This window comes from Pelecanus crispus, chromosome 1, assembly GCF_030463565.1.
Source record: "Pelecanus crispus isolate bPelCri1 chromosome 1, bPelCri1.pri, whole genome shotgun sequence".
Classification (NCBI taxonomy): Eukaryota; Metazoa; Chordata; class Aves; order Pelecaniformes; family Pelecanidae; genus Pelecanus; species Pelecanus crispus.
The window spans coordinates 67,123,125-67,267,303 of record NC_134643.1 but is presented as its reverse complement, the minus strand read 5'-3'; the positions used below and the strand labels follow the sequence as shown (position 1 = coordinate 67,267,303).

Below are 144,179 nucleotides of genomic sequence, written 5' to 3'. Positions count from 1 at the left end.
TGTCCTCATTGTTACAGCCACCCTCTACATCCTCCAGGTAACCAGAAGTTCTTGCCAAAATGAAGCAGCACTAAAGATAACAGGAACGTATCATCTACCAGAATACCTCTGGCCATATCTAATCTCATATATGCCATGCCAAACAGGTGTCAACATGAAAAATCTTTCAACCTTTCTGAAAATGAGGAAAATCACTGCTTAAATGGAACTTACATAGCCCTACAGGTGTTAATTTGAAATTAAAGGCTAAAGAGGACACTGAGATGCAGAGCAGTCATATGAGCAAATGGGCACAGGTGAGGTACCCTTCACAGCAGTGCAGTGAAAGGATGAACTCAATACCACAAAACCTGCTGAGTTCACAGGAGTTCATACTCTGTGCTTTTGGCTCTGCCACTGCATATGAATAATACCTTACACCAGCTCTGCACTGTTTTTATGGTATGCAAAGCAAACCAGGCCTTAACCACAACTACTGTGCTTTTAGATGGTGCAGCTGAGATTAATTCACCTCATAAAAGTGTGTGTCATTATCAAGACTGCAGTGCTTTAATGTGAAGCCACCCAGGAAAGAATAAAACGATAAACAATCACATACTTTTTTTAAGAGAGCGTTCTCACTTTTGCCTATTATCTTTAACCCAAGATTGCTAAGGCTTCCTGGAAAACGGATGTCTAAATGAAGACTGCCAGGGCTGTTCCAGCCAGCAATTGTTATGGGGTTTGTCTTAATCACAAGCTCCTGTAGATGAGCAAAAGGCTGAATTCATGTTGGTTTGTTGGAAAATTTAGCTGTTGAGTGTTTTAATGTTTGCTTTGATTGCTGACTCAAATACAGGCAATTTAAGCTTAGAAATGGTTCAGTACAGAAATGGCAGCAAGCATTGCACTTGTGCTTTTCTCCCTTCCACATACACTGTTTCATTTGTAAATGTCTTATGTTTAATCACTCAAGTTGATTAACTGCTCTTATAATCGGGTAGCATACACACAAAAAGCCTGCATTTTCTTTTTACTTGTTGCATTGTAATGACTAATAGCATTTAAGCAGAGAGATAATTTTCCATGCATTTCTGGTGTACTAGGACTTCTGTGGTAATTTAGTTTCTGGTTTGCAATAACTAAAAAGTAAAAAGTTTAACTGAAAGCCAAAAAATTTGCTAAGGAAACAGTAACAATCTATCCTCAGTGAATATGGTGTACATTTAACACAGATAAACCGTACTGAGGTTACCTATCAAGTTGAGGGAATAGTTATTTTGTGGTGATGAAGGCTCTGGACTGGGACCACAGACATGACTTCAGACATGTTGCCCTGCCTTTCATACATCATTATCCTGGGATTCTTCAGCAAGACAGGGTGAATACAGCCACAGGGTAGAGCTACAACCACTATGGAAAACCACCTCAGCATGAAGACTTGCAGGTATGCTAGAGCATGGAGAAGGTGGCATACTGGTAGGTAGGAGGAGTACAAGGATTAATTCTTTTGCGCCTCAGTTGAACACATGCTCCAGTATTGATCTGCATCATAAGAGTCATTGTGAAACTACATTATTGCTTTTGAGGTTCTGAAAATCTTTGTAAGAAGCAGTAAACCTGTCTGTGTAAAAAATGAGATGGTTCACTTCTGAGATAGGGAAAAGGGACATTGTACTGATGAGAAGAGCTTTTGTTAAGCTGGGCTGAAGACCAAGCCTCATGTTATGCTTTCCATTTGTTAGTTCATTCTTCCTGGTGAGTACTGGCATTTTGATGCAGATCCCAGTAGAGGAAACATCACTTACGGGGAAAGAAGAGAAATTTTAACAGTTAGGCATTCATTATGTTCTTTGGTTTCCCAGCAAGGGAGTTTGTGTCAGGATCCAGAGACACACTCACCCCTGCATGGAACAGTTTGACTGGCCAGCATCCTAGGGGAGAATATTGTTTCAGATCAAATGGCATCCCCAGTGGCTGAATGACACCTTTCAAACCACATATATAACTTCACTTTCCTTCCAGCATGCTTTTTGGTTTTCCCTTTTATGAAGTCTACAGCAGCAGATGTTTCTTGGTGCCAGCTCCAATAGTTATATCTGAGATGTTTAATGCCTTCCCCTAATCCACAAGCTGCTAGGGTCTAATGTTCTTCTGAGAATCCAGCTTCCCTTAATGTGAAAATAAAACAAAACCAATTCACACCATTTCTGCAGTCTTCATGGCAGTATAAATAAGCCTAGAATACCATTCTTCAACACAAATAAGAAATTTCCAATTTAGATGGTTTGAAAGAAAAACATGAGATAGACACTCAACTATTTATTTGTCTGCATTAGCAGAAGAGTAGCTAGCAAGTAGAGGGAAGTGGTTATTTCCTTCTCAGTACCAGTGGGGCCACATCTAATATGTGTCCAATTTCAGGGCATGCCAGTATAAGAGAAAGCAGTAAACTAGAGAGAATCCAGAGGAGGGTCAAGGGGCTGAAGGACATGAGATGTGAGAAAAGGCTGAGGAAACTGGGCTTGTTCAACCTGCAGAAGAGAAACCTAAATGGGGATCTAGAGAAACCGAAATGAGTCTTCTTCCCCCACCCAGGAGGAGGCTGTGGAGAAGATGGAGCCAACCTCTTAGAGATGCTCAGTGGGAGGCCACAAAGCAGCCATGGACATAAATTGCAGCAAGGGAAATTCTGGTAGGAAACCAGGAAAAAGGTTTTCCCCCAAGGATTGTACAGTACTGGAAGAGGTGCCCAGAAAGGCTGGGGAATCTCCATCTGTGGTGATATTTAAAACTTAACTAGACAAGGCTTTGGAGGTAACTTTGAAGGCATCCTTATTTTGAGCAAGAGATTGGACTAGATGATCTTCCAAGGCCCTTTCCAGCCTGAATTTTAGTACAATTCTGCAACCTCATTTTTTAGGTGAGGGGTATGGAGAGACCCAGCTTACAGTGTCTAAACTGTTGGGTTACACATCTATTTTTCTGGCTTTTTAGCTGTTGATGTAGTTGGTAAATTTTTTGATTGTACACACTTTTGTATTATAGAGAAATCGCATGAGCACAAAGGAACAAATGACTACATTTCCTAGATAAATACTTCCTGCATGGGAAATGTCCCTTTTATCAAGATACCCCTTGAATAGCTAATGATTCACATTATGTTTCTGAGAAGGATCCTTCTGAAACATGGGAAATATGGCTTCTGAAATATGGGAAATAACCACAAACACAGGAAATCTCATGAGCTATTTAAAGGCACTCTCCTCATGACAGTGCATGACAGCATTCATAAGGCTTATGGCAAGCACAAAAGTTTTCAATAATTTTCCACAGGGTAAATCAGTTGCTTTTAATTACTATCATTCCTAGGCTAATTGCACTGTGTAGAACTATTCCATAACAGCAAAGCTCTACTATCCTTTCCAACCACTCAACAGCTGCATTTTTTTTTTGGCACAAAATGGCCTTAGTGTTTCATGTCAGGGATGGCTGCCTTTTAGTGATAGCAGTAATTGCTGAACACACAGGGGTGAAGAGCATTTTCAGAGCTCTCAGTCTGTAATAGGGCTACGTTATGATAAAGCATTAAGTGTGGACCCTCTTAAGGGGTGTCTCAGATGCCGCAGAATTGGACAGAAGTCTGGGATGTGATAGCCAGTTTCATGTGAGGCCATTTTTTTCCCTATAATCCTTCTGTGTTCCAAGATTATTTTTGTTGCCTGCCACATACTGTCATGTTGATAACCTAACATTTCTTTCATAGTGATGTAAAAGAAACATCATAAATGCAGAAACAAACAGAGAACGTTCCCATCACTGCCACAGTTCATAGACTGGGATTAAAGTGATTGATTTCTTTTTAAATCAGAGGGCTTGCTTGTTTTCATATGAACCTTGAATCACAGCAGGGTTAAGTAAGTATTTCCTGCATCATAACCCCGAGTGTAAGTTACACAGTATGAATAGCTGTGTCAGTCCAACAGTTCGCTCCAGGCTGAAATGGAGGCAGGACCAACTCCTGCTACCACTGCTTCTGAGTGAGTGACCTTTCTCCCCTTCTTCTGCCACTTCTGTTGCCTACTGGACCCTTTGCTGAGCCAAATGAGATCTCTGGTCCTCTGCGTCACCAGCAGGCACGCAACCCCCCCGGTGTGGCATGGGGTTGCAAGTATGAAGCTGAGACTGGGGGGTGCAGCTTAGGAGGCAGGGGAAGGGAAAGGAGAGCTTCCCATCTCAGTGGTAGGAAGTCATTAAATCAGCTTAAGCCTTAAGTGTAACTTTATCCTCAAAACCACTCTTATTTTAGCCTGTAAACCATTTGTTGAAAAAATCTTATTGCTGAAAAACATCTTATTGCTTTTCGAAGTGATTCAAGTCCCTAGACAATGCTGTCTTAAAGAAGTATCTTAGTGGGAAAATTTTGCTGACACAAAGTCCACAACAAATTTAGAACAAAACACAGATGCAGTATGGCAAACAATCTGAAAATGATGTTCCTGTGACAGAGAGGTGCCTATTTGTCTTTCACTAGTGTACTGCCTTCTCTAGTTCTCCCTCCTTTCTGCCATTTAATGGAAAACAGCTACCCCTGCCCCAGGCCTGCTTTTTCATATTTTACGTGGTAGAATGAAAAAACATCTTTTTTTGTTTGGTTGATTTGTTTTGTAAAATACTTTTTTCCCCCTCTTTTAAGACTCATCTGCATTCCAGGTCTGTTTCTGCTCCCAGATGGTACATTTCAAAGGCATGGTTTACTGATCATTTTAAAAAGGCTTTTATAAGTCAAAATATAACAGGAAAAAAAGATTGGCATATAAAGAACATAAATAAAAGATTTATTTTTCCTTATACATAGGTGCCACTGATGGTGAACGTGGTAGTAAATGTTTTCAGGAGGAAAGGTCAATGACAACAATATCAAATTCTCATAAAACTTGTTTCAGTAAATGAAGCAATGAAACGAAAGAAGATATAATATCTGCTATGTGCTGTCAAGCATCTGTAAGCCCCATTGCAATAATAATATTGGGCACGCCTTCTTGTAATCTTGAAGTAGCTATCAAACTGTTTACATGTTGTGCCTGTCCTCTTCAAACAGCACTGAAAAGGAAGGCAGTACAAAGCTGGAAATAACTGTGTTGTTTACAGGTCCTTGATTTCAAGTAATTATACAAACATACACACAGTGCTACTCTGCAATTACCTTTTGACTTTTACACTGGGAAGTCCAACATGAGCCTTTTACATGAAACTGGATATAACATGTCCATTCTGTGTATGAAAGAACTGAAGCCTAATCTCTGTTGTTACCTTTTAGCACTTAGTAATTTATTTTATACATATAGAAGCAATTCACTCTATTCATTGCTACATACATTGCTATATTGCTATATATGCATGCATTGCTATATAGGAAAGTACTCAGTGATTTAGTAATTATTTATTAGGTCATAATCAGTGCCTTGTTATCTGACACAGACAAATACACTGAAATTAATGGGCTGGACAATCTTCACTGCATTGGTGTCTCATGGAGAGCTTGTCTTTGCTGCAATACTAATTTGCACTGAACCTCAGGTGGGGTCCTGAGCTCAGAGGGGCTTTTTTCTAGGACTTGCACACCTGCTTGAGGATGTGGGCTGACATTCAAGTGCTGCTGATACACATGCTACTAATTAAGTTACAAAAGCTCATCAAGCAGTGAACCTAGTCACTCTTTTAATCAAAGCACTGTTAATAAAAATTGCTGTATTTTCCTGGGTGGTGACTCCAACACAAACTGAATAATTTCATGGGGAGCTAACTACAGATCACTGACTCCACCTGTTACAGAGCAAACAAACTCTGAAAGCCCAGTATCTGGAAAAAAAAAAATGTTGGAAAGACACTTGAACAAGAACTGAACAAGATTATTTATTTTGGTTTAGCCAATCAATCCAGAAAACATAACCCATAACTGTTTCATATAAAAAGGTACAAAATAATAGTATGCACGTGTACATTGAGGGGAGAGATGGAGAACAGAGTGACTCTTGCAAGATTTGACTTTTTCCATAGAGTTGTAAATGAAAACTGAACACACAAATGTTCTCATTTTCACATCCTGAAAGGAATACTTCTATGCTTCACATACAAACGGTACTTGATGCTTCACATAAGAATAACTTCTTGGATAGTATGAGTGACTGAAGCTCTTAACTAAGCAGAGCCACCCCTAAACAGGACAATACTTGTAGTCAAGAGACTGAGGTGATCTATTTATAACAGCAAATATATATACTTTTATCATGATAGACATGGAATCACTATGGAGTAACCCAAATGTGACAATTGTTAATACTATGCATCAGTTTGGGTTATAAAGTTATAAAAGACTGAAAGGTTTTTGTGTGAATATGCCTTTCCACCTTAATGGAGGATGAGAAAGGCATAAGATGGAAAAATGTGATGCTATGGAAAAGTTCTCTCTCAGCAACTTGGTGGAGGGACTGTATGTAGGTAGTTGCTGGATAATACTCTATGTTCAGGTACCAAACCACAGTGAGACATCTGCTCTGCCAGCTCTGAAATCAGTCATCAAAAAGGCCATGAAGCTGAGGAGTCTGGCTGAGAGCAGGGTGAGGAGGGCACAGGATTTGAAGTGGTCTGTTGTGACCCAGAGGTAGCCTGAAGGAGCCTGAAGGAGCTGAGCTCTCTGAAAAGCAGGAAATTGCAAGTCCTTGGGTATCAGCTAAGCATATAGACTGACTAGCTTTAAGGGATTCATTCTAAACATTTTGGTTTGGGGAAGCCATCTGTCTACTGAAAATCTCTCTCAGTACTGTTGAAGAGAAATGCATTGCTCAGCCTGTGCTGGACCTGCTGAGATAACTGCGGCTGATAATACAAGAGCTGCAACACACAGACCTGTCAGAGAGCACGAGAAAACTGTGATGCTTCCCCTCCACACACGGTCATTTAACTGAGGTGATGGCTAGGAAGGGTGAGCTGGGAAGGCTAGAGTTAGCCAGCCCGGTGTCCATGTTACGTTGCACTAATCTATTTAAATCCTGAAACAATGTGCTTGTATTTAAATTGCAAGCTCCTTAGAAGAGGATTATTCTTTGACACATTTTCCCCTCTTACTGTTGGGTTTTCACATGATTACAAAAGCATCCCTCCCACCTGCAGCTTATGACTACTGGTCTAAACTGCAGCAGGACAGGAGAGCTTAGCGCTCTCCACTCCTCAAGAAGCAGTGTTAACAGGATTTAATGTGCCACCTCCAAGGACCCCTGTCCCGAGAGTTCCTTGTTCCAAAGCTGCCACACTCAGTGCCAGTGACTGTGCTGTTGGCTATGCAGGACAACAGCATGGCCCTGCCAGGGGAGCGTGGAGGGTGGCTCTCCCTGCTTCTCCTGGGAACAGGAGCAACAGTGAGGTTTCATCTAGCAGGGCAATAAGCCAGGCCAGAAGCCTGAAACCTCTCTGCCAGGCACAGATTAGGCTGGAAATTAATATTTAAACTTTACATCTGCTTCCTCTTAAAAACAAACAAACAAACAATCCCCGACCCACACACATTTCTCAGCAGCCTGCCTTGTGAATGCTCACTGATAATAAGCCCTTGCTCCTTTCTTTAGAGCACTTCACCAAGAATTACAAACCTACCCCCCCCCACCCCAGCTTCCCCTCACTGTTACAACTGTTTATTACCAAGTCTGTGTAAGTGAAGGGCCTGAGTTCTCCAAAGCAGGTGTTTCTCACTCACTCTCTCTACTGAGATGAACACAGTAGACACTGGATATTAAATGTGGATTGCTAACCTGGCTGTAGCTTAAAAAGCAACAATAAAAAACAGCCCTTAACATTAAGTAAGTATTGGCTTATTAACTGCCACAGTTAGTATTGTTATAAACAAAGGCAGAAAGATACGAAAAGACTTTTAACAAGGTTTGCAACAATGGCATTTTCTCAGCGGACACTAAACTGTGAGAAAATAAACAACTTCAACCCCTCAGGAACTAAATAGAAAAACAATAAATAATCAACTATAAGCCAAATAAAAATATGCTTGTTAACATTGTCATAAATAAACCCTCAAAGTGATGACAACAGATTTATTGCATGAATGTCAAAGAGCAATGCTTCTGGGAAGAGTCAGATCTGTTGCGTATGAGCTGGGCACTTATTCCAGGCCTGGGCGCAAAGCTCCATCGTGCCCCAGGCACAACAGCAGTCCAGCGATACTGGAAGATCGACGGCATGTGCCCTTTTCCTCACATAGGCAGAAGAGGCTTGCCTTGGCTCACCTAGCCAAAAGCCAAGGGGTGGGCATCATGATTTTAACCTGTTAAAGGAAGCAGAAATAACCCTGGGATTAGGAACTGGAGCCTTGTGTCTTCTAGCTGAGTGCTTCTGCTTTCTCACTGGTCCTAAGGCAAATTTGATGAGATAGTTATTCCTTTATAAAGTAACAAAAAGGATTCAGCATTCATTCTTTTAGGCAGGAAATCTGTTTTTTCCTCAGTGGATTCACTTTTCCCCCTTTCACCTAGTGGGGGAATCACATGTGCTGTCTTTCTCTAGTCCTGGGATAGTTCAGTTACTCCAACCAAAAGCATACCTTCAACAGAAAGAACTGACTAAATCTACTGTGCAGCATGTACCTTAACACCTACTTGTCAGAAAACTCTGTTGGAGCTTTTTCAAACAGGTAGCAGATGATCAGGACATACATTTTGGACTTAGAGGTACCGAAATTTCACTTCACATGTCAACATCCTTTTGCAGACTTGGACTTTTAAAAAATTGGCTTCTTGTTCCCAACCAGTAGAGGGGCTTTCAAAAATTATCTTTGGTATTCCTCTGCATGTTTAGATATCTAAGGAACTTAGCAAGTTCAGCCTGAAGTCATATAAAGAGTTTTGACACTCTTTCTCATTTGTCACACACTCATGACTGTCCCAAGTCTTTGATCCCATAGACTGAATGTCCAGCACATTGGCATTGCAACTGAAATTGGGGAATTACACATGTGTAAACATTAAGGAACATTTATAAGATCAGGACACTTGTTTAGAGGTGTCTTAGGGTGAGAAGATACAATGTCATCTCTGCATGACCAAAATAATGTTTACCACTGCTTGTCTCATTTTTGGTTAAAGCGAGAGTGAGTCAAGTCAATAAGCAAGAGGGAAATTATAATAATTATTATTATTATCTGTTTCTTACTACTAAAAAAAATACACAGAAGAGCTGAAGCCAGGCAAGCCTTAGAAAGGCCTTTAAATGTGACCATATTCTTTGAACCACATGCTTTAGATGTGGGCATGTTAGTTAAATTAAAAATGGTTAGGTGAAACTGGTATTTACTATCCTATACACTTGGCCTATTCTTTCTTCCCACTGAAGTTTGAGCAGGTACTTCATGTACCTTGCACTGTCTTGCTCAGTAATTCACCAGAAATTCCTGAAGTCATATAAGTACTGAATTTCCCATTTCATAAGACTAGGCTTCTCAGTAGAGAGAGGAAGGCTTTTTGCTGAAGTTGGGTTAAATCTAAAGAGGCTGTCTAGCTAAAAGTTGAGAAACTGACCAAGCTGTCTTGCATTATTTAAATTGCTTGGGCCAAATCCAGAAACTCTTCCTTGGGACAGACTCCCACTGAGGTCAATTCTGTTTAAATATGTAGATTATTTGCAGCTTTCTATCAGATTCAACCCTTACCCCAGCTCCTGATCTGGACTGGCTGTTGAGGTTCAGTCATTCTGACTCTTGTCATTAGTTAGCAAGAGGATTTTTATGACATTTCTTCTCTCCTTCCTGAATATGTGGTACCAAAGGCACAGTTGAACGCATTTATTTTTACAAGTCAGGCTGACCTAAACACTCAGGAAGCATGAAAAGAGTAACGGATGAGGACCTATAAGGGGATTGGCCTGGTTTTAAAGGCCAGTTGTCCATAAGTGACCTTGCTAACTGTCTGGTCACAGTTTCCCTGTTTGTGTCCCTGTTTCTTAGAGTTTCACAGCATGTGCTTCAGAGCAATGCCTCTAGTAGCTGCTTTGTAGTTTCTGCTCCGGTACCTTTCTTTGCTGGCTCCCTCAAAGACGCTCAGGGCTCACCCATACCTGAGATGCCAGCTCCTGGCCAAACCTCAGTCTCTAACAAAGACTATGGAAATGGAGAGGGGGAGCTTGAGAGTGTCCACATTCACTGGGGTCATGAGGCAAAAGGGGGAGAGTGCTTTCCCATTAGCTTTAATCATCTTACAGCCTTGTAGGGGAACAGTTGCAGCACTGCTGTGCAGCCTTTTTTCTTCCCTCTACTCATCTATAAATGGATATGGCTCAAAGAACCAGTATGTGGAAGAAACATGGATTCAGAGGAAAAAGGTCTAATCAGCAAACAAGAAATTTGGCAGGGAGTGTGACTCTTGATAGGAGAACATAAAGGAAATAATATAATCTATGGTGTCTGAAGAGGTCTGGGGAATGGCACAGAAGAGCACTAAATAGCACAAAGGTTTAAATGTGGATATGTGGCATCATAAAAGTGTCCCTATGACATATAAATCCAGCATAGATTTTTCAGCACAAATCCTACATAACATTCAGTCTTTAGAAATGCACAGGCCCTAGGCTTGCTTTCTTTACAGTGGGAAATAAGTGCAGTGAAAAATTTCACTGATCATGATAGCAATATCTGGCAAGACTAAAATCTCAAGTCAGTCTGGCAAACTCCAGCCAAAAAAAATACTGTGGGCTACTTATTAAAAATGATGTGGTTTAAAGGACAGAGAGAGAAAACTGCCTCTGCAATTCATCCATAACACAGCCTAGCACCAACTAGATCCAGGTTCAGAAAACAAATGTCGTCACCAGTGCAGAGCAGAGCAAAGCTTTCTTACACAATGTGCTGTGGCTTGCAAAAACTTTTAGGAGCTGAAATAAGGACACCTACTTTTCCTTTCTGGAAAATCACAAAAATGACAAAAAATTGCTAGCCAGGGTTTTGGAGTTCTGATCTAAAACCTCCAGGGACTGGTTTTAAACAGTACAATAACTTCTTTCCTTCATACTGGCCCAAGGTGATTAGTGACACACCTTTACCCACTCTCCAAGACTTTAATTGGCTCCCCTGCACTGTGAGCAAGGCTATGAGGACGGCCTCATATCTTCCCTTATCCATCTCATTGGACAGGTGTGCAAGGAGGAAAATAGAGTACATCCCATGTAAAACAGCTGCAGTTGTTTTGGTTTGGGGTTTTTTTTTAAGCAACCTGGTATGCAGGCAGAACTTATCACTAGAAAGAGTAGAGGGGAGATTTCCTAGACAGATGGGGCAGGGAGGAGAAATGACCTGCCTTAGAAGTAAGCCTGTTAAAAATAATATGGTTGGGAATTTCCAAGGCTACTGAAGAAATTAAGCAATAAATCCAGCTGAAAGTCAGAGGAGGCAAGTATTAGTGTAGTTATATGTCAGTTCTTCTTGGGAGTCCAGGCTAGACTGAAAAAACGAAGAAAAATCATTGAAATAATGTCATATGTAGACTTGTCAGCAACACTTGTATATTCTAGATATTTGAAATAAATGAGTTTGTTATGAGAAGCAACCTTCTAACTAGATATGGGATGAAAACGCTAACCCAAGCTTTGGGAAATTAAAATTGGATCCAATTTTGTGGTTTGGAGCTGTCTCAAGTTGAATAGCTTGGACCAGAAAAGGGGCCAGTAGAATGTCTATTGCCAGGAGAAACAAAGAACAACAAGAGGTACGTGGTGTAGCCAGTGCATATCACCTACTGGCCCCTGACAGCTTATGATAACGGAAGGAAGGATGGGTTCCCATCCTGTAAATATGCTTTTTCATTCAAAGAGTTTTCTGTCTGCTCCTCAGCACTGCTGGAACTTGCCACGGGCTCCCCAGATTCAGGGAATGATCACAATGTCCTGTTCTAGTCAGGGACTACAGGAATTAAAAATATTCCTTAGTCAAAACTCACATGTAAGTTACATTTTTAGAAAGGTCAAAACCAAATTTAGAGTAGATATGCAAGAATGCTATTGCAAATTTCTTTACGACACCAGTTCGGCTGTGCATAAAAAAGAAACCAAGAAACCAGGATACAATCATACATCTGTGCTGAATTGACAAAGAGGCTATTCAGCATTGGGAATATGAAGTTGCTACTGGTCTGATTAGACCTTTATTCAAATATAGTCCCCTCTCCTTCACTGGACTTGATGCTGTCATTATAGGAAGCCCCAATTAATAACACTAAAAGCCTGAGGCTTCCCAAGTGAAGCTCACCAATGGATGATGTGATCAGCATATGTTTACATAATCCATCTTTACATGCAAAAGAGCCTACAGGAAGATGGTGCTGATGTTGACTCCTTGCTACTTCTCTCTCTCTCTTCTCAATATCAAGGCCAGATCCCACCTTTGTGGTTTTCCCTTGCATCTGCTTTACCAAAGCCCTGCTGCACTCTGCTGTGATGGACTTGTTGCCACTAGAGGCTGACATTCTGCTGCAGCAGCAAAAGCAACAGCATTCACAGTTGCCCTGAGTATTAAGGCTGCAGCTGTGGGTCACCTTGTTGCCAACACTGGCCCTGCTTTTCCTGCATGTCAGCCAGTGGGCAAGCCTGCATGCCACAAGGCAGGGTGTTGGACAACTGCTTTGGCTAAGCTGGGGGGACAGTGTGACTGATGTTTGGCGTTCCCTGCTCTTCCTAGCAATCCCAGGCAAAGGAAATGCTCTACAAAAAAAAAAAAAAAAAAAAAAAAATCTTCTGAGCTATCTCTGCATGAGTCACCCTGCACCCTGGGGACAGTATAACTGTGTCTACTCAGCAGTCTGTCCAGGCTGACTTTGTTGAGTGCTGCATCAGCCAACACACACTAATGTTTACACAAGCAACAGTTCGGCAGAATCAGGGCAGATCAATAGGTTGAAGAATACATTGCTAGGGGCACTCTAACTATACCACATGCGGTTTTACTTTGAACTAGATACAGTCCGGTGTCCTGAATGAAACATCCCTAACCTGAATATGGCCACAGCAAAGTCCTGATTCAACCTGACAAAATTCAGACATTGAACAGAATTCCTTAACTTCTCTTTCTGGAGCCCCTCTCTCTTCATTGACTTCCAGGGAACAGAATACAACCAAGCTCCATACTTCAGCATCTGAGCTTAAAGTTCAGTGGTGTGAATCTTGCCCCACTCCATGGACCTACTCTCACTCAAAATAGGTTCCACCAACACTCTGGACATATCAAATGAACTTGCTGTTTGTTTTGATGCTTGACCTTCTCCTTGTTTTGTAACTAACATTCTTAATGTAAAAATAACAAACCATACTAAAAATTATCTCACTGCTACATTGGACACTGTTATATCTGAAGGGACTGTTAGTAAAAAAGGAAGCTTTCCAAGCAGCAAAAAAAAAAAAGTTCTCAGACTTCCTTTTTTGTAGCTTATTAAGGCTTCCAACAGTCTTTTTTTTTTTTTAATATCCTTTCTCCTTCCACTGTCTAGCATCTCTCAGTCATTTTTAAATTTAAAGCATGTGTGTCCCAAATATGATCTTATGGCAACGCATCTTGTCCTAACCTGTGTTTTTATTTGGGTTTTGGGTTTTTTTTTTTCTTTTGCATCTAAGTCAGTGGAATTTTCTTCCATATTTTGCATTATTTAAATGACTATGGGGAAGCAGAGCAGCTAATGAGACACATGTGACACTTCCCATCAAAGAGTAAGCCCAGCTGTGAAGCTTGACCAGCTTGGGCTGTACAGAGCTCATGAACCTCATACCTTAGAAGCTGTGTGCTATAATTATTGAACCACCTGTGGGCAGAGAGGCCAAGAGGTGGCTTTGAGCTTCCTCCACAACAGCAGGGCCATGGGCAGGCTCCACCAGAGGAGAAAGCACTCATTCCAGCCACTGGGGAGGGAAAGGGTGCAGCACAGCCCTTTTCTCTCACAGATTTCTGCTACCTATTCTTTTCTTTGGTAGACATCTCCCCCCAAATTCCTTTTCTGCCGTTATGCCCTGACCCCACACATGCACGTTGCTCTTCTCTCATCTTCTCTGCCTCATGATGCCTCTCGCAGCAGGACTCCTGAGCAACAGCAGCCCAGTAATACTCATGTCCAAATGTCTCTTTGAAAAGCATCACTCCTCCAAACTATATAAATAATCCAAGGATTAGCTGTACAGCATTTGATCTCTGACCAAGACATTTGTTGCTATTGTCTAGTTTTCATCTTGTACTGCTAATATTACTGCATTCTCTTGGATATGAAGTCTTGCTGGCTTGCTCTTTGCCAATAATCACAGAGACTGAGGCCCTGGTGATACAAGTTTGTTCTGCAGGTATTTCTGATTTTCTCCTTTTCCCTTAATTTTCATTTCTGTCTCTTGATCAACCTGCACACTCTTTCCTTAAAAAGCTCACAGGTTAGGATGGTATGAGTCAGCTGGGCTATGCTGATTTATTTTGGGTAAGAGTTAGCTTGCTGTAGAAGTCCACAGCTGGCTGGGAGAAGTCTGCCAGTCTGGCATTTTTCAGTAATAAATCTCCTGGTTGAGTTTATCTTCTCAATCTGAGAACTACAAAGCCCAGGTTAATATTTAGATCAGAAAGTTAACTTGTCTGTTGAGGGTTTTGGTCCTTCAGTGTTCAGGCTAGGGACTTCCCTTTGGGTAGTGACCTCCTGAATATTCCCCCAAACATTTGTTCATGGAGGCACCTGCCCTTCGTGTTGCATAATGTGTGCAAAATGTACATAAGGCATGGTTTGATATTTTCCGCATTTTCCCACAAGATGGCACACTTTTCTTATGATAACTGTACAGTGAATGCTAAAACACCTAAGAGTAATACTTTGTGCATGTGACAGTAATACAGCAAATTAACTTACTCTATAGAAGTCTATTGCTTTATTTTGCTCATAATTAGTTGATTTACCCTGGCTAATTGTCTTAGAGAATCTTGCCTTCTTTCTTAACTTCCTGTTCTCCTCCCATTGCTTCCTTTCCCAGCCCTCAGAAGACCTGTGTCTATGCCATCACAACGTAGGCTTCCCACAGGCTTGAGCTTCACTGTGTGATGGTTGAAGAACACATTTTTGGAACTGTGCCCTTTAGTTTGATGACTGCTTCATCTTGTAGGTAAAGGACAAACCATTACTGGTCTTCAATGAGGTGAATATTTTGAGCTCCATGTTGAACATAGGGAGAAGAACAGACACAAGGGTGTTTCTTATCAAAATATGTTTAGAAAATTTGGAGCTGGTTTCCGGGGGGGGTGTTTTGGTTTGGTTTGGGGTTTTTTTGGTGCAAAACTTGCCACCAGTTATCCCCTATTTCCAATCTGTGGCAATATACTTGACATACCAGGCTTACTGAAAAAATAGTTACAATCTGCACAGGAAAAGACTGTCATCCAATATTTTTACCAATGACCTATGCACAGTTTGGTTGACAGGATTGGAATTTTTTTTTTTTTGAGGTGTGTGCTACTTTAAACAAAAATAAATTTGAGATATCTTTTAGTTTCTGTTATGAAGCATCCATCAGAGTGGTTTCTTTCTGGCTTAATACACTTTGAACCACCCCATGAACAAACTTATGGTATGTGGTCATAGATAAACCACAGACTGGATGCTAGATAACTTAGATCTCCTAGAGAGTGTGGCCAAGGAAGGAACTTCACAGCATGAAATGCCTGGCTTGGCTTAGTTTTAAAAATTTCAAAAATAAGCATTGTGATAGTGACATGGAAATGCCTACAGGAACTTTCAGAAACTATTTTTCCCTTTGGAATAGGAGAAAAATAGTCTACATGTTTCATAGGAATAGTGAATCTTTGACATTATTCTGGACAAGTTGTTAACCTAAGTCATGCACATTGAGTAGCCCTGTTACAGCAAATACAGAACCCTGCAATAGTGTCAGTATTCAAGAGAGAACTGTTATATCCCTCAACCCCTCTACTTACATAAACAGTTTATACCATTTTTCCCCTCATTTAGTCTCAAGAAAGACTTAATTTTCCCTGACAAAAAGAGTCAATTACATTGAGTGAGAAAGAACTATCTTAGGTCTTAAAGTCTACCTTAAGCCTTAAAAAGAAGTCTTAAGATGTTTAGGCGGATGGTTTGTTTGGTTGCTCTCTTTACTTCTTTATGTAATGGAGGTGGCCAACCAGCGTGCCTCAACCTTTTTTCCCTGCATAGCTCTGTCTCTATACTATGTCATTAAATATAATGCAAGGTATGCTTCTACTGTACACACTCCTTATATGCTGGGCATATATCTCTGTTTTTAATATGTGACAAATGGCACTACAGTTTCATTCTGTTGTACAGAGAAAATAAAGACAGACCTCACTAATATCAATTTAATAGAAATAATCATACAATAAGCTGCTAGCCTACCTTATTAACTTAGCTGAAATATTTTCTATCATATGCTTGCAGCATCATAAACATACTAATAAATCTATGCAATTGCTACATAGGATTATAGTAACCAAATCAGACGGAAGGAGAGAGAGAAAGAGGGAGTTAATGTTTCAGCACCCTACCCGGTGCATAAGTACGTTGAATCAATACATTCAGTAGCTGGAGGAGAAGGACCTGGGAGAAGCAGCTAGCAGTTACAGCGGTAACTCTCCTACTGGCTTTTTTTTCCCTCAGAACTGATAACAGACTCTGAAAAGCAGGCTCACCATCAGTGCTATTTGTAGCATTGTTTTTCTTTTCTTTTTTCTTGCACACTATGAACTTCTCTTTTCTTCCTTAAAGTTTGCTATGGATGCCTTTTGGAACAAAACACCTGCCGACCTGCTGCAACAAGTTTCACTGTTAGAGACTCAGCACGGCTCTTCTCTGGGTGGGGATGTCCCATTCCTTTGCCTCTGTCATGCTAGTGGATCCTGTCTCCCAGGCAGAATGACTATAGGGCATAATCATCTATTCAGAAATATGTTCTGCTTGAACACTTCAAATCCTATTATGTCAGCATTCACATGACTTTTTTCTCATGCTCCATTACAGGACAAGCTCCTTTATCCCACCCTGTATTTCCCCTAGGTCACTACAGCTTCATCTCAAAGCAAGTGGCAAGTCAGGGACCTGCAGCACCATTGCCAGAGGTATGTTCATTTTGAATTGACTTCAAATAAAGTTTCAGCTGAGTTCAGCAAACCAAACATTCTAATTTGGGAATATCAACACTATTCATTTCAGCCAAAAATGTTAAAACAAAGCATGTCAACTTTCCAAGATATTATTTCAAAAAAATGATAAAATATCAGCTGTTCCTCTAGAATGGAAATTGTGATTCACAGTCTAGTCTATCTATAGGCAAAGGGAATCAGTGTGAATGAGATAGAAAAAGACCTTCTGAGCAAAATCAAGGGAAGGAATATTAAAGAGCCCTGCTGTTCAAGCCGTCCACTACTGAGGGTCCAATATGGAAGACAGTGTCAAAGCCACTAACAGATTGTGCATAATGTCATGTAAGATGATGTCAGCAGTCCAGGTTTTAATAGTCTCTGACACTTATATAGGCATGAGCCACTGCCATACAACCCCATGAATATTTTTTGAGGTGAATGGTAGTGGTTGAGTAGCCTAAGAGAGATGCAACATCCCTCCCTCACCCTTACAAATCTGCCAGCCAGGCAGAAGTCAATGGGACAGGGAAGTGTTGGCCTCTATTGACTGGAGCATCCATAGAACAATCTAATCCTTGGTCTTGCTCAGTTGTCATCTTCTGACTCACTGCTTGTGTTTTCTTGGGGTTTTATAGATCTTCCTGTTGGTGTTTTTGTCTTAAGTCTTTGGGTGACTATAACTGACCGAATAATTCCATGTCTGGCTTTGTTCTAGCCTTTCTTCTGTTGCAAGGCTTTGGCTTATGCATTCACTCACAGACCAACCATGACTTTTTTCTACAGGAGAGCTGAACCAAATTCACAGACAAGGGAGTCTCACCAAACTGGGCCCTGTATCCCCCACTCCATTGGCAAGGACAACCACAGCCCCTAAAGTAACACTGGACTGCCTTATACCCAAACTGTTGAAGACTAGCAGCTCACAGCCTCTAGAGCACACTGGCTACGTGCATGCTGCCTAGGCCTTGGTCTACATTGTCCCTCTGTTTGGTTCCCATGTTGGCCTTGTATGCATGTAAGCTTTCAGTCCTGTGTCCAAAGTGATGAAAGGGTGGTGATGCAGCCAGCAATGGTTTCTCTTCACAGCATGCTAAACATGTGGTTTGTATCCTGATGTATGGCAGGGCATATGTGAGGCCACACATATCTACAGGGAGGGTGCTGGAGGAGGAAACCAAACTTGCTCTGGATCATGTGGAATCTTTCTAACAGGAAAGGACCTGAAGCAAATGATCCTGCCAGTTGCACCCTACTTTTCTTCTGAAGGAAACAAATTGACTCAGTCTAACTGTCAACCAGGGAGGGAACAAGCTTGAATGCAATATGGAAAAGCAGAGGACAAGGATCTTCTGATGAAACAGTGTGGGCATATCCCAAGAGACTCTTATTCAGAACTAGGTATTCAAAACAGGTCTTCTGTTTCGGTCTTCTTCATAGACCTCAGACTACTTCCTTTTTCCAGTCTTCACTGGCAAGATGGAGAGAGGTGGGGATGAGAGAAGGTCCATTTAAAACTTCTTTTGGCTATCAGTTTAAAAAAAAAAGACATTCAGAAGATGCTTTTGACTCTTGTACATATCATTTCAGGAATACTTTTATCCTTCACCTACTGTTTCTATCCCACCCTCTTCCTAGACCCAGGAGAGAGAAGCATATCAATAAGTGGTGACATGTTATGGAGACCAGAGAAAAGAACATGTGAAGCTATGGCCACCCATTTTTTCTCTGACCAATGAAATGGAAATAAATAGTGGGATAAAACTTTTAATACTGTCTTCAGTGAAACAGTTTATGATCTCCTTCTTTTCATCTTTGGCAAGGTCATGTGGATCAGTAGTTACCTTCCTGCTACTACATGATTTTTCCCAACAAGCTCTGGAGGAGAATGGTGGCTGTGGAGAGGATAAGATGCCATTTTTAACTTTCCTTCAAAGTATCTGAATTTAAGGGAGGTTGTTGGGGGCGGGGAGGGTGTTTAAGTTGCCTTAAACAATCTTTGCTTCCTGCTCTTCTTCATTCTAATCACTTGGAGTTTAAATGTATTCAAGTCATGGAGAGATAAAAGAATGCATGTGATTGTAACACTGTGTCTCCTGTCTCTCAAGCACAAGCAGCGAGCAAGGTTATTGTTTTCAGGGTGGGGAAAGATAGGGAGAGATTTCATTTTCTTGCATGGGGACCTGTCAGGCACACTGAAAGCCCCTGTGCTCCTGTCACTCCTGGACTCCCGCTCTGCACACACTGCTAGTCCCTTGTCATTTCCCCATGCCACTGCACTGCAGTCTCCTTTTTGATTTCCTTCTGTACCTGCCCAAGCCCAAGGAAAGAAAGACTGTGTAGGACACAGATGACACTACACGAGGGCCATCAGCAAGACTGGCCTTTGCAGTAGGCAGCAGTCACTGCTGTGAAGAAACACATTCTTCTGTAGCACCTTTTCCCTGGTTACCAGCCTGCCTTTCCAGTGAAGCCTTGGCCATCCAAGGTGACTGCGAGAGGCAGCCCCTCAACTCCACCTGAGAGGCTGCATCAGCTCACCGGGCTGGTTCCCACTAGGGCCAGGGAAACAGAGCTGGGCTAGGGGCTCTCATGATGAATCACTAATGCCAGCTTGAGTGTGAGGAGGAAACAAGGGGCTAAATGAGGCAGTGAGTTCAAGAGGAGGAACAGGGTGAAAGGAACAACTGTTAAGGTCTGCCCACAGGGATTCATCCAACATGGTGGGTAGCAGGGGCTTCAATTCCTGCAACCATCAATTGTATCTATGACACTGGACCTGGTGATTTCCCTGCAGCTGGGGGAAGCCAACCTCCAGACCACCTTGTTGCTTTTAATAACATAATATAAGAAGGAAATCTTATTTGTGGTAGGATTTTAGAGACAAAATGCTTAAACACAAAGAAGAGTGATCAGCCCCTTGACCTCATGCCAGTTTGCAGAGTGGAGAGTTAGGTCCATTCTGAGACCTAGTTTTGACCACTGAAAGGCACTTAATGAAGCAACTAGACTGCCAAGCTGAAGAAATAAGGCAGTCTCAAGTGAAGCTCATGGAGCATGAATGATGCATTGGCATTGTCAGCTTGGTAGAGCATCCAAATTAAATTAAATACTAACTTCCAAGGCACAAAGGAGTACAAAACCTGATTTCAGAGAATGCAAAACATCAGCTAATGTGGTGACTAACTTAATGACTTCATTTTATAACCGGGAAGACCTCACTGGATAACCTCATTTTATCTGGTTTTCAAGTGCAGGCACCATTCACTCAGACAAATTATTTGTAGGCACATTTGGGCAATGCTGTATGATTGCATTGCTGCATTGCAAAAGATGAATGGGTGTAGTGGATGGGTGGCCACCTGGCAGCACAGGAACTCCTGTCCCAGGGGAAGAGCTCCAGATCCACATTGTCACAGCAGCACCTCAAAAGAAAATCAGATGTCACTGGAGCACTGAAACGTGGTTCCAAATTTAGAGTACTGTTACATCACTAACGGTTGTTAATTATTATTAATGCTGTGTTTTTCTGGAAGGAAGACGTGTTGATATGTACCTTCAAGAAATTTTTGAAAAGCCAGTTGTGCTGAGTTGAGTTGCATAAAGTTGACATTATATGAAGTTTATTATTTTGCATGTGGAAGCTGAGTGCAGCAGACCACACCCAAGTGCCATCCTGATTTTTCCACTGTGACTCCAACTGTGAGAGGAATAAGACTAAAATTGTGTCAAATAATAACCATGTCATCACTTTTTGACATTATCATGAACATTAATGGCTAAACAATGTTGTATTGGGCATACAAAACAGCATTTTCAGACTTGCAGAGAGAACAGATTACCTAAAGATGGTAATTTAGTAAGATAAATTTGGATCTTAACTAAAGGGCACTGGAATAATGTAAATGCTAATACCTGTCTCTGTGGATTTTACCTTTAAAGAGTACACATTTCTGACTTCTCTTTCCCTCTATAGGCTGAGGAATATGCATTGCCATATAGCTTCTTATTGTTCCCATCGGATGCTCAGGCTGAGAGGTGCTCTAACTAGGATTATAGTGAAGTTAAATTAAGTTTTACATTTGAGAATACATTCCATCTGTTTTTTTCAAGTTATCTTTCTAGAACCAAGCCAACCAGAGAGAAAAAAAAAAAAGTTTTGGTGTAGCAGCAAATACTTTGCACTGTAACATCCCTAAGGTAGTAATCTAGACCACAGCCCAAATGCTAATCCAGTCTTTTACTGTCCCAGTGGGGAAAATTTGGCAGTATTACAGAAACCATGGTGGAAATCCTATGAAACAGAGAATATCTCATGTGCTGAAGAAGCTAAAGTTGCTCTGGACTTTGAAATTGTTGCTTTTTATGCTTTTTATATTAGAAATATCCAGGATAATGCAGCAATTTATCTCTCCCTGCTGCTGTGCAATAGGATATCAAAATATATCAATGTCCTGCCTGCAACTTTCTCATTCCTGAAACTCAGGCAGTTCTGTGTCTAAGAAAAAAACAGCAATGAACACCTTTACGTTTCATGACTAGCAATAGTAAAAAACTCCATATTTCTGTTCCACAGTAATTTTAAAATTTTGAGCATACAAAATTACATATCAAAATGAAATACATTGTGATGTTTCTTATGGAAAAGGAAAATTCTTTTAAATTCCAGAGAAATAATAAAATGTTTTGTTTAGAAATGTAATTGAAGTCAAGATCTATGCTTTCTTGCAGAGCACACACTAGAGCAAAGAGACTAGCTACTGCAGTTTGCCTCTGACATCCTTCTTGAATAGTCAGGGTTTGACCTGCAGGGCTGTATTTTTCCTGTTCTGTTTCCTTGATGAAAGTTTGTACCACTTGCTTTCCACTGCCAATATGGTCAAAGATTAATAATGGTGATGTTAGCAAGAGATAATTAGCAGTGTTTGAGTTTGGGGTTTTTTGGTTTGTCTTGGTGAGGGTTTTTGCTTCCGATAATTGTTTTAAACTTGGTAATTGTGCATTTTCTCATTCACTTATAGAAAATGAAAGAAGAACTTGAAGTGTTTTCCATTTCACATGAATGTGTAGCCCTAGACACTCACTTAAAATCAACATGCTGGAAGAAGGAGAAGCAAGGCAGAAAAGGAAATAATTAAATAAACCAGAAAAAGAGACGGATGGCAAGGCATAGTGAAGGCCTTACATTATAAAGTCACATTTATTTTGGGCAGTTATGACTAGCCCTTTGCTGAGTAATAGGATAGGTGGGAAAACAGGATTTTTCCTGGCTCTGTGGTGTGGACAGGCAGCAGTTACACTTCTTGGAGATGTATAACCTGGAACTGAAAGCCAGAATTTTCAAGGACATACTTAAAATGGAGCAATTAGTCCCAAGGCAAATTCCTGACTCCTCATTGCTTATTATACATTTGTTCAGCTCCCACCTTTCCTTGTGCAAAATCAGAGATTTGATTCTTTATTATAATTGCAATAGACCCTTGATTTAATCAGCAACCACATAGATTACACGAGGACAATGACAATCTCAGAGGTGTTGAGTATTTTGGTCTCAATCTGGCAAAATCATCAAGTGGAGTCATTACTTCCAGCATGGACGTGGTTTTCCTGAAGTAAGCATGCTGCTCCTGTGCATAAGACCTTTGCTGTTTTGGAGTCAGCAGCCTTCAGGAAAGAGTGGCAGGCAAGCAAGTACAAGGGGGAGAGAGAGGGGAGAACTGCATAAAACAGCAGTCACTGTGGTTTCAGGAATCGGGGAGGCCATTTACCACCAACCAGTGACTTGATCACTCTCTAGCATATAAAACTTGCCGTATGATTTTGGAAAGCATGGATTTTTTTGGCAGTTCCTGATCTGCTTCCCAGAAACTTATTGTAAATCTGGACACTGGGACTGGATGTATGCTCTCGATGCTCTAGGGAACTGGAGACATCCTCCCAAGGGTGGCAGATATGGCATGGGAGCACAAACAAACCTATGCCCTTACGAGGAGGTCACTGGAAGCCAAGTGAGGCATTCTATGGAGCCTCAAATGGCAACAGACACGTATGTGTAAGCAACTGAATTACAACCCTTACTTATCGTCACAGCAGATAACGGAAGTGCACCGCATCCTGCTAGGTGCTCCTGGATGCTTGGGCAGTGTATATATTTACTCATTAATATTAATTTAAGTAACAAAACCTTTGGAGAATTCAACATTCACTATCTTCCCAGTGTGTAGGCTAACAGGACAGTTTGCTGAATGCCAGCAGATTACACTAAGATTACACTAAGGAGGAGCTGCCTGTTTTGGTATACTTTGAGCAAATCTGGTGGATACTCCAGAAGAAATCAAGAAGAATAACCTCTAACTCTGCTGTTGACCTCAGACAACTCTAGAAGGAGAATATAAGGTCTTCTTTTCAGGAAGAGAGAGAGGAAAACAAAATCCAAACCACCTTCTTATCTGGACTGAGGGAAGTAACATGAGATAAAGGTTGAGGTGAAGACAAGTCAGTGTATAATTACTGCAGAAATTAATAGGCTGGTTTAAACTACATCTCCTCCTACCAAGTATCAACATTTGTCTACTAACTCAAATGGCAACTGCAGACAGAACTGTCTTTACAAAGTTTTTATTTTACCAGTTACCACATTAAGTATTTAATAGAAAAAATACCTTTTTGTCCCTGCTGAAAATTAAGTAGAAATGCATAAAATTCATTGAGACTAGAAACATTCCTACAGAAAAAATTGCTAGGTAGACTACTTGCAGACAGCAAACACTAAAAAAGTCTGACATGATTTGAAATTATTTGAGTGCTGTGAAATGATTACTCAAAGCTCTTCAGCCTGGCCTACACATAAAACACAGCTCTGTACTGGAGACAAACTAGTGAACTGCCAATGAAGTACAAGGATAAGCAGAAGTTGGGCTAAGGACCTGCAGCAAACTAACAGTGGGAAAATCAAATGTGAGTTATTTGAGATGTTGTTATTCACAAAGATAAGGATTTCTGACTCTCTCAGAGTGATGTCTCCCTACAAAGCCACAAATGAGAATGAATACTTTCAGTGAGGTCTCAGCTGGTGTAGCAGAAGAGGTCCCCATGCCACAGAGCTGAGATTGTGTGGTATTCTACTTAGGTTATGAATCTGCTGGAAAAAGAGAAGAAATCAAACAAATAGGGCTACAAAGGCAAACAAAGACTTTTCTGTCTGTTTCTAGAGTGTTTCACTGTATAACCTTTATGCTTCTACTTCCAAAAGGAGATAGGATCCAATTTGGCTCTGTCAGTGAGCATTAAAAATAATTTGATTCTAACCTCTGCTACTGTCCTGCCAAAAAAAAAAAAGAGTGACAGATTGACTGACAGAAGAGAAAAAGTGCATAGGACTTTGAACTGCAGCAATCACTACTGCACCAATATTAACTAAAGATTAAACTAGCAGCACCAAGAAAGACAGAGAAAATTGTGAATAGGTTGAGGTAGGTATGAATTGTGCCGCAGATCTAGTGAGCCTAATAAAGGTACACACAGCTAAGCCACAGACCAATACACAGTTACTTAAAGGCAGTAGAATTGAAAACAATTAGCAGACACAGCCCAGCATACCCAAGTCATTATGGTAATTTCACAAAATGGGCTTAAATTAGACGGGAAGGATACACAATCACAACTCACTCTTTCTTTCTTACTTTTGGGAGGGCAAAAGAGTACTGCCTTATTGCACTTGCCAATTCCAAGCCTGGGTAAGGAAAGTCCCTCTTCTACAAGGGTGAAGACCATGAGTGTGTTTTCACACCAGAGTGGTATCTCGCTTGCTCGTTATAATGCCTGCTCCTTGAAGAAGAGTAGTCAGGATATGCTACATAAGCTAATGCATATCTCAGACACACATTTCAGTCTAGCAATCTGTCCAGTCATCCTGCCCTGAGGTAAACAAAACCCGAGTCTGCTGGAGTGAGCAGCTGCAGAGAAATGCATAGACATCTGTGTGCATGCAGCAATACTCCCCACTGTAGCCTGTGCTGCGCTGCTCTGGATCGTTTTGCTGGGATGCAGCTTGAGTGAATTTCTGCAGAATTTATCTTGTGAGATAGTTATACAACGGGAGGCCTTTGCATGTCAAACTGTTTTAAGAAGGAGTTCAAAACTCTTATTTTAATGCTTCTTCCATTGTTTTGCCATATTACCTTGTTGGCCCAGTGTCCAACAAGATGTATGTCAGAGGAGTGGGACAGCAGAAAGGCAGGGAAAACCTATCTTACGGACATTGGTGGAGGGAAATCTGGAGGGAGACTCAGCCTCCTGACAGAGTTTACCTTTAAAGAGATTGGAAGTGTTTGATTAGGGGGCTGGATGACTGGATCAATATGGTAAAGTCAGCAAGTAGGCACATGAGATGTAAAGGAAGAGCAGCTCAAGATGCATCCTGGGCATTGGAAAGCAGGAAGGTGAGAAGCTCCAGGAGACTTACTTCCAAATTGCCTTTGCCTTTACTCACTCTTGTCTCCACCCTGAAAGTTCCCAACTTCCCAGAAGCAAAATGCTTATGTGGGGCCAATGGGAAGAGGAAACAGGTGGGGAGAGCCAGATTCAATGTTGCTGGACCTTCAGGGGGAGGAATCTGGGGACAGAAAGCAGGATGAGAGAACATTTGCACTCACGGAGGTGCAGGTTGCTGGGGCTGGGGACACAGGGGCTTGGAGAAAGCTACTGAGAAAGATGGGGTATGGCGGTCCAGAGTGTTACACAGAAGAAGACAGGAGAGAGACTGAGTGACTCTGAGAACCACAGCCATCTTTGTTAAGACACAGTAGTTCTAGTCACTGTCCCAAGCCAACTGCAAGCCAGCACCATGCAACTCAGAGCTGCTGGTCAGTCACCAATTGTCACAGCAGCAGCAATTGACTTTAAAGCCATGTATGGCTACCAGCACCCATTTCTTAAGAAGACCTTGGGTATAGCTGGGATTTTTGTTTGTCTCACTCCCAGGAGACTGCTTATACCTGTCCCTGTTGCTTTTGTCTGTTTAAGGGACAGAGAAAGAAAGAAGGCAGATTTCCCGACTATTTTCTTCTGCCATTAACTGGGCACAAAGCTACAAAACTTTGCTTTGTAGCAGTGTTACATTAACACGTGAGGATGCCAAGTCTAAGCAACCTGACCTAAGGGAAGCAACATTTTTTTATTGTGGTTACTGGTGTCTCTCAGCTTTCATTACAGAGCACAGCAGTGCTTTTGACTAAAGGTAAGTATTGCTGCTGGGGACTGAGAAATTATTAGATCTTGGGAACAGCTTAAAAGCTTTTACTCACAGTCCACAGAATTAAACAGAAAAGTTTCCAGGTGATAGGCACCCACTGCAGGTGTTAGGCATGCTGATGACACCATCTTCAGATGCATCCTGCCTTGTCCTCAGCTCCTGTAGAGGCTGAAGGTAAGACTACAATGAAGTATTTAGTAGTGAATGGGTTGCTCATATGTTGATAAATTGAGATTTCTCCATAACAAAACTTCATCGTCCCTCTGCAGGGCATTACTCTGTTATATGGTGACCTTTGAGACCATGTGAGTACACTTGTACTCATGTCTCCCCTCTGTCTCCTAGATGGAACAGAACCAGGGAGGCACTAAGAAAAAAACGGGAGAGGAGCATTAGCTTCTTTCACGCGTGTGTCTCCTAGGCCAGCACAGAGAGAGCTCCTAAGCACTTTTCATTGCTCCAAGCTAGGCATAGTGGAGGCCTGTTCTTTCCAAAGTTACCCATGCTGAGTTGTTCTTTTTTTCCCTAACAGAAAGAAAGTGTTGTTCATTGTTACTGGTACAAAAGCTCATCTCAGAGCTCTGGCAGCTTTTGCAACGTTAACACAAATTTTCATGTAACTGATATTTGGTTGCATAAGGTAGAGCTGTCAGAACTATGGTAGGAACAGTGAAGATTTTAAAGCACAGAGTTCTCTGGCATATGGGCTCTTTTGACCTCCTTTATATAGTGTAGTCTCACCTAATGGAGTTTTTCTGGGTCTAGACAGAATGGTTTAAGATATCAGCAGGCTGGATTATGAGATGCTGTGAAGGATCACACAAGGACTCCTATTCCATTTCAGAGTAATAGCAGGTAGATTACTAACAAGGGCAAGTCATAACCCAGGTGACTTTGCAGTGAATTGGATTAGAGACATTTGCAGACCTTCTTTGTGGAGGAGGAGGGAACTTGATGCTGAGAGGCTAAGGAGCACAGATGGGGTCACTTCTTACACCTCTGCAGCTGCTCCTGAAATGACTGTTATCACACCCCACCACGTACCCTATTCAGACAATAAAGTAACTGCAAATTACACAGCAGCTCCACCACTGGCTGCCTTGCACTTCCACGTGACAGGATACTGCTGTGAACTCACCTTCACTGGCCACCATGCACCATTGACTTTGCCCTACCCAGGGGTTTCCACTCTTCTTTAAAAGAAGATTTAGAATTTAATGTAAGTATCGGCAAATCCTTAGAAATACTGACAGATGTCTGTCATATTTAAGATGTAAAATGCATCTTGCCAGGCTTTTTGAAGTGCTCAAATACGAACATTTTATATTTTAAAAAGTAAAGGAAGAACATTTCACTTAGAACTGAATGTGTGGGCTGGTACCCAAAAGCTGAGAAATAAATCATTGTACTGTTGTTGTAGTTCTCCTCAGGCACAGGAAATTCAGAGTGTAAGCTGTATTTTAAAAGTTAACAAATTTTCATATAGAAATATAAGGTAAGACATTTAAACAACTTTAACTCAAACAACTGTATGGAGGTATTAAGACATTATTCAGGGAAAGTGTATCATTCCTCCAGAAACAGCTTCTTGGAATGTATTTTTACCCCCTGTGGAAGCACAAATATTTAACCTCTTTTATCACAATCAGTGGTGTTTATCATCACTTTGGTGATGAACAATCACCTGCAATTCTGAATGATCCAGTTCTTGTGTCTGTTTCTCAAATCAGTCTGATATAATTAAACCTGCAGAGTGATGGAAACATGGCATTGTGCAGTTACTGTCTCCAAAGTAACCTCTACTTACCCTAGGATACAAAATTTAAGTCACATCCTTTCTGATGTACACAACCTCACCCATAATAAGAGACTCTGCAATCACAAGAGTAAACAAATATGATCATGATGGTTAAGCAGAGAAACCAAGCTTCCAACTTGAGCTTTGTGGCTCACCGTCATTTCCCAAAACCATTCTAAATACAGAAAGAGCTGTCAAGTTACCAACATGCTGAAAAAAAGAAGCCCTCAAACCTCCAAGTCAAAAGAAGCCCAAAATAATTCAAGCAGCTTTGTGACTCCTTTTCGAGCCTAGCCCAACACATTAATAGTTGGGTTTCCTAATAGTGCAGGTCCTAATACTGCAGGTTTTGCAACTACACTAGGACAATAGCGTAAGACAGACACAAGCTGTAAAAACAAAGCAGGGTGCAGTAATGGGAGACAACTTAATTTTTTTAATAATGTACTTAATAGGGCCAGTCGAGTGATGGAATTATAGTGGGCACAAATGGTTTCTTGCAAGTGTTTACTTTTGACAAGTCAAGTGCTTTCATGAAGACAAACTGTGTTGAGCAGCATGTTCAGCCCACGTACTTGTTTATTCCCTGAGGATATGAGGGCTGGCCTTGATATCCAAATGAGGTCAGGAGAAAATTTCCTTCTCTTTGCACTATCTTGCTGCCTTTAAAAAAAAGCAGAAGGAATGTGAGACACAGCACAGAGTTCCCAGCAACTGGGGCCTGTGTGGCTTTGACTTGGGCCAGCAAAGGTTAGATGTGCAGGCCTGAAGAGTCCTTTGTGTGCAGCCTGGGTTTTCTGGCCCAAGCTGCTGGAGCTAATTTGCCAACCTCCGTGCAAGTTGAAGAACTTACAGAGCTAAATCAAAGATTGCCAGAACAGGCTCAGATCTTTCAGCAGTAACAAGAGATTGCCAAGGACATAGCTCTGGATGACATACCTAGGGTTATTTTAGCAAATGAGTGTTTATAATGCAATGTAGATGTACATACAAAGACACGGCAGCCTCAAGAAAAATAGCGTGCCTCGTTACAGCATTATGCATAAGATAGGTGCTATTGCAATTGTGCTCTGTATAGCTGCATAAGACACAATGTAAACTATCATATATTGCTTATAAAATAGCTTAAACTTCATAATCAATGAGAAATACTTTTTCTATTCTTATTCTAACATAATTTACATCATAATAGAGCAGTGAGGCCTCAATCAGGGAAGTGACCCCACTGTACCAGGCACTGAACAATCCAGGGATAATAGCTCTTCCTTGAGTTCAATTTTATGTGCAGCAAAATGTTATAATTAGGACATAGAACCTATCAAATAAACCTGTGTTTAGAGAAAACAGTGTAAATGTATTTTCATCAAAGCAATAGGCTGCTTTTAAAACTTGCCTCACAAAAGGCAGTCACCAGCTAAATGAATCTATTGTCTGGGTGATGAAGCTGTCCGACACATTCTTTGGGATAATAAACTAACACTCCCCAGTGCAAATCATAACACATTCTTATGTGCAATAACACAGGGACAGCTGAACTAAAAAATGGCTCAGGCACTAAAGTATTGGCCCTTCCCAGCCTCTTCCCTTGTTCTGGAAATCACATTAGAGACTGCTTGATTTTCCTGGGCTCCAGGCAGGTTATGGGAAGAGACCTTTCCCACTGTTGTTTTGGGGGATTTGGGTTTTTTTTTTTAAGTTACTTCTTTTTGCTTTTCATTCCTCTTTCTACAGCACCTCCAGGGCTGCTTGGGCAGAGGGAGGGAAGCAGCATCCTGAGACATTTCTTAGCAAGGAGGGGCCACATACTGGAATTTGGGTTGGATGGGTGCATGCAGAAGTTGCTCCTCTGTGTGGGGGTTGCTTTTTTCTTTCTTTCTGATAGCCAGACTATTTTAATCTTTTCCATGGTAATGAAGTGTGCAAGGAATGATTTTGTTGTTTATTGAAGCAGTTAAACCATACTTGCAAGGAGAGGGTAAAGGAAATGGCTTTTTCATATACTTGTTGGTATCATTTCTGTGTTAATAATACTCAGATTGCTATGTTTGAGAAAGGACATATATATATATATATATATATTTATATGAGGAAAAAAACATGTTAGCAGGGCAGGAAAGGTGGCTAGGGAGAGTAACAAAAGCAAAATGCCTGTCTTAGTCCAAGAGGGTGAGAATAGGTAAGATGAAACAAATTGCAGGCCTGACCTATTTCTTCCCTGGATACCTGACATGAGGAGAAGAGTTGGCTACAGCCCAGTTTATAGGACCATTTCATAGTTTGACCGGAAGCCAAAAAGGCCTGTTGGGTGTCTGTGCTCCATTTGGTTTGCTGCCACAAAGAATACAGCAGCCAGCAAACATCCAGGAACTGTTGACTTCCTCCTCTGCAGCAATGGTAAGCTGTTTTACGGCTGGATCAGCAGATGGAGTCTTTCTGGCATAAACATGGAGAGATGGAACTATGGAATAACATTTTCACTGTTTTGCCACACAAGCATATTTGGGGGCATATGGGCGACATGATCTGGTTATCCTATGTCTGTGATCTATTAATTTATGCAACACCTGCTGAAATGAAGGGTGGGATTAATTTTGCATAGGTCTAGATGACTGCCACGTAGTCAGCCTGGACTCTTTTTGTACTTTGTGGACAGAAATTTACATTTTTAGTGGGCAAATAGTCTTGATCTGCTTAAATGTCCCCTTGAGTTGAAGTGAATTAGTCAGTGTCGCCTTCTCTCTCTCTTGACCTCACAGGGAGGTTAGATAAAGAGCCCAGACATAAGTATCTATGCTATAAACAACTTAAATGAAAGTTCACAAAAGCTGTCTGGACCTAACAGAAAGGTTAAGGGTTACTCCTGCAGCTGTTAGTAACCTTGTCTCTGTTGCTCCTGGGTGGAAGGGTTACAAGTAGTACTTGTCAGGAGGACTTTTCCTGAATCCCAGCAACAACAGCTACCAAAACAAGTTGGAATTTAATGGGCAATGCTTTCCAATCACTGGAATCAAAAAAACTGTCTTGGCTTGCTAAGCGTCTCAAGTTTGGTTTTTTTTTTCCCTGCAACAAGTCTTTATTTAGATCTGTTGCCACTATGAAGTTAGAATCTCAATGTTCTTGTTTACAAAGCTGAAGACACACTTAAAGGAGAAAAAAAAAAACCCACTAACACTCAGAATATAGCTTAATCTTCTGATTCCGGTTGCTTTTATATCTTTGGGGGAGGGGGAGCAGGGGGAGAGCAGCTGTGCTTGGCTCACATACAACTCCCATGCAAAAATACTATTTCTCCAGGTTACCACCTTAAAGAGTGAGATCTTATACCACTGTCTTCATTTCCATCTTTGAGGGACATTTAGCTTCCTCTTGAATGCAAATGTATTTCAAAGCTTGTTTCAGCTCTCTCTCCCCCCTTGTTCATTCCCTAATTATGAGGTCTTGTGGTCTTTTAGGTAGCTGCCAAGCATCCAAGAGAAGGGTAATGAGATATCTTTATGTTTATTTGAGAATTAATCTCTTATGAATAAAGGAGGACCTCAGAATACCAGGTTTTATATGCTGTTCTAATTAATTTTTTTCAGAAAGTCAGACTAATTCCAGTTATAAGCTTACATTATAACATTTTGCAAACCATGTGTCACAAGTTTTCTTGCATTACCAGCAGTTCCTGGCTACAGGTCAGCAGGGCTTTATATCACTAACACGTGACATGTTAGTGTACACTGCTCTTCTGTAATCATCACATCACACATGACCAGGCCAAATTCTGTATTGGTTCATTTGTAAAAATGCATGCATTCCATTTAGGCTTGAAAAACTGCCTGAGAAAATAAAGTCCCATAATGTCCAGAATGTAATTTTGTTCTGTATTCATCTGCAAAGTTTTTTCCCTCTTGCCCTAGAGTGCAGGGAAGGATCTGTACAAGCCATCACTTTGTTTCTACTTCAGCATTTCAATTGCTGGGTTTTGGCCACCTCACAAATGGTTCCAATGGGGTCACCTGTGTTTGATCAGTAGAGAGAGAATGCATGTCCTTATCTGCATCCTACACTTTACTGGAAGTGTAGGCCTCCTCATCAGGCTGGAAAGGATGAATTCAGTAAGACCATCCTTTTCCTGATGTCAAGGAAAGAAAGGTCAGTGTCAGCAATTGCTGATTAAGTTTAGCAAAGTGAGGAAAAGAGATTAGCAAGATTGAGCTTTGTCACTGCAGCAGATGTACCCGCCTCTTGCTTTTTGGTTCAAGTCTTCAGTGAATGAAAAATCATCTGTGCCTGATTAGAATTCATGTCTGTCAGAAGGTATTTCAAAGACAGTAACCTCTGCCTGGTTTAGGCTGAGGGAAGTGTTGAAAAGCCACCTCTCCTTACAGCCAGTTCAGCAAAGAAAAATGAACATTGATGAGATCGGAAGCTTATTTGTCTGTAGAAAGTCAAGGAGAAACTTTTCCCTGGAATTTGATAACAGGCAAGGATTCTCAAGGAGACTGTGTTTTTTGACTGCCACTTCTCTACTACCTTCCATGAACAACACATGAAAATGGTACAGAGAAAACTTTCATCGACAATGGCCAGAAGTCCAGGCTTTGTTAAATTTTATTTTGCCATTACCAGGGACAGAATCCCTGGTTATTTCATTCAGGAAAGTGCCACACATCTTTGAGGAGAGTGAAAAGTCAAGCAGATCCCTTAAAGAAATAACGTTTGGGGTGGGGTGTGTGGGGGGAATATCGGCAATATTAACTGTGTAAAAGTCAATCTCGTGTTGCATTTCCTGTCATCAGGGCTATAACAGTAAATCTCAGAACAGCATTTCTAGGGCAAATATGATATACAGGAAGAGTGGGAATGCAAGCCAGCCTGTCTGAGATACTCTGCATGGTACTCCAGGGATTACACAGCAAATTGCACAGCACAAGAGACTGTGTCTGTTATGTTACTATACTTTACTTTTGTTAGGTACTGACTGATTGCAGAGTCAGTTCAATGTCCCAGAAGAAGAGGAATTGGAAAAAAGAGGCAGCATTCTGGTTTTTGAGAGAGATGTCATTTTCTGTCTGTAGGTTCCAGAAATGTGAACAACCAAAGAAAAAGAGAAACTTGAAAAGAGCAAGACAACCTCTTAGTTCAAGCTACTGTTGTAACCTGTTAGTTTTTTGTACATTTTTTACTTATAGCAATTGCAAAGTAGTCAGTCTCAGAGAATAAACTCTAAAGTATTTCTTATGGACCTTTTAAACTGGCTTAGAAGTAGTGCTGCAACATCTCACAAGCCATTTGATACATGTGCATGTGAATACCATGAACAAAATGTAAGTAAGAAACAGATATTTCAGTGACCTGAGCTAGACTCTTCTTCCAAACAAGCCTATAGTTCTGGTGAAACCACAGTGGGTACTTCAATATACCCACAATATCTCTCATATCAGAAGAGCTGCTGATGTGATTCCCTCTCATTAGAAGAGAAAAAAGTATTCATGTTCTCTAGGGCAGAAGAGGCAGTGGTGAAGGAAGGAAAGATATTGAGTGCTGTTCACATTCATGAACTACTTGTTCCCATAAAAGCCACCTGGAAGGTATGTGCTGGGAATATTGTTATTGTTGTCTTATTTCTGATTTTAGCCTAGAGCATGTCCCTGTGCTCCTTGTAACCTGCAAACAGAGCAGAGGTAAGAGCATCTGGCTACTTCTGCTGACAGTCAAAGCCTGTTTGGCCAGCTCTAGGGACAAGTGACATGACCCAAACAGGAATCACAGAACAACCTCTGAGAAGTTTTGAAACTGGATCCTGACAAAAGATTCTGGGAACCAAAACTCTGGAAAAATAAGTCCTTTTGTTTTTCCGATTTCTTTCTCCTGTTTCCCTGCCTGTGACTGTACTGTTGTACACAGAGGAGAGGAACTGATATTTCAAATGTTCACTGATACATAACTCAGGTAACCAGCTAGAATGATTCACTATTTATGATTCGCCATGTCCAAATAGCTGAATCCATCCATTGTTAAACAACTGCTGTGTAACAGGAGAGCTGCATGAACATTACCATAAGTAAACACATCTCCACAGGCTTTAAAAAGAGATTTTCTTTTTTTTTTTTTGGCAACACAAAAAAGGAAGAACCTCATGCTTCATTGTGGAAGTCTCTGCCTTTGGAAGCTCAGGAGCTCGAAGGGATATGCAGATTATGGAAACCATGAGACAAATTCACAGAAGAATACCAGTCTTGTTCCTTCTCTCTGCTCTCCACCATAGTAGGAACCTTAACCTTCACTCTGAGAAGTAAAAAAAGACTTCCTTTCAGAGAACAAGAGCAAAAGAGCAAGCAATTCCTATCCTGAATGCCTCTCTACACTCAGCTGACCGTGAAAGGATGTGCAACTCTTCACTAGGTTGCAGTTACATCACCTTAGAATTTCTACTTTGATTTAGACAAAGTATATTTAAATCTAAACCCAAACATTTGAACAGTATCTTTGAAAGTAATGAGAAGAATTAGTAGTGTGACAGTGCATGCCCTTTACTGCAGTTTTGTAATTCTTTGGAGTCCATTGTTCCCAAATGACCTATTTATCTGCTTTGAGCTAGGAATGTGTACAAGATGTGGCAAGGGTGGTGGCCTGATGGGAATGCCGATCTCTGAGAGCAGAACTTTTTTTCCTTTGAGCTAACAAAAGTATTTGCATCTGCCTGCCTCCATGACTCATGCAGTGATTGTAAGTTATTCCCCTCTGGGAGCCAGAGGCTACCAGCTCATCTGTTTTACTGCATGCAGTAACTCACTTGCACTCTCTGGAAAGTTTTTTTACATAAATAGCTCTGTTGACAAAGGTCCCATTTCAGGATTCTACATTGGTTTCAATGGGATATTTCATATTTAAAGTTCAATATTTGCTAAAGCACCTAGTAAAATAAGATTTAAAGAGAGAATGACTGTCCTCTCCATCATCATTTTGTTGCTGACTACGCTCCTCCACTGGTCCTCATGCCCCTAGAGATGCTCTCAGCAATGCTATTAATATACTTCCCTGCTTTCTTTTGTGGGTGGTATGGACTCTCCTACACAGAGCTCCATGTGCAGTTAGTAGAATGGCAAAGTGAGAGGGAAGCAGAGCAGACAGAGACGTCAAAGCTCAATCATTTCCTCATTTTTATATTCCAGCAAATGACTAGGTTCAGTGACTGTTTCTGTAAGGCAGAAAAGGAGCCAGCACAGAAGGTTGTGGTTGTTGCATGGTTCACCTACATCGGCAGGAAATACAAGCACATCAGGCAATGTACCTCAGTATCCTTTTTCTGACTGAGTCTGGCAGCAGACACTTAGAGTAAAGCCAAGACAAATACAGAGGAAATGTTTGTCTCTAAAGTCTTCCTGCTCTTGAAAATAGGCCCATTGGGACTGGAAGTTATAACTGCATTTTTAGTAAATCTTTGATGTTTTCTCCTAGAATGAGCTTCTATGAGATACTTTGACCAATCCAAACTCCACATACTCTGATTTACCCTACTTTGATAAAGCCTTTCCAGTATACATAGAGTTGTGAGTAAGAGCGTAGAAATAGACAAGCCTCATTGACCTGTCAACCAGTCAGGTTAGGGGTAGTTTTGACTACCTCTTAGCTCTCCAAAACCTAGGTGGCCTGGTCTCAGTTAGTCACAAATGACCATCAGTGGGGAGAGAAAAGTGGGTCTCCTGGAGCATGCATCATTCTGTGACATCAGCCCAGACAGCTGAGGTGCATCACTTCCCAAATGCATCCCTGGTCCTCTGTGCACTACCTAGAGCCCCAGACAGACTGGGTTAGCTGTCTGAGTGTTAAACAGCAAGGGTAAAGAGAGATTAATCTCTCCTCAAGCACAGTAAAGGGAGATTGACCTCTCGTCAAGCAGTGGACACAAGGAAACCCTAAGTGACTGTGAAAGAAAACATTTCCATTGATAGATTTCATGTACCTATAATTACTTTCCTGGCAGTTCTTTAGCTTCCTAATCATTCTCTGCAGTGGTAAAAAGCATTTGGTCTGCTACTTAGAAGTTCGGTACATATGCAAGGTGAATAGGATGTAAATCAGCACAGGATGGAGTTCTTCCAGATGAACAGCCCTATGTAAGTGTAAGGAATAAATATAATCTTTTCTAACCCAGATTATTTTTGTGGTAAATCATCTTAGGCCCTACAATTTTATTTTAAAGACCAAAAAACCGCACCACTTTTAAAATGCATTTTCATTTGATTCCACTTCTTTCAGTAAAAAGTTCCATTTGAAATAATTACATGAAGAAAGTTCTAGTTTGAGCCCATCCAGCTGTAGATTCCTTGTCATGCAAAGTTATATGTAGAAGTAAAACCTAATTCTCCGTTACTGCTACACTTGTACTTAGTTTGCCTTCCAGTACAAATTTTAAAGCAAATGCCAAACAATTTGTTGGGATGACACAAACAATACGAATGAACCTTAAATGAGATGTTCTTTATCAGCTGCTAATGGCATCTATCCATTCTTCGTCTCAGAAATTATGTAGGTAAAGCATTTCATGTGTTTAAGAAGCTTTTAGTACACTCATCCAACATGTACAGGGAATACAAAAATCAGTCAAATTAAAAACAGCAGAAAAAAGTAACATCCTATGAAAACCTGATTTACTTACCATTTTAACTATTTAAAGGATTTCTTTTTTCTTTCAAATAGTTTTACACTCCACAGACTTTGGAGTATTTAAACAGGAAATGAACAGATTTTCTTGGACCTTCTGGTAACTCTCCCAAAATGAATTCAAAACATAAATTAAATCTCTGAACACTTCTGTATTGCCTGACAGATAAATAAGTAGTGCAGCAGGATGCAACACCTGCAGATGTATTCCCCCAAATTTGTGCTTCCTTTCCACAAAACAAACATATTGCGAAATTGCTGCTACAGGTGTCCCGCAAAATGCTTGCCTTCCCGGCTCCCTTGCCTGTTGAGGAGTTGTCAAAGGGTTTCCACACCATGCTGCAGCCCAGGCTCAGCCTATTGCTGGGGGCAGGTGTACACTGGTTTTGTTAGTGTAAACTAGTGTCAGCCACTACAACTAGCAAGGCAGAAACAGTATTCACCTCCCCACTGTACCACTTGTTATATGGGCACATAACAAGACTTCAGACATATAGAGCGGCACCAAGCAGAGCAGCCTTTTTCCTTAGGATGGTGTGTGGTCATAGAAAATTAGGGCTGTAAGGGACCCCAGTCTAAATAACTGCTTTATTCATCTGCCCCAAGGTGGGATTTACTGTACTACTGCAACACTGACAGATGTTTATCTAACTGTAACATATTATCAAAAGCCACTGGTAATGGGCACACCACAACAAGCAGACAAATTATTCCTATGTTTTGTTATACTTTCAGCAACATTTTTTAGCGATAAATTTTTCCAGAAGCTTTATCACCATCTTTCTCAGTGCAACTAAAGTTCAAATTTAAACAGTTTTGTTAAGAAATCCCACTCATTCTCTGGAAACATAGTTTCATTTCCCTTTTATTACTTCTGGAAAATTTTAACTTTACTTCAGCAGGGCATGGAGATACCAGGAGGCTCTGCTGGCTTCCTCAATGGTCCTTTTTTCTTGTGTGGGAAGGAATTTGCCTTACAGAGTACCAGAAGAGGGTGTCTGCCACTTTGAGTTATTCGTTTCAGTTATTTACTGATTCATGTAGTTCTTTTTTTATTTTTAAAGTTTCCTTTGCAAAATATCTCAACTACTGTCTAAATAAAATGATTATGTTATATGCTTCTAGAGAAGAGAGCAGAAGCTTTAGAACGCGGCTGGTATCTCGAGCAGAAATCTACAACCAGTGTTAGCACAAATGCCCAGCACCCTCAGTAGTAGAATACAGGCAAGAAACATACTCTTTCCAAAATGCTACCTGAGTAGCTGGCCTTTGTGCTTCTGAAAGCAGCTCCTACAACCCCACACACAGATACAGTCTTTTGGGGGGACTTGTAGGAAGGGTGCTAGAGAATTGTGTCCTTGTTGCTTCCTAACTGGTTTCTAGATAGCTTCCTCCTGGAGGCCAGAGGGTAGCCACCCCCTGCCCCACTGCCTTGCTGGGGAGCATGTATTGGCTCATTGGTACAAGATTTTTCTACATAGATAGTAGAACTGGGGAGAAAATTAAGGTGGTGTTTGGGCAAACCACACAGTGAAGGCATGTTTAGTGCAAACCCTGACAGTACTGTACTTCATCAGATCCACTCAAGTGAATGAATGCCTTGAAGTTATAATCTTCTTTCATATCTGCTTTTATACCATATACTTTCTATAACTCATGAACTTGTCCCTATAACAAGCTTGTAATATTTGACTTTATAACTGTGGGAAAACAACAGTTTAGGGACTTCCCATTTTCCCTCATCAAAACATTAATCTCCAGAATAACACATTTGCTGCAAAAGCCACAAGAAGCGAACAAAGAAAACAGCTGGTTAGAGACCCAGGCTGTCAGAAACCACCTGCATGAAAACACAAACACATGCACACTTCCTCATTTTTTATTCAATATATGAAAAAACATTCATTGCCCCTGGAAGTATAGTGTGACACATCTTTTGATTAGTCTCCTGGGCCAAAAAGGTAAGAGAGGCAGCACATTCTTAACACTGAACCCATTCTGACCAGGAAAGTTGGTTGAAACAATAACACATTAGGGTTTTAGCCTTAATTAGAGTCAGTCAAATGATGCTGACCAGTGAAAACCACATTTCTTTAGAGAATCCTGGTAGGCACTTAGGCCCTCTTTGCTTGAGCTAGGGCCAAGCTAGTACATCAAGATGGCATTTGCCATGCTGTGTGCTGCCTTCCAGGAGCTGCCTTACCCCTGGAAGGCAAAGAGCTAACCACTGTTAACATAAAATTAGTGGAAAAGGAAACATTTAACGGTATCAAAAACACTCACAGAACAAGTATGGAAGCAGTATCGTGTGCATTCAAGTAAACACTTATAGAGATCACTCTTGATTATGAAACAAAGCTTTCCATGGAACAGCAAGAGCTGGGTGGATTTGGAGACATCAAAGGTAAGGGTGCTAACCGGTTGCAATAGCTGGCAGTGTGAGGTGGGTATGTGCTTTTTACTAGGAACTGAACTGAAACTAGCATTTCCTTTAGTGAATCACTGAACTAGCCATCGGTTCAAAGTTGACACAGAGGTAAAATTGTCTGAGTATGTTAAAAGTCCTAGAGCTGTTACTTGGACTTCAGCATCCCTGCCCACAACTGAAAGAGATTTGAAGAGGAAGAAAACTCTTATAGCGTAGATGTTTAGTCTGCTGGATGATGTTACTTCCACCTTAGGGTTTATACTAATTTGGTTTGCTTTCTACCAATCCTGCTAGACAGAAAAAATGCCCAATACTATAAAAATCCAGTCCTTTCCAGCATGCACTTAGGCATACAACAGTTATCTCCAGAGATAGGTATGAGATGTGGAATATCTGAGCTCAGCACATGCTTAGGGAGAGAGAGAGAAATGTATAACTGTCCTTATCAGTGACTAATAGGAGGTGAAAGAAGAGGGGAGGCTGACTGTGACTTGAAAGTTGTGGATTTTTTCTGCCCTCCAGAAATAAAAGCCCTTGTTGTCTACTTAGTTATTTTACTATGCTAGTGAAGATGTGAAGAAAGATGATAAAAATGTACACCGGTAAATAATTCAAAAGGAAAAGATTTCCAGTCCAAGAAATAAAATTCATAGAGTTTTATGACCAAAAGAGAAAACTGGGGTAATATAATCTGATCCCTACCATTACTCTCTCCTGTAACAGTTTTTGTTGAGGCTGAAGCAAGTACATCCTTCCAAAAATCTCTGCAACCTTGATTTGACTATTTTCAGCTGGCAAGGTAGACACTCCAATCAGCAGATAATTTGTTTCAATGACCAATATTCTCACTGTTAAAATTAGTATGTTATCATTAGCCTGAATTTGCCTAGATTTAAATCCCAGATACTGATTCTTATTACATCTCAGTCCATAAAATTGAAGAATGCTATTCTTATCAAATTCTGATTTCCACAGCAAAATCTTAATATATGGCTTGGCATCAAGTTTGGAAATATCTGTAATACTGTTACAATGATGTTGGCTACTATTCATTATGTACCCGACTGAAAGAAAACTAAGAGATAAACAAGTAAGTAGGCAGTTTCTGTAGGCCAGTAGGAAGCAAACCCCAAAAATGTTCCAAGAAAAAAAAAAGCAAAATGCTGGTAATTAACTAACAAATCAAAGCAGCATTCCAGTTTAGCTTTATCAGAACAAAATAACTAATGCTCTGAGGCTGCCTATGACTCTGGGTACTCACCATTAATCTAAGAAGAAAGTCAGGCACCCATCAGCCTCAGGAGCAGCACCTCAAAGTGAAGGCTTCTGGGTTACAAGACTCCTTGCCCTGAAGCTGGCTGCCTAGGGGATGTGACCAACCTTCATTGGCACGCTGAATAGCTGGATAGCTGAGCACTGACAGCGCCTAACTTAGGTTAGAGTTAGTAATGAAATGATTCTTGTCCTGATTTCAGGACTGGGTAAAAGAAGAGATTGCCTGTCTGTTAAAGGACAAGAAAAGGGCTTTGAGTTACAGAAAAAAGGCTGAAAGGCAACAGAAGCTGATAAAAGTTCATCACTTTTCTGTGTCATAGAGCCTTGTTGTGTATCTAAATAAGCGTTTGGGGCCCAAATTTCAGAGGCACTTTTACAAAAAAATTATTAAGTAGGTAATCTAATAGGCAGCACTTGAAAAACATCATGAACTATCTCTTATAAATATTCCACAAAGTGAGATCTTAAAAACCAGGTCACTATATTCAACTTCTATCTATACTGTGTTAGATATTTCAGGCAAGGTAAAAACAGTACTGTTTTTCTAAAGATTACTTTTGCAGTAGAATAAACGTAAGTTTGTCTTGCAAGTTGAGAGTTAACTGCACAGAATAAAACATAATGAATTTAAAATGAAGATCAATTAAATGTACACTTACCCCAGGAAATCACTTTCAGCTTAAATAATAACAGCGCCAGATCTGATTGCATATATAGCTGTATTCTTTGTTCAGTATTGACAGTTCTTCAATTTTTACAGCAAAATGAATAACAATGAAGCTTTTCATTTATTCTCCAGTTCTGTGAATTGAGCAAATAGGGGAATATACAACCTTTCCCCAAAATAATAGTAGATTTCGTATATTACTAATTGAGAAGCAACAGTTGAAAACATGATCAAAGTGCATTTCAAGGCGCAAAACATAAAGGACAAAAAGAAGCCTCAACTTACTGTTAGAGACTAAATGAAAAAAAAAAAAAAAGATACAGTGGACCTGACTCATGCCTGTCATGGGTGAGATGGAGCAAACAACAAGCCATAATGGATCTGGATACTGGTTTCTATTTAAGAACAAATGACATTGCATCTTTTATCCTACCTGGTTATTTCACATGCTCCTCACTTGCTGTCCCACCAGCACTATCTTCCCTAGGTCTTCACTTCCGCCCCAAGATGGGAGATCCCTCATGGCCTTGGAAGGTCAGTCTGCAAGTCAGGCTGGTTCCTGCTGTGTGGCTGCTTGCAGTTGTCAGTCTCCTGTGTTACCAGCCAAGGTTCCCGGGCATCCCCTGGCAGTTGCCTCTATTGGTCTCCCCCCTTTCTAACATTTTAGTCCAGCTGGGATGTTCAGACATTCACACACACACACACACACACGCGCACACAATTATCTGCTGCCTATCAGCATTCACAGGGTTTTTCTTTTTGCCTACTACAGTGACTATTTATTTTATGTTTGTGATTGGACATATTGCTAAGCTACAAAAGAACCTCAGAGATTTTCAGAAGTATCTAATGGCCCTAAATGCATCCATTAATTTCCTACAACGGAGACATTCTTCACCAGAAAGAACAGCCGTAACTTAACAAATCAATACTGGATGACTTAGAACAAATTGAGAAACCGAATGGTGAAAAACTACCCAGAACAGATGATATTTATTCAAGAGTTTAAAGCACCTCAGCTATGGAAGTGCCATGATGTGTGATCTATAGCTTAGCACAGATGAAGTGCTAGAGGAATGAAAGGTGGCAGTATGGCACCAATCTTTAACAAGGGCTCCCTGCCTCTGGTGAAAATCACAGGAAAAATATCCTAACCTCCATAAGAGGCAGTGATAGAAACAAAGAAGAGAATGAATAGTAAATATGATATATATATATATATATCAACATGACTTTTGCTCAGGGAAGTCATCCATCATACAGACGGAATCAATGCTCAAGTGGTCAGTTTGCCACCTTCCAAAAAAGGTGGCAACAGTGCTCCTTATCGAAAGCCCTTCAGCCCTCTCAGTTTGGAAGGAAAGGTTCCCTCAAGGACTGATAACTGCTTAAAAAGTAGGAAAGGAGAGCATTGAACTATATACAGTCAGTTTTCACAGTGGAAAGGCAGTTGTCATGATCCTCCTAGGTTCAGTGCTGGGATCTGTATTCTTCAATGTATAAATAAATAACATGAAAAAGGCTAAAAAGTGACATGACAAAGTTTTCAGATGATACAACAATTTCAGGATACTAAGATCTAGTGCGGTCTACATTGCATGACATTGAATGACCGAGCAAAAAAATGGCCAATGAAATTCAAGGACAGCGAGTGTGAAGTAATGCACACGTGGCAAAAAAAAACCCCAAACCCCACAACCCTGTACACACTTGTTGATAAATTGTAAATTAGTTATTTCCATTCAGGAAAAAGCTCTTCCACCCACTGTAAATGCTTCTCTGGGAAGATCAGCTGGATTTTCCAGGAGGTGTCAAACAGGCAAAAATAGACAGTTTAGCCAAATTAAATGTCTCACTGCTGACACAACTGGGAGGCCTCACTCCCTCCTGCCCCCTCTTCTTAGTTCTTTCCTTCATTCCTCCTCCTATCCACCCTTCCCTGCTCTTTCCTCCCACATCCACCAATCCCAAGTGTGTGACCCCTCTGTCTGGCTCTGCGACCTGACAGATCATAAGGCAAGCCAGCTCAACTCACCAAAGACAAAAGCACTTCTTTTTATTATTATTTAAGTGAGTTTTCTGCCATTTCAGTGAGCTGGCTTACTGTGTCTCTGGACGAGCACCAGAAATGCACAGGCAAGCTGGGGTTTATGAATCCAGGAGCTGGGGGCACAGAAGCTGAAAGAGCGAGCAGGAACTTTTCCTCTTGGCTGTAGAGAGCTGTTATTTTGGCTCAAGCTGTATTATGAAACCATAAGCTGGTGCTCATTTCTAAGGATCTGCTTCTGGCCTTGGACAGCAAATTACCTAAATTAATCTTTATTCTGATGCTGCACTGACATTCTTATATTCAATGAATCAGACTTTAAAAGCAATATGGATAGTTACCTTGAAGCAGTGCAGATAATTCTGTGAACACTGTCCCAGAACTTTCAGTAGTCTTCTCCCATAAAGTAATCATTAAGATAATAGACCTTCCAGCTCTTCTCCCTGTTTAACAAATCATGAAGAAATTTAACTACAGAAGTCTATAAAGAACATTATATATATGCACAGATATTCTTGGATCTCACAATTCTTTCTTTGCTTTAAAGTGGAATATATCCATCTTTACTGGATTTTTTTTCCTGAGCACAGAAATAAACATGTTGCTATAGCCCCAGCAGAAATGTTACAGCTGAACTCGTTCTGCGATTTTGGAAATAAAATTATTTCACCATTATTGTGAAGTCTTATTTGTTGCAAAACTTGTCAAAGAATGAAATGCTTTAGGGATTAATTACATGCTCTGAGTCATACTTTTATAAAGCTACCACAAAATGGCATCCAAGGAGTATTCAGAGATGAATCCATTTAAACTTTTGCAATCTTACAGCCTGAAAACAGATGACTCTACCTGGAGACAGTCTTGATCTGGGCTATGTCTCTGCCCTAACTTGATGTGTCAAATCCAAACGTGGAAATATGGTGGCCGATCAGTCAAAAAGCTCCTCAACTTGGGATGAAGACAAGGTCAGCAAATGAATGCGTTGTTCACAGATGTTACCTTCTTTTTCTTGGGGACTTACAAAGGCAGCCAAGAACTGCGCAGACTTGAATGTTTAAACTGAAGAAAGCGCAAGAAATAAAGAATGTCTGCTCACACAAACTTGTGTTTCTAAGAATAAGCCATCCTGCATTACTGTTACTGTGATAGACTGTAAAACTCGCAGGGTCCACACACAGGGCAGCTCACAAAGCACAAGAAATGTGAACATATGCAACACTGAGATTTTTGATTGCTTACTTTCTAAAGAAAAATGAAACATTTAGCAGATGTGCTAGCTCGTCTGTTGTTAATTAACACATTTTAAAGTCAATCAAATTTGGCCCACATTACAAATATTGGCTTCGGTAAATTTGTGCTTGTGTGTGATTATTGTACCATTTCTTTGCTCTGGAATAGCTATAACTGTATTGATCAAAACATCAAGAAGCTATATGTATATGCTTGCTGATATAGCTTGGCATAGCACTGGCCAAAAACATTTTAAGCTGTGCCACACTTCTCTTCCAGCAGCATAGCTGTATCTCGGTTAAATGCAAATCTAGCAAGGCCTATATACACTGGTTGATTTTTGTGTGAACAGGAGGTCAGTGAAGTCAGGATGCCAGCCTGACTTACATGGGAAACTGCCGGTATTTAAATTAATATTACAATTCACTGTGGTAGCCCTTAGAGAAAAATAACGGCCATGGCCAGCTAACAGATTTGTTAAACATTCTTCATCTTCCTGGTCAAAAGGGAACTATGAAAGTGCATTATTATAAATATATGCATTTAATATATTACATCATCCTGGAAAAATTGTCATGAATAAGTACAAATCCAAGCACAAATTCTATTCTTATATCTTATAGTGAGAAAAACACACAATCCCGTATTCTCCTTTTCAAATATCCTCAACCCACAGAAGCACAGGAAGCCAGCTTGCAAAGCTGGTAAATCGTTGTTAGAAAATATGAGGGAGGGAGGCAGCTCAGTACCAGCACCTGGTGCACACACAGAACTGAGATCGGGCAGCTCTGCCCTGGCTCCCACCTTCTGTTTGACCTTGGGCCTTTCTCCAGCCTCCATTTTCTCCTGTCTTCTGTTTCTCTTCAGTATGTAAGGTATATGATCAAAGGTGCAGAAGTTAAGCACAAAGATTCCCCTGAAATTCCATTTGGGCATTTAGTTCCATGTAACTGAAAAGTGAATTTTGGGTCAAGGATTCACAGTTTCACAACCAGGCACTGCCTAGGGTAAACCCAGCCTTAAAATGGCTTGTCAAAGTCCTAGAAAACAGTTTGCATAGCAGCATAGCATTGCTTAAGACAGGTAAGTGATTTAATTCTCAGTTAGCAGTTAATTCTTAATTTAATGAGACTTTGCAAATTAGAACTTTAAAAAAGGGCATCTGTGTAATCTGGCAGTTCAGCATATGGATGCCTGGGAAAGGAAAGCTATTTTATATGTCTATAAAAACAGATACCAGAAGTCAGTGGTTCTGAAATGTATGTCTGAATTGTTGGTCTAAACAGACCAGAAACTGTTGGTCTGATGGTGGGTTGTGTGGGGGCCGTATCCAGAAGCGAGGGGGAGGATTCAGTGCCCAACTTCAGGACTGAGATATCACAACTGCTGTGAAGTGGGAGGGATTGGAGTGATCAAAGGACAACACCAGACAACAGCTGGAGAGAAAGTGTTGTCCACTGACATAGAAAACATTCCTTCTTCCCTCCCAACATCTTAAGGGACATACAATAATCATTTTTCTGGTCCATGGAAGCCTGGAGGGAAAGAACGATCCTCTGTGTGATTTTTAATAGCACTGGTGGTGTAGCTGTGATGGCCAGAGAAAGTGAGGTTTGGAGCAGAGCTAATGTCATTCACCAGAGCAGATATAAAACATTTTCAAGCACAGTCACCTGCAAGGTCTCAGAACCTGACAGCCCACCTGATTTTTTCAAATATATCAGCAAGGCTAGTAAAAGACACTGCCTCTCACTACCAGTCTTGCTTTCCTGGAAATACTGTTCTGTAGTTATCTACCAATAAAGAGTTACAACACAATTAAATTATCAAAAGAGTGAGGTCTGGGGAAGTTCCTGTACTGCTAGTGAATAGTACAAGAGAAAGATAATAACTCCTGATGGACACACTAACTTTTCCCTTAGCACTGTTTAAGGAATACATCTTTTGTAGTTTCATTCCTACATTTACCACTGGATTCAGTGGATGTGACCCCAGTTTGACAGAAAGCATAATTTTACTTAGTGTAAAGCAGATGTGAACGTCAGAAGGAAGAGAAATGTATTCTCAAATGAAGTAAGTGACCCCAGTCAGTGCTAAGCTAAGCATCCCCTCTCTTTGGATGTTACCAGAGTTATGGCAGTTTGTCATGTGAATATGAGTCTTCTCCTTTCTCCAGACAGTGTCTTACAAAACTAATTCAAGAATACAGTGACTAATACTAAAAGCAGTCATTACCATTCTTCTGTGAAAGCAGCCATGCAACATTGACCATGTTGGCAGAATAAAGTGTCTTCCCACTGGGGCAGGGAGACTAATGACTGAGATCAGAAGATAAACCTAGAACACTAGCAAGCCAACAAGGGGAACGAAAAATTAGAAAAAAAAAAAGTTAAAAAGCAAATAATTAGTATAAGCACAATCAAAGACAGTTTGTGTGTTTTATTGCCTGCTGACCCCATTTCTTTCCCACCAATGCAAGAGGCCACAAGCTACACCAGTGTAGATGTATCGCAATCAGGAGTATGTTTATTCCCTTGATCACAGCCCTTTCTCGTTGAAATGCATGCTATGAAGTTGGCTCTGACAAGCCTCTGAAAAAGCCCTCCCTAAACAAGCACAATGTGATAAGAAATTAAATTCAGTTCTCCTTTATGACTGATTTTCCTTCAACCTTTATCATCTTTGAAGGAGATATTGGAGTAGCTAAAGTTACTTGTTAATCTCAAGCACCTTCTGAAAGTAGACTCTAAAATTTGTCTTTCCAAAACAGTCCTAATCTCTGAAAATTGCTATCAAAAACTGCAATAAAACAGCCATCCATCCATTCTCAGCTCTTGTCACAGTAACTCAGAAAGATATATAGCCATGCTGACATGTGTTGAAAGCAAGCCAGATTTCAAAGAAGGCCATCTGCATGCAAAACTTGCTCTGTTTTCATTGTCTGAAATAATGCCTACTTTTATTTTCTTAGTTGTTTTGTGTGTGTGCCTATGTGTGGCTTGCAATAGAACTTGCTTGAAATGGGCGTAGAAGAAAAGATACCTCAAGCATAAGGCTGGAATAATGCCACTGAGCATATCCACCTCTTTTGCCCCAAAAGGCAAACTTCTTAACAATGCGGTCATTGCCAGGAAAGTGTTGTATTTTAGGACTTGGTATTTTTTGTGCATTAAAATAGATTTATAAGCTTTTGTATCCTGATTTCATCCAGTTTCTGTTCCCGCTCTCCTGCTTCTATCTTGTCGCTGTTCTTATGCCTCCACCTCCTCCTCCTTTTTGTTCCATACAAGACTAGTTCTTCCCGACTCTTTTCTCTGGATCACTTGAGCTGAATCTGCTTCTAAAATATTCTGAAAATAATATATTCTGAAAGTAATTTATCTAAAATTTTGAATTCTACCCTTGAATCTAGTTCTTGATGCTGGTACAGAAGATCTCCAAATCCCTGTTTTAAAGAAATAGGGACAGGTGGAAGAGTTATAAAAAAACCCAGCAAAACAATGCCACTGTTCTCTGTCAGGGTGGGGGTTGCTCCAGAGAAGCAGTAATTGCCATTTTAAGGGACAACTTGAATTATATTTTTGGTAAGAAAATGAACCACAACTGTCATAGCATGACTGCACTAACTTCAAAGCAAGCCAAAAGCTGAATTATTGTAATTTAGTCCCATGAAAAATGCATTTGAGAATCACCCTCACTGTGCGCAACCCAGATGCCCGATGTCCTTTCACTGAAAAAATACAAGTGCTCTATTATTAGCAAAGGGCAGCAGCCTCTAACAGAGCTGGGAGAGGAGCGCTGGCAGGGTTAGAAAGGTAATGTCTGTGGCTGAACACATTTGCTAGTTCATCAGCAAGCCTGGCCAGGACTTGCACAGCTTTTGGGACCAGCAGCCTGAAGGGACAAGCTCCATAAAATTGCAACAACAAAGCTGTTCTGTGCTTATTTAAGCAAAATTCTTTCTCTGAGGCAGAGTCTGAGAGCACCCCACGGAAAAGTTATTTACATATTTGAGTGATACATCACTCAGTTATGTGAACATTTCTCAAGACTATAAATCTGTTAGCTAGTCTAAATCTGTGATCCCACTGTGGGTTTTTAGCTTCTTCCCTGTTACAGGCAGAGAAAAAATTAAATAGATAAACTGTATTAAAAGTGACTATTTTTCTTACTGCTGAAGAAGAAACAGTAGCAAGATGAGCTGTAATTTTTCATCCAGCTGGTGGAGAAGTTTGTGACTGTTTTTAGCTCTTGGACCACAGACCACAGGCTTTGAAGACTTGCAGTCCTACGCACCTCTCTCTGAAAAATGAAGAAGAAAAAGATTGTTGTTCTGTCTTCTAGTTAACAAGGCTGGTTTTGGTCATGGAAGTAGCACAAGTCTATGAGACATCTCAAGTCCAGTCAAGAGATTTGGAGAATCAATGGAAAGACTTTTAATATCAAATGCTATGGAATAGAAAGGCAATGTATCCATTAAAGCACACAACAGATCTTATAGGAAAGGTCTCTGGACATCTGTGCTATACATACGTCATGCTGCACTGGAGTGGGGGACTCTGACACATCTGTATGGGATTTATGGAGAGGAATTGCACGGGGTAAGAGAACAGTCGTGGCAGTTTATCAGCAGCAATATTCTGCAGAAATACACTTCTAGAAAAGGATAGGAGCAGGCTCTTCCCCCCACACCCTTTGCAGGAACAAAGTTTTAACAAAATTCTCTTCTTCTTGTGTGACTAAAATGGAAACCTGGGCAGCTGTGATTTAAATGCAGGCTCAGAGATGTGGTTTCCAACCATGGGCGCTGTGGTCCTCAGCGCTGCAACAGCAAAGAGTGCCTGGCCACAGCAAGAGCGAGCACTAATACTGCACAACGCAACAAGATTGCACCAGCTGCCTTCTTGCACACAGAGATGTTTTTAGGCTGGTGTCCTTTTGGTGGAAACCCTCAACAGCTCCAAAATGCTGAAGAAGTTACATAGACGCTTTGTGGGGCTGTACAAACACCTCTATGGACCTTGCTGAAAATGCTTTCCTGTGGAAGCAGATTTCTTCTTGTATTTCAGAACACAGAGGACAATGAGCCCTCCACGAAGCCATCAGCATTCAGTGCCAGGCCCCACTGCTGCTCTGGAGTTCAGAGGGGGAAGATCATGCGACTTGCTCATTGCTGATGACTTGTTTCCAGCAGGGACACTGCTGTTGATAAATTACTCAATACCATTGTCCAAACGCCCACGCTGTATCTCTCTACTCAGGGCTCCTTCTCTCCCTGTAAATGTGCAACCTCTGGGACACGGGGCAGGCAAGCTGACGAAACGATCAGATTTCCACAAGACGGGGGAGAGCAGGTGGAATTGTAAACAGCAGTAGACACAGAGAGGAGACATAAAGACATGAAAAAGTTGCTTTTGTTTTCACCTACTAGCAGTGTCATCTTGGCAGTTGTTCTGGCATGACCAAAATCACAGGGAATCCATTATCATTGGAGGAAAGAGGAATTGGCACCAGCAGCCTGCAAGCACTTCTGTGAGGTAACCGAGGGTGAGCTGGTGACAGATTTCACCTGGTTACTTGACTAGAGAGAGAGACAGAGAACGCCAAATGCAATGTGAAAGCAGCAGAGCAAAGCCAGGAGGCTGAGCCGTGCACTCGCCAGAGCCCTCCTCAGGCGCTCGCCTGTAGCTCTCTGGGGCCTGGCTTCTCTCCGTTTCTGCCTTGTTGCATTTCTGTCCTCCACTTACTCACAAAAAAGCAGCAGGTGTTTAGCGAGGAAGAAGCAGTTATCCCTGGAGAACATAATCAAATATAGAGACATGAAGAGCAGGCCTGAAAAAAAATGAGAAAGAAAGAATGAAAGAGGTAAAGAGACCGAAAGGGCAGGTCGAGGGAGGAATAAAAACACTTCAAAATCCAAAGTATCTGTTCATCCAGAAAGAGCGTACATGGTCTTCTGTCTGTACATACCCAGCTCTCCCCCCGGGGAGGTACAACAATGTAACTCCCAGCTCTGTCCTTGGCAAATCCCTTTATTTTGCTATGTCTCCATCTGCTCTCTGGAGATGGCCGCTGGCATACTTCTTTCATCATGTGATTTGACTTGCCTGGTCAGGCTGTAAACTTTTCGATGTAGGGACACCCCCGCCCTCATTCTGCTCTGTGAACCATGTCTAGCAACAGTTGGGGGCCCTCTGCCTCCACGAGAGCCCCCAGGAGCTGCTGTAACTAAGTCAGCGCGTACGTTGGTGTGACTGTTCTGGTTCCCTTCAGCAGCAGCAAGTCCAGCAGCTGCAGCAGTGGGTTGTTGCTGAGACTGAGGATCCTCTGAAGCCGTTAATACCAAAGCAGAGGAGAAAACATGTTGAGGGATAAATGAGCTTTCATCTTCACAAGTTCTTATCAGGGAAGGAAGAAGAATGAACAAGCAGATCAACAGCAACTGAAGTGGATGAGGTACTAACATCTTCCGAGGACATGCAGATCGAGGCCCAGAAAAATGTTTGGGGTACCAAAAAGTAACTTTGTTAGCAGACCTCTGAACTAGGTGCCCAGACTTCTTGTACAGGCTTTGGTGAGCTTAGTAGCTCTCTGTAAGTCTTTTCTTTAAGGCACTGTGAAGATGAGGTTAGTATTATCATTCCCAGTTTACGGGTGAGGAAACTGAGGCACAAGAAGGAGAGACGAGCGGGCCAAATACGCAGCCTAATTTAGCTACAAGCTTCTATTCTCTTGTGCAAACAAAGGAGAGAACCATGCTGTTCAGGGTTAGGCATGCACAACCCAAACTCCCTTTAGTTGGTTCATCAGCAACAAAAACTGCAATGTCATCAGTACTGCCAATCTTTTCTGAAAGGTATGGTTTGAAGGGGTGGGTAAATGTTTTCTAAAATCAAACAAGTGCATTAAGAAAGGAAAAAGAATAAGATCTGGGACATACAAATTTCCAAGCAGGTCAGAAAGAGAAAGAGCTAATGCTTCCACATCAGCTGACAAGGGGCAGAGTACAAGCCTGCTAAGAGATAGTCTTGTTACGATATTTAATTTAACAATTTCAAAGAGAAATGGAAGGTAAGGTGTTTCCATTTAGTCCATGGTTTTATTCTGCAGCAATGCTATGAACGAACATAGCAATTCCCAAGCTTGTCCTGATCTCCCTGCAGAGTTGTGGCTTAAAGGTTAGAGGTGGAGAGCTTAGAGGTGGAGAGCCTAGAGAGGGAGGGCTGCTTGGTGCAAACTGTTCTTTCCCCAGATTCTGGGTGTTGCTGGTCTCTATTGTACGGGTTGTTTGGTTTCACCTACCTCTTATCAGAAGACTGTTATCTACTCTGACAGTGTATGTAGATGTATAAACAGGATCAGAGCTTTCAAAAATACTGTTAATTTTTTTTTTTTTTTCTGGTATGCAAGCTGAAAAATACAGACACATTTCTGACTTCTAGTGCAAGTCAGCTGATTCAGAACTGGAGACGGGCTTTAATTAGAACATTTAACCTTCAAAAACACCATTAAATCAATGTCATATCATTGCCCTAGGATATTTCCCAGAATGACATGTGGTTTTGAAGTTACATATATATACACACACACATTTTTTTCTTAGAAGGGGTTCACTATCTACACACTGTATATATGCCAGGGAAAGCATTCATTAGCGAAGATGCAAATGCTGAAAAATGAGTGGAAAATGAGGATGTCATTGCTAGGGCTCCACTGCTTAAAGCCAAGCTGGAAGAGGGGTAGCAGTTTCCAGGTAATGCTAACGGCGCAGAAGAGGGTGTCTTACGTGAAAGGACTCTGGGGAGCAGCAGTGGCGGGTAGGGTGTTGGAGGGGCAATGAGTTGCCTCTTCTAAAACCTCTCAACATAAATCGCAATTATTTTGATGCCTGTAACAGATTCCACAGTTGGGACAGGAATGAACAACCTACTCACTGTTTACATCCCCTGAAGGTAATAGTGCAAACAACTCATTTTAATGTGGTTTTGCCTATAAACATATAACCTTGGACCAGGATGTTAATACACAAGCATTACTCCCACAGAGAGATGTTGTGATATTGACGTGGTAATTCTGGTGTCCTGCCAGGGAGGTGCTGAATCCATTTTTTAGGAAAACAAAGGGAGACGTAACTGCGCAATATGCAAAGGCTTTTGTAATTTTCTTTAAAGGCTGAACAATCCCCAGGGTTTTATTTAAGCAGGGAGACAATGGGCAAAGCCATTTGAAATGCACAGAGGTATCTGTGCAGAATGGGAAATGAACTCACAGTAGCTATAGGTCAGTGGAGGTTACAACAGGAAAAAAAAAGGAAAACCCAGATAATTACACTTTCTTTCCTAATTAACCCTTGCTTTCAGTTTCTGCCCAGCTTTCCAGCCCTGAGGGAGAATGTGTTTGCAAGACAGATGCCAGGTGATCCAGTTCAAGGTGTCCCATCACTTCTGAAGCACAAGCAAATTGCCTGAGCTTAAGTTGGCAACTACAACAAAATCTGCTGTCACTTGTTATTTTTAGATGAGGGGAACAAGATATGTGACCACAAAGGAAACCCCACCTGCACACTTCACGTCTAAGGCTGAGAACGCTTTTTTTCTCTTAAAAGGCGCCACTCCCCTATGTGAGATAATTTTGAGAGCTTTCAGAAAGTCAGCCTGCCCTCTGCAAGCCTGTGCAAACTCTCTACTGAGTAATACTGAAACTCAAGTTTAGAAGCTAGCTCTCCCTGGTCTTCATAAAAGACAACCTGTAGAACTGTGCTTTTCTATGCTTTTTAACTGACCTCTATTTTTCACTTTCCTTTAAATGGTCCTATCTAGCCAAATCACTGAGTTTTTTTACTTACATGGAAGAGAAATTCTTGTCTGGCATTCTCTAAATACCACCAAAGCTTTCTCCAGAAAGAGCAACAGGCAAATGTGACTCATAATTTACCAAATGCATGTTAGGGAGGAACCAGCTATCCTGCAGGAAAAGGGGCAGTCATAGGTTGATCTAATCCCCACTAATACCAGTCAGTGCATAAAATCTTCCAGCACCACCAGAAGTAGGTTTTGAATCAGGAGAAAAAGGCGTTTTCATGTTGTATCCAGCTCCAGACATCATAACATGGAAATAATTCTTACATGTCACAGAACATCAGAAAGAATAGCTCGAACAGGACATGAAGCAATTAATGCTACGAGCTCTTTACAGCTGTCCACTTCTCAACCATTCCTTACAGCCAAAGCCTCCTGGAAAAATTGAAATTTCTTTGCCATAGCTCAGACATGTATTCTACAGAGCAGAAAGAATGATGGGAAAATTAAATCCACACATTAGACTAAAGTGTTTCCCTGCTCAAGGAAGATGTGTTACATCCACAGCAGTAGAAGAACAAACAATTGATCCCTGTGCGTCATGGGACAGGATGGGGCTGCTGAATTAGTATTGAGCTGGAGTGTTCCTTCTCCTGCTAGGAAGCAAAGCTGCATTTCACAGATGTCGTTTATAATCAGAGACAAGATTTGTATTCATCTGCAGGTCAGGTCTTTAATGAGATTCAGTTTCCTGGTCTATAAGTCACAATGAAATGACTAGAGCTCTCCAGCAGCCAGTACATTAGCTCCCCAGCCACAGACCTTCCAAACATCAAATGCAAAGCGGCCAACAAAGCACCCTCTTGCTTTCCCTTATCATCACTGATTCACTTGGGATATGGCACATACTGTCACCCATAGAGCCATGAGAAGTGTCGAACCTGTGACCACAAAGAGCTGCTGCAGAGCTGGGATGCTGCCAGAGGGTCTGTGTCTTTGAAGAGAAAAGCGCTCCATTTGCCTGAAGTCTTTACTAGAGAAATAAATGGTGTGATTCAAAATGCTGTTCAAGGGAAGGCCTTTCCTAAGACTAAAGCCCTCTTTGCAAGTAAGAGTTTGTTGCAAAATAAAATGAGATAGAAAATGGAAAAATCAAAAAAACCCAACCCTGAACTAGATCATGCAGCTATGTCCTGACCTAGTACAGGACTTTGTGTTAGAGAGCTGTTAGTTCTCCAGGTGCCCCAAACTGATTATTTTTGACAAAACTACAAAGTAATGCAGTAGGAAGCTGAATTCAAGTTGCACTTTAATCCCTATATTTTCTAATTTTTGAGTGCTTTAACAATGTTCTTTAATGCTATGTTTAGGGGCTCTGACTGAGTATGTCATGTCTGTTTGCTGAATCCAAGTATTGTCTCTAATCCATGTTTAGCCTGCAACCACGTTAATAATAGCACTTAAATAATTCATTTCACACCTGCATGGAGCCTTCATATGGTTCATTTTGGAGCTGTCACCCAACGTCACACAGTCCAACCCACTCCTTTGCAACAGCCCTGATGTCTCGGCCATCAGGAGCCAACAGTGTTGCCTGGTATCCTCCCCAAAAATTCAAGAGTTTTCATGGGCTCAGATGCTCAGCAGCTTTATAGTCTTGTACTTAATCTGTCACACAAGCATCAATGTCTGACCAGAGAAGGGAGCAGGACTAGGCAACTTGGGGCAGGGAAAGGAGCAGAATTACTGGAGCCCTAAACAAGACTATTTTAAGGTTTTACCTTAGAAAGTTCTGCCTCCTACTTCAGTCTTTTGTGACGTATCCTGAAGCTCCTAGGCATGACTGGCTCACAGAAAGGGACAGCCAGGTTACCTAAAGTGTTTTGAAACTGGCTTTTAAGTCATTCACAAACATTTAGTATTGTAACTGATGACACTGGCTGCACACAAAAGGAGTTTTATCCGCTATTCCAAAGAGCAAAGCAAGGAGACAACAAAATGAAGCTGGTTAATTTTTAAATAACTTTTTTTGCCATATCTGTTTGCCCCTGCGCTGCTTATTTCTAGCGTTCGCTGAAATACATACAAAATAAGCTACACTATTTCTAGCCAAGCCAAAAATACCTGGAAACCAAAGTTTACCAAGCAACACTGTTCTCAGTAAATTCAGATGAAGATTAAAATCAGATCCAACTTTTAGGAATTTAATCAAATGAAATCTCCAAACCTAACAAAGTTTACTCATTGTCAGATATTCTACTCAAAACCATGGCAGTAGTGAAAATTCATGAAAAGACAACCCAAGATCCACCTTGCATAGAAAAATGCCTGGAACTGCAAATACAGAGATTCCTCTCCAGATCAAAATATGAGTTGCTTTAAATGTAAGTTATTATTAGAGCCCACATAGTTTTTCATGCAGCTAACAGAGTTGTAGAAATAAAGTAAAATCTTAAAGTCAGGTTTTGTTTTCCTTATTTTGGTAACCATGGGTATGAGATATCTGAGACACTTTGGGAAGTAATCCAGACTTATTTCACGTACAGGAATAAAAATAATTAATGGAACACCTGGGAAAATAACAATAATAATAGTAATAACAACAACAGTAATAATAATGGCCTTTTGCCTTCCCCCACTCCCCACTTGTTTCTTTTGATCTTAGTTATATCAAAAATGTCCATTTCAGCAGGTAGGACAGTTTATCTTCCCCTAAAGCCTGTTAACCAAATGAGCTTTTTGCCCTTGAGATATAGGAGGTCCCTTCTTCAGTTTCAGTCTTATTTGACATCTTTTAGTGCCCTCACAGAGGCCTGCTGCAAAAATAAACTAAATGTGTCTGAGCTAACAGGAAGCAAAAAACCTAGTTTGGGATAAACAAGGTACCGATGGTACCTTTGAGATTTTCTGTATGAGTTTCTAAGAGGGCTCTCTGAAAATGAAAAGGGCATATCTCATAATAACTGAAACAGAGAACTTTCACTTCAGAGCCATCAGACATCTAATATCACAGCATTAACTATTCATTATGAGGATATATGGAACAGTTCAGTAAATGATAAAATAACTTCTCAAGATACCAAACCAAGAACACTAGAAAAAACATTTTCTTACACATATCAACCACTGACTTACAAGTCTGCTGTTGAAGGCCAAAATGTTCTTAGCTGACTGAAGACTGTATGTGTATATCTAGGGGTCTCATAACCATTTTTCCCAGGTTATGGGAAATGGGTTTCCCATTTTTCTCTTTTCCTCACCTTTTTTCCTGTCTTTCCATTGATCCTCATCTCCTTTGTCAGCCTCAGAATGAAGAAATATGTAATAAAAATGACACTAAGAGCTAGATGATTCAGATAAATTGCCGTGCATCATGTGTGGCATGGAACATGTACACTAAAAAGCTGCATTTCATCACATCAAGAGATTACAGTTGTCACAGGCAAGTACAGCACAGAAGATCATTATTCTAGGAAGGAATATGTTATAGCAATGATGCTGTTAGGTGTTGAAACAAATGTTTTATGTGTTACCAGTTGACAAGCAAGGTGAGAAGATGCTTAAAATTAAGTACAGTTAAAAGTCTTGCAGAGTCAAAGCTTTATCGTGTTTCCAGGCATACCTAGAGCTGTGACTATTTGAATTTATTTTTTGTAACTTAATAAAAAAACTAGGAAGTGTAGAAGAAAAGGTATGGATTTGCTTGCAACACAATGAAGTTAATTCTTAACTGATATTTTGTTGCAAGTACAGGAGAAATTACCTTTCTGATTGTTCACAGCTCATCTTTTTCTCCCTAGTAATGTAGGAATAGCTCAAGGAAGCCACTTTTATGGTTATTGTGCTTATTCATATTGGAGCCCCCTGAGGATATGATACTTATTTGTAACCAGGGTTGCTTTTCAGGTTTTTATATTGTCTTATTATTTAAGAAAAAGATTATCCAGAAACCTTCTGGATTGCTTGTACCCCACTGTTTTGTCCCTCCAGCAGACATTGGGGTGGTTGAAGTCTCTCATGAAGACCAGGGTGTCAATCATGAGGTTTCTCCCAGTTGCCTGAAGAAGGCCTCACCTACTTCTTCCTGATCAGACGGGCTGCAGCAGACAAACCACCACAACATTGCCCATGTTGATCTCTAATCCTGACCCATAAGCTCTTGTCTGGGTCATCACCCATCCTATGGTATAGCTGCATGCATACCCACTGTTCTCTTGCATAAAAGGCAACTTTCCATCTCACCATGCTGGTCTGTCCTTCCTAAAAAGCCAGTACCCATCCATTGCAGCACATCCCTGTGATCCCAGTGAGATCATAGCTCTGCAACTACTCGCAGACATCTAGTTCCTCCTGTTCGCTCCCATGCTGCCTAGAGTTCCTCTGAAGTTACTGGGTTTAATCCCCAGCACTAATACCTCTGCAAATAATTTGCAGCCCCAGTCTCTGAAATGTGTGTACTGTACATTTGCTCTTCTCCTGGGAGTACCTGGGTAACTAACACTGAAATAGAGTAGCCACATACATCTTCCCATGCACCATGGAAAAAAGATACTTTTGCAAGCCTCTTCTGCCTCTGCCTTTTCAACTCCTCTTGCATTTTTATACAAGTCTTGGAACATAATCTTTGAAAAGAAATTGTATAACCCCTCAGACAAATCTCTGGTCACTCTGCAGAATTAGGCCGGTGACTGCAACCAGTCAAGCCACTGTGGTTTGCCAAAGGCCTGTTCAGTGGCTGAGCTATAAAAGCAGACTACAGGTGGGGTCCTGGGCACACACAGTTGCAAAGTGCTATTTAAAGTAATTGTTGTGATCATTTCACCTGTAAAATGGACAACCTGGATTAAAACTGGACGCACACATTTGACTGAGCATGATTTGCACCACTGTAGCCCATTTACAAAGGACAGCTTTCTCAGCTAGAACAGTAGGATTGTTCTCTAATCATCTGATTATAGCCTGCGTTTGACTTTAAGACCTGAAAGGGAAGCATACCATCCTACAACACATGAAGAAAACCTAGGATAACCAGGAAGAATCTTATGAATTATTTCTTTTCTGTGTGTATGAATTCATACTATAAACGGATGAAAAGTTAGCACTTCCTCAAAATGCAACATATAATCTAAATTATCCTATGCGTCTAAGGAACCTCAAGAGATCTAGTCCAACCTTTATGAGAAACTTCAAACTACAAGCTGATGCAGATGCAGCTTTGCAATCAGGAGGTATGTGATCTCTAACAGACATATTCGGCTATTGAAGCTGATGAAAAATCTTGCTATACCAGGTCTTTTGCTTTTTTGTGGTGGTTTGTTTGTTTGTTTGTTTCTGTCAGGGTGATGGCAGGACTGATACAAAGCATAGCTTTCCTATTGTAGGTATATTCACTCTTGCAACATTTTTCTAGTATAGCACACTAGTAATGTCCTGGTAACATAGACAGGTCCTGCATCTAGAATTATTGTCTGGTTTCACATTTGAAAAATGTAAAGTTTACATACAGACCATGATGTTTTTCTTTTATTTGCTCATCATTTGTTACAAGTAAAAAGACAATAATGTTATTGGATTTGTACCTTAAGCACAAACAAGTAATAGAAGATAAATTATCCTGGAATAATATTTTTTGGAAGTCAGGGAACAATAGCCTTACAGCAGAGAGGAAAAAAGTCTATTACAACCCAAACGTGTTTATCAAGGGATACTACAATACCGCAGGCCATGTAACTTCAAATTAATGGGGCCTGTAAACACATTTTTCTCAATGTATCTTATTTGTATCTGCTGAAGTCATATACAGCTGTGAAGCATTGCCAGAAGTGGTACTCTGCAGAGAAATCTCTGATTAAGAAGCTGCAGAATTTTCATAATTTCAATTAACTAAAATGAATGGGGGAAATATCTAAAGCCAGTTGGCAGGCAGTTTGTTTTCTATAAATCCCATTTTCCTGGGAGTAAAGATCCATTAATCGGCAATGCTACATCATGAAGGAAACTAAAATATATTTAAAAAAAAAAAAAAAAAAAAAAAAGAGTTTCCCTATTGAGACCTGTGTAATTACAGAAGCACAACCTTGGTACTCTGGATACAGTTAAATATGAAACTAGTGAAAAGGGGCTAGCGATGGCAGACATAATTTCTAAGTGGGAATGGAAATAAACTGTACTGTTATAAGCCGTTTTCACACTAGAGTACTAACAGATCTAGTGTGAACACAAGGAAAAAGTATTATACTTTTAACTGAATTAATTACACCAGCATGTAGCCTGTGCCTATGTAAAGCACCAGAACTGGACTTCAATCGATTGAACAGCTTTGTGATTTTGACAATGTTCAACATCCAACACAGCTCTCAGAGCCATTTTTTTGTATTTTTCAGGCTGTTTGCAATCTCTTTTTCATAGATTGAGCTGTCACAGTGACTCAGTAGGTTTCTGCAGAGTAGTCACTCTTAGGATCAATACAAGGAGTGCAGGTGATGTATCCTTGGAAAAAAGAAAAAAAAAAACAAACCAAGTTTTTTCTATAATTTTCTTTTTAGAGTTTCAAGCCTTTGTTATTTTTCTTACCAAAGACCATTATTTTTCAATAAGCTGTACAGAGAAGTTGCCTTCAATGAGCACAATATCTGATGAAAACACCTGTAAAGTACGTTGAATGACTCAGTTCCAGAGAACACCAAATCCAAATTCATCCTTTAAATCACCCAGAAAGACAACCAATCATTCTCAATATGACTAAAAATGTTTAAATCCACATAAATTGCATAAATATGTTTTCCTTGTATGCATTTTTTGTTAAACATGTATTTTAATGCCTTTTTTAGATATACTTATCTATATTAAATATATATCTACCCCTCAAGTAGATGAAACTTCACAAAATTGCAGGCCTAGGAGGAGTTTGGAAAAAGTGATCTAGACCTCATCTTGTCCCAGAGGTTTATGTGAGTAATTTCTGACAAAAAAAAAAAAAAATCCCTCATATCTGTTTTTAAAAGCATTTAGTGATGGAGACTCCATAGACTTTCTCAGAAATCAGTTTCAAAACTTCACTATTTCTTGATGTCAGAGTCCTCACTGTAGTTTATAACCATTTTATCTTGTCCACCACAGTCACAGAGAAAGATGGCTTCCCTTCATCTTTGCAAGAGTGTTTTACCTATTGGAAGGTCTGTTATTGCATCTGTTTTCTGGATCTTTGATCATTCTTGCTGCTCTCCTCTCTCTGTGTGAAGTATGCTCAGAGGTTATCCTACTGAAATTCAGGACTTTTGATCTCTCAGAGCTATTTGAAGTAGCACTAGATGTAACACATTAGCTTGCTGTAGCCTTTTTACCTGTTTGCATTGTATCACAGAAGAGAAGATATGCCAGTCTTTGGCTGGGTCTTTCGGAGTCCACCATAACGCATTAAATAGATTTGGCAGCAGCAAGCTGCAGTGGAACTTCAGACTGAGAATTTGGACACGTGAATTTTGCTTCTATTTCTGTCCTTGACCATGATGTTTTTATCTCAAAGTGTCTGCTTCCTCTGTAAAACCTCCTACATGCAAAATGATGTGTAAGAACCAGGCGTTACTAATTATATTTTTCAGCTGTTTGCCCATGCTATCATGGTAGTGGTGATCTCTAGCAAAGATTGCACATCATTCTGAGTGTTTGTTCAGATTCTAAAGGACTGCCCAGTATATTCACCGAATGATGAATAATTGAATTACAAGACAGTCTGATGGCTTGCCACAGGCTGTTTCAACTGTCAGGCTGCTGGCAAACTTTGGATTTTCAGTTGCAATGGATTTCTGAAAAACATTGCAGAAATGCAAGTTCACTCCATTCCTGAGCCTGCATTATTAACAATCTGTCCAAACTTAGTTTAGATAGAGATGAAGTCGTTTATTGAAGTTGCCTTAACAGTAGCTGGTAATTTGTTGGTTTTTACAAGAGGCAGGGAATCGATTAATTCATTCAGAAGAAGAATCGATTACTCCCCTAAGCATATGTTTACCCTCGTAAAGAGCAGTTTATAGAGTAGGATGCTTCACAAGGACTTTAGGGAAAAAATAGAACTTCTGGCTGGATTTTAATTGCCTGTCTATTTATGTGTTTGGGATGCTTGCATCCTCTGTTTTCTTTGAAGTTAAGAGTCCAGAGCCCTGAAGAACTGTGAAGTTACAAGGTAATTACTGATTGTTAAGGGACTATGCTTTCTAAAAAAATTACCCATATTGTTTCTTCTCTATTGCTCTCCCCCCGCCCCCCCCGCAAATATCCAATTGATTTTAAATAGAGAAACTTCTGGATAGACAATGTTTAAACTTTCCAAAGACTTTTTACAACGTCCTTCACAAGAAGCTATTGAAGAAACCTGGCAACCAGCACAGGGAAAAGTCATGGCACAGTTTAAAACCTGAGCAAGAGAGAATTAGACATAAGTAGCTATTTCTCACTGTTGACAGAGGTTAATACCAGAGTGACCTAGGGAGCAGCCTTAGGAATGGATCGAGAACATTCCACCCACGTATTAATGAACTGAAAGGGCAGGTGAACAGCAAGGTGAGTACATTCCCTTGATTATTCTAGATTCTTGTGGCCAGTAAGGATTACAAGAAATTTTAGAAAGACCTAGCAAGCCTGGAGAATGTGCCAGATGCAATGAATCCACAGATAGTTATGTACAATTTTTGTCACTGCTGTAAATTAAGAAAGAAAAATTTGCTGCTTCTCCCTAAGAGCAGCTGAAATATTGTCTCAGGCTCATCACATTTTTGTTATTGCTGTTAGGTGATGTTTTCTGCTGTTTCAGCTCTCTTCAGGACCAGGTAAGCATTAGTGCTAATGCAGGAAAAGTGGCTAGGGCTCAGGCCCAAGATGGGGCGGGGGGGGGGGGGGCACGCACGCAGAAATCTGCCTTTTCAGCAGCATTTGCTACATTAACTGTTCCATCAAACTGCAGCATAAATTATTTGTCCGAAGATCAAACAAAATCTGTCACATAAGAAAATCAGCTCCTGAATCTGGAGACAGCCACTTAATCGTTTGGAACATCCTTCTTCTTGGCAGGGGAAAGCAATGAACAGCAATAATCTGGCTGTCCAGTGTGTCTTTCTGTACTGTAGAATCTGTAAGTCTCCCACTACTGCTGCAATGACAGCAACACACTTGTAAAAGCCATGACCGCTTACACCACTATCTCATACCAGTTACATAAGGATCCTTTACACCAGACCCCAATACATTACCCTTTGAATAGAGATTTTCTTCCTCCTCTGCTGTAGTTCACAGGAGCTCATCAACCAAGACCTGCAAGATTATATACTAAGAAGGTGTTTAACAGTGCTTCAAGCAAACCTAGAGGTGACAGCAGTGAAAAATGAAGTCATTTGCAGCCAGCCTACACAGGCACTCCTACAAATGCTAGCTAGAAGATGCCTGTCCCCTGCCCCAGGGGAGGACAGGAAGAACCCAAAGCTTTGTCACACCGCATTAGCTAACCTTCAGCCAAATAGATCCGTACTTCCCAACCTCTATTGGTATTGTTTATTACAAAACAGAAAGATTTTAGTGCTTGTTTATTTTGTTGAAATATACACTTATCTTTGTTATTTCTGTATTAAGGATTACTGGATTGGGTGACTGGTTCTCAAACTTTTCTGTATAAGGAGTCTACATCAAAACACAAGAAAGTTTCACAACTTCCAACCAGCCATAAATAAATAAATGGAACTTGGTTATTCCCAATGAGAAGAGAGACAGAGCCTGGAAGTGCAGAAAGCCTGTGGAAAGTAGTGCTTGGTAACTGTTGTTCACTTATATACTCCCAATTTTAAACACACTTTTGCATTTTAGAAGGGCTGCTGTGTTTGTGTATTTCAGGAATAACGTTGCAACTGCTTTCCTGTGCTTTTTGCAACACTATATTTCACAATGCTATTTCAACCCTGCAAAATATAGTGGTTTTACAGTACCAGATTAAATAATAGCACCATCTAGAAAGCAAATATTGAGCCAAAGAACTTCAAAGCTGCAACATTCACTTATTCAGCTTTCATGTATTTAAAATCACAACAAAAATTAAAAAAAAAGAAAAAGCATAATTCATTCATTTGAAAATAGGTTCTAATTAATAACCTCAAGTTTAGACTTATTTCTTTTGCTCTCTCCCAAATTACAGCATTAAAAAACCCCAAACATTTTTCAGTTCTCATCATCTCACTATACTGAGCTAATGCCCTCTGGAGCAGAAACTATTGGACTGTGTAAGCCTGAAGTTTATTAGCAAATGCATTGCAACAGACACTCATTGCTTTCCTTTCCTATAGGGTAAAAACTCTTTCTGCTGCCCTGGCCATAAAGATAGCTTTGCTGTAAGAATCATGGATATGAATGCTGGCCATATTTTGCTGAGCTGTATTTTTTTTTTTTTTCCCCCAAGTGCTGTTGCAATGCATAATTTGCATTATTTTTGTTCTTTCTTTATGTTACTTGGTAATTTTCTATGCTCCCTAATAACACTAAAAATTTCCTGCTTTGCCCCTCTTATGTATTACTTTAGAGATCTTCTCTACAGCTGTCACTTTCCAGCATCATTTCCTCCAAAATTGATCAAGTCATAATCAAAGAAAAAGAAAGGGTTTGGACCCTTTTCCCAAGCCCGGATGACCTTGTTTATTTCTGTGTTCCCAGTTCTCACTGGTCTGAGTGAGACTCAGTTTCATTCATTTTTCTTCCTTGATTAGCATGTACAGTGAATACAGCTGAATGACTGCAATCCCAGTACAATCCTTAGTTCTGGAAGGACATCTACTCTCAGTGACAAGAGCTACAAGTAATGAAAAAGTGATATTCAGTCTAACCACCACCTATGAAGTCCAGCTGCTTTGACAGTATATCCACAGGCATTGCATGTGATCCTGCATGCTTCTTCAGCTTCTTGTCTTGTGTTGGAAATTCCTCCCTGCCACTGGCTCCACTGTTTAACCATGTTTTATTTTCCAGCCAAATACCATTTCTTGGCATGCAAGCAGGACAAATTCAGAATTCTTCAACTTGTTAGCAATATCCTGGGCAGCTGTACTACACAGGTTAACAGCGCCTAAACTTGTATTTCCTACCTTCAATCATCTCTTTCCAGAAGGAAATTATAATTGGCAAGGTCAAACCCAATGTTTTCAAGGAGTGTCTTGCTAAATAAGTATGAAACTGAAGGATGAGGAGATTTTCTGGGGACTTGGCTTGTTTATATGTTGGAGAACCAAAAATCAACAAATTCCACCCTCCTCCCCCCTATATTCTTAGCTATGTTGTATGAGCCTGAGTTCCTTTACGGCAAAAATAAGTTGTTGCAGGAACAACACTCAAAGCTTAGCTTTAGCTTTACAAAAACTAAACACTGCAGATGAAAACAGTGAAACTATTTAACGCTCCCCCTAATATTTTCCCCTGATATTTCTGAGGAAAGGGAAGCACTACATCTCAGAGAAATAGAATAGAAAAGATCAAAGTTTTTGAGACGACCTGGCCTCCTGTAGACACTTCGCCTGGCTATCCATTGAAACAATACTATGTGGAAACATTTGCCTGAAGACACTGCAGAAAAACAGAGAGCAGACTGCTAATACACAAACCTTTGAGGCCTAATATCTCATGCTTCTCTGGCATAGTCATGTAACTTTGGGGAAACCAGTTTTAAGATGCTACCAGTACTGGCATAGGTGTGGAGACAAGATGACCTTCTGTACACTATTGTATCAAAACACAGATAAGTTCAGTAAGTTGCAATTCTGGCTGGTTTTTGTTTTGTTTGGATTTGTTTGTAGTTTTTTTGATCGCATTGGTTTGGTTTTTTTGTTGCTGTTTGTGGGCTTTGGGGGGTTTTATTTGTTCTTGTTTGTTAGTTGTGGGAGTTTTTTAAAGTTTTCCAGAAGTACTTCTACTCAGGCCTTTGCAAAGGAAGTGGAAGATTCCCATGGCTATTTCCATACCTACTTATCAGCTGCCACTCAAAGCCAAGTACATTCATTTAACTCCTCATGACAGAGAAAGTGTTTGGAACAAATTGTCCTGAATTCTTCAATTCTCAAGAAGAAATTCTTATACATTAGGTATTAATTGTGATAACAAAGATGTCTGATGTAATCCATTTACGTAGACTTCAGCTGGCAGAAAAATTTCATCAGCTCTTGTTGTTATACTAACCCTGCCGAAGATATACTGATGAAGGTATCAATTTTTAATCACAAAATTGTATCAAAGTCCAAGGATCAGGGAAATCCCTACCTCTTATTACCTGGCGATCAACGGTCCATGAGTAAGATGAAGTACCCTCTCCCTCTCTCTGAAAAGAAAGCAAAGTAACTAAAAAAAAACTTCTGTGCTAGATGTTACTCTGCCTATTTACATATACAGAAGTTTCCCCCAGGCTACAAGCGATTATTCTATTTTAATCAAAGAGCATACAAAGCAGTAAAGCTTTAAAACAGAGAACTGAGAGACAGAATAATCAATTCATCTACCATTGTAGGTAGATGAATTTGTGAACACAAGGAAAAAGCCGACTGAATTTCTCATTATGACAAAGGAAAGCCTGAAAAAACACTAACTGCCGATAACATGTTAAAAAATGACAATGTTTCTTACTATTAACCTGTCAAAAAATAAATTTAGGGTAATTTTAAAACCTCTGTAAGACAAGCTTTGTATTTTTATTTAGTCAAATACCTTAACAGGTCAACTCCCTTACTAGCAATTAGCCTTTATCACTGCTGCTCTTACACTAAATAAAACTTAAAAAGAACCTTGCTACCCTCCGAGTCATGCATCCACAGCAAGTATCATTGCTTTTCTTAATATAACTGCTGTCAAGAACAACAAAGGCAGCTTTAGGCTGCTGGTTTCAGCCATCAGCTTTTTAACAGCAGAACACAGAACATTTGAATAAATATCCTAAATCCCAAGTAAAAGGATGTGACAACATGACCAATCTGTAGGTGCATATAGCTACTACCTGGCAATAGTTAGAACATTTCCGTGGGAGAGTATCCAGTAGAATACACTTTTTTCTGTAGAAGGTTTACATTAGACAGGTCAAGCTCACGTTACCTCTTTTATATCATCATTTCCTCATTCTGGTAAGTTGTCACTACGTGAAAGAACAATCTGGTTGAAAACTTTTTTAAAAGGTGACAGTTTTCTGCCTAGATGGCAATGAAATTATTGATGGGTTTTCACAGCCACCAGTGGGAAAAATGCCTTTGGAAGTCCATAATGTGTCACAGCTGCTCTCTGCCGTGAAAATGCTTGTGCATGCAGCAGGCAGATCTGCATTAACATGGGCCTCTGCTTCATAGCAAAACTCCAGTTCAATAGAGCAGTACTTCTCAGTCCAAGTGGCTGAAGAGCAACAGACACCTAAGCTTTTCTGAAAAAAATTCAAAAAATAACAAAAATTCAAGAGCATGTTGCACCTATCATTTCAGAGCAGGAAGGCAATAAACATCTTTGGCATGAAGACACAAAAGTGTTACAGAACATTGTAAGTCAAAATATTAATAAGAAAAGCAAACGTTTCAGTCACTGGGATTATGGATTATATCTCACAAATGCACACACACAAGTTTTATTCATTAAAATACCAAATGCTTGGTAAAACAGGCTGGTTTGTTAAACACAAAACCTGAATGTAGTATCTTTCTTTGCCTTATGACCTCAACAACTATTGTCCCCTGCCCCTCCAGTCTGAAGCTCGGATGTTTATGAACTTGGCTTATAATTGTTATTGAAAAGTGTTTTGTTTCCAATGGTAACTGTGAATAAATGAGCCTGAAATAGAAAATGGTCTATGAAAAACTACTCAGTCACTATGGGATCTTATTTTTTATATCCTTCACTTGCCTGCCTTGTTTGTTGGTGCAAAATTCTAAAATACTGCAAAGCCTACTCCAGCTCCTCTCTGGCTTCTAGGTTTGTCTTTTTACCCTTCTGCTTACAGCTGGTCTTTTAAATCCTGATCTTTACTATACCTTTTTGTCTAGTTAATTAAAAATGTCTGTTGCTCAGTCATCCTGCTATTAAAATGTCTATTCTTGGAGGGGTGCCTTTGCCCAGGTATATTTTGAATTATGGTGTATCACAACTAACAAGAAAATTGGAGTCACAAGGCCAACTACACTGTAAAAAGCAGTAGGATCACAACACACATGATGCCTTCTATTTCTGCCAGCAGTATGATGTATGAACCATCAACAGCTCAGTATGTAAGTTAAGAACCTTGCAGGTTTAAGAAAATTATCTCGCTCTAAAGGTTGAAACAAAATAATCACTTATATTGTTCCTACCAACCTGCAGCATTATGAGAAAAGCAGTCAAAATGGCATCAAGAACTCAAACAATGTGCAAATTAAAACACTTGTGTTACATCCACATTATTTCAGGGTAGCACCAAGGATCTCCGTGGCACCACTGATATTACTGTATTTTGCAACTACGTTGTCTTCCAGTAGCTTTCAGGAAAAAAACCAAGGAGAAAGTAAATCATATTACTCCAACCCTACAACTACTCAGTGTACACCTGATGAAGAAAAGCAGTAAGGAGATAAAGCAACTGATAAAAAAAGAAATAGGACATACTACCATAATATGTAAAGTGGAGAACAAGCCTGTAGTAGCAAGGAAATAGGATGGAAAAAGGCTTTAATTTACTTAATTTCTCCTCAGTCTTTCCTCCTGTGATTTGAATTTCTCCTTTCCTGTTACAGATGACAGACAGCCTTAGATGGAGTATTTTCTAGTAGCACCTACAAACAAGTTCTCTGCCTACTTTCTAGGCACCTATTAAAAAGAGAAAGCTGCGATGAGAGTAAAGTACAGCTTTTGAAAGCTGTACATTCAGGAAAGGCAGATAAAGATGAGAGAATGTGAGCACCTGTCACAGGTCAGCTCTGGCATGTGGAGAACAAATGCAGTTGACAGAATGTGATCTTTAGAAACCACTCAGGGGAATTTTGACATCAATTTATAGTACATTTCACTGTCCGTACATCTCTGGAAATCTCACCTCTGACAGTAAAAAAACCTTCAAACCCAACCTCTGAGCTTTGTAAATTGGAAACAAGGGAATCCTTTGCCCCAAAGCAACCATCTGCTAAGTAAGTGCTTTTTTTTTTTTTACAAACAGACAAAAGAGAATGGCCAATATATATCCAGCTGTTTATAGTGAGAACACAGCCTTAGAAGCACCTCCTTATTAAGTATACAGGTTATGCAGCTTTATTGCTGTAGGCTGGGTCTTTTTTCTTTCAAGTTATTCTTTAATGTAGCTTTGTAAATATTTAATCTATAGCTATCTTCAGAAATTTCATTAATTTATAAGCTTGGGTTTTGTTCTTACATTTTAAAACTCTGACACTAGAAAGTGGTATACTTCCCATCTGTTTCACCTTCCCCTTTAAATAAGCTCTTCTGTGCTTTTGAGAAGGGTATTGACACTGACTGCAAAACACACAAAAAAACCCTTTAAGGTATGTCAGGTCCTGAGACATAATCCTTCAATCAGCTTACAGGCTAAGTGGACAAAAAAAGAAGGAAAGAAGTTAAGTTTTCCTATCGAGAAGTGAAATAGAGAGGTTTGTGCATGGTCACAAAACAAATCTGTTGCTGTTGATTGATCCCAGTTCTAATGATATCTCATCCAATGCCTCAAACAAACAAACAAAAAAATCAAACGTTTCCTCCCATATTCTATTTATGCTGACTGTTCAGGATTTGCCTACATGTAGATATTGGTATCAGGTGTAGGACTAGGTTTTCATAGCAAGTTGTCAAAAATATAGTTGGGTAGTTGGGAACTACCCTTCAGCCCAACAGTTCCAATATAATAGATAAGAACACAAAAACATTGGCTACATTTTTCATTTAAAACTAATGGAAAAGATACATTTCTGTTGTAAAAGGTAAAGTTACAGCTTTGCTTTATGCAAAGGGGCAATGAAAGAAAACTAAAAAACATTCTCGTTTTAGGAGGCTTCCTAAAGCACATGCAAGACAAAAAAACCCCAAATAATATATAAACAAGTAAAAAGAATAAACTTTGGGAAAGACTTTTAGAACCTAACCTTAGAATTTAGTTGCTCTTTCTAGAAGGCTACCATGTTATGATGGCCATAGTTCATCCAGGATAATGACAAATTACTCTTAACAATGGCAGCTACCCTCACTCTGCATGCCAAGAGAGAGATACTGGGAGGTCTTCTGCATTGCAGAAACTGAATTAGGTAACAACAATCCCATTCAGATATCTGTCTTTATCTTAGTCTTAATTAAACTTCTACATTTGCCCTGCGCTGTAGTGGATTAGTAGACACCACGAAAGTCTAGGGCATCATGCAGCTCTCCCAAGGATGTCACCACTCTAAACAGAAACCAAGTTGAATCATGACACAGGGACATGCAAATACTGATCCGGTTTGGTGACTGCACTGACAAGTTGGAAGCAGGGTGGGGGGGAAGACATTTTGTGTCAACCTGGAACATATCTGTTGGCTTTCCATTGAAAATAAATAAAAAAGAAATGGGTGGTTGGATTTTTGTCACAATACACTGCCACTCTTTAAATAAAAGGCTACCTTGTAATGTTAGGTTAATGGCTGGACTGAATGATCTTAAAGGGCTTTTCCAACCTAAACGATTCTATGATTCTATGATTTCTTAATTAAAAGTGTATTCCAGAAAGAAAGAGGAAGTATAACTTAATTTCCATGAAAAGCTCCACATTTTCAACACTTCCGACCTCCAAATACTTTTGAGGAGAAATAGTTAAACAATGATCGAAACTAGAAAATGGTTTATTTTACTTTGAAACAAAAGCTTTGGTGAACAAACTGAAGTTTCTTCTGAATGTACTAAGGAATTACTTTCAGTTAGAGGAAAATGGTAAGAAACACATATGAAGGAATGTTTCAAAGGTAAATAATTTTATATATGCACCAAACAAGTTTACTGTAGGTTGAGAAATTATTTTTGAGACCGAGTTTTGGATCCTTCAAATTTATGCTCAGCTTGAGACAACTGAAAGAAATTTTCCTTTAATGAACTGTAAGTTTTACAGATGAATTGAGACACACAGTCTACTGTGGTTTTGGCAAACTGTCCTGCCTCTCAACTTTAATGGCCATGAGATGAACCTCAGTGCATGAAAAGGAAGGCCTCTATCCATAATTTTGAAATGTTGCAAAATGAAGTTATATTTGTGGAAAACAGGAACTCACTGAAAAGTACAAAAGAATCCTGTATTCTGTAGCAGCCTGCAGTATTCCTGAAAACAGACATATAGGACACAGGGGAATGGAGATGTGCACACAGGTGCTTTCCAAATGCAATTTGAAGAGTGAAGAATCAAGAGATTCCAGGACTTCTCCTGTTTGAAGGAAGGCTCTCCAAATTAACATTAGATCACAATAGCAAGCAATGGTATCTAAATGCAACTTTTCTTAGTTTAAAATTATTAGAAACATTGTTTTGACTACTAGGGCAGGGAGAGAGGAATGCTGCTCCTAGAAAAAATGCTCACTCACTTCCTGAGCAGGTAAATATCATATGCTCTTGAAGCCTTTCAAGGCACTACACCAAACAAAGTGCTTTCCAAACAATGCATCTAGTAAGTTTATGGCATAACTTAGTTGAAAGCTGTTCCAAAATGTCAGATTGTAAGTAGAGCAAAATTATTTTGAGGAGAGCTTTGAGAATATACTTTTCTCAAAACAGAGAAACAATCAAGTGATCCAACTGAAAAAATTGCTTTCTTGGGCCAGCTTCCTTTTGGAAGGGAGCTGAGAAATCAATTTTTTCCAAAAGATCAGCCATAAACAAATATTTGGGAAAGTGTTTACATGTAGAGATGAATTTGGTTAGCCAGGCACTGAGGAATACAAGTGAAAGAAATCTGCATTCTGAACCGTAGCTAGTATTTACTTCTACAGAAAAGCTGTCCATTAAAAAACAAACAAAAAAACCAGTAAGATGAACACAGGAACTGAAGCACACACAGCAATTGCCACTAGCCATCACACTGTTTGAACTGTTTTGGTATTAAATCATGAACATGTCCCTCTTTTTTCAGTATTTGACTGAAAGGTTGTGCATACAGCATTAGAAGTCCTCGTTTTCAAGGTTTTGCACAGAAAAACACACAAATTAAGTTTCTTTTGATTTTTTTTCCCATATTAATAGTTTTTCCACTTTGACACAACAGCTTCCTGTACTTTTTCTTTGAAAGTGTATATTTTAAAATAAATCATATCACACAATTCAAGCAATTGGATCTAAATCTCTACAGACAAGCAAAGTTATAATAGGAAGTTCTGACAAAGTCACCATAAAGATGTGACAAAAATTATGAACATTTTATTTATACTTCAGCTATGCTTTCCGTAAATAACCTTTTTAGTTTCTTTGATGAAGTAAAGTAGGGAATAAATTACTTTAATCTTCACAGGTAATGGGAGGAACATCCTTCTATCTACAAACCGTCTCAGAATTTAACATGAATAAGAGATCTTTAACACTATGCATTACCATTTAAGCAGGAAATGCAGACTGCAAGACCAGAGAATTAATCAAAACCTGTTTAAAATGGTTGTAATTTAAAAAAAAAAAACAAACCCAACTTTATATATTTAGTTCTCAAAGCAACTTCCACTCCACATTTAGGTCTTACAAGTATCTGAATATTTTAGTCACTGTAAATGTGACCTGGAGCTTAGATGTCTTCCAGGCAAATAAAAAATTATAGCCAGAGATTAATAAAACACAAGAGCAGAAAGAGAAATAAAACTCCACATTCTCATATCACACAATTCAAGTTTATTCCATTCATTCTTGCAACAAAAACTTAAAAATACAGTATCATTTAGCATTCTGATGTCTATGAACCATGATAATGATGAAGCCAACTGTGTCAAAACAGTTAACAATGGTGAAAAAAGGAAGTCAAATATCAAAATGCACAGAGCACTATTTTTCTTCCATCACTGTGTAGAAAGATGATTGTTTATCCACTTACAAAATATAATTAAGACAAGTTCATTTTGAAATTTTGCATGCAACACTGCAATTGCTTAACCTAGGACACTCCATTCTTACCAGCCTGTTCTACAAATAATTCAATGTTATGTTCAAGGATAAAGTTCCATTTAACTATCATACTCCTTTTCCCCTTTGCTTCCCCTTAAGAAAAAGGAGCAATCCAAAACATACTTAAGGTTATAACTTATTCAGTACAAATTACAAAAGAAAAGGTTTAAGAACAGAGTGGATTTCCAAGTATATGCGATTCCAGTCTGACAAAGCATTTAAATTTTGTTTATAGAATGTAAGATAATTTACAATTTGGTATTTTCATCTAGTTAGGGCCTACTCAAAGATACAGGCAGCCATCCATTATTTTTTCCACAATACAGCTAACAACAAGGGAACATGTGAACAAGCCCAGTTTCTAGACAATGACAAAAGCATACGCTTTTATTATTACTTTTTTTTTAAAATCCTGGGCAAAATAATCAATCACCTCTTATGTAGTGCAAAAAGCAAAAAAGTATTTCTTCTTTATGAGCCAAACATTAAATGCCGTCTTTTAACTATCTCGAAAGGCAGCTTGGGTATATGTTACAGCCAAATTAACACTTGTCTCATTGAAGTTCGTTTGCATTTTTTTTTTCCTCAAGTGAAGTAAGAAAAAATAAGGTGTCCACATAATTGTAGAAAAAGGGAGGCAAAATTGCCTCAGTGAATCACCAGAAGAGTTAGTACAAAGATGATGTTTCTTTACTGTGATAATGAGAGTTGAGTTACTCTTAAATGAGTTGAAGGGAAGGGCAGGAAAGAATAGAGAGAAGGAAAAAAAAAACCACCACACTATGGCCAGACAACTTGACATTAATAACACAAAAACCTTGAATAATCAAGTTTTCCACATAAAAACAGATTGCAGTTTTCTAGACTAGTATTTTAATAGCTAAGTATTTAATAGCATGATATGGAGGCAAATTTGTGCCAAAGATGGTTACTTTCATAGCTGAATAAAGAGTTAAACCTATAGTCTGTGTTCACACTATTACAATGACATGACAATCCAGCACTGATCAGAGATAAGATTAAAGAGTTCTCTTTAAATAGTCATTCAAAGCACTATTCACCAAACATGCTTTTCTTTTATCAGCAGCTCATCAATTGATTTATCATTGATTTCCAACCCTTCTGCTCTTCCTTGCCACCCATCTCCAAGAAGCAAAGAGTAATTGCACTGTACAGTTCATGGCCAGAGTTGATTGTTTTCTCCATTACTTTTCTTATGGGATGTGTACATGTAAATCACCTGCCGCTCTCCTTTTACAGTCCAAATGCAAGGCTTTTTATAGCTGAGACATTCAATCATAATATGGAACATGATTCAAGTAAAACTAAGTCTCCGTTAAATATGAGTGGTAGTCATCAGCCTACTTTTACATAGCCTCTCAATTTCAACAGTGATATCAAAATAATATTGGCTACTTTTGTTTAAGACTTCAGCATGAGACATTATATACATTTGTTTCTTGTATTGTGTATGTTAGAAAGTTTGAAATCTGTATTCCAAAAAAGAGGAAGATCTATAGTTTGTGGTACACACTTTTCTGTTACAAAACCTGTTGTTCAGTTTTGGGTGGAATCAGCAGTCTAATGAAAATTTTCAAGATGAAAACCAGAAGCTCAGACATTCCTGAGGACCATAAGATGTGATGGGAATCCCTACAACATCATTGAACACCTTCCCATGAATTATCAAGGCTGTCATAGTACTGTCATACTGGTACAGTAAATCTTATCTAGAAGTCGATGGTTAACGGGGTATGGTTGCACTGGGAACTTTCAGAACAAGACCCATGCCTTAATGAAATTTAAGAGGTTCATGTAACCAACAACGGAACACTGGTTCAGAGATATGCACAATTAAAAGGTTTTTTTTTTCCTCCAGTAGTTAAGAGCAAGTTAAGACTTCTACTTGTACATCTTCCTGTTCCTAACACCTGAACTTAGAAAGCTTACATGTATTTTAAAAGTTTACCAGAACAGTTTAGCGACAATATTCACCTGATAGGAATGTCTAAATAATTACTGTTCATTTTCCACATTTGACTTGATTATCCTTGCATACCAAACAGCCTGTAGCTTTTGCATGTGTCTATAAATTTTACGCTAACATGTTGAGTAAAGAAATTTCATCTTACAATCCTTTTGGAAATAACTACAGTGACATTCTGAACTCTGTCAAAACCGGTTGCTATAAATCATCTATCCTGGACTAGAACAAACATGGGAAACAAAAACCTCAAATTCAAGCATCCAAAAGTACCTTGGCAGATATTCTGGAGTGTAACACCACCATGCCTCAACTGATCTTTCCCGGTTTACTCAAGAGTCAGAAAAACATTAGTGTGACATCCAATTAGTCAATATAAAGAACAGCTCCAATAACTGGTATCAAAAGTCCTCAAAACTGCAACGTAAGCTTTAGGCAGAAGAAGAAGAAGAAAGCTATCCACTGAGAGAGAAGAAAGAAAAGCAATCCAGCCACCTATATTACTACACTTCAGATTATGGCAGACACTAATAGCATGGGACTATTGTCTCCTTCACAATTAGTTTCAGGTACGTAGCACAGTACTTCCATCTAAAGGAATCTTTCAACAAAAATCTTAATACGAACCTAGGAGGTTTACAAGCAAAAAATTCAAGATCATGGTCTGTCTTCCTTCTTCCATTTTCACTAGAAATGGGAAGAGATTGTGCACTGAAAAGAAGTCCTAGAGGGACACTGTTCATAATAGTTTTCAACCCTCTCCAAACAGATTATCTTCGATACAATCCCCTAACTAGTCTGATTCATAAAGAATTTCCCTCCCCCCGAAGTATTTAGCTGAAGAAGCTGGAAGATGCAAAGAGTGACAGACAGGCAGCAGTGTGAGGCCACAGGAGAGACATTTAAGATATCAGTCCATCCGTCACTGAAGAAGAGTTTTGATTGCCTGGTTGTCAGTGGCTTCAAAGGCAGTTAGTCCATCTGGGCCTTTCACAGTCTTATCAGCACCCTGTAAAGACATTAAGAAGGATTGTCAATTCATAAAGCCAGGCTGTATTAATAGTAAGTGTGTCACAAAAGTTACTTACCTTGGGTAATTATATTGATTACTTACAGCTTTTTAGTGCAGTGCATTGTTTTCATTTAGAAACCAAACAGGCAAGATTTTGAAATTTAGAAGAGTTTTGTACATTAAATTACTTTAGAAACAGAAAAATAGAAAAAGAAGAATCACATAACCTTTGTCACACAGCAAGTTGCAAGATCAACAAATTATCAATTAATCTTGGAAAGAAACACAAAGGGTTGGGTTTTTTTTTTTTTTTTGGTTCCAGCAACTACTCATATGAATGCAAGAATTGAGTATTACACACTTCTATGAAATCTATGGTGCAGCAAGCTTTTTCACACGGTAAATTAAACAGGTAACCTCTGGAAGAGCTTACTTATTAACAACTCATACTATTTTCTTTCTATATCATAAAAGACTACATCCATCTAGGACTGTGCTTCTCTCCCATTTTGAAAAAATCCCTATTGCTACATAGGAAAAAAAAAAAAGCCCAAGTCATTCCAAATCCAAAACTGATCAAGTTTGTTTTGAATAAGCTATGCCTACACCTAAATGGCAACAAAACAGAATAGGGAGGCAACAGGAGGGTAGAGGGTAACAGAAATGCACCAACTAGACAAACTGCAGAACAGTAAGTGCAAACGCAGCCTTGGTGCCAAAATTATGGAAGGAGAGCAAGAGAGAAGCAAACGATGATTAGCTAGTCATAGAATCACAGAATCATAGAATGCTTTGGTCATGTTTGTTTTGAGCACTGTGTAGTCATATACATAAAAGTGGAAAAACAGACTAAGTTGTAAATACAGTAGTTAAATAAAAGGATAAAAGTTATTACAGAACAGAGGACTGACTACAGCGATCAAGAGAGATGTTTCCTGAAAATCAATTAGATTCCAGAGCACCTCCGCTTGAGAATATATGCAAGTCTCACTTTAAAATACGTGTATTTGCTCAATCAAGTGACAGGAAAAACACTGTGGGTGGCAAGAGCATGTACTACAGAGGTTTGTCTTTGGTTTTACGTATAAACTCTTCATTGAATAAATACAATCTCTTCTCAGTTACAACGAAGGAAGTGCACAGATTAATAGTAAAGGACACCCAATAGTTTTCTAAGAACATAATGGACCTAGAATTTCAAGACCTTCTTCACTGATAAAAGATTATGCACATAAAACCCCACTAGACTTCCATACGTAATACCATGTCTGTTCAAGACAACTCTCAGCCCACTAAACTTCCCATTGTAACTGTTTCTAACAATCTAATAAACTGGATCTGACATTATGATTTGCTGCCAATACTACTTTTCATAACATAGAATATTTCCATCTTTGAAACCTCTACTCTCTTTACTTGTAAATATTCAATCTGCCATTCTAAAAAGATGGCTTTACAGTGATTTCTAAGGCAGCAGTGCTCATCCTGTGGTCCACTGGCCAAACTGATCCTGTTGCAGCTGTTCATCTTCCTTGCAGCCCCTAGAGACCCTCAGTGCAAGACATGAGCTGAACAGACTGTTTTGTTTGGTGGCACTAAGCTGTGGGACAGGGAGACAGGCTTCTGCTATCAGGGAAAGAGCCTGGGAAAACAGAATTGTCTTGAGAACTCCAGTAAAGAATTCAGAGAGGGATACAACTGGAACAATTCCCTTCAGGTAGCAGAATACAGGCATACATTTTGTGCACATGCAATAAATTCACTCCAGTGACAGGAGCAATCGTAACATTTACCTCTCTCCTGTCACTATGTGACACCCTTGGTCCAAACAGTATGCAGTATGCTGCAGTATCACTGTTCTGTTGGGTATGATGGTGAGCTGAACCAGTCTGTTCCCAAGAAGTGATTAGTTGGTCATTGCAAACACACACTTAGGCTGAAATGGCTAAAATGCATTGCTTGTGAAATCTATTTTTCCCCTTAAAAAACCCTGAGAGATTTAACAGGTATTCAACAGTTATTATCTTAGTTGTCCTGGGAGAAGAAAGGTTTCTTTTGCAGGTGTTGATTATTTCTACTGCACTCTTGGATTAGAGTCTATGTGGAAATCAAAAGGGCTTCAAAGCTGTTCTTTGATGTTAAGCTCAGAAAACCTGAAGGAACTTAAGCTTGAAGGAAAATGGAACTATGCAGTAACTGACCTACCAGTATTCATCTTGAATCATGGTTTAAAGAACTTTAACTTATAAAACTCTCCACCAATGTATCAGCATTTAGAGTATAACTGTTAACTGAAGTAACTTTATACTTTAAAGGGTTTTAATTTAGACATAGGACTGCTTTCCACCCTCATGCACATTTGTACTTCAGAGAAGTTACAGACTCACAAGACCTGACTTTCTAAACCAGCTTCACTGAATGTAGGATAAGAGGGTCATGACTACCTAAGGAGGACACTGTTTATTAAACTCAGTGTTAATAAATTAGGAAAATGGCCCCTTAGCTAGGCAGTAAGATTCCTGCCTGCATTCAATAGAAGAAGAAAATAAAATTGAGGTCAAGAGTACTTTGATTTTCAGAAGTACAACACTGCCTGGAAGCAAGTTTAATGAAAAGTGCATAAAAGTAAAATGATTCAACAGTATACTCTACTTCCCCAAAAGTAAAAGCTATTAACATTTTATGTTTGTGTTATGTTCTTTTCTGAAAATACTGTCCTGGTTTTGGCTGGGATAGAGTTGATCTTCCTAGTAGCTGGTATAGTATTGTGTTTTGGATTTAGGATGAGAATAACGTTGATAACACAGGGATGTTTTAGTTGCTGCTGAGCAGTGCTTACACTGAGTCAAGGACTTTTCAACTTCTCATACTGCCCTGCCAGTAAGGAGGCTGCAGGTGCACAAGAAGCTGGGAGGGGACACAGCCAGAACAGCTGACCCAAACTGACCAAGGGGATATTCCATACCATATGATGTCATGCTGAACAAAAATCTGGGGAGGTTGGCTGGAGGTGGCACAGCTGCTGCTTGGGAACTGACTGGGCATTGGTCAGTGGGTGGTGAGCAATTGCATTGTGTATCACTTGCTCTGTATATTCCTTTATTGCTATCATTATTTTCCTTTCCTTTTCTGTCCTATTAAATTGTCTTTATCTCACCCCACAAGTTTTACCTTTTTTCCAATTCTCTCAAGGAATGGGCAAATGGCTCTGTGGTGTTTAGCTGTCTGCTGGGTTAAACCACAACAAATACACACACAAAAATATACATAAAATCTCTTTCTTTGGCAGGGTAATAACAAACAAGAACACTTGACCTCTTAAGTCACCGGGCAAAGCGCAAATATTAAACATGCTCTGAAGGCAGCACAATAGCTACTATGGTACAGTTGCAGCTCGGGGGGGGGCGGGAACAAACAACACACCCAAAACAAAACACAATGAAAAACAAACCGTGAAGGCAGCAGATAAAGGCAATGCAGAGCTGTCACCAAATCCTGTGAAAGTGGTACTTGGGGCACTTAATGAAGCTGGTAGAAGACTAGTTTATACAGCAAGCAGCAAACTTCCAGAACAAGTTTCCAGATGAAGTTATGGAGGCAGACGTCAGCTTGTTCAAAACCAACATGGATTAATTACAGGACAACAAATCTATAAACACTTCTTAAAGGGGACAGATGTGTACCTCTAAAATCCCCAATACAACAGCTATGAATGAGGGGAGTAAGTGAGCAGAACTGGTCAAACTCACAAATCCTCCCCATATGGCATCCCTTTTGCCACTGCCGGAGGAAGAAAAAGGTGCTAAATTGCCTAAGGATATGTCTTATAACACATTTAGGAGAAAGCAGAGATCAAATTGCATTAGATATTTTACAAAAAGCAGAACTATTTTGAAAGATGAACAAATGGATGAGATTTGTCACATCTTTTGCAACAAACCTCATCCTCTATTAGAAGCATTCAATACAGTTTGATCGTCTATTGTAACATGATATTGGTCCTACACTACACTAAGAAAAAATCTTATTACATTACAAAATCAAATATAAGATTCTTAAAGAAAAACATGGAACAATTTCATTTTTTTAATATATAAAACTAAAAGCAAACTGAAATAACAGCGACTGATGTTGCTTCAGTCCAGGTCTTAGTACTCATTACTTTATCTGTTATTTTGTTTTGTAGAAGGCTGGTACATAACATGAGCAGAATAAAAACCTGGTATTTTGCAAGATGATTCAGTTCTGACTTTGTCAAAAGCTACCAGAAATTCATTTCCACAACTGTGTTATGGTGAAAACCATTTGATGAATCCAAACTGTCAAAATCATGATAGTAATTGATTACAGCTGATCACTACTATTAGCACAACAGCAGTGCTTGAAAACAATCATTTGTAATCTCAACTTTTGAAGTTTTCAAACTGTACCTAAGTTTCTTATAGTGTAATAAATCAAACAGATCATTGCTGATTCCAAAATTAAAACATGTGAACAAGGCATCAGGAAGTCCTCACTGAAATGCTAACATCAGGAAGTCCTCACTGAAATGCTAACTTCAGAATAAAGTGTGTAATAATGGCCCTTTTGAGAAACTACCTTTGGAAGACTATAATATATTGAGCCTTAAGTCATGTTAGGTGTTTATCAGTAATCCTATGCATGCACTGTAATTATGAAAGCAAAGTCATATAACTATTTCATTTTGCTTTAAACAATGCAAATGGTTTTCTTTAAACCTGTTTTTTCATATTGGAAGAAATGTCTGAACTTGAATACCAACACAAATTATGGTAATGTGTGAAGCTGCAGTTTGAAGTACTTTATTCATAAAACCATAATTCAACAAAATTTTTTTGCTGTGCTTCATGAGTAGAAAGAAAACAAATAAAACCAAAATATTGGGGGTTAAATCCATTCAACCATTACAATAGGTCAAAATTTGGAGAAAAACCCCAAAAAACTAAACCTGAAACATTGTCAGTGACTTCTGAACAAAGGATTTACTAAAGAGTGAAAACAGCATTATAGAACTGTTTGCTTTCTGAAGCTGCAAAATTACTACTTAAACATGCTGAAGTACTCATTTGCAACCACTAATGAATATTAAAATCACATTTCAAATATTTCCTGTAAAACTCACCAGGAAATTCCATCAAATTATTCTTCACAGTACTTAATTCACCATTTTTGATGAATGTACTTTCCAAGGTCAAACCAAATGTTATGGGATTAACTACTTTTCACAGAAGATCACACTTTAATCACTTGCAGGGGTTCTAAGAAGAAACTTAGAGCTAAACCACTTGGTTTAGGGAGTTCTTAATACCCCTCTAGAGACAGCAGTTTGAAAAACTAGAATAAGCGTTATAACACACACAAGATTAAGGAAGGAGCTCTCCTGTAGTTTTCCTATCACTCTTGTTTTAACCTGCTGCCAAATGCTACAGGTTCACCAGGTAGTTTAGAAAATGTTAACTATGTCATAATTTGGAGCCATGATTGACTCAAGACAGAATTTAATGCATTCTTAGTGGGGTGGTGGGATGGAAGAGGCAGGAAATAAGATCTATGAAATCTAAACTTATCCAGAAGTAATCCATTCCAGTTCCCTGAAAATGCACAAGAGACATAGCAGCATGGTATACTCTGTTTTGGCAGGCATAATATTCTAGACTTTCTTACCTCTACCAGTAAAACCCCTTCTCATTGAGCATGCAGCTACAGCTCCTTTTTCAAGCATCTATTTCACTTCTCACCTCCTTAAAGTTTCATCCCACCTAAAATTATAGCTGAATGTTGCTTTCCATACAAAAGTGAAAGCCATTGTTATTACCTCAAATTGGTATTTGGATTTTGCCCAGCCTATTTCTTCATAAAGATTTTTAGTATTTTTTATTTTCACTACAAAAATGAAGCAATGAGAAGCTTTTTTTTCTTAGAAAATGCATATATTTAATTACAAATACATTTCCCGGGCAACAAAACTATGCATATGAACAACATGATTTCCTGTGATCAGGTACATCCAAACAGAGGCCTTCCAACATAAGCTTCTAGCCAAATTTAAATTTCCACAGATCTTATACAGCACAGCTAAGGAATATAGACTTGTCTGGAAACAAAAAAAAAAAAAAAAACAAACACCTAATACAGCTGTGGCAAGAGTTATGCCAAGGGCTAGATAACCTTTAACCTTGACTATTTTTTCTTTTTCTTAGAAAAGAAGTTGTAAGGATGCAGTAATCCTTCAGATACAATATCGCAGGTACTTGCTGTCAAATTACAATAGCTGGTGGTTTTTTAGCTCATCAAAACTAATAAAATCAAACCAGGCTTCCAAAATGATGGTAGCAAATAGGCTTGCAAAAATATTTTCCCCATAGTTCTTCAATAATAAACATGAATTATGGTAATGGAGAGAAAGAGACCGCTTGTGCCTTTGCAACTAATAGTATAAGGCAAGTGTGGGTATAAGGGACACTACAGGGCTAGCTAAAGGGACTTCAGCTTCACCCTTCCCATCTGTTCCATGTCTCTTATTCTCAAATTTCATCTGAAATTCACCCATTCCCTACAAAAACAGTGCCACAGAGACAGCTGAGCAAGCATTTAGTACGTGGCAACAAGCAAACACCATCTGCCATTTACAAAAGAACACAGAGACTAGGTGAGCAGTAAAAGAAACTGGCTTTTATTGTACATCTACAAAAACTGTAATCAAACACAGGAGACCACCCCCTGGAACAGGTAGGTCACACTGCAAAAGCACTGAAAAAATTCTTAAGGCAGCAGCTGAAGTGAAACTGAAGATACCTCAGTTCTGCCTCTCCATTTGGCACCAGTGTTTCTCCAATTCCATAAACACAAGGAACTAAACCGCAACAGAGCTTTAATCTGGAGGTCTTACTTGGCAGGAAACTAACTACAGAAAATTAACTTGCAATAGGGACAAATGAACAGGGTAAATAGCAAGCCTGTTGCAAGGAAGCAGTAGTCCACAGGCAACTAACCTTTGCATTGGCTTAGCTGTAACACGTAACTGCAGCCTGATGTTGGTAGACAGTGTGCTCATCTTGCTCATTGATGGGACAGTATGGCAAGAAAGACTGTACAAGCACTCCTTCACTCTTATGTGATTAAAGCTGCTGCAGAACACCACAAATTAAACTTCTGAAGACAACACTGGCTGGGCAGATTTAAACATGACTGCATGTTGTATGTTACAAAGCATCCAGCAGCAATGACTGCTTAATAAGGTCCACCGCATCTCCACAGACCCATATCAATCCTGACAAGGCTACTGACAAGGCTGTTTTTTGTAAGGTCTTGCTAGATTCCTCAACCATTTCCAAATGCTGCCATAAAAAAATCCATTTTAGGGGACTGGTGATAATGCAGAGACTCTTTATACCACTGAATATTTTGTCTTGTCAAACTACAGCCTCAAAAACTGCTTTAACACAAGAATATTTCAAATTGCCCAAGGAAAGGGCCATTTATAGATCACATACCACACTTTTCCACTTTGCTTCTTCAGAAAGCAGCATGTTAAATTTTATCTCCCTACAGTTATGAATGCCCAAAATATTAAAGTTAAGAGTTAAGGTTGCTAGTAAGATCATTCGGATTTTCAGAAGGAGCATATTTATATGATTTTATATACATTCAAGCCCCTGAGAGGCACAAGATTTAGGTATAGGGTATGCAATGCAACACAACTCTCCCAGCAACAGTAATTTTATTCAGAAGCTGACCAAACCTAGCCACAGCTTCCATAATGGTGGTGATACTATGACTTGACAAACAACGTACAGTTCTATTCCATAGAATTGAACTTCAGCATAATAGTAAGTTGAATATATTAAGGAATGGCAGACAATGAAGTTGGCTGATGGAAGGTCTTCAAGAACAAGTCAGACAGACATCTACTACAACAGCGGCATTCTTGAAAGTGACTTGAAGATAACCTCTTCGGGTCCCTTTCAGACTTTTTAAAAAATTATTTAATCTGCATGTTAAATGTAATTTATCTATGCTTTTCCTCAACATATTCCTACAAATGCTGCAGAATAAAGTAGAAAGTTCTGCTTCCAAGACAGAGGGCTTGTCTAAGGTATCACCCTGGTACTGTTGGTGCTTCAGGGAGTTCTTGAGAATTTGAAACATCTCTCTCCCTCCACTGCCTTCACATAAAATTTCACATGTGGGCAGTTCCCAGAGGAAGCCTGCTTCCTCAGAAGCTGTGAAACCATTTGATTCTGATGCATTGCTAACTCCAGTGAACAAGAACTGGTTAGCTGGTTGAGGCTATAGCAAAAATGGCTGGGAGTACTACTTGAAAGTTAGAATAGGCTTTCTACCACTTCTCAGAAGACATCAAAAGGACAAAGAGCTAGTTGTTTAAGACTAAGAGCAACATCTTAATTTTGTTCCTCCTGCAGTCACTCCAAATGTAGTGTAACAGTTCAGTTTTCCATAAGAAAATAAAGTTAGCATTACCCATGTGTCCAATAAATGCATTTAATTAGCACAACAATTCTTACTTTAATATAAGGAAAAACCCAAATTGGTCCACCAGCTTTATAATTAATAACTGAGCTTCTGAGGACAAAAGAAGCATCTTATCTCCAGACCAACAAAAAATATTTTTGAACTTGTCTTTACACTGTCCATTCTGAAATCTTATGCTGAAAAGGGAGATAAGGAACAGAATTAGAACTATTTCAAGTCATCCTAGCACCCTATGCTAACCTTGGAAATTTTCCCCCAACTTACCAGTAAAAGAGCAATGTATATGAAGGACAGTTTGATACATCACATCAGCTAGATTTCAATGGATTATTAAAAGCTTTGTAGCCCAGACGTCATAACTATATGCCTAAAAAATCCTAATCCTCAACTCTCTTTTTATGACCTTAAATATTCCACCACATTTGAAATGCAGATCTGTGTAAAGTCATCACAGGTGCTGGAGCACACCCAGCAAAGAGCAACAAAGCTGGTGAAGGGTCTAGAGAACAAGTCCTATGAGGAGCAGCTGAGAGAATTGGGATTGTTTAGCCCAGAGAAAAGGAGGCTCAGGGGACACCTTACTGCTCTCTACAGCTACCTGAAAGGAGGTTGTTGCAAGGTAGGCATCAGTCTCTTTTCCCAGGTAAAAAGTGATAGGACAAGAGGAAACAGCCTCAAGTTGCACCAGGGGAGGTTTAGATTGGATATTAGGAAAAATTTCTTCACTGAGAGGGTTGTCAAGCATTGGAACAGGCTGCCCAGGGAAGTGGTTGAGTCCCCATCCCCGGAAGTATTTAAAAGACATGTAGACATGGTGCTTAGGGACATGGTTTAGTGGTGGACTTGGAAGTCTTAGGTTATCAGTTGAACTTGATGATCTTAAGGGTCTTTTCCAACTTAAACGATTCTATGATTCCACCGGTTCAGCTGTATACAGGCTGCCAGTGATTCCCAGATAAACCACCAGCATCCACTACTCCAAAAAGTAATTTATATTTCAGACACAGTGTCATCACACCATTCAACTTCCATGTGTGATAAGCATTAGCTAAGAACCCCAAAACAGTCCTTTCTGAGGAGTAACAAGAGTAACAAACTGTGCTTTATCATAGAAAAACCTTGTTGAAAGCTATTTGAAATTCCATAAAACAAATTACTGCTTTTTAAGGGACAACAGTTGGTGTAATGGCTTCAGCTATTAGCATTACCTACAGAAAATTGTATTAGTCACGTGACATGCACATTAAAAATTTTTGCAGAGACTGAACTGTTAAAAGCCAGCATAGGTCCCCCACTACTTTTCAAGTTAAGCTCTTACGAGTGTAAACTGTTTCTAATATGAGCTTAGAAGAAGCTTGTCTGTGTTTCACTGTGCAACTGCATGATCACCAGTATCAACAACAGAAAGCACAGGTTTGCAGCAGCCCAGGCTACTTCAGCTTAAGATCAAGGGGCCACTCTAATAATTCTAGTTAGTTTAAGAGCTTAGAGTCTTGATCCAGTGTTTCTACTATTTATATGCATTTATTATCCTCTGAAAGTGAATTATGCCCAAATACTTTTAATGCTTTTAGTGGAAGATTTTTTAAAGAATGCTCTGTGGTCACACTACAAGAAAGAGTAACCAGCTTACTTCCATCACATGAATGAATCTTCTATAGTAACAGAAGGTTTACAAAAGTCCTGAAGGTCACCTTGACTAAGCTAACCTTTTTCACATTTGGTACTTTTATTAAGGTACATTTTTTTGCATTTTATGTCCTATTAATGTCTGAAACATTTCTTGGAACACCCCTTCTCCTCTCAATAGCTCAAAAGTCTCACATGAAAGGTTTATAAACATCCCCACAATTCATGTACTGCAGAAGGCAGTACAGAATGTTAGCTTAAAACAATTTAATTTCCAAATCAACAGCTGCATCCAACATAGAATTATTTATATTAAATCTAATCTTAGCAGGCAAAGAAGAACAATCTCTTATTCCTTACATAATTTTAACTTGATCAAACTGCTAACTTTTTATATTTGTGGCATGCAAACAGACTAAGGAGATATGCACCACTGTTCATTGGTTCTCAAAACTTGTGAAAGTACAAAAAATATTAATTATTTTTGTTTTCCTGTTGAAAAACATGTTAAGGAGGTTATGGACTTCTAGTCCAACAGCTTAAGGGATATTCTATGACAGAGGCCATGTATGCAAGAGATCAATTAACAGGGTAAACAAAGGCAGCTGAAAGTAGGTACATGTAAAATAATGAAGCTTCTTAGCAGTAAGTAGATGTAGTATTTACAAGAGCAACAAAGAACAGCTTTGAAGAAAGATCTTAAATATTTGGTCTATCATTTGCAGTTTCACTACTTACATACACTAACATCAGACATTCAATATCTGTCCTGCATTTGGAGGAATAATAAAATATACCCCACTCCAAAAATAACTAGGAAGAACATTAAACAGTCAGTAATTTTTAGAACTTTCAACAACCATTGAACAACCTGATCTCCCAGGTATCTGCTATCAAAGAACATATGAAATCAGGCTATGTTACAAACAAGGTGTGACAACAGATGTTCAAAAAAGGGTAATAAGATAACTGTACTAAAGAAAGAACCACCTCTTAATATAAGATCCACTTCAAACAGAATGAGCTGATGAGCAAAGTTCCAGTTCATAAATATTTCATCAGCTAGCCCATGTGAATGGGCAAGCAGATGTGGTACAACATTTAGCTCTGAATGAAGAAATCCGAGAATAATACAAGCTTTTCCAAACTATCCAGTTGCAGTAACATTTTTCTAACCTCATCTCCTAGTCCAAGTTCACTTTGTTATAACATTCTGCATAACTTTGTAAGATTGCCTCATCTTTATGACTGTTGAACTTAACCAATTCCATTCAAATTGTACCAAGTACAGAGATCAATACACTCTCACAAGCTGCATGAAAAATAGCTGGTTCACGAAGGACCTTAATGCCCTCACTGACAGGGAGTACAATGAATACACAACCCTTACTAGCTGCTAGACAATTCATGTGTAAACTCAAGTTTTGAGGTATCTTATTTGAGCAGCTTCTTTAGAGTGCTAAACACTTCAAAACAGAAGTAGAAAGAAATACAACATGGGATAAAGGATACTTCTTTTTTTTGTAACATGTATATAATGATCCTAAATGAAGGATCAGTCCTCACAACAAATTTAAGCAAGTCAGATGCACCATTTGAATCCTAAATTCTAAATTAACAGTCACAGCATTTCTTCACAGAAAGGCATAACTAACATTAGACAGGATCAAAAAAGTGAAAAGTGAAATTCATACAACATTATGACAGTTAAGGAAAACCATTTTACCTTGGAAGTGGGATATGAAGACATTACACAGCATGAAATCCTTTTGCCAAATGATTTAAACAGGTTCATATACTGAAAATGCACTGTTAACCACCTCTTTTCAAAGTGAGGTGTAACAAGAAGGAGCACATATGAATGGAGATAAAACATTGCTTGAATTAACTACTGCTTTGTAAAATGGATCACCTTTGTAATATGAATCAAAGGGAGAACAGAAACAGATTAAGCTTATTCTCCCCAGGACAAAATTTACAAGCTCTATGACAGAGAAATCTTGTCTCCCTACTTCCCCTCACTCTGCCAACCCAGATGGGTTTTCAGTCACCTGGCAAAAGCAGAGGGAAACCACACCTCTGAGCAACTTCACAGTGGAGATTCCATCACATGAAACGCTTAAGCAGCTGCCAAAGCTAAATCCCACTCCTCCCTGTCTACTTATGGAATGCATTTTTTTTTTTTTTTTTTGCTTGCCCGATTTACTGTTAACTGCTCTCTAGCTGGAGCTCACAGTACTCTTAGTGGTCACTATGACTTCTGCTACACTGCCAAAGTCCTGGAACTTTCTGCTTCAACTATCTTCTCCATAATCAGAGTAACCTCTCTGGTTTAGCAACACAAACAGCATTTGTTTGATGTTCTGAATTTATATAGAGCATCGTAATCTTACTGAAAAAAAAATCATAGTAATACAAATGTTTAGGACAAGTTATCCATTAGCAAAGTGTATCTCACCTTTGACAGAAGCAATTTCACACAGGAAACATGGCCCTCATAGACTGCTGATAGGAGTGGTGTGATATTATGTTTGTCTGGAGCCTGTAAATTCAGACACAGTTATTTGAAGCACAATTTCACAGACCATTAAAAAGTTTCATTTAACTTTTAAATTTTGTTTTGTCCACCGTAGAGTGAAGGTAAGGATTTAGGAATATTATCCAGAAATACATTCCCTCAGAATTTTTTACTCTCCTTTTTAAAAAGAAAAGTCATTGTTTAAAAACCAGTCAGGAAACAGCAAGATATTTCTTCCATAAGACTTCTAAATATCCCAAAGTTTGTCTATTTTTTTAGGCCAGTGACAGAAATTGAAGGGTTTCAGCTGACAAATTTTGCCCATTTTAAAAACAGTACTCCTAATTCTCCCATTTCTCAGCCAGCCTGACTTCAGAAACCAGTTTTGGCTGAAACGTTGTTTGGACTATTTTATCCTCTATAAACTATAGTTCTGGAAAGAATAAGAAATGGAGCAGCTGAAATGTTCTTATTTTTTCGTCCATTTTTTCCTCCTCTCCGGTTAGAACTCCTGGGGAAGAGATAATCTTTCCAGATATCAAGGAAAAAATCCAAGCTATTTTGTTAAGGACTTTAGTCCTAAGATATGTTGTACATTAACTTTCAGGCAAGTATTCTAAAGCACAGCATTTGGGGTGTATGGTTAAAGTATTTAGAAACGTCACTTTTTTATGGAGAACTACACTGTTTTGAAGTGCCAATACAGCCCAGCCAAGTCTTTTCATGACAAAAAGCGTGCATTTCAAGCTACAGCAAAATGACTAAGTTTGTACAAGTAAGAATGTCTGCAAAAGAGAAGCACACCAATTTCAACAAAGTTGATCTTGCCCTGGCCAAGGACGCATTGCACTGTTTTCTGAAGTCCCTTCCAACAAATGTAATATGTATTTCATGCAAACTTTCTTTAGATGCAATTACTGGATTTTTTTTCTAATCATGGTCAAATTAAATTTAACTTTTTATAGCTACAAACAACTTTTCCTAGTGTCTCCAAAAAGAATAAAAACATTTAATAAAAGTAATTTTAAGCTTCTAACCTCTAGGAGGCCACCTCTCAAATATTTTTAAATAGATGAAACTAAACAATTTGATGCAAGTCTTTCAGTAACCAATTAGGCACTTATACCAATCCTGGGGTGGGGGAAGACACTAACACCCTAACATCTGTTTGCAAATTGATGTACATACATTAATATCAGCTCCTTTCAACAGCAGAAATTCCAGAATCTCAAGCTGTCCACAGTCTGCTGCGTAGTGAAGAGGCTTCCTCCCACCTTCAAGTGTCCTGTTGACATCTTCACCCTTCAATGTAAACATAATCTAATAAGCAAAATTTTAGAGCTAACACACCAAGAGCGGCTTGAAAAAAATCCAACACCTTCAAATATGCTGAAGAATGTTCCATCCAAACATTTAAGTAATTGCCCAGGGAAAATGAAAATTAAGTTGCTTGATTTCCTTTCCCTCATCTGCGCATTTAAGACTGTAAGACAACCTTGGTCCGTCCTTCCACTATGCATCTTAAGTGTACTAGGTAACTCATGTGATTAAAAAAAAAAAAAATTAGAGCTTCTAAAAAAATGCTCACATTGGTTCATTTTCCTTCTCCTTCCCCTCAACTGGGATCCTAGTTATCTGGTTAAGTTACTTTACCTGCTTCTACACATACTGATGTTTTGCACACTGAGAAACCAGATGCATAGAAATAAGTCAGCATCATAACTATTATAGATGGTCTGTACTGATTGCTAACTTAAAACTCAATTATGAAACTGTCTATTATGTTTTATAAATAACACCTGCCAATTCTACATGACACAAAAAAGTCTGAATACAACTTCCTGTGTCCTGATTTGGTTGACTGTATTCTAATGCCACTCATACTAGCGGATTGAGACATCTCTTAAGGCGTAAACAAAATTTAATTTAGTGAGTGCCTAATCAGCTTTGTTTCTTCACCTTGGGTTGTGCAACTAAGGATAAACTGATTTGCTGCACTTCAGTAATGACAAGAAGTTACTGGAAACCAAATACTGACAAGCTATGTGATAAGTGACTTCTTGTTAGTATGTGCAAGTAATGTTACTATTTTAGGGAGTGGCTAAATTTAGCTTCATACCTGAAGTCCTGCATCTCGACAGAAAAAACAATCAAAAGAATTTCAGCTGCAGCACCAATTCATACTTCTCTACTGAGCCCCTGCAGTTCCCTCACTCTTGCCTCAAATCTCTAGAAAGCTCACAGAATAGAGAGCTTGACATATATCTTCCAGGCATTACCTCCCTTCTAAGAATAGAAGAGGACACAGTCAGAAGGAAATCTTATTCTGCATTTGATGTTCTGTATTATCAGTTTTATACTACTAGCCAAATAACAAAACAACCTCAGAGTTCTCCTCTCCTATCAATGCAATATTCAATTCTTCTCATAACATACCCTACTGAAAGTCAAAAGCAACACGTGTTTAACTTCAGGCGTTTTAACTAAAAAAGTACATTCTGTGGTCTCAGAGGTCAGGACCTGGTTCTCACACTACTGAAGGTTCTGGCTTCAAAGTAGCAGCAAGTAGCACAATGAAAAAAAACTCTGCAACTGCTGTTACTGACCCTGAAATATGGCTATGGCTTCTGAAGCATGTTGGACATCAGGAAAAAGTTAGCTTTACTTCTATCTATGATTTTCAGAACAGCAACAAACTGTACTTCTAAACAAAGTCCACCACAGCTTTAGCTATGTGGACTATCAACACTGTACAATAATTTATAACTTAAAACCTAAAATTCTAATATGACTAACTGAAGGTCCAACTATCTGCAACAACTTTACTGGTAAACAGTACTGTGATGTAACTTCTCTTTTGCTGAATTTCAGTACAAAACATGGGTGGGGATATGTTAACAACTGTGTTCCAATTAAAAAAAAAAAATCATCGAGATCACAGTAACAGCATACAAACAGCCACACTGGTCTGAAAAGTGTGTAAGGAAGCAGCATATACTTAGCTTATCTAGGAAGTTAAGCTCTATCCGTATTCTTACTCATACCTTGCCACTTCCTGTCAATTTAAAAACAACTGGCATTTAAATAACACGATGTTTGCAGATACATAAGGACTGGGATGCATAAGTTTAGGAAACCAACCACGTAAAAGCCATGCAATCACTACCCCAAAACAGGCTTCAAAAACTCCTTTAATGTCTGACTCATGCTAAGACATGGTAAATAAGAGGGTAAAGGAGAAGGACAAGCAAGCTAACTCCTGGGACAGCACACAGTAAAGCCACAAAGTTCACATTCAAAACAAAATTTAGAATCATCATGTCTTAAGATTAGGACAGTCCAACAAAGCTCCCCTTCCTTAAGCTTATAAATATTATTTGGCTCACTGGCTTATACTATAGGATTTTTTTTTTTCTTTTTAAAGAATATACCACAGATCCCTTTGTTCACTCCTAAGCTGGTTGTGAAATAAATTCCTGCCGGACAATGAAGTTTTGGAAGGAAAAAAAACCCCAACACCCAAACACCAAGTTTCTAAGTTTCCCTTAAAGGCAACGAAAGCTCATTTATAGGGGAGTACCTAGTAAAAAGTCTGCAAACAAAGATGTCCCAAACACAGACCACGTGGATTTGAATACTAGTGCTGAAAAAAAGTATCAACAGCATTCAAAATCAAGCATCAGAACACTGTAGTCCAAATTAACAGAATAAAGATATCCAGTAAGTTAGAAAAACAACAAAAAGCAACTACTCCTAGGTTTTGCAATAAACAAGGTCAAATATCCAGTTGTTTCACAGGTGTGAAAAGCCACTGTAAGACAGACCACTGACTGTTATAAAACTTCATTTGTCCTTTCCTACTCCCAGTCCAAGACGTATAGAAGTAGGAAGGGAAGACAAGTCAATCCATTTCATATATAGGAATCACAACCTGGCACAAGCACCTGCTTTAAATGCCATCTCTAACACACGTATGTCAGAAAACTTGCAGGACTCCTCATAGATGATTTCTCTCTGGCCTTTAGATCTCCCATGTATATATTGGCTGTGGCATCTCCCCATAGGAAGAGCAGTGGTCTCCAAAGTGGGGTGTGAAAACCTGGAGAGGTGTGCAAGAGAATCCATTGAGGTGAGAAGGAAGTATTTTTTGCACTGTGAAAATAGTGTTTATTTAATCTTTATCTCATTTTTAATTTCCATTTTGGGGTATATTTTATAATGTACATAATAGATTAATACAGTAGTACATGTATATAATTTATAAATACACACACAGATATTGGTGATGCATGATCAGTTTTGGTTTTTTACTGATGGGGTGCATAATCAAAAGGGTTTGGAGACCACTGGTCTAGAGCTCGATCTGCATCCACGGAAGCAATAAATTAATTCTTTTTCAGGGGGAGTTTCATGCTGGAAGACTAAAGAGTTTCAGCGGAAATTTTAGAGGTCAACTAAAAAAACCCCTAAAACCTTACCCCTACACACAAATTATTCAGCTTAAAGATGAGCTGTTATAAAACTCACAAGAATATCCTTATAGTTACACCTCTGCAAAGAGAAAGTGCCTTTAGGCATGGAAATACCAACTTTTAATAGAACTTAAAGATACAAAATTTCAATCTTTTCTACACCAGCTGCCATTTATGTGCTTAATTAAGTCTCCAAGATACAAAGTGCATACAAAATCATCTATAAGATGGGAAAGTCAGAAAAATGCTTGAACCCTCATGATCCAAATTGGTAGTACACTGGTGCCAAAGACAGTAGTTGTTACAGCTGCAACAATAAGCCTTTTACTTGGCTAGACAGTGATGTGAAACACATCTAACATCCTAGATAAGGTTGTCAAGGATTATCTAAATAAGCTGCTGTTCTCCTTTAAGCTTACGATATACAATCCGGTGGGTGTTGATTCTTGTCTTCACTGGATGAGCACTCTAAGTTGGATTCTCTTGCTCTTCCACTTGAAGTATCCTGTTCAGCTAAGCCAGGGAGAGATGTTGACTTACATGGACAGTTAGGTTCTCAGTTTTGGCAGACTGGCCAGCCATGACAGAACACATTTTGTATAGGATACACATCTTCTCTATATGGTGGCATCCAAAAAGTGAATGACTAGAGAATGCACTAGAGAATTCAAGGATTCACATTAGCAAGTAATTTATATATTGTAGCTATAGCAACAAGCTCCAAATGCCAATTCGCATCTTCATATGATAAAAGAAAATCTAAGCGTAAGGTCAAGATTTGAGCCCCCCCCTCATAAATAAGACAGCTCTGGTGAAGGTGTGGCTAATTATGTCAACAGAATGAGACAAAGTGGTCTCTCAAGCCCTGTAACAGGCTGAGGCAAGAAACAGCAGAGGAAGTAAAGATTAGAAGAGTTATCTTTATGTAAAGTTTTCTGAAATTACTGTGTTTTTGAATAATACTGGCCAAAGACATCATACTGAATGTTATGAACTTCGGTACTAGCAATCTTATCAGGTGACGATTCTCAATACTGACATCTGAGACACCAAAGTAACCAATATTTTGGTAGGCTGAAATTAAGACTGTACTAAATAGCTGCTAAAGGTATTCTTAAATAAAAAAAAAAACCAAAACCAAACCCATACTCCACACAGGCATATGGTCAGAACCCATATGAACTGCCAAAGAGCAGCATGATTTTTTTCCTTTACGCCCACAGGAACAAAATCTTATGTATATTAGACAAAAAAAATGACAGAACAATTCTCCCAGGAAGTTTTATGGGACTTCTGCCATCTTCTAGAGTCTAACAGAGCAGCAACAAGGTTAACGAGGGTACTTCAAAGGACACATAATTCTCTGATTCTGACTTAATTACATCAACTTCAAAAGAAAAGATACCCTCAGTCAAAGGCCACACCTCTCCTGAGAGATTAATCATTTTCACTTTCTAGAGTGGACCTACAAATTCACTAACAGTTGTGCAAAAGTTTGTGCAAAGCCTCAAAGAAGAATTTACCCTTCCAAAAGGAAAGACACAATCACCTCTTTAACGACCTTCGAGAATACATTGAGTTTATTTAGTCAGGCATTTAAGGCTAAGTCTGGCATAAACCACACCAGTAGTACTTTTCTTTGCAGATCAAAGCCCTAGAGCACCAGCTATGCAATAACATTAAGAACCAGTTCAACACATGAAACATCAGAACTAGCAGTTAGCAGGTATCTGCTTTAATCCCCTCTATTAAAATCTGATTACAGGTAAAGAAAAGCCTCTCTGTGAATCTCCAATTACTAAACAAGACAGCATGAAAGAAGATTTTTATAACACATTGATCTTATGTCCTACTCAGAAAACTCACATACATGGATAACAACAGAATATTTGTTTAGAAGGACTTTAAGTATCAGGTTCAGTTGAGAGCTGGCTATCAACCTTTCAGTGAAGGACAGGAAAATAAAAACTTGAAGCTCAGTTTAAATACTTTCAAGAGTTTTCTCTGCTTTTTGAATAACTAATAGTAGGGTCCATTATAGCGTCCTCCGAATGCAGCTATCACCCACTTTCTGTAATGGAGCAATTCAATCCACAAAAAGATCTGTTCAAGCTAGTGTCTTAGTACTGTCAAAATTAGTTACCCTTGAACTTAATTCTTCCACTACCTTCTATCGCACACATTTCCCTTGCTCTACCTTTTCTTGCCAATATACCTACAGAAAAACCCTGGTTGTGTCCTTTTCCAGTTTAAGTCCAGTCAAGCTTTGGCTTTTTTATTTCCATCCCTGCACACCCTGGGAAAGGGCCTACATTCTTCCGTAGAAGTATTCCACTTTTTATATTCCCCCTTTTTGTATCTGAGCTCAGAGAAGAGTTCCCTGACAGCCAAGCTGCCCTCCTGTCAAGCCTGCTGTGTGTTCCAGAGTAATCTGGAAGGATCTGCACCTTAACAGCTGCCTTGAATAAGTTCTGCCAAACATAATTCCTTACTCTTTTGCAGCCCTAGTTAAAAGAATGAATCAGATTTCACTGACTTTGTCCCTAATGCACATTATGACATCAGCTCATTGAAAATGTTGAATGAACAAGTTCAGTCATAAATTACAAGTTCTAAAGCCATTATTTTCCAGGCAGATTATCTAACCACACCAAACTGACACTGCCTTTGAACAGCCCCCACCTTTTCTGTACATTCTATTACACAGACTGTATTCCACACCTCCCTTGGTCTAGCTTTACTTGCTAACTCCCTCCTTTCCGAGTTCCTGCCATTTTCAAAAGCATCACCACTCAAAGCGAAATGAGCTAAACTCATCTAGTGCCACTCTAGCATCCCTACAGCATACTCCATGTGCTTCAATCACAGGCTTACTTTGCCGTGGCACACCAACTGAAACCAAATCAGAGCCAGCTATTCACTTGAGTACTGTGGTTTGCCAGTAGCATTGCTCTAGAACATTACTGTCATGCTATTAATGTCACAGCTCACCCATCAGTTTAGCACCGATTTTGTCCTGTGTAGTAGTTAGTGTCACTACTACTAGCCACAGTTTGATCCTTCCCATGCCTGCATCAGAATTAGTGGCTGAGCAATAAATCCAATGAAGGAACTGAGAATCAGTCTGAGAATTAACTTGACCATTTTCTTCTTTCCAGCTGAATCTGTTCCTTCATCTGATTCACTACTTGGCACCAAAACACACCAGAAATAAGTAGCTGGGATTTACACTGCAGTTCTACCACAGGAATAGAAACTGAAAATTGTGACCTCATTAAATCCTATTGCATAGGTTAACTGTATTAGTAGAGCAGTATCTGTAATAGCGGTGGCATTAAAATGCTCTTTCAGATTTAGAAACAACTCCATATCCCCATCTGTACTTACCCTGTCACGCAGAAATAACTTAATCTCCCCATTTCATGCACTCCTTTCATTCCAGTTTTAATGAAGGAAACCAGAGCCATGCAGTCAGATGTCCTTAGAGCACAGGGAAGCATCCTACAGGAGCTACACTACTGGGTAATTCCTGTCTCCATTATTCTGGAAAAAGATGAACTCACTGTACAGTCTGTTGCATTACTTCCATCTCTTCACATACAAAGAATGGCCATTCTTATAGAGTATTACATAACTCTGACATTTTAAATATAGCAATAACTTCATTGTTGCCTGATTGGGAAAGAGGAAGAGTGACAAATCCTTTTTCTGTAAGAAAAGTTTAAGTCCTATGGATGAGATATTTGGAATATCTTACTGCATATTGAGAATACTCCTTCCAAACACTTCATATTTTACTATCTTCCCTGCAGGTCTTTGTTCACGCTGGTTGTATTTGTTTTTAAAAATTCAACAAAGAGATTAAATGAGATAGTTCGCCAAAAGTACTGCCAACCAATATTATTGTACAGATCTATAGCAAAAGATGTTAAGAATTCAACTTGCGAAAAGCAGGAGCATCTCAGGTTTTGAGCATTTATAATCCTCAGGTGAAGGAACAATAGGCAAATATGTGTAGATGAAAGAGAAAAGTAAAATTTAGGTATTGTACCTTTTTGTTTCTTTGTCACATCATACTGCATGGCCTTTATATCAGAAGGATCACATGTGTAATATTCCTTTATGCAGCGTTAGCAACGTTCTTCACTTTAAAGTGCATGGTGCAACAACAACAACAAAAAAATCCTCCTGGGATTTTATGCCAGAAGAAACATTTAAAAACAGCTGAAATTCAGTGTAGCATCTGCTTTCTATGTTCATCTTCATGAGATGTCTTTAAAAGAAAAAAAATCCTAGTAGATAGCTAGGTAAGCTTTGATACACCCAATAGCAATGATGGAGGTGTAACTGAAGTGTAAAATCTTTCTTACATTGTGATATTCTGAATCCAGAGATCCCCCTCTGATTGAAAATATCATGGTCAGGTGTCCCAATGTAATTTTAACTTTGTAAAATGAAACTGGCAGAAGTAAACTGTCATTTATGCTGTTGGATATAATCTGAAGACATATTTTGCCATAATAGAAACTATATTGGTATCCACTGAATGAAATCTTTCCTTCCAGTCCAACTCATTTTCAGTTTTTACACCTAACTAACCACCTGAAAGAGAAAGTTTTATGTTTAAATAGAACATAGATAACCTGAACTTTGAAATCACTTAAGAGCAATGTATTCCTTAGTCTTCTAAAGGGAGAACAAGCTTGGACAAACCACACCTTGAAAAAAATTTTTAGCCATATACTCAAACAGGGTTTAGCAGACAATGTTGCACTTCCACAATCGGGATGTGGGGATTATGGAGGAACTAATGTGTATTAATCTTCCCCTAATACCCTCCTTCCTTTTCTCAAAGTTTGAGTCAGCTCACACCCCTTCAACCGTTCTCCAGTATAACTTTTTTCAGATTGATCCATCTCTGGAAGACTTTTTTTTTTAAAAACAAACACAAACAACATATAAGTACTCCGAAGATAAAAATACATTTAGCTATCTTTTTCATTCTACTTGTATTCTCAAAATGGTTGTATTTTAAGTATTTAAGCCAAAATTCACTGCTTAACCTGTGATTCTTTCACTTTTATGTTCATAGACTTTTCAGCTGTTTACTGCTGTCACATGTCAGCTCTGGGGCTCATCTAATCCAAAAGTTACCTCTCTAGCACTGCAGATCCAAACACCTTGACTGAGAATCCTTAAAAACAATACAGCAGGAACAACTGAAAAGCCTCTATTTTCTACATACTTTTATTCTTCAAGGTCAATCGTTCTACAATTCCTAGAATATTCTTAAGCTCACAATTATTTTAAGTCAAACAAAAACTTCTGCCCTTATTCTACTTGCTGTAAGAGTAAAAACATAAGATGATATTTTTACATAACTAATGCATGGGTCATAAACACTGGCGGTAATAAGGGAAAACTCAAATACCATGCTTCCTGAGACCTGATTAATAATCTAAAAATACAAGGACAGTTTAATTCTACAAGCTTGTAAGTCTACTGACTCATGGAATCACAGACTATTTAAGGCTGAAAGAGAACTCTGGAGGTTATCTAGTCCAACATTTGCTCAAAGTAGGTCCAATCAGATCAGCCTGCTCGGGACATTGCCCAGCTGAGTTCCACACCCCTCCGAGGACAGAGGATTCCACAAGCTCTCTAGGCACAAGCCCTTCCCAGGGCTTGATCATCCTCACAGTGAAATATTTTTCTCTTATACCTAACTGTAATTTCTCACATTCCAACTGGAACTGTTGCCTCTTACACTTTCACTGTGCACCTCTAAGCATACTTCTCTATATCCTGCCTTAGTATAGAAAGACAACAATAAAATCTTCCCTCTGTCTTCTCTTCTTCAGGCAAAAAAAGCCAAACCCAAAACCCAAACCACCACAATTCAAACAGCATCTCCTCGTATGTCCTCAGCAATCCTGATGGTCCCCAAACTCTTGACTCCAAACATGTTCAGTTACACCTCCATCATTGCTATTGGGTGTATCAAAGCTTACCTAGCTATCTACTAGGATGTCTTGTACTAGGAAGCCCAGAACTGGACACAGTACTCATATCCAGCCTCAGAAGTGGTAAGAAGGGAAGTATTTCTTTCAGCCTGCTGGCTGTTTTCTTGCTAATATAGCCCAGTATGCTGCTGGCCTTCAATAATGCAAGGGCACACTGCAGACTGACCTGCAGCTTGATGTCCATCAGGACCCTGAAGTCCTTTTCTAAAGAGCTCCTACCTAGCCAATTAGTCCCCAGCTTGTACAGGTGCATGGGTTTACTTCTTTTTATCCTATTGTCCTGACTGGTAAAGACATCCCATTGCCTAGGTCACCAATAAAAACATTAAGCAATGCTACCAATACCAATCCCTGATAGATGCCACTGGTAACCAGGAATCACTTGGAAGTGATGTTGTAACCCTTTGAGTACAACAGCCCAGCCAATTTTCCACCAACCTTACAGTCCACTTACCCAGTCCGTATACCACAAACTTCAACTTGGGTCTCTCACTGTATCCTGACAGTGTCAAATGGGTTCTAGGAGGAGGAGGATTTGCTCCATAGCCTTCCCAGAGACTGAGGCTGAGCCGACCTACCTACAGTTCTCCAGATATTCCTTCTCACTGTTCTTTAATATGAGTGCGATGTTTGCTTTCTCAGATTCATCAGGAAAACTCCCCTTTCTTCCTTTGCCTTCCTTTTATTACCAATGCACTAGCCCCTCCTACTGCCCTTGAGATTCCTTGCTAGTTTCAACTTCAACTGAAGTTCGGCCGTCATACCTCCACCCTTGCACATTTGTGTAATTTTTCTACATTCCTTCTAGTGGCCCATTTTGCTTTCACCTTCTGTGTAATTCTGTGTATTGGTTACAGATTCCTCAAAATATGTTACCAGGGACATAGTTGTATGTCCAAGTAACAGTCCTGAAAAGCACTCTCTCAACTCAACATTTCTCATGGTGTCATGAGCGAGTCCCAGAATGCAAAGAAAGGCCCCTAGTTCTCACCTTATGACTGCCAAAGAGCTGATTCACATACTGCTAACCTTAGCTCAAAGTTGGATTTGTAGCTGTCTTTTGTCCCAATATATGTATTTCTGTAAAGCATGTTGAAGAAATCTGACAGAACAGCAGTTCTCAACAACAGAGCTCACTATATAAACATATTCACCTGGTCTGCACTTTAGGCCTTCAATTCAACAATCCCACAACATTCCAGTTTTCTGAAGTGGTGGTGTAGTTCAACTGAGTTTTTTTCCCCCCCATAGAACAGTCTCAGGGTCTAAAAAGCAGCATTGACTTTGAAGAAGTAGTTTTCATTCCTGCCAAGAGATAAACTTATTTAGCCAACCAAAATCCACACTGGCACTTTCACAGGTCCTTGGAGATTACTGATAGAAACACCCTTAAAATGAATTCAGTAATTCAAGCCTGATGGCTTTTCCTAAAAAACTTATTTCTAGTTTTCAAGTGTTAAAATTAACACTACTCAAAACACCTTCGAGTAGCTGGGACAAGAAATTAATCTCTTCTTTGAAGCTGGTTATACAATTTTCTCTAGAAATTTTGTCATGGTAACTGAAACTGAGCACTAGCCTGAAGCAGTTTCTGCTGGGTAGAGCAGAGATGTTAGATATCTGCATCCATTATTGAAACTGGATCAGTTTTAAATTGCTAGAGTAGACATACCCTCACATCAGCTGTCTTAATACAAACCTGAAGATAACTGAACCACTAGTCTAGTACTTTAGACAAGGAAATCACTTTTCTAAGCCTCTGGGTATTTCACCATAACCCTAGACTGACATGCCATTTTCACATTCCTGTCCATTTTTATTAATTAGAAATGAGAATAATTAAAATGACCAGCTCATAACACAATTCAGTGCAGCATATTATTTAATCTTTTGTACTTTTTCTTTTCCGGTAAGGAAAAAAAAAAAAAATCTTGACATATGACACCTTCAGGGATTGCAGAACTAAGAATTGGGCAGAACAGATGAAAAAGATAAATTCCAAATTTCCACTCAACCTGATGCATTGAAAAAACTACTCAAAACAATGCAGGAGGCCTAAGGAGAAGCAACGGTTTTCTATATATTCTGCTCAGCAAGATTACTGACTCTCAAGTTTTCTTGTCTCTATCTTCTGATTTGCAAGAAAAATGACCCTGTTGCCCCAGTCAATATTCAGCCTAAGAGCAAGAGTGGAACACAGTGAAGTAACTAATAACCCAAAGGCTGGGTTAAGTCCAAAGAGCAGAAAGGGAAGGAAAAAGATTAAGTGTTGTAACTTGTGAATTGTTTATGATTTTGAAGCAGATTTCTTCAGTTAAAAACCAGCAGTAAGTTCCTGCCAAAGCTGAGAAATCAACTCACTGACTACAAGCAGGCAGTTTCCCACAGCAACTGCAAAAATTTTGTGCAGGATGCAAGTTTTCATTTAAATCCTCTGTATTTTCAAAAATTACTTACTTTCAGTCCACTAAATAAATCAACGTAACCCTGCCTCACTCAGCCTGACAGAGAGACTACTGCTGCTGTTGCTCAGTGGTTCAGCAAATTCTGACCATTCCAGTAGTTTTTCCAGCTGCAGCCCCAGTGGACCACAGTTTTCTGTGGACAACGGAACAGAAGCAAATGACCTAGATTTATTGTATGGAATAACTACTTTCTGCTTAGAGAATTTCAGAAGATCTAGAAGTTCTTTGGTTTTTGTTTAACAGCTGAGAGCAACTGCATTAGCTAAATAAGCCTAGTACTGATTATCTTTGTGTTCACAACGAGATATCTAATAATGCCTTTTTGACACTGCCAGGTTTTTTTTATTCCCTGTCCTCTAAATTTCATAACCTGGAACAACAAGGAATTTTCTCCCAGCTGTCTTCTTTCTACCCTATATGCTTTGGGGAGTATTTGGGACAAGCTGCCTTTATACCTGCCTCTTATTTCATCTTACTGAAACAAAGAGAAATAGCAAAAGCATCCACAAGAAATCCCATAGATGATGATCAAAAAGCAAAGTGAAGTTAACAGATGTTAAGGGAACTTCTTGAATATAGAAAGTTAAATCTCTGTGGAAGAGGTTGCAGACACCAGTAGCAAATTTTCATTGCTGTTCTGGATCCACATCTAGTATTTGCTGTCAGTTTTGCTTGCCACATCTATCTAAGCTTCAGTATTTAAAAAGCTGAAAAATAGCTACTCAAAGAATTTCAGCACAACATTCCCACTAAAAGACCCTCACCAGTTTATCAAAAAGAGGTATCTGTTCTGATGATAGCGTGAGTCTCTCCAGTCTGCGTTTTGCAGCAAGTTCTACAAACAGAGCCAGCAGAGTAGATGCCCATTTATGCTTAAAATGGGTATCTACTTTGCAATTCTCCACTCTGATAGAAGCCTCAGCTGCTAATGACAACACCAATGCTTGGTCTACACAAGTTAAGAAAATGAGTTATGAACCTGATGCTGGATTTTGCCTGTCTTGGTATGGTATTTAAAGTACTCTGAAAAGCTTTTATAAGCACCCCTACACTTATTTTGGCTTAAGCCAACAAAAAGGTACTTAACAAGCATACTTTTCAGGTTTTATTTGTTAGTGGTAAACAAGTATCTAGCTCAGCCACCATAATCAAATGCAGTCCGAAGTCCTTTGTCTCGGTCAGAAGAATACAATTCTAGAAACAACTGCTAAATAAACTGAGCTACTGAGCCATCTGTGCTTCAGTTGTTGTATCAGCATTTTTAGAGACAAACAAACCTGATACATGAGTTGTTCTGTAGAACAGTAGTGAACCTACTGTTTCCTAGCTACAGCTTCTAGAAACTTGTGCTACAATCCCAGCTTCAGAGATGTGTCAAATATGTGCATTATTGAAAAGCTGTTCTTCCCCCCCAAATCCTTAATCTAACTGTCTAAGACTTGGGTGAGAAATAGCAGAAATAAATCACTATTTGCATTAGCAAGTGATGAAACAGGAACAAACGGACCAGTTTTGCAGCTTCTCTTAGCTCTTATGAGTTCCTATTGAAAAGTTTTGTCCAAAAGGACTCGCCTCTTAGTTAGGCAGCACCTCAGAGTAATGGCAGCAACTAGTTCTGACAGAATAAGCTGTTGCAGACAAAGGTATTACTACTTCTAACAAGAGACTCTCTGTCCAGAGTACTACTTCAATTGATGAATGTTAGTGTGCTAAGTATTCTAGATCATGAACTGAAACAGCCAACTATCAGACACACTTTCTAAGCTACCTCTGCTTAGAAGAATTGTTAGAATTTGGAATTAAAGTTAAAATGCTTTAGTTATAGCACCAGGGCTTGTCTATCAGACACAATATGGGGGGCACAACCAAAACTAAACCATTTAACCACTAATTCTTAAGGAATCACAGGCAGATCTAATGACTGTATACCTTAACTTGACATAAAACTAATGCTCACTCTAAAGAGATGTGTTAAGTACTGTATCCACTGAACACAGCGCAGTGTCCGTTTTCACAGGCAACACAGAGCTGGCCTAAAAGGGTTTCTCCTCCAGAAGTTATTGGCCAGAGTCCATGTTTTAACACTGCTGCATTTTGATCTGATTTGGATGATCCCCACTCTAAGGGTATACTAAGCAGAAAATATTCCAGCCCACATGGGTGCCAGATGATTGCTAAACAGCGGACATCAACCATACTTAAACCAGAAATCACATGAGGTCTCAGTAATTCAGTACTATACCATCAGCACACTGACAATAGATGACACTACCAAAACAGAAAAATCTACAAAACACCTGTTCATGTAGTTTCACACAAACTCAAGCTTAACATGTCAGATCATCTAGTCATGGAATTCTGAAAGCAACTTTGGACAGATGAAAATACACTGTACCATGCTTCACTTCCTTGGTGCCACTAAGTTTGTATTAGAGTAAAATATTAAGTTCAAGGATAAAGCAATCCAAAGGTTTAGTAACAGGACTCGAAGTATTTCCATCACTAGATCATTGCCCCAAAAGTTAACCAGCTAGGCAAAGAATAAAAGCCATTACAGTCCAATCTGCTCTTAGTTGCTAGCTCTGAATTAAAGCATTTTCAGTTAAGAGCCCCAACATCTGTATTAACATTCTCAGTATAGATTGTCCAAAGAATGCACAGGAAGTGACTGTTTTCCTTCTAGAACAGTAGGCACCAGCTATTGGGTTTCAGTTTCAATAGATGGCAGCTTGATATTTTGACTTCTATGCATGTTCTATGGACAGCACTCTATCTTTTATCTCAAATGGCCTTGCAGCTCATCTTTCCTCCTTGAAGCTAATCACTAATCCATAAGCCACAAGTGTGTTAAAAAGTAAGTTCATAAATTACTGGACTTTGGGGAGAGTAAGTATCAGTCATTCAAAAATAACTACCAAGACTTGATCTTAGCTCATAAGAAACTTTGAGCACACAATTCTATTTTATAAACTGACTCCATAATTATAGACACTTTAGAATATTCTTTGAATTTTGGCTGGAAGTATGACAGGCAAATCTCCAGAATACCCTTCTAGTGATGTTTTGGTCTGTTCACCTTATTAGCCACTGCATGCCATTACTCTATTTGATTTTCAAAGTGTAGCCGAAGGCTAAGTAAAATGATTTCACCATTTCCCTTTTGGCCTGTAACCAGTGAGGAAGGCAGAAATATATATAAGCACAGACAAAAATCTAGACCACGCTCTAATTCTTGCTGCAGCAAGAAAGTTACAAAAATTCTTTCTTTGCAGAAATGTAATAACCCTTGGCATATTATGTATCTGTACTGAACTGCAGAATTACACTGCATACAAAAGACTAATAAAGACTGTAAAAACGGGCAAAGTGCTAAAACGCACCAAAACCCAAGTCCCACAAGCTACTTCAAAGCCCTATTCATGTGCATATGCATTATGAGTTTACAAAACCATATTTCTCTTCCCCTTCCTACTCTCCCTCAAAGATTTCAAGTGCTTTCAGGATAACATCAAGACAAAACCACACACAAAAAACCCAACACACACACACAAGTATATTCCAGTCAAACTGAGAATTAAGACAAGAACTGTATCTTGTTCAACAGGACTTTATTAATACCGATTGATTTCCAGAGAGCTACAGATCTTCACCGCACCAGAGAGCAACACACATACTAGTCCCTTAAACATTTAAAACATTTAGAGGAAACTATTCTCCCCATCTCTGGCATGGGATTGTAGAATTTGCCATTGGTGGTTGCAATCAACATAGGCTTTAGCATCGTCTGCAGTAAAAAGAGCCAATAGCATATCCAGCATCCAATAAAGATTTCAAACTCGTTTTAATACGAGCTGTGCTAATTTGTACCTTACCCTCCTCATAACAAGCTAAAGCAGAAAAACATCTAATTGTTCAAAACTGCTGAAACTGCAACTTGTAAGAAAAACAATTGTTGTATAACTGGTCAGTTATTGGCCCTTATTAATTCCGGCTAATGCTTTTGTCCTAGTAATAGGAGACCTATCTACACAAGTGACAACTGCCTTTTTCCACAGAATTGTACTGGCTGGCAAATACAACATTCAAGGTGGAGCTTTTGCTGGGGGGGGCGGGGGGAAGATGTAGAAAAACTAAGAATAACTTAACACAAACCTTCAGCTTCAGAAGTGTGCAAATTAGGTACAAAGAAGTAACTTTGTTCACACTTTTGTCTGGACGCATATTCAGAAGTTCAAACAAGCATAAACACAAAGCCATAAAAACCCTGAGAACACTTGGCTAGGGACATGTATAAAAAATGAATATGTGACTTAAGCAATACAATTTTATACACCCCTGGCTTTCTGTCTCTGTTCTAAATTTTCTGTTCTGACCTTTCGTCTACACCTTTAAAGTGCCTTTCAGTCTCATAAAAATTCTTGGATTTGAGAATCCTGTATTTCTGAGTCCATTATGTTCTGCTTAAACTTAGGTAGAATATTTGACCTTCAGGTCCTGATATCGTAACAGCTCACCATATGCTCCTTCAGCATAAGCATATAGAAGTTATTTGGTCTATTGTGACCTGTCCAGGGGATTTGTTATTTACACATTTTAACACTGCTGCAAGACCCATTCCTTCAGTATTTTTACCTCTGTGGCCCGCATGACTGGCCAATTCCATGGTACCCAAGTCAACATTCAGTGCATAACCTTCACAACTAACACAACTTTCCTCATAGCATACAGCCATACCACCCTGAGAATGCCCAATCTCGTCTGATCTCAGAAGCTAAGCAGGGTCGGGCCTTGTTAGTACTTGGATGGGTGACCGCCTGGGAATACCAGGTGCTGTAGGGTTGGGTTCATGAAAGGCAGGTCCTGCTTGACCAACCTGATCTCCTTTTATGACCTGGTGACCCGCCTGGTAGATGATGGAAAGGCTGTGGATGTCATTTGCCTGGACTTTAGCAAAGCCTTTGACACCGTCTCCCACAATATTCTCCTTGGGAAGCTGGCAGCTCATGGCTTGGATGGGCGTACTCTTCGCTGGGTAAAAAACTGGTTGGGTGGCCGAGCCCAGAGAGTTGTGGTAAATGGAGTTAAGTCCAGTTGGCAGGCAGTCACGAGCGGTGTTCCCCAGGGCTCAGTTTTGGGGCCAGCCTTGTTTAATACCTTTATCGATGATCTGGATGAGGGGATTGAGTGCACCCTCAGTAAGTTTGCAGACGACACCAAACTGGGTGGGAGTGTCGATCTGCTGGAGGGTAGGATGGCCCTGCAGAGGGACCTGGACAGGCTGGATTGATGGACCGAGGCCAACTGTATGAGGTTTAACAAGGCCAAGTGCCGGGTCCTGCATTTGGGTCATAACAACCCCATGCAACACTACAGGCTTGGGGAAGAGTGGCTGGAAAGCTGCCTGGCCGAAAAGGACCTGGGGGTGTTGGTAGACAGCCGGCTGAACATGAGCCAGCAGTGTGCCCAGATGGCCAACAAGGCCAACAGCATCCTGGCTTGTGTCAGGAATAGTGTGGCCAGCAGGAGCAGGGAGGTGATTGTGCCCCTGTACTCGGCACTGGTGAGGCCGCACCTGGAATACTGTGTCCAGTTTTGGGCCCCTCAATACAAGAAAGACATTGAGGTGCTGGAGTGTGTTCAGAGAAGGGCAACAAGGCTGGTGAAGGGTCTGGAGCACAGGCCTTATGAGGAGCAGCTGAGGGAACTGCGATTGTTTAGCTTAGAGAAGAGGAGGCTGAGGGGAGACCTTATCACTCTCTACAACTACCTGAAAGGAGGTTGTAGTGAGGTGGGTGTTGGGCTCTTCTCCCATGTAGTTAGCGATAGGACGAGAGGAAATGGGCTTAAGCTGTGCCAGGGGAGGCTTCGGTTGGAAATTAGGAAAAATTTCTTCACGGAAAGGGTGGTCAAGCATTGGAACAGGCTGCCCAGAGAGGTGGTGGAGTCACCGTCCCTGGAAGTGTTCAAAAAATGGGTAGACGTGGCACTTTGGGACATGGTTTAGTCTAGTCTACCCTTGATTGGTTTAGAGTGGACTTTGTAGTGTAGGTTAATGGTTGGACTGGATGATCTTAAAGGTCTTTTCCAACCTAAACGATTCTATGATTCTATATTATTCCAAATGGAGCCAGGATACAAACCACTGCAGAACTGTTCTCTTGGACCTTTAGAAAGCTTAGCTCATCTTCCGTATGCCCTCCTGCTGAAATTAAAATTAACTGAATTGGAAGACAAGAGCTAGGCTTGAAAAACAAGGATTTAGTAAAGATAAAACTGATACAAGAGGGAAAACTGAGGTTAGAATAAGGGAGGATAGGAAGAAAAGGAGCCATACTAGAAGTAAATATTTTCCTCACATCACCGAATTCTCTGCTTGTTATTCATAACCTATTCCTAACTTTGTACTGTCATAGTTAGTAATGCATATGCTAAAGACCACAAACTCGGACAAAACAGGATATCTCTCACAGCAGAGATAAAATTCTCTTTCACTTTAGGGAATGGAATACATTAGAAAAAACTTTCAGCAACAAAAATTTAAATTCAATGTCTTATTAAAATCTGATTTTAGTCATTCTCTTTACTTTTTGCAGCAAACACCAATTAGACACAGGACAAGTCAGCCTAATAAGAACAGCCCAAACAGAAACAAACAAGGAAGTACTTTTTTTTTTTATTTAAGCATAAAAAAGTCAAACATGAGTCACATACTTATGCAATCTCTTAAAGCCACCAAAAGTTTCAGAGAACAGAAGGCAAACTGAATGAACAAAATGATCATAGGCCTGACATCAACATCTCAGAAGGATACTACTACATTTAGCAGTTCCAGATTCATGATCAGTCTTATCATGAACTCCATTTACATTTCAGATGAAAATGGCTTCAGAATCAGTTATACCTGTACCTTCACAAAAAGGACAGGTTTGAGAATGCTGGGATGTTCAGCCAGCAAGTCATACGTTCCACCACAATGCCAGGTTTACAGGTGAGTTTCTTACTCCATGCTGTTCCTATAAACTACTTAAAGAACTGATGCACAAACTACTAATATTTGTAAGCAATTCTTTGCCACATATCCTCAAACCCTTTTGGATCAGACTGAGGAAATTATTTAGCCATCCCGAAAAGGTGTTTTTCATCAACCTCATATGTCTTATTGTACTCACTACTAAAAAGGAGCTGCCATGCTGTGTTCTTCTGAAAGTTTTTCTAGTACATTCACAGCATTTTAGTTAAGAGTAACTCTACCATGAATATGGAACCTGCTAAGAGCAGGTTACAGTAGCAAGCAACTGTCTTGTTTCATAAAAGAAAGGTTTAGGTCATCACGTTCAACCTTACAAAATGTAAATTGAACACCAAATTTAAGTAGAACTAAGCAGTAAAACAAAACTGTATCTTTAGCAATCACACTCCACCACACTCAACAGTAATCAAGAGGAAAATAACAGAAGGCCTAGAATACTCCAGATAAAGAAAAGCCCACATAGCACAAGTGTTGGCAGAACACTGAGGAGTTACAATACAGAGATATCCAAGATGCTCCACAGGGGATAAAAGTGCAGCAGCTCCCAGGTCAGTGCTAGCCCTGACATGCTCCTGGACAAGTTACTGAGGTATACTTACACTGCACTGTAATCCAGCAAGGCTTCCAGGCTCCCTGTCACTTAAGAGCAAGAAAACTGCTTCAGAACCAGAGGCAATCCAGATTATCATTGTAGCCATAACAATGAAGTACATTTCAGTATTCAACATAGTGAGACAAGGTGAATTTCAATGTATCCATGGTATAGTTAATCTGTAACTCAAGTAATGCACCCATATATAATGACCATTTAAGTGTTTGTTTTAATTTAGTTTGTTCCTGAAGAAGTCATTTCAATGGACACTCAATAGAGGTTACCCCTCGAAAGTTAATTTGCATTCTAATAATTCTTCTCGCAGACATATTTAAGTTTCTTCTCTTTTTCACAACACTTAGACCTTAACTATAGCCCTGACTGCTACCTCTTTTTCAAAAAGACATTTCTAAACAATGTTTTTGCTTTAGTCTCTCCAGTTAGTTTTGCAGTAGTCAAGTTTTCCGCATTTCTCAAGACATGTATTCAAACATCATTATATCCCAAAGAACTGCAAGACTGTTTGTAGGATCACAATTTTGTGAAGGATGCATAGGTAGTTGCTGTTTTCTAGCCGAGTTATTGAAGGTCCTCTAGGGATTTGGCTTGGGTGTTTGTTTTGTTATTTAGAAAACAACACTCCACACCAGAAATGCCTACTAGGCAAGCACAGCATGTACATGCTTCCTAAAAACATTCATTTCACAGTCTACCATCTCTTCAACCTCCCAGTCCTCTCAGCAGTAAAAATCTGGTGCTTCCAGTTTGGTTGACTGTCCTATCTTCTTACAGCATTAGGTTAGTTGATTTACCAAACGTAACTGTAAGCAGTCGTATGTTTAGGAAGCAACAATGTAGGGGATCACAGCAGCTCACGAAGTGAGGAATTCTCAGTTAAGCTATGGGAGATGAAATTACTTTAGAACATTTATTGTAACCTCTTTCTTACAAACCCTAGTTTATCTTGCCAAAAACTTTGTGCCTAATGACTGAACAGGAATTATACTTAGCCTGAGAATCTACTGCTGATTGGAAATATTACATGCACATGTTGATAGAGAAGTCTTTTTAAGCAACTGTACAGCTTATCTCATTCCACTGGGGAAGGAGGATAAAGAAAAGGAAAAAGAGCAAACACCATTCACATTAAGAAGTTCTGCAGGCTTAATATACCCTGCTCTTCTTCTAACTAGTACTTTTTAATCCCCTGTTCTTTCCCTTCAGGGAAGCAAATTTCTCTAATCTGCGTGGGTCCTCCTCACCCATTTAACTGCACATTTGATTCATCTGTTCCCCTGAAAGCTTCTGCTTTCTTGGGGAATTTTAAAAATCTGAGTGGATGTATGTGGGAAGACTGCAGAACTCCTTCAATCCCTTCAATTCCTGCAGACACCTCTGAAGCCAACATATGCTGGCTATATTCAAAAGGAAGACATCAAAGAAAGCAAACAGTAAGAACTACTTTTTAATCTAGTCATCATAAAAATAGATGACACCATACTTACACTTAACTGCTAGGATAACACACTAACTACAGTACTTCAATAGAAATTAACATTTACCATAAAGAAAAAATTGACATGATTACAAGTCAAGAAATGTAGAGACTAATAAGATGTTTTTTACAAAAAAGAAAGTAGTCTTACAGGACTATTCAAACTCTACAAATAACCTTTTACATTTTTACCAAGTAGAAGCCAACAACGTCTTCCAAATGCACAGACTGGCAGCACTAAGATCTCTTTTGCCAAGCAACAAAGCATCTTTTGGCATTTGTCTGTTTCATTGCCACCTCTCAGAACTACTGTTTCTGTGAAAGATTCTTTCTGAAGAAAGTATGTTTAGGACAGTGCAAGATCTCTTGACATAGTGTCCTGGTTTCAGCTGGGATAGAGTTAATTTTCTTCCTAGTAGCAGACACAATGCTGTGTTTTGGATTTAGTAGGAGAAGAATGTTGATAACACACTGATGGTTTAGTTGTTGCTGAGTACTGCTTATGCTAGTCAAGGACTTTTCAGCTTCCCATGCTCTGCCAGGTGCACAAGAAACTGGGAGGGGGCACAGCCAGAGTAGTTGATCCAAACTGACCAAAGGGCTATTCCATACCATATGACGTCATGCTCAGTATATAAACTGGGGCGGGGTTTGGCCAGGGAGCAGCAATCACTGCTCGGGAACTGTCTGGGTATCAGTCAGCGGGTGGTGAGCAATTGCATTGTGCATCACTTGCTTTGTATATTATTATTATTTTATTGTTACTATTATCATTACTATCTTACTTTCTTCCAATTATTAAACTGTTCTTATCTCAACCCAGGAGTGTTTCTCACTCTTACTCCTCCAATTCTCTCCCCCATCCCATTGGGGCAGGGGGAGGGAGCGAGCGGCTGCGTGGTGCTTAGTTGCTGGCTGGGGCTAAACCACGACACATAGAAATACATAAAATGCAAATGGCGAATCTTCCTTCTGCCTCTGTATCCTTTCTTCAACCAAAAACTGTTTAAGTGGCAGAAACTTTCCCTACATAAAGAGGATAAACCATGGGATGGAAAAGAAAAGTTTTCACGTTATACTTCAAGTTTCATCTGCTGTTTAAATCAAAGTCTGAGAGCCATTAAGCTACCTTCTTCTTGGTACCTACTAACCAGATCCGAGATAAATGACTCCAAAAACAGAATCTCCACTGCTTTTCACACACAAGTGAAGAAAATGTCTGATGACTGATATCATTGTTCAACTTTTATAGCTTCACAGATGATACCCATTTATACTATTATTTTTAAAATGCCCATGTTCATCTAGTTAGCATTTCAAGCCCTGCCATTCAGATACGAAACAAAAATCAGAGGTCAAACCCTTTACATTGTAATTGGCAGCAAAACTGCAAGATTATAGTTAAAAGCTGTATTGTTTCCAATCAACTAAGGAGGAAACAAGACTAGGACAAGAAACAAAACAAATCTGAAGTTGGAAATCAAAAGTTTCAGGAAGACAGACAAGAAAGACACTTATGAAGATGCAAACTGTAATACATATGACTGCCTCCCACATTACAGGGAGAGGAAATTTCTACTACTGCAAAGTTTATATAAGTAAAATTCCTGAACATTAAATCATACTTAGAACAGGAAAGCAGCAGGGAGCAGAAGCCACATAACTGATAAGGAAGACAGCAAAAAGAAAACATGCAGCACAGAAATTATACTTTTCTGAGAACTGTAACTATCAAAGCATGATTTGCCCTCACATATTTCATTAATTTAGGAACCAAGAATATGAAATTCCAACTGAGACGTCTCCTAGAGTCAGTGGATTTACAGTTCTTTTGCCCCTCCTCAATGTACATTTCCTGTTGTGCAGCAAAACATAACCTCATTCTTGTATTCTTTTCTTCCCTGAAGGTACCCTCCCTCTACTTCACTTAGTTTCACAAAACTCACCAGTATCTACCTATGCCCCTGTAAATCTTACCAAAAATTAGCCAAAAAATTAACAAACCATTACGAAGGAAGAGGGTCAGTCAAAACTCTTGCTCCTTGTTTCTACAGGAAACTAGGCTAAGAGTTTACTAGCCCACAATCTGTCAAGAAAACATAATGGACTGAAAAGAAAACATTAGACTTCTTGTGTTACTGGCAAGTAGGATGCTTAACAGCTGACAACAGAAAGCATATTTGCAAGTGGGGGAAAAGAATGAACAAGAATAGGTCACAAATAAGCAGAAAATTCCCACTTTATTCACCTTCTACATTAGAAGCAGTTCTAAAATGTAAAACTGTTCAAGGATTGTAGGCTTCTTTTACTGTAATCATCTAAACACAGACACTATCTCTCTTTTAAGGATTTCTACCTCATTAGTGCAGTTAGATGATGCCCTTCAGCCTCTTTACTATAACGACACGCAGACAGGCTCAAGCATCATTTCAGCAGACAACAGAACTAAGTATTTGACTTCGCCTGAAGTGGATGAAGAGTGATCACATAAATCCATTTGCTACATGAGTTGCAGTGCCACTGAGGAAGAGTGGGAATATAAAAAAAGCTTTGTAATTAGTACTGAAGTCATCTTGTAGATATAAACTGACTCAAGATGGTTACTGCCAAAGTTTTTGCCTCAGCAATAGATACACGAGGATCCATTAACCACTAGTGTGCAGTGAGTCCTCTAGATATATACATAGAAAAAAAAGCTGTAGCAAGAATCCAAATCTGCTGCTGAAACACTCTGGAAGCCCCCAAAGCTGAGAAGAAATAAGACACATCAATGTAGTATTCAACTTTATTACACAGACATAGGTACACAACAACCCTTAACAAACAGGTGAAGTGGGACAGTTATATTATCCCCAGTTATTACCTCTAGCATTTTACAGACAGAACAGAGCATGTGAGTGCACAGCCACTTTGATGCAAAGTCCAGTAGATTAGCTGAAACTGTCAGAGAAGACTGTTCAAGCTAAGCTTTTGGACTTTGTACTAAAGCAGCTGGAAGTACTTGCACACATTTCTTTTTGCCAAGAGCACTACAAGTTTGGATAACTTTCAACGAAAGTTGACAACTGGAGTAGGAAGAACTTAAGTCATCACAGCAAGATATGTCAGCATATGTCAAGCTCCCAAAGACAATCATTAACTTGTTCAGAGAGCTAAGTAATTACAGCTAAATTACATGTAAACCTCTGCTCTGATATAACAGCTTCTAGACAATGTTCCTGAACACTAAGAATTCACAGAGGCAGAATCTTGCCCTTATGTAGATGCACTTTTCCCACAAACCTCATTGACAAGTGAAGGCAAATGAGGACAGAATCCAGCCTCCAAATACGACAATGTACCTGAAGACTTTTCACCCATTACACAGGTGTCTACTGCTCCTGTAGCACCCACCTTAACTAGATATCAAAACACTTGACAGAAGATTAATGAATTAAGCCCCAACACACCCGGTAGCTTACCATCCCCCTATTAAGAACGAGCCCTGAGGCACAGAGAGGAAGGATAACCAAACCGAGGCCACACATATGCATACACACGTAAGATCAGCGAGGCAGGACTAGGACACTGGCTGCCAATCCAGAAAGTTTCACGCACTGCTATGTAATAACTTCAGCTGCATGCACAGGGTCGCCTGGGGGGCAGGAGGGGAGCAGGGCGGCGGGTGAGGACAGGAGGACGCACAGGAACCGAGAGGGCCGCCAGGAGGGGGAGGTGAAGCGGGCCCTACCGCCTGGACGCTCCCCACCGCGGGAAGTTCCCAAAGAATCTGTCCCCGGGCAGGTCGCGGTTCCCGCCGCCCCCCCAGCCCCAGCCGGCCGACCCCCGCGCGGAGGGCCCTGAAGGCTCCGAGCACATCCCTCCCCCTCAGCCCACAGCGCCGCCTCGCCCACCCCAGGCCCTCGCCGCCGCCTCCTCCTACCTTGGCCACGTAGTCCTTCACCTCATCCAAGTCCCCATTTTTGAGGGCCCACATGAATTCCTTGTCAGACATCGCGGCCGCCTAGCAGAGACGCGGGCGGGCGAGGCGGCGAGGGGCCGGCAGCACCTCCACGGAGCGAGGGCGGCGGCGCGGAGGCCAGGAGCCCCTCCCCCGGCTAGCGGCCGCTCGCTGCCGGCCGGCGGGCGGTTGGGCGGGGCGGGGCGGCGGCAGTTAGGGCGGTTGGGGCTCGGCGCCGCGGAGCGAGGCCGGGCACGCGGACAGGGGAAGCACGGGAGAAGCCGCCTGACTGAAGGGAAAAGCGGTTTACTTGCGCACAGCGCTTCCGCTTCCGGTTTCCATTCCGCTCCCCTCCCCCGCCCCCCGCGGTCCCCTTCCCACCCCACCGAGACACCCACGCGGGGGGGGGGGGGGCGGGGGGAAAGGCCGCGGGGCGCATGCGCAGCCGCAGACTGGAGCCGAATCCACGTTGCGCATGCGCCCACCGTAAGCGTCCCTCTGTTCCCGGAGATACCGGGGGGAGGGGGAAGCGGCGCGGCGCATGCGCTCTCAGTTCCCGCGGCCTCGCCCCGCCGGCGGCCCCGCCCGCGGTTGCCCAGGGGTTGCCATGGTGCCGCGGCCTGCGCTGGGCCTGCGCCAGGCATTTCGTCAGCTCGCCGGCGGGGCCGCTGAGCCTGCCGCGGGCCGGGAGCCGACCGTACGCTTACCTCACGCTGTGCCCGGGACCCTGCGGAAGATGTGCGTGGGGCGTTGCGTCTCTGCCCGGGACGCTGCGGCAGAGCCGGGGGCGCAGCAGGCCGCTGGCTCCTGCCTCCAAATCGGCTGAGGAGCTGCGTGTTTAAGTATCTCTTCCCACTGAGGAACTGAGTGTCTCGATAGCTGTTCTACAAAACCCGAGGCGCTGAACGTGCTGTGAATAATTATCATAATGCTTCCAAAACATGAGCGGGGAGACATAAAAGGAAGTATGTGATAATTAATTAATATGTTGGCACTTGGTGGTTGCGTCTGTTTTTTGCAACCGCATGTTTTGCGTATGCAACATGCAGCCTGTTGTGTGAATCATGCTTGACTGCTAACAGGCAGCCGCTCTTCCTAACCCCCTCTGGCAAGCATCATCCTGAACACCTCTGGAGCTAGAGCTGCTCTGCTGTGACTGTACCCAGTCTGGCAACATGATGAGAATGTGCAGATACTGTTGAAAGGCAGCAATGCTCTTATTAATGAGAAGGAGGGGGAACTCCACCATACGGCCAAAGAAAATTTGTAAGGGGGGGAGGTGGTGGTGCCATACAGCTCGTGATTTTTCTGTGTTTTCTTTGTATTTCTGGACCACAGAAATGTTAAATATGTAGGGCTTTGCAAATTCTTGCCAGGGATTAAATGGTATTCAGTTGAAATAGCTAGAATGTTACTTGCAAGGAAATAAAAATCTATGCCCTTTCAAGTTGGATTAGTTACTGATTTCACTTACAAACTGAGAAGTTTTGGAACACATGGTTTTATCCTTGTTCCTTTTACTAATGTCATTAAAGAAAACAAAAAACTGTGAAAGACAAATTGTCAAGTGCCCTTGTATTGTTTTGTAAATGCTCCCAGTACATGCGTAAAACCAAGATTTTCAGTGCTTAATTTTGCAGTCTGCAGAAATGGTAAGCAAATTTGGATTTTTTTAATTGGCTAAATTAATTTTCTTCCTTTTTTAGGAAGACTAAATAATCCTGAGTTAATAAGTCTGGTGAAAATATATTTAAAATTCTGAATACTTACTTAGATATTTCAATATACGTCAAGGAGCCAAGTTGTGACCACATCTTTCAAAACATTGCTGGACACTTCTGTTGCCATATTTGTACTCACTAGCCTGTGAATCTGATCTTTCAATTTTACCAACAATTTGCCTATGTTATCCTTACTCCTATCTCATCACTGAAGCAGAAAAATTTTCAGACCTGGGTTTTATTATAATCCTTAAACTAGGAGCTGCTTTCACACATCTCTCTACTTACCCTGTCTGTCTTGTAAGCAGTAGTGGAATCACTTTCTGTTTGTGGGAAGGATCTCCTCTTCGTATTGTCTTTAACCATGCTAGCCAAAGCTCTAGGCCAGGTGTAAGTTCACTGGTTGGAGAATTAGTTCATTGCTGAGAGAGTCGTAACTGTTAGCCATAGAGTTTACGCTGGCTTCTTGGATATAAGCATTTACTTGATGACATTCCCTACTTCAAAATACTATTTTAGTCTCATCAGCAGAAGTTTCAACACAACATGCAAGTCACGCTCCAGAAGAGTTATAAAGTGCCATTTGTATTTTGATAGAGATATAAGCCAAATGTATTACAAGCAAGAACGAACATTACCCCTGTCAGCATAGTGTATCTTTGTATGTTCTCTATGAATCTGTGCTTCATTTTCTGATTAAAAACTGGTTATGTCTATACTGCATCCTCCAGAAAATTTGAGAAGTACGAGATGCGTTGAATGGCTGGACGATACAGGAGGTGATAATAAGTTAAGGTGTAGGAAGACTGCCAGATGAATGAACTGTGCCTTCTCTAGCCCAGTTACTCCCATTGAGACGAAATTCATCTATCTGCTTACTGGTTAAGGCCTATTTTGAAGGCTTACATAACTGCTAAACTGTCCCCTACGCTCATCCTGCTCTGCTGAACAGAGCTTCACTTCTGTAAGTGAATCTCGGGGAATATAAACATCATTATTTTTTGCATATATCTTCATATATTTGCCCATATACTTTTGCATATAAATGTAGTTTTGCATTTACCTGTTTCAACAAATCGTAATTCATTCTTGTATTCAGTTATACATTACTATTATATAATTCATATGCTTGTATAAATCATAAATGCAATACACAGTCTAGAATACAAGACAATCCAATGAAGTTAGCTATCCAATTTAAAAAAGAAAAGAAGAACATAAAAATCCAGGAAAAAGACTTGAATACATACTGATATCCTTGCAGGTTTTATTTAAAAATGCCTGTTTGATCTCATACTTACTATATTCCCTTTGTGTAGTACACAATACACGACAGCCATTAGTTCAGCAACAATAGCCAAGCAATAATATAAGATATCATCATATAGGATGCATTCTACTGAGGAGAAAATAATAAAGTTAACAGCAGACTAGATAAAGTTATGTAACTGACACAAGAGATCTAGGAATGACAGGTGAAAATTGAACAATCGATTTGCTTTCTGTTTATTAGTTGGTCATACTTATACTATTTGTTGCAGTTTGTTTGCTGTGGAGATTACCAGAGAAGAAGTGCTAGTATCTTCCCCTTGCTTTTTGAATCCAGCAACGGTTTTATTTCATCTTAGCCAAAAAAGTTTTGGGTTTTGGTCCATGCATCTCAAACCTTATTATACAGGATATGAAAGACAAGTATCTCCTGTGTCCCTGAGTTCTTTCTTTAGCTGTGTGAATCTTTGGTAAAATAGTTTAGTATTTGCTGACATTACTTCAAATAAATTTCTTTCTAACCTTCAGAAAATCTGTGTAAATATTTGAAAAGTAAATACATATATAGGGCCTGGTTTTGCTTTGGCCGTCTGTGATATGAAGTGTCTGAAGGAAGAGGGAGTGGAAAGGAAAAGGAAACTAGAGTTATTTTTTCTCTCCCATGGTCAAGCAGGATTGCAGCCAAGAAAACCCAACAACTGTTGACTGTATTTGTTGTGGTACTTGAAATAGCAGGGGAATCAGACAAAGTCAGACATATAGCTCCAGTTCTTTGGTACTTGTTCATGAATCCCAATGAGGCTGGACCTTGGAAAGTAATGCAGTAACTTGGGTGCCAGCCTTTGGTAGTGAGGAAGGGGGGCATGCTGTGGAAATGCATCTTCCTATAGAGCGGAACTGCTTTTTCCTGGGATACTATTTAGTAAACATGATCGAGCAGTCAGTTTAGCAATTGCTAAGCAAGGGGCTGGCTCTGAAAACTGAAGCAAGGAGTGTATCAGTGTTGACAAATACTCTCAGCGAGATCAGAAGGTGAATAATGGTTTGGAGGTTTGACGCATAAATAACCAGGCTGGGCTTATTTATTAACACACAGTACAAATCTCCTTTTGGCTGTAGGCCGCCTCTCTTTCAGTATCCTTTGTAGATGCCAGTAGGTTTTTATAGTTTTCTTTGTTTATTTCACATTTAAGTGCTGTACCTTCTCTTCTTTTATTTACAAGAATATGGGTATAATTCATTGTTACTGCCTTCATGAGTAACACAAACTAAAATCTTTGTGCCTTCAACCAAGAGAAGATAGCTTTTTTCTATAACCATATTTCTTTTTTCAGGAGCAGTTCATAGGAAATGGAAGTTCAAGATATTAACTCTTGATAATCTCAGTTATTTTTCTAAATGAAAATCAGAAAATTATTAGAAACACAGAATAATTTAGGTTGGAAGGAACCTCTGGAGGTCATCTGATCTAATCCCTGCTCAAAGCAGGGCTAACTTAGAAGAGGTTGCTCAGGGCCTTTTCCAGTCAAGTTCTGAATATCTCAAAGAGTGACAAAACCACAACAGTTCCTGGCAACTTGTTCTGATGTTTGACTGCTTTCACGGAAAAAAAACCAACCAGACAAAAAATCTTTATATCTAATCAAAATCTCCCTGTTGTAACTTTATATGTGTTACCTCTTATCCTATACCTACCTCTCCAAGAAGAGTTTGGCTCTGTCCACTATGTTCTCATGAGGTAGTTGAAGACAGCAGTAAGATCCCCCTCCCCCCACCTTAATCTTGTCATCTCAGGGATGAACAAGCCAATTTCTGTCAGCTGTTTGTCATATGCCTTGTGCTTTATAGTCAGCTTATCATCTTGGTCATGTTCCGATGGACTCACTCCAGTATGTTGTTGTCTTTTTTACGCTGGGGAGCCCAAAACTGGAAGCGCTACTTCATCTGCAGCCTCACAAGTGATGACTAGAAAGGATCAATCACTCATTACTGATTATTCCTTTGAAGGCTGAAATTGCCTTCAAGCAAACCGTTGCAATGAAGGGTTAAAATGCCGGAGAGTTCATGCTGGCATGAGTGACAACACAGTCTCTGTTCCAAAGCAAGGGACTGTTCAGCGTAGCTCAGCATCACAATCAGGAGAACTTAGCCCAAAGCTTTGCTGATGGTGCAAGAGTCTGAATAGGTTGCAGTTTGCTTTTTCACAACAGTACGGGCTTTGCAGTGCTGACAAAGGTGAAATCTTTTGCTGGTAAGCAAATGAGAGTTGGGTGCATTAGGGACTGATACTAAGAAAGAGGAAACATAAACAACATCATTTTTTTCATGGTACTTGTTAAAACAATAAACAACTGACTACTGAAAGTGATACCAATGTGATTTTCCAGTTAAATGAAAATGAATTATTATTGAACTTGCTCAGTTGCATGGAGATAATGCTAAATTCTAATACTGTAGGTGAGATTCTAGGATTTTAGAAAAAGTTAGAAAAGTGAAATTGCTTGGCTGTATAGAGAAGAATTGCAGATAGCAAAATTCTGCCTTCGTTATAAAGGACAGCCATTGAGAGAAAAAATGACACCTTCTCATGCAATTTTGTCTTAATTCAGAGAAGGCATCTGTGTGAAAGTTAGAGTTTGGAAAATGAGTGTAAGTTGGTGTAACTTACATGTTGGGTGAATGAACAACTGTAGAGGTTGGGTAATACCAGAAGTAGAACAAACAAACAAAACTGTTTAAAAGTTTCAAGATAAGCCAGAATAAAGCATTTTACACTTAAACCTTTATCTGGTGCCGTTTCCATTTCCATCCAGATCAGTGCCTTGAGATAGCAGACAGCTGTTTGCAATCTTCCAGTTTTTTTTATTTGGAGAATAGTCATAGGTCTGCTTTTAGTAGGAAACAGCTCTGTCTGAAAAACCTACAAAGATGCTGCTGAACCCTTTCAATTTCTATACAGCAGAGAAAGCTGCCTCTGGAGCTTTTGCTTGTTAGATCTGCAATTTTCCACTCACGGACTGTCTACTTCAGCATGTGTTAGGGTTTCCTTACCCTTATTAAGCTAAGAATTTTCTGGGACCCCCTTTTTTCATGGTGGCAAGATTTTGCAACCAGGAGAGACGTTGACTGCTGGCTTCCAAATCCTGTTCATTCTGGAGCAGTCTCATAATTTTTTTAGTGCTTTAAGCACTGTCTGAAACCCTCCACCTTCAACCCAAATCACAAAATGAACAACCTTAGTTCAGCATCCCAAGTTACAAAATGAAACTTAAACATGAGCATTTATATCGCCCACATAAAAAAGCTGAAATACGCTGTATTTCTGCCCTTTGAATGTTTTATGGAACAGTATTTATTGATCTAGCTGTGAGCAGTAGAAGCAAATGCAACTGCCTGAGTACTGTACACAGATTTTACAGTGTATATAATCTGTGTGTTTACTCTAACCTATAATTGTTCTAGGAAGTACATAGCTTGCAGTTACAAAGCATGGAATAAATCATCTTTAATCAAAACCACAGTTTTCAAGTTTAGAATGTCCAGATTAATCATACAGATTATGTACAGGGAATTTATTGATTGAACATTCAAAACCACTGAAAAAACATGTATGTTAATGTTCCATTCAGTACCATAATAAAATCTGAACCTTTGGTTCCACCCTGAGACGTACCATTTCAGACCAGTATGGTCCTGGCTTTATGCAGATTGTTTGCTGGTGCACTGGTTGTCCTGTGAGCATCAGAGGATAAACCAAAGACCTTTAATATAATATGGCAAAACTCATCCAGTTATTTAAACACTCTAATATTTTGAGGAATATTTTGTATATTGTAATGTGTTTAATAAACCTAGTCTCTGCTTATAAATCAAAGGACAAGGACAATAACTTACTTTTTTTTTGGGGGGGGGTTGAAATTTTCACTAGTGATGTCTAACAAACAGCAAGCAATAACAGTAACAGTCATGGTGCCACAGGGAGACACTGTTGTCCAAACTGTCATTCCTATGCCTTCATTTTCCCAACCATAATACGATACTTTTCTACAATTGTGAAGAGCGTTGAGAATCTCAGATAAGCGATACTATATCAGTGAAAAAATATTAGAAATATACGGTTGATGGGGTTGTTCCTGACAACCATATGTGAAGATGCAGGATATGTAAATGTGAGGAATCAGAATCAATTATGGTTGTTACTACTCATCTTTGGAGCAGAATTAAAAAAAAAAAAATTGGGATACTTTGTTGAAAGGCAAATTTCTTCACAAAAATGGAAAACATCCTGCTTTTGCAGACTGTGTCAAAAAATAAATAAGTTTGGAAATGGATATAAGAAAGGCATTAGCTGCACTGCAGATACTTGTTCCTGGTACAGCACTGAAAAAGTTTGGGTTTCTACATTAATAAAAATATTATTCTTTCACAATAATTATCCATATTCTTGCATTGTTTATATTGCAGTCATGTCTCCAGTTGTATCTTTCTTGTCAAAATACAGACAGGATATATCAACTAAAAATGTGTTTTTCAGATACCAATGTGACTTGGTGTTCAGTTTTAATCAGCAACCTTTTCCTTAGTTTAAAGCAACAACTTTTTTTTTAGCCTTGTCCTTTTTATTCTTGATTTAATTCTTTCTTGCTGTATTTTTTTCTTTCTCTTGTCCATTTGCTATTTAATACATGGGCTATCCCTTCATATTAACAGAGGCAGAACTGTGGTAATGCTCTTACCATAATCTATTTATATAACAGTTTGGGCTAGGTTCTTTTGCAAAAGGGAATAGCTTCCTTGAGTGGGTGTATATATCTTCTTCTTGTACCGATTGTATGGATTATGAAACATTTTGCTTTCCGTTTGGTGAGGATCTCCAGTACAGTACAGTCTGGAGCAGTGTTGTGTTGCAATGCTGCCCCTTCCATCCTCCCAAGGTATGTTTTTGCTGTGTTCTCCACGATCTTAGCAGGGGGTGGGAGGAATAAATGACATCCTAAAAACAGCCTAAAATGATATCTTTCACTTTAATAGTGCAGTTACTGAAGGCCCTTGCAAACCTGTAACATGCATTATTCCAACATAGTGTGTGGGAAAACTGCGGGACCCTTACAGTAGTCTCAACAGGACAGCTCAGTGCATTCTGTCAGATTGCTTATGTCCTGTATACATCACACTTCAGAATCATAGCTGCTAATGTTTGTGATGATAGGTACAGTGACATAGTATACAGCCATCAGTACTGCTAACAGACTGTAACTCTTCCATTACCCATATCAGCTGAGGTGCTTCTGCACCATGCTACCCAGTGCCTCCCAAAGTGTCTGCATTACACTTGATAATGGAAAAGACTCTGTATCATAGCCCCTCCTGATTCTGCCACATACAGTTTATTTGTACTTTTAATTAACCCTGCAAGTGATAATGAACACCTTTGATTAGTTTCTTAGCAGATTCATGAGATTATAAAGTCTCAAATAACACAGAAAAGGAGAGGGAGAGTCCTATGCCCAGAGTATTTCTGCAGCTATAATTATTTATAAAGCTTTGTGCTCATTCACCATGAGTTTGCATAGCCACTTGTTATCCATGCTTCGCTCCATTCAGTCAATATGCTGAGGAGCTCTGTCACTATTCTTGTGAAGATACATCCTCTGTTTCTGCCAAAGGGGACAGAATATAGAAGCAGCATGTCAATACAGCCTATCTGGATAAATCAAGATAAAATACATACTGACCACATACTGTGTATGCGTCATTCCATATCTGTCCTCTATTTCTGATATGGTCTTTATTAACTTGCAGAATCACTAATAGCATTGTATTGAGTACTGGGAGCGCTTTCTCACAATTCCCATTTGAAATGCAATTGTAGATTACATTGTGTACATGCTAATAATAAAGCTTGTACTGTCCTGTGCACAGAGTTGTGATATTTATTTCCCTCTCCATCCACCAGGTGTTACTCTCCAGTTTCTAACTGCTATGCAACGTGAAATTCAGGGCTTTGCAGTGGAGGTTGAAATAAAAAGAAGAGAGAAACGGTGAATTTTCCTGTGTCTTTGTATTTCCTTGTTCCTCTCCATGGAAACTGATGAGCGCTTGGCCCTCTCTGGTTTTTTTTTTTTTTTTTTTGAGGAATCTAAGAAAACTGAAGGATACATGGGTATTTGTCTATGCATATGGTATAGACATATTAAAACAGCAATTTCATGTATATATAATATATAGGGACACAGGAACCAGAGCAGAATTTTGTACCACCTTTCAGTTTACTTCTGTAGTCCCTATTCATAATGATCAGAGGTAGATCATTCCTACTGTAAATAAGCAAGTCAGTATGAGCCACAGTTGCAGAAACAAGTTTGCACAATTACAGGTAGCAATTAGACATTAATTTTTGTTTATCTGTTCAGATACAAATCCAGAACAAAAGGGTTCCCAGTTCCCGGTTTTCCCCATTTTGTGTGAGGCCAATTCTGACATTGAAGCAGCTGCACAGAAGATACAAGACTTATTTTTTAATATCTGTTAAAGGTGATGTCAGCTGTTGTAGGAGGAAAAGGTTTATCAGAAATCAACAAGTACTAAAAGATTCACAGATTCTCTTTTAACTAGTAACACATATTACATGTCTGCCCTTTTTTATTTCCTTTCATATTGTGGCAAGTAGGTCTAAATTTACTGTACCTCTTTTTGCCTAATACCACTAAGGACTTACGTACTTAACTATCTCACAGGCCAGTAGATGGCAAGTACCTATACAGATTTTGGCTAACCTGAATAAAATTATATTCCTGGTGGATGTGCTGTTTTTGACAGAGCTATCAGAGACAGTTATCTCTAAGTATAGATTTACAGATCTATACTGAATTAGGAATGTAGGAGATACAGTTAGATGTGAAGCTTAGTAAATGTTACCAAATTTTTGATCATTTCTTCCATTCACTCTGGGTATGGTATCTGATAAAACATAGCTATTTGCAAGTGAGTAAGCTAACCAAAGTCACTGTAGCCTTTCTTTTTTTGATAACAGAGCCCGCCTTAATGTCAGTGTTTGTGGAACTATTTTAACTGCTTCCAAGAAAATGAGCTTCCAAGAAATATAGAAGTCCCATCAGAGCACTGAGCTGCAAATCACGCAGGATGATGAGTGTACCAAGTAGTGAAGTGGTATATGGGAAAAAAACCCCATAATTGTTTGAGGAAGTTCTCTAAAACATACTCTGTGAAGTACAAATTGCTACCTAACCTCTGAGCTTACAGTCCTATATAGGCTGCAAGGGAATCTGAGCATGTATATTGGAGGGGAGAGGCATTTTGATCAGAAGTCGAACTTCTGTGGACAGGAAAAGCCTGTGAGGCAAAGGAGGCCCTGGCAGCTGCAGATTGGCTCTCCCACTGAGCGTTGCTGCTGGTTTTGTGACAAGAAGTGGTCATCTGTGCACCCACTGAGCTTAACTCATCTATTTCCAATGAAGGAATAGAAGTCCCTGAGGAGCTCACCAAAACAGTGAAAACTGAGTGGGTGATTCAGGGAAGTAGCTGCAGAACTATTTTGAATATTTCATTATGATATTCTGTATACACTCCAAGGCTGGGACTGCATTTCTCATTCAGCCAAGAAAAACAGAGTATTACAGTGGTTTTCTACTTCATATTCTCCTCCCCACACACACCTTTGTGTAATGAAAGCAACATGGAAAAACTGCTTCAGGTGGCAACCGAAGATCCAGTAAGCAAGTAAACTTTGGGTAGATTTGACCACTTGCTGGGTGAGATGTTTAATGTGATGAGCTTCTATTTATATAGATTGTCCATATTTAACTGCACACCTGTTTTCTATGTAATAAAACTATTTCCTCATCATTACCTTCATACCAGTGCATGTGATCTGCCTTGAATATATCAGTTTTCAAGAGCACAGTTTTGCTTTCTGACATGAAATGTAGGGAATATTTAAATCTTCTTTCCTTCTTTTAAGTCACTCATTTCTCTTGCTAGCGGCACTCAGAAAAATCTCCCGTCTCTTTGTGCCCATGAATTATATCCTGCCTGACCTCTAGTGGTTATCTTCGTGAACAGAGTCTCCTCCTGACTGAGTTCACTTCTTACGTTTGGCAGTCAGGAAAGGGGTGAGCACAGATTTAAGACTACCTCAGGTTTAAGAGGGTGCAACACAAAGAGAAACTAAATGGGATTTCAGGACCAGACCTCAATTAGGGTTGTTGCATGAAGGATGGCATGATTAGTTGCAGGTGGTTAAAGACTTTAAGCTCACTGCATGAGTTTAGGCGTATCTTCTATACATTTGTGAGTTGAAATAATACCTAGCCATCTTTATAAAGTGCTTTGAGATCTATGGGTAAGTTTTTCATTAATTTAGGTAGACTTGATCTACCAGTGGTAAAGAGGTAGGGCACAAAAGAGATGGTATCCTGGCCTGATGTTATAAAGCAGCAACAACATCTTCTGGATCTATGTAAGGGTGTGTGTACTCTCGGTGCATTGTTCTGTACATATTCATCATATACCAGTGCCTCTATACTCAAAGGTTATCTCTGCTTCTTGTAAAATCAAATGAAGACATCACCATAGTTATATATCTTGCCTCTTTGCAGGTAATTATGAAGCATGCCTATATGCATGCATGTACATGTAGATTATGCAAATATGTATGTGTGTGTACATATTTTTGTATGCTGCAATCCTGTTTCAGTGGGTGCAAAATCAGTCTGATGTCCCAAAACCTGTTCTTTCTTTGCACATTAGTCATGTTCCTATTCTATATATTTAAATATTTCATAACTGTCTGCTGGCTTAAGAATTGCTATAACCAGCTATGGATGAAGCATAAATAATTCATAATCACCAGAACAGACATGGAAATAACCAACAGGTACCTGAGAAATGAATAGGCATGTGTTCACACTGCTGTTCCAGTGACTTGTATCTCAGCAGATCAGCCCCAGCAAATTCCCAGATGCTGCTGCAGTTTTCCATCCAGAATCTTTTTGGCTACATTTACTATGCTAATAGAAAAACAATCTTGCTGTTAAATGTGCGTCTAATTCTGAAAAATGATCCACTGTATATAGCTTTTCTCCTAGAAGAATGAATGTGGCTTTGGAATGTTTAATGTCAGTGCATATGCCAATTTCTCTTGGTAATGATTTTAACGTAAGCAGTTCTGCTTCAAAATGTTGACATTACAGATTTTTTAGCCTGATATTAATGTTTCCTGTCTGTATTACAGATACTAAAATTGGTAGGAGAAGCCTTCCTGTATTTGAGAAGGGGTTTCTGGTTAAAAGACCCACCAGACTGGGTAATGATATAAAATCTCAGTGCACCACTGTCTGAACAACTGAGAGGGAAATAAGGTTTTCTCTGCAAGTGGCAAGAGCAAATAGGAGAAACTGTGGGAATGTACTCTGAGTAACAGTAAACAGTTGGGTTTTATTCTTTGCTTTTCTCTGGAGCCTGTCACTGCTGTACCTAGCTACTGCTTTAATAGATTAAATTTTAAATTAAATTTGCTGTTATTGCACCTTGTGTGGTCGATGAACCAGCTATGGTATATGAAGCATTAACTTAGTAAACTGCAGTTTTGGAGCAGAACTGAAAGTCCTGTGTAATATTCCACAATACCCTCAGCAAGTAACTGTTCCATTTGCTTACGGTTAGGGGAATTTTACTCTGTGATCATCTGGCATAAAAATAAGAACACTAACTAGTATTTCAAGTCAGTATTATAGAATATCAAGAGAATAGAATCTGAATTAAAACTCTATTTAATAAACAGTATTAGTGGATTAATCATGAGATTGGAGGTAAGAAAATTCTGTAATCCATTGGTGGGTTTGATATTATCTACTTTTATAGCCTCAAGCTAGTAATTTTAAACATATTCTGTCAAGAGTTTCTGAATCAGAAAATTATGTAATTTAAGTATATAATATCTGTGCAGATTTGACCACGATAAGTAGGCTTTGCCTGCTGAAGATCGTTACTAATGAAAGTGGATTAAGATGGCGAGGTCAAGCACTTCTAAATTAGGATGTACCAAACTGATTATTGTCCACTTTACTATTATTAACCAGTGGCTAAAATTTAAAAAAATTAAGAGGAATTGGGATGATGGACAGGCAGCCTTAATTAAAATCACCATTCACAGTTCCTCTGAGAAAAAGAATTTGATACAGGAAAAGGATAAAGTCAGTTTTAGCCTTGCTAGCAGAGATGGGGATCCAAACAGTTGGGTTTGATGGTACTGTAGATTGTACTGGATTTAATCTGCACTGATGTTTAGAAATGATTACTTCTTTTACTAATGAACTTCAGATAAAACATGTTACTCCCTGCCCATGATTCACTATGTACCTAAAAAGATACAGGACACTTTATTTGGGAGTCATATATTTTTCACTGCTATCCTTAATGAAGCGATTCCAATTGAAGGAAACAGAAAGAGTTAATTTATAGATGCCAGCGCAGTACCCGTAATGGAATGCGGATGGAAGGTTTGTGCTGGTAATCTGCCAGTAAACTGCCTGAACCTTCTTCAGATAGATAGTCGGTATTGCCTCCCTGTCAGGATGGATGGAGGCAGTGGTTAGCTTATAAACCTATGCTTGATGCCATCTTCGAGTTTGAATTTTGGAGAAGCCATTTTGGGGGAGTGGCATAGTGGTCTTGTACCTTTTTTAATGAGATGATATTAGACTGAGTTCAGCTGGGAGCTGTTTGGCACCGGTGTGGGGTGGGGTGGGGAGGTGAGGGGAGAGAGGGCTCATGCATGGTCCTGTCTGCACCTCAGTAAGAAAAACCCCAAACCAGACAGTTTAATAATAGAACTGCTTTAGTAAGACAGAATAATAGGAAGAATATAGATAGCAAGTAAATCTTATGTCCCTTCAGATGCTGGGCACACTATGTTCGTGCAGCATCGGGTGGAGCCTGGACAGATTTTCCCACAGCGCACTGCACAGAGCAGAGCAGATCCTGTCCATGGAGCACAGCTCTCCCTTTTGGTCATTTGAGCTAAGGTATAATTTCATTACAAGAAAACAACGCTGTTCCTACAGGATGTTCTCATGAGAACTTCTGGCTGCACTTTTAGATGAAGGCAAAGCCAGGCAGGTGGTGCCAGTGCTGGTACCAAGTGGGATCTGCCTGCAGGTTGCTCGGTTGCAATGATCTGGCCGAGGTTATCCTGTGGCCACGGACCTTGTGCAGCACAACACGGGCCTGAGGGCCACGCTGGACGTGAAGCACAGCAAAGCACAGGCTTGCACCTGTTCAGGTTACCTGGCATGTGGATCACTGACTCCTAAACATGCAATGGTTTCTTGGTCAGGATCAATACAGAAGAGGGGAGAAAAGTAGGTTGAATCTCATGATGCCATACCTTCTTTTCTAACTTTCATCCCTCTGCCGGGACCACAGACAAATTAACATGGCTTTATGCAGCGTTCGCTAGCACAAGGACTAAGTAACCCCAAAGGATTCTCATTCCTTTCCCTGTTTTTCTCCTGTCATTCCAGTAAGCAAATTTTCATTTGCTTCACATATAAATGCACATTTTCTCCTGTTGCCTGACTTTGCTTTATTAGTATTTTCTATGTAAACTGTGTCTAAAACATGTTTTCCTGACTGAGCCTTTCAGATTCAGGAGACAGTACCAGGATCTGTAGAAATGCTGCCTTTGCATTAAGCCCTTTAGATCTGACAAGCTATAGGATTTCCATGCAGTTTTGTATACCGTTTGCCTATTTGTTATTTCCAGATCAGAATCTAGGATTTCACTCCATGCATTAAAAATAAACTCTAAAAAAACTTCAGGCATAGCTTTTGAAGGGATAGAACATTTAAAATTTTCTCTGTAATATACTCATGTCCGAGGAGTTAATTATCCTGAAAAATTAAGTGAAAAAGTGACATCTGACATTTAAAAAAAGCCAACTAAAATAATGCTAGGTTATCAAATAAACTGTGTGCAAATTTGACAGTCATACATCCCCAAGGTCTTAGGGGATGCAACATCCCTCCTTCAGTTTCCACTATTTCAAGGTAACAATTCAGTTCTTACTGTGTAGGAATGGAAGGAGATGAAATAGCCAGCAGTGACAAGGTACATTATGAAATCCACAGTAATGGGCAAATTTTTGTTAAAAAGCAGACTTCTACTCTCCAGAAAAATACATATTTGCTGTCAGGTTCAAAAAGAGGACTGTTCTCCATGAAGGGACCTGATTAGCTAAAACTAGCTGGGGAAGATGAAAATAACACCTTGTGTTGTCACTGTCACTTCTTGTGGATTACAGTGGATTGACATGCAGGGTGGGTATGAAGGGTTATTGACACCACCATTTCTTTTGTCCCAAGAGCAGGAGCGATGAGTCCATCTACACATCTGTCAAGTTCCGGCCACTCAGCATGAGCTTCGTTCATCTGGCTCCTCCTTCAATCCTTCCCACGGCCAGGGTTTATGTCTCCCCTATTGACAAGGCTTGTCTTTGATATCTCAACCCGATAGCCCTATCGAAGACAACTGTGAAGGAGAGGCCTATGAGGTTCTTGGCTGAGGTCATAAAATGGAGAAGAAACAGAGACTCTGTGTTGCTGCCAAGGAGCTGGTTACCGGTCGAACCTGGCATGCGACATTGTCCTGCTGAGTGGCACAATCTGCAGCCACAGCCCAGAGCTGTGGCTTTTCCCAGCCACATGAACTGAAGCACCAGAAATGCCTCTCACCTGGCGGGAAGAGGCAGTGCTCTCTCTTGTGCCTCAGAAAAAGAAATCTGAGAGGTCTGCGTGTGCTTAGCAGCAGAATGGCTGAAGGGATTTACTGAACCTGGTTTCTAGAGTGAATTTGCTTAACAAAAGCATTTGTTTGTGCTTCCAAACTGGGATCCCATTTTAGATGTCCTCAGAATCTGCAAGGATTCACATCTCGCTTCTGGACTGTGGTTGGAACCATCTCTAGTCTCTACAGATCTTCAGTCTGTGGGGATATTTCCCCCAAAGGTTATAGCTATGTGACATGATAGCTGTTAAAGTTAAATGTAGAAAACAAAGCTCAGTTTATAAATAAGAAGAGCTGTGAAGAGGCTATAAAATACATAATGCTATTTTGTGAATAAATTTTTCATTTCATACAATGTTTTATATACTGACTAGCTTCCTTTGATCTATATTTATTATCTGCTGCTTGCCTTGAAATAAGAAACATAACTACTTTGATAAATGGATTTGAAAGGTTATCTAGTTTCATGGTAGCTTCTCTAAGTTACCATTACTTGCTTTGCTGAAATGCTATTTACTAACTTTCTGAAGGAATACTTTGGTGCTCTGGGGTAGTGACAGTTCTCTCTTTTTCAGTATATGGATATATGTGAGGGGACATTAGAGAGGCAGGAACTGTTTCACTTTCCTCTGTGCAGATAATCGTTAAAATAGTCCAGGACTCTCTTCACTGGCATGTGGAGGTCACTCATTTAAAACCCTTCTTCAGACCTTTAAAAACCACCCTAATTAATTTTTTTTTTTCTTAGATTTGAAGTGATCCATGACTTTTAGTTTTATCTTGAGCTGAATTTTTCAAAAAAAAAGATAAACTTACATGCTTGCAGATTTGCTTATTACATGATATACTTCGGGGTTTTTAAGAATCCTTTTTACTTAGATGAGAAATATTCCTTTATACTGGATCATTAGCTCAGCAGCAGAATTTGTTGCATCTGATTTTACAGAGCGATTCAGTGAAGTTTTTTCAGTCTCCATATTTATATTTATTAGAGAACCAGCTACCACAGAGGGCTCACACTAGAGATGACAAGGTCTTGCAGGGCTAGCGCTGAGCTGAGAAAGGGCAAGCCAGCTAAAGGACAGTCTCTCCATGGGATTCTTCCTCACCCTATTGAGGACTTTCCCGTTGACTCCAGCAGCTGCAGACTCACTGTATGACCAGAACCGAAGGCTCATATATCAGTGGTAGTCTTTGAGGCAACTTGGGATGAAACAGCCTGAGAAGATTCCATATGCAGGATATGACCCTAGTTACATCTTGATGTATCCAGAGACTTGCACTTGTCAATTTATTTATAAGAGAGCACTCTTGCTCCCTAAGCGCTGCTACTCCTTCAGCCTACTCCCTTTCAGGAGATAGAGGGCTGGGAAAAGTAAGATGCTTATCTGGGGAAACAGTGCAAAACAGCGGTGTTTTCAGGTGCTTTCTATACTTTTGTTTCAGCAAAAGGCACACTGTGCTCTTGCTACCTGTTAAGAAAGGACTGTCCTGGTTTTCACTATTGCAAATGGCATTCTCTAACGTTGATCCGCCATTTATCTTATGCAGATAATTAACCTTTATATATATGTGTATATATATATTGCAGTTTTGTCAGCACAACTAATTCTTCGCTATGGTTTCTTGGATCTCTTTTTCTCCCTCCCTTTTCACCAACAGCCCTTGTACAATCACTGGCTAAAACACCTATCTCTATTGATCACAGTTAGATGCGCAGATTTATAGTGCATCAGCTGTACACTGTTTTATGGTACCTGCTTTATGTTTGAAGCATCCATCTCAAGACAAAGGACTGAAGCAGGACAAAATAAAAATATAAGTACCATTCTAAGCACTCTGCAACTTCAGTAATCCCTTTTCAAAAATGCCGAAGGAGATTGGCAAGGATGTGGCTATGAAATACACGTTCATTATTCATCATAATAGCATGAGCTGGGAGGGGAAAAAAGCTGCCTTGTGTGGGTGTATTCATATATAACAGGCAGGAGAGGAAGCCAGACTTCTTAAACTGAAAACAATAAGCTATTTGTTTCTGGATGGGCCAAGTGGAGAAGGCGGCTCAAATTTTGGACCTAAGTTTTTCAAAGGCATTTTGTATATTTTTTTTACTGCTTCTCTACATTTTCCTTCTGGAAGCAAGGTTATTTTCTCTAGTCTTTTGTTTTGCCTGCCTACAATATTTCTTTGAAGGCTACTTACTCGACCATTTCTTTACACAATGCCAAATATTTATATGCGAGGAGAAAGGACTGCGCTCTAGTGGGCTGATAAGTTACTGCAGCTTAAAGGACAGCAATAACTGGGCCTTTGTCAGACTTCATCTGTGCTTAGATTAACTGACAAAAATATTTGCCTTTGGAATGTAACGTTCAGACCAGCTAGAAAACATGTCAAAGTGCCAGTTTAGCAGGGGAAATAAGCACGTCCTTAACCATACATTCTTTCTTTTGTTATTTTAAGATCTTTCTTCAGCTTTGCTTAACTACAGGCAAGCAAGTTGAAACCTTCAGCTGAATCAGGGTCTGTATATGAAAGGTAAAGTTATAATATGAATATGGAGGAAGGTAATTTAAAAACAGGAGGAAAAGGTAACAAAATCTTTTTGTTACTGTTATATTGCTAACTGTCATACAAAGCCCTTTTTGCTAAGAACAGTGAATGTGATGCAGCTCCTGAAGAACAAATCTGATGACAAGGAGTCATAGGTTTCCATTGTATTTGCCTGAAAGAGTAGCAATTTAGACCCAAGTGAATAATTCACAGCAAACAATTTATCTGATGAGTTTGGCATCTTTCTTAGATCATGAAATATCCATGAGCAAATTGTAGCTTCCTTACATGTGCCCTTTTTTTTTTATTTTGATGAGTACCTTTTTGAATTTTTCTCTTTCAATCTTGTGATTGACAGAAACACTTTAAGTACAGACTGTGTTGTAGTTGGCCACATAAGTCAGACATTTTTGTGTTTTCTGGCTTTCTGGGATGCTCTTTTGCCCCCTTTCTCATTCTAAATTTGATGAGGACAGTCAGCAGGGGCCTAGAGCTTTGGGATTTCTCCTCCACAATTCCTCCTCCACCCCTTTTTAAAGTAAATAGACTAAATGTGAATATTAGTGTATATATATGAATAAAACATGAAAGAAACATGAAAGGAAATCATGTGGGTAGGAAAATTACCAAAGGGATGAGTGAGACAATTGTTGAGAGCAGGCTGATTTGAGTTTCTGGGTATCCTATCCACTTGCCTGGTAGGTTATATTTAATTGTCCTGCTTGAAGATATCTTTTCTGTCTGTCAGTCTCTCTCTCTCTTATTTTTTTTTCCTCCCAATCATTAATGCCAGTAAACTGGCTGACTAAAGTCCTTCTGTAACACAAAAAACAAGAAGAGGCACAAATATTACTGAAACAAATTTCATTAAAACTGTGAATGAACACCAGTGGATATTTTTCTTTCACTCATTTGTTCAGTTCTTGTGGAGACATAAAAGGGCTGCATACGTGTGACAGCTGAGGAAGGCATAGAAAGATGCTAGCTTATTAAAAGCTTTTTGTGTAAAAAGATATTCCATCATAGTGCTAGCAAGCTCCTGTTATAGTTTTCTGTGTCAGCTAATCCTTGGAGATAGAATGATGAAGCTTTTCTACAAAAGGAAGAAATCACCAGCTAGGGAAATAAGAAAAGGAGCAGAAGGAAAAGAAAGCAAGAACGTTATTATGCCAGATGCTCTCTTGCAGCTGATTGATTCTATAGAGTCATCCTAACGCAATGTATTAACTTGTCCAGCTGGGTATGTGCCTGCCTAATATGACAGTATTACTGTTAACAGGAATAACAGGATTAACCCTGGGCTTGAGGGTTCAAATAAGGATTCAGAAATCTAGGGCTCAGTCCCTAGTTCTGGCTGAGACACCTGTGCTATTTTAGACAAGTCTTTTATCATCCCATGTTTGTCTTCTCCATGTGTAAAATGGGTATCTATTCCTTTGTCTTACCTGCTGTTATACCTATCTTGTCTGCTGTCCTCATGGGTAGAAACTATTTCTAGCACAAGCTGGTCCTTTTAACAGTCAGGGTTGTGGGTAAAGTTAATTACTTAGTAGCACACATCAGGCCTTATATTCAAAGCATGGCTGTCAGCAGTGCCAGCTGAAAAGCACCTGTAAGCCACCTTCAATTCAGGAAGGGCACAGCCTTCCCCACCCTACTGCCTCTGGCTTCTCACTGTCACCTGGTTCTGCATGGGATCATGCTTATCTCCCACCCTCAGACCAGACCTAGCCTTCAGTCCCTAGTACACTCTGTGAGTTTCTCAGCAAGCAGAGATCCTGGCGCTCATTGTCCATCTGGGGCAATAACAGTAACTGGTACACTGATCAAGCTCTCTCCTAAAAGCCATGTAATATTTACTTAGAATAAAATGTTTTTGAGAAAAGTGTATCACAAAACCAGTAAACCCCAAGTGTGTGTATACTTGCTTTTTTTCCTAAGTCTTAACATTTCCTAGATCCAAGAGGGCTGAATATCCTTAGGCTCCCTCCACAGACTCTGCCTGGCAGCAATTCTGGTAATTGACCCTCCTTCCTTTCTTCAGAAGTGCTTTAAACCACGTTACAGTTCTTTTGATCTGCCGCCTGCCAACTTTGTTAGGAGAGTGATTGCTATCTGTTGGAGCTAGGATGCTTGAAGCTAACAGTCTGCCTGCCACACTCTCACTGGAGAGTGTGCTGTGAGTCCCCTGTCTCCTCTAGATATGTTGTGTAGCTTTTCTGCATGCATTCCCAAAACCCCAAATCAGTTTTTATTCAGGAAGTTCCTGTAAGGCACAGTGATACCACACTATAAGTATACAGTGACTAACCACCTGGGCAATATTCCTACTGTAACCTGCAATATTTATGCTATAACTGCATATAAGTAGTCCCATATTATTACCCAGAAGTTCCATATATGAGACTATAAGGACGTGAGAAATGTCTGACTGAATCAGACTGATGGTCCATCAAGCCCAGTGTTGTGTCTCAGACAGTGGCAGTAGGAGATGTTTGGAGAGTGGGTGTCAGTCTTGACGGCTTCTTCAGTACATTCCCCTTATACTCCACACGTCCAGGATTAGGGTACTAGGGTTGTTAGAGGTATTTACTTATGGACCTGTTGTCCATGGCTTTGTCTAACCATTTTTGAACCTGCTGATACACTATCTACATCCACAACTTCCTTTGATGGTAAATTCCAGAGGTTCACTACCCTCTATGTTAAGAATTACATTCTTTTATCCATTTCATATTGATATCCTAATAGTTTCAGTGGATATCCTCTAGTTCCTGTCTTGTGGTATGGTGAATAACAGTTCTTCATTCACTTTATCCACGGTTTTGATTATTTTGTAAATCTTTATCTTACCCCATCATCCTTTTCTTCTCCAAATCGAAGACTTCCAGACTTTCTAGTGCCTTCTTATAAGGAGCTGCTCCATCACCATAATCATCTTAGCTTCTTTCCTCTGTACCTTCTCTAACTCTACTACTTCCTTCTTGAGTTGCAGGGACCAGAACCTCATACAAGGACTCAAGATGTGGGCAGGCAAAGGTTTTAAGCAGCAATAAAATAATGCCCTTTGTCTTGTTCTAAGTGCCTTTCCAAATTATGTCAAACATTTTTTTTATTTGTTGACAGCTGCTGCGTATTGAATTGATGCTCTCAGAAAGCTGTTTCCAGGATCTTTTCGGTGAATTATGTCTGGCAACTCTGAGTTGGGTATCCTGTAACCATGGTTCAGATTATTCTTTTCCTAGGTTCATTGCGTTACATTTGTTGCAAAACATGTATCTACACTCCTGCAAAACATTTTTCTACACGGTCACTCTATTTTATCAAGTTCTTTTGGAGTCCTGCACTATTGATGTGTCATTTGACCACTTGCGAATCTCTCAAACCAACATACAACACTCCATCAGAAAGAAGTGCTTTCCCAGGGTGCATACAAACCCCACATTTTCTTACTGGCTGCAGAAATGCAAGAACAGGTGGGAAGGCCCATATGCCATGTCTTTTCAAGACCATGCTTTTGTTCAGGGCTTCAAAAACATGGCCTCAGCAGTTTAAAACAGCTGCTAGAAAATTCAGTGCAAAAGCAACTACACTTATCCGTACTTTTTTCCATGGAGCCAAAGAAAATCAAGTCATGTCTGTGTAATGTCACACTAATTCTCCTGACATATAATATCCTGAAAACTAAGCACACACGTTTCAGTTAAGAGTCATGTTCCAGTTTGTACTCTCAGCTCTGTTATTCTCTGGAGCTTAATTTTTGCCTTCAAAGGTACTATGTATAGAACTTCAACTTTTACAGCTGCCTTCTTTTTTAAAATGAGTGAAGTACAGGTTTGTAAGTGTCAAGATGAGCAGGATCCCAACTGCCAGTTAGCTTCATTTGAAGGTTTCCATGAGTACATGTATTCCAGTTCTTACAATAGGTGGGCCTAATTCATCATGCTGTCGTGTAATGCTCCTAGCACACATCAGATTATGCAGAGAACACATTTTGATGTAATACGCTAACCCTCAGAGGTGGCTTTACAATGGTTAGCATAAGTCACCCCTGCTTTATGGGGACAAAGCAGTAAGGTAAGCTAGCCTGTGATCATGGAGAGAATCTTTGCTGTGTCCTAAAATGCAATAGCTTGTTGTGGCAACTCTTTAAAATGCCAGATGTCTCACATAGCAGCTGTAAATTATGCCCCTTTATGCACATGAAGTGTCCTGTCTAATTTTTTTTCTATGGTTTTAGGGAATGTATTTCTGATTTTTTTTTAAAAAATCAGCAGAAACCACAGCTTTTACACCACAATGGAATTAAATGTATGCACTAACTTAATGAATGCATTTCTAATGACATTTTTCTTTGATGAGCCTGCATCAGATTAGTAGTCCAAGATGTCTTTTGTTCAGAATGACATGCTTTCTAATTTATTACAACATGCTACCATCCTGTGCTTTAAAATTAGCAGGTGGGGCTTTTCAAAGCCTCAGATGTCATTTACATGCCTAATTTCTACAGAAAGTAAATGGGACTGAGATATACAGTTGTCATTCATGCCTTTGAATATCTTTTCTGCTCTTATTGGTCCTCATAAATTGTTTGGCTAAATCTACCCCATTTTTAAAAAGAGGTCCCAGGAACCTCCAGTAACTTCCCATGCAAATAGTTACCTCATGGCGGGCCTGGGAATGCTTAGCAGGATTTTATGGTTCCACAAGCTGCACTAACCCAGCAATTGTGGCTTTAAAAATGGGTCCTGAGTGCTCTGGAAGATGCTTTTCAACTGCAGCAGGGAGTTGGGCTTGCAAGTTTACTGTCAGCAAAGACAATGAAGCAGGTCTTAAGAGTGCCTTTGGGTGTTCTGAGAAGACAGCAATAAGCATACCCCTTGGAGCTGTTCCCTGCCCCATTTGTTACTGCTTTGTCATAAACATTTGTCAATGAAGACTGATTTTCAAAAGAACCACGTTTGGGAGTCTGGAAGTAAAGAGCTATAATATGAAACAGCTTTAAAGGTAAATCAATTTTGTGACCTAATCAACTGAACAGCATCCCTTTAGCTTCAGCATCAGAAGAAATGGTGCCATGTATTAATCTGCAGAATTTTTCTTTTCTTTTTCTTCTTTCCTGGGGACAATATGTTCTTGAGTACTATTTCTATGGCAGGAAAGACAGACATGTATAAATAACTGTGCGCACAGTGGTAATTTCTAATAAAAAGGTAATGAAAGAGGGCAGCCAGGAATTCATTTTATCTCTTTATCCTAGTAGCTGCAAGAAAAAGCTTTAAATACAATAATGGAAGATGGATGTGTCTGCTTTGTTAAATATACTTTTCCTTTGTGTTTAGAAGCAAACAGGAAAAATCTGTAAAGATGAGATAAAGAATTAGTTTAACATTTAGCTGTATCACCTTTGGTTTACCTACAAGTAATCTTAAAATGCATAACAAATATCCCCAAAATTATGATTTAGCAATGATTTATGATATTCAGTTTGGTGAATTTCATTTTGGAGCAGATATTAAGTCAGACTCTAAAGGCCTAGACCCATGAAAAGTTATGGGTGCTCAACTCTTGCCCTTCCCCTTCCTTCCCCTCCCTTCCCTTCCCTTCCCTTCCCTTCCCCTCCCTTCCCTTCCCTTCCCTTCCCTTCCCTTCCCTTCCCTTCCCTTCCCTTCCCTTCCCTTCCCTTCCCTTCCCTTCCCTTCCCTTCCCTTCCCTTCCCTTCCCTTCCCTTCCCTTCCCTTCCCTTCCCTTCCCTTCCCTTCCCTTCCCTTCCCTTCCCTTCCCTTCCCTTCCCTTCCCTTCCCTTCCCTTCCCTTCCCTTCCCTTCCCTTCCCTTCCCTTCCCTTCCCTTCCCTTCCCTTCCCTTCCCTTCCCTTCCCTTCCCTTCCCTTCCCTTCCCTTCCCTTCCCTTCCCTTCCCTTCCCTTCCCTTCCCTTCCCTTCCCTTCCCTTCCCTTCCCTTCCCTTCCCTTCCCTTCCCTTCCCTTCCCTTCCCTTCCCTTCCCTTCCCCTCCCCTCCCCTCCCCTCCCTTCCCTTCCCTTCCCTTCCCTTCCCTTCCCTTCCCTTCCCTTCCCTTCCCTTCCCTTCCCTTCCCCTCCCCTCCCTTCCCTTCCCTTCCCTTCCCTTCCCTTCCCTTCCCTTCCCTTCCCTTCCCTTCCCTTCCCTTCCCTTCCCTTCCCTTCCCTTCCCTTCCCTTCCCTTCCCTTCCCTTCCCTTCCCTTCCCTTCCCTTCCCTTCCCTTCCCTTCCCTTCCCTTCCCTTCCCTTCTATTCTATCTCTTATTTTGGTGCCTAGCACCTCTCTGGATCTGGTCTCCAGGGTCTTAATCTACTTTCTCTTGAATGAATAAAAGCTCTTCCATTTTCCTAGGAATTAATAGCCTTTCTTAAACAATATATTTGGACAAAACAAACATATGGTTTACTTCAAATGCAAGCCTAAATCCCATTACATGTTTGGTTAAATAGAAAAGATGAGTTTAACTGAAGGCTTAAAATAAATATGTGATTGAGGATAACCAATGTCTATACTGGAGTAAGGCTGTAAGAAATTGTACTGAAGAAGTCTGTCAGCACTTCTCACTTAGAAGCACAAGTAGAAAGAGAGATGGCAGAGACTTTGGGACACCTGCCTACCCTCCCAGTTTGGAGCTGGTCTGGTTTACAGGTTTGCGTTTGTCCCCAGAACCTGCAGTGCAGCCAGAACTACATTGTACTGAAGAAAATGGCTCTTAAAATTTACTAGTTTTGCTTTTTCAACTACAAAATATTATTTCCATATTAATTTGGATGCACCTCTTAAAAAATAGAACAGATCTACCACAAATTAAGGAAAAAAAATTCTAATAGTCACTGATCCACTATAAGATTTTAAAAATTGTCATTTACAATTTTAAACACTGTTCTGATGTACATGATATTTTTTCCATGAGTTACTAAGATGAAAATAAAATCTAAAATTTTGAATTAACCTTCTTATTGGAAATATTAGAAGTCATTACAAATCATCAGGACAAATTCTGCATTGCATTCAATGGGTAGCCTGTAGAAATTTGGCCCATTATGTTTATTTTTTTAAATCTTTCTCCCCTTTCCTATGCCTGAACCCCGAAAGGAATACAAATATTTCACAGAGATAAAAGAGGATTGCTGAGTACTTAATGAATAAGTTCACCCTCCTATCACTATTGAGAAAATTTATCCAGAAGAAAAGTTAAGCAAAATGCCTGTGTGTTTATTACACTGAAGCCCTCAACAAAGAACTTGAATGGTACTTCAGTGGTGCATAGGATTCTACCTACACCGTTATATAAGTAGCAAAAAGTGTCTAGGTATCTACATGTAAGTTCCCCTGGCAGTTTTGTGATTGTATCCTTTTGGTTCCTCGACTTTTATTTCAAACATTTGGAAAGAGTATTTTGTTTGACCATTTCAATGGGGGAAGAAAAAAACCACCAGCCAGCTAAGTGGGAAAGAAGACAGTCCAGGTTAGTAAGCAGTGAAAAATCCTGCTTTTGTCCAGTTCTACTTTTACAATTTTAAATCACTGCTGCGTATTGTGATACCTGCATGCAACTTCAAGCCCAGTTCTGCCCTTTCCTGCTCATGCATCCCAGTCCAAGATCCGTCAGAGCCTTTTCATCAATTTCTGTTAAGACTGATAATTGTATATTCTCTGGGACAAGCACAGTTTTATCTTTGTACATGTCTGAGCAGTGCAGCTTGCACCTAAGCCACTTAAATAATGAATGTTGATCATTATAGTAACCTACTTGTGTTTTCTTCACAGGCTAAAAAAAATAAGCTTTGTGCAGAAGGCTTTTTAACTGCAACAACACACTACTTCATGTCAGGCAGGTATCTTTTCTATATGTAAACATGAACAAGTGTCACTTAAGCTGCTTTTACAAAGAAGATTTATTACTTACTTTCCAAGCTGTATGACAGTTATTGAAATCTTAATAGTGGAATCCCCAGTCTGCAATTAACAGGCCTTCTGTTAGAGCAGGCAACAGTAGTAAAGCTTAAGCCTCTTTTTTTGCACTGCAGTTTTTCCTGAAGAAATATTATAGATCATAGCTGGGAATTAATAGTTTTTGAAGAGCAATTATTCCAGCTGCATAAATAATAATAAAATCAAATATTATAATCCAGTGGTGTACAACTGCATTTGTGTAAATATATGACTGCCTTGCCTTCCACAGATATATGTGTATATAATAAGTATATATACTTAAACAAAATATGAATATATATATTCTAAATATATTTAGAGAGAAAGAGATAGAGATATTCAAAATTATGTTAACTAAATATTAAGGTTGCAGAGACTTCAAAGACTCAAAACCCAAAGAAAACCTGATTTAGGTTTTTTTTCCTTTTCTTTGTGTACATGCATTATTACTTCCTTCCTTATTATGTGATCACTCACTATTTTTATGCTAATTTCAATGGAAACAAAGCTTAGGAAACCGCTCTACCAGGGTGTGATATCACCTCCTAAAAACTTCCATATCCAGTGGGGAATGTCAATAGGTTTCCAGATATAGAGGTTTCAAAAGCAATTCTGTTCTGCTAGATTTGCTGAAGAATGGGCAGTAGAGGATAAGAAACATTTACTTATAAACACTTGTAACTTTGTCCTGGATAAATTTCCATTCCTTTGGCTGTCACTGCTCATATACATGCAGGTACTGGGAGATAATATAGGGGAAATAGATTACTTTAGCCTAATACTTGAGACGCTTGAGTAGACAAAAGAGATGGTTTCTTTTGTTCCTACTTTGCTGGAGGACAGTTGGAGGGGGAAGAAAAGGGAAAACGGGTTACCTCAGCTTCATAATCCAGTTATATATGGAGATAAAAAAAATGTTGCTATAATTCAGTTAAAAAGTCAATCAAACAGGAGACATAAATCCGGAAGAAACAAGGCATTATCAGTTTTGGTACTTGCAGTAAGATTTGTTTCCATGGAAAATCCTAAAGAAGAAGAAATTGCTTATTCAGTGACTGGACCTAATACTAATTAAGTTTTTAATTTTTGTATTTTGTGGCCTGGTGGGATACTTTGAGCTCTTCCATCCCTTCCTCCAATGTAAACAGAATTATTCATTTCCTTGGGGCATTTTTATGATGCCCTCACTCCATTAACTTAGTTCTTTACATTCCTTCATGGATTTAGCTGTGTAACATCTCAGCAAGTTGAGGAGCATTTACTATGCACATCTTACACATCTGGAACTAGGGTGGAGGGATTAAACACCTCAGTCATTACTTCATTTAAGACAGGGCTGAAGTATGTGTCTTTAGCACTTTCAGAGCACGTTTCTCTCCTTGAAGCTTTTCTCCACCTGCTCTTTACCTCCCCAGGCTGCCCACAGCCGCAGCCCCAGTCCTTTCTGTCACGGCAAAATATTTGAAGGCTGAGGCAAGGACCAAATTGCGCAAGGACAAATGCAGGCAGCCATGGGGCACAGTAAGGAGTGTGGGAAGGAATTGGCAATGGGCAACAATATCTTTTAAGCCCCAAATGCTCCCCTTTCCCTTCACAGATTTCTCAGGTCATGGCTGCTGCTGTAGAGCAGTTCTCAAGCTATTGCATGTGGAGCAGCAGTGGAGGGCAATGAAGCAAGCAAGGTTCTTCCAAAAAGTGCTAAACCAGCATTTGTTAGAAGTCTTAATAATGCTCACCTCAGTGGTGGTTTAACCCTGGTCAGCAACTAAGCAGCACACCGCCGCTCACTTACCATCCCCCCTCCCCAGTGGGATGGGAGTGAGAATCAGAAAAAAAAAGTAAAACCCATGGGTTGAGATAAAGGCATATAATAGGACAGCAGAGTAAGGGAAAATAATAACAACAACAAACGACAACAACAACAACAACAACAATAATAATAATATAGTAATAATATACCAAACAAGTGATGCACAATGCAATTGCTCACCACCTGCTGACCGATCCCCAGCCTGTCCCTGAGCAGTGATCGCTGCCCCCTGGCCAACTGCCCCCAGTTTCTATACTGAGCATGACATCATATGGTATGGAATAGCCCTTTGGCCAGTTTGGGTCAGCTGTCCTGGCTGTGCCCTCTCGCAGCTTCTTGTGCACCTGGAAGAGCATGGGAAGCTGAAAGGTCCTTGACTGGTATAAACACTACTTAGCAACAGCTAAACCGTCAGTGTGTTATCAACATTATTCTCCTACTAAATCCAAAACAGAGCACTATGCCAGCTAGTAGGAAGAAAATTAACTCTATCCCAGCCAAAACCAGAACACCTATTTCCATATCCTAATGTCCTGATAGCAGCATGTTTAAAATATCCCCTAACATTGGGAAGATTTGAAAAAGTAGGAGAATGGTTATATGTAGTTTTGAAGCCTTGTGCTTACTTTCTGCCAATGCTTTTCTCATTCTCTCTTTCTAGATGTTCCCAAAAAATTTTTGTTGTAACATCAGATTAAGAGAAATATCTGATTCTCTGAGGAAACGATATATTGTTTAGTAGGTGAAAATTTTTACCACTAGAACAGTGTTTATTACTTTTTCATTTCCCACAGGAAAAGGAAATGTCACAAGACATTTTGTAACAGAATTGATTTCCCCTTTGTTTAATGCTGACTGTCTGCCCCTTACAAAGAAATAGACTATGCCTCGTTCAGCCTGACCCCTATTAGGTACACACAGAGATCAAATTATGAATATGTCTGAAAAAACGTTGGAGAAGCTAACCTGGGATCTTTACATTGCCATACAGTCTTAGTGCAACAAGGCTTTGATTGTTTTTGCTTCAGTGCAGCAAATGAGATAAACTCTGCAGCCTGAAATCTGTTTATTTTAATTAGCTACACTTAATTAAAAGAGGATCTTATCTCTACGAAGAGTTTATACCAAAGCACATATTTAATGCATCCACCACCATGTCTCATTCCCAAATCCTACGAAAGCCCTTAAACACATATTCAACTTGAGCTATGCTTTAATTACAGTCATGACTATGGATGCATCTCATCCTTTCCTAATGCTGGATTTTCTCACAATACTATCCCTTTCCACACACCTTGGCCTTGCTGAGAACAGGGACTGAAATAATTCATGTTTTGCCATAATTAAAGCAAAGCGGAACACAGCTGAATTATTTTTTAGTGGGCTAGGAGAAGCATTGTTACTCTCCCTATTCTACTTGTATATATTTGTCACACTCTGACAGCTCTTATGATGAGGAGCAGTGAGTGGAGCACTCCTGTATTAGTCAGTCAGTGGAGATAGTTTCTTGGCCATGCTGGAGAAAAGGCAAGTGTATATCAGAGAGCAGCAATAGAGCAGTTAGCACGTGGTACCTAGGGATGGGGATAGGGGGCAGAGAAATGGGATGGAAAAAAAGGGGAGAAAAGGAGGAGCAGGGGAGTTAGAGTGTAAAGGATCATCCAAAAGGATGCGGGTGCAGGGAAGCAATACACAGAATATGGCATGTATAGGCCAGCCTATGGAAGGAAACAAAACCCACAACTTTTTTATTAACCATGGCATCAAACTGGGTTCCTTTTCCTCTTCTGCTGAAGTAAGAGGATAAACAGAACTTTGTGAGGTCTGGGCTGAAATCTAATTCCCCCCCAAATTTTACTTCAAGCCAGTTGGATTTGGGTATTGAAAAAGACCAACAGCACTTTCTCCTCCTCTAACAGCTTTGCACGTGTATTAACCTACTCATTGTTATATTAAAGAC

The 144,179-nt window shown here is 39.7% G+C and overlaps 1 protein-coding gene and 1 pseudogene across 1 annotated transcript; one reads left to right on the top strand and one right to left on the bottom strand.

Moving 5' to 3' along the window:
* Positions 1–75,298: 75,298 nt before the first annotated feature.
* MTPN (myotrophin) lies at positions 75,299–114,221 on the bottom strand. Its single transcript, XM_075713829.1, has 4 exons — positions 114,091–114,221; positions 89,280–89,393; positions 88,032–88,115; positions 75,299–75,427 (listed from the first exon to the last, which is right to left on the bottom strand). Exons 1-4 carry the CDS (start codon positions 114,160–114,162, stop codon positions 75,341–75,343), a joined length of 357 nt encoding a protein of 118 aa, XP_075569944.1. The 5' UTR covers positions 114,163–114,221; the 3' UTR covers positions 75,299–75,340.
* LOC142597195 (5S ribosomal RNA) lies at positions 105,772–105,890 on the top strand (annotated as a pseudogene).
* Positions 114,222–144,179: the final 29,958 nt, after the last annotated feature.

Excerpts from the sequence above, each read along its gene's own strand:
- MTPN (XM_075713829.1), bottom strand. The coding sequence starts at position 114,162 with ATGTCTGACAAGGAATTCATGTGGGCCCTCAAAAATGGGGACTTGGAT. Across the intron at positions 89,394-114,090 it reads TGAAGGACTACGTGGCCAAG|GGTGAAGATGTCAACAGGAC; the intron begins GTAGGAGGAGGC and ends TTTACATTGAAG. Across the intron at positions 88,116-89,279 it reads TGAAAGGAGCTGATATTAAT|GCTCCAGACAAACATAATAT; the intron begins GTATGTACATCA and ends CTGAATTTACAG.